Source organism: Odocoileus virginianus, chromosome 18 (genome assembly GCF_023699985.2).
Source record: "Odocoileus virginianus isolate 20LAN1187 ecotype Illinois chromosome 18, Ovbor_1.2, whole genome shotgun sequence".
In the NCBI taxonomy this organism is placed as follows: domain Eukaryota; kingdom Metazoa; phylum Chordata; class Mammalia; order Artiodactyla; family Cervidae; genus Odocoileus; species Odocoileus virginianus.
The window spans coordinates 22072657-22180836 of record NC_069691.1 but is presented as its reverse complement, the minus strand read 5'-3'; the positions used below and the strand labels follow the sequence as shown (position 1 = coordinate 22180836).

General features: G+C 35.6%; 1 protein-coding gene across 3 annotated transcripts; it reads right to left on the bottom strand.

The window, feature by feature from the left end:
- Positions 1–7732: 7732 nt before the first annotated feature.
- Positions 7733–97923, bottom strand: JAK2 (Janus kinase 2). Of its 3 annotated transcripts, none has more exons than XM_070480430.1 (24): positions 97855–97923; positions 91277–91527; positions 71948–72071; positions 61120–61237; positions 53372–53517; positions 44530–44851; positions 43541–43660; positions 40195–40352; positions 37466–37577; positions 35324–35510; positions 34520–34647; positions 31619–31753; positions 30296–30383; positions 29222–29349; positions 28158–28296; positions 26313–26464; positions 26011–26161; positions 25183–25319; positions 21495–21684; positions 20762–20886; positions 20188–20360; positions 10754–10871; positions 9130–9243; positions 7733–8576 (listed from the first exon to the last, which is right to left on the bottom strand). In XM_070480430.1, exons 2-24 carry the CDS (start codon positions 91500–91502, stop codon positions 8469–8471), a joined length of 3399 nt encoding a protein of 1132 aa, XP_070336531.1. In that variant the 5' UTR covers positions 91503–91527; positions 97855–97923; the 3' UTR covers positions 7733–8468. The 3 variants fall into 3 exon arrangements, with proteins under 3 accessions (XP_070336531.1, XP_070336530.1, XP_070336532.1); XM_070480429.1 differs by lacking the exon at positions 97855–97923 and adding an exon at positions 94918–95005; XM_070480431.1 differs by lacking the exons at positions 7733–8576; positions 9130–9243; positions 10754–10871; positions 97855–97923 and adding exons at positions 10878–11494; positions 94918–95005.
- Between the last annotated feature and the right edge of the window lie 10257 nt (positions 97924–108180).

Genomic DNA, 108180 nt, shown 5'->3' with positions numbered 1-108180 from the left:
TAGTATATTTTGGAGAAGGACATGGCAACCCACTCCAGTACCCTTGCCTAGAGAATTCCGTGGACAGAGGAGACTAGTGGGCTGCTGTCCATGGGGTCGCACAGAGTCAGACATGATTGAAGCTACTTAGAATGCATGCATGCATGCTTAAAGATCCAATACACTCAGTGTTCTCACACTGACACATCTTCCCTTTCTTACTGAAGCCATTTCTCAGGTAGTACTGGTTTGGCCCATGTCTACATGAGTACACTTAAGAGCAGTGTTTCTCAACTTTCTTTGCATTATCCCTAATATCTACAAAGAAATTTTTAGTCATTTTCTCCTAGTCTCTTCCACCATGAGAATTTTATAGCACTGCCTATCTACTTATGTACTATATTTCTGTGCTTTATACGTTAAAAAGTAAGGTGGTTTTTTTGTTTTGTTTTGTTTTTTTTGCTACTGTTCACCCCTGAGAGTTGGTATCAATTCTGCTGAAGAAGCATGCTCTAAAGAGAAGTTTATATATGAAACTCCAACTCTCATATTAGGCCCAGGCCCAAGATATTCTTTCTATGGATCCTTTATATTTGGGGCCACACCAAACTAGATTCCCTAAAACCATCATGAATAGGGCTGGTATCTGAAAGTTGTAACAGAACTGAAAGTTTAAATCTCTTGGTTTTGTCTGTATGTTTATTTAACAGGGAATTATAAGCTTGAAATACCATCAGGATTGACCCTCACATAAGATTACTCAGAATTCCTTTGTCTATATCCGTAACTGCACTATCTTCTCTTCTTTAGTCTCAACACATGAATGGGATTTAGGATTTTATCAAGAGGTGATGTCTTCATTACTGCAACCATTAATTTGAATTATCTGATGCAGCTTTAAAGTCGCAGGGAGCCTGCATGTGTCAGTATTGGTGAGTGTATATGTAGGAAGGTCTGAAGGGGTATACAATATGGATATGACCTTTTATTTTTTAAGTTTAGAAAAGAAAAATGACTCTACTAAGAATTTGAAAATTAAGTGCCCACATTGGAGCAGCTATAAAAAAATGGCCTAGATAACTACTAGAGCCATAATACTTTGGCATTGACTGAGCTATCCATCCTCTAACCTTTGTCAACTACAAATGGCAAATTGGCACTTGCCATCTACTTCTACAAAGACTAAATCATGTGCTGCTGCAGCTGCTTATTTTCAACAACCCTGAAAGGAGTTTAGTTTGGAGAGCAGAAAGAGGCACACTGTGCTGGGGAAAAAAATGGCAGGACAGGTCTTCAGATAGATATTTTTGGGAGCAGATTTTATGAGCCCAATTCTTGAATCGCCTATCTAGGAAAGCACTAAAATCCTTCATGATGTCAACTGCTCATGACTAGCAGAAACCTTAAAAAAAAAAAAGTGCTTGATCTGCATGTATCCCCCTTCACCAAAATCACATATATACTGACCTTCTTTCCCCCTGCCTCTTTGGAACAGTTTCTTAGAGCTGTCTGAGATGCTGTTTCCTGGGCTGCAGTCCTCATTTTGCCCCAAATAAAATTTAACTCATAACTCTCACGTTGTGCAGTTTTTAAGTCAACACCTTCTACATTTATTATAGTAATCCTAAAACAAGAGAAATTCAAGATGTTAGAAAAAATTCCTGTTAAATGCAAGTTTGAGATCTGACAGAATCTAGAAATCTCCTTTCCCCCTCACCACATACATTGCTCTTTAGGTCTCAGATTTCCAAATCATTATTAGGAAAAAGATTGTCCTCTACAGTAATCTCAGTTTTTGGAGTTTTATTCCTCTATGGAGTTTTATTCCTCTATAATAGTAGTTTGGGAAGTAAATGGGGCCACCTTAAGGAAATAGAATGATAGACTCAGGATTTAGAATTCAACATTTCTCAAAGTCCTTCAATGAAAAGGTAGGATTTTGTTTCAATTTTTTAAATCACCAATACCCTTACTATATTATCAAGAATTACTGTTCAGTAAGTTACATTATAATGTTACAAAACTAATAACAGAAAGGAAAAGAAGTGGTACCAGGGGATTCATGCTGTACTCAAACTTACTGATAGAAACAAGTATTTAAAACATTTTTTTAAAGAAGGAAAGAAAACAACATTCTGGCAGAATTTGTGGGAAATAGTAACTATTTTTGTTTTTAAAATGCTTTGTGAACAGTAGACAATAATTTATATCATTCAACAGAAACTACATTAGATTTGTCATTTAGATCTGGGCTACCTGCAGCTTGCCCTCAAGGGCTTAGCTACCTGGGTTATGAAGATTAAAAGTATTTTAATCAGTATTGTTGGATAATTAAGTTACTTGTTCTTAAGAATCAAGATTCTGCAAACAACTTTCTTTTCCTTCTTCTCCAACCAAAATTAATCCAACAACTTAAATGTTACTGAGGACATAAAGCTGGAATCAAGATTGCTGGGAGAAATATCAATAACCTCAGTTATGCAGATGACACCACCCTTATGGCAGAAAATGAAGAGGAACTAAAAAGCCTCTCGATGAAAGTGAAAGAGGAGAGTGAAAGAGTTGGCTTAAAGCTCAACATTCAGAAAACTAAGATTGTGGCATCCGGTCCCATCACTTCATGGTAAATAGATGGGGAAACAGTATCAGACTATTTTGGGGGGCTCCAAAATCACTGCAGATGGTGATTGCAGCCAGGAAATTAAAAGACGCTTACTCCTTGGAAGGAAAGTTATGACCAACCTAGACAGCATGTTAAAAAGCACAGACCTTACTTTGCCAACAAAGGTCCGTCTAGTCAAGACTATGGTTTTTCCAGTGGTCATGTACAGATGTGAGATGAGAGTTGGACTGTGAAGAAAGCTGAGCACCGAAGGATTAATGCTTTTGAACTGTGGTGTTGGAGAAGACTCTTGAGAGTCCCTTGGACTTCAAGGAGATCCAACCAGTCCATCGTAAAGGAGATCAGTCCTGGGTGTTCACTGGAAGGACTGATGCTGAATCTGAAACTCCAATACTTTGGCCACCTCATGTGAAGAGTTGACTCATTGGAAAAGACCCTGATGCTGGGAGGGATTGGGGGGCAGGAGGAGAAGGGGACGACAGAGGATGAGATGGTTGGATGGCATCACTGACTCGATGGACATGAGTTTGAGTGAACTCAGGGAGTTGGTGATGGACAGGTAGGCCTGGCATGCTGCAATTCATGGGGTCGCAAAGAGTCGGACACAACTGAGCAACTGAACTGAAGGACATAAAATAAATTTTGTTCTTATATACTTAAAATTTGGGATAGTTATAAAGGTTTACAGCAATCTTCAACAAATTATGCAGAAGAAGAAAGTATCATGTGTATTTCAAGTTGTTGAAGTTGAAAAAATTTCAAGTATTTTAATAATTGTTAAGTTTATGTTTAGGTTTATATTTCTCATTTTATTTCTACTTTCTATAGTGTCTGATTTTTTTTGCTCTCTGTTTTCAGTTTCAGTTAATAAAGTCCAACTCACAAGCTTATACTCAATACTACTAGAAAACTCGTTTGAGATACACATTTTCCCAAGAGTTTGAAATACTCAAACTTTTTCATTAAAAGTACTACCTACTTATCTTTTTGTGTGTGGGAAGCACCTAAACATTTTCAACTATGTTCTTGAAAGGATAACTGATAAAACTTTCTGTTGCATACTTTGTGTCTTCAGTATACTTGTATCTGATAATGTGTTATCACCTGCAACTAATAATTTCCTATCCAGTTGCCTCTACAGTGTCCTGCTATGTGCCTTTTCCTTACCACCTTGCACCATTTATTAATGCTATTTACCTGTAGTCAGACCTAAAAGCTATGCTACTTTCTGTTCACACTGCTCAGAGGTGACATGCTTGACCTCAATAAATAGCATCTATTAAGAGTTCTTCCTGGTACAGTTATTAAAAACATAATTGTTCACAAAATCTAAGGCTATGGATAACTAGAACAGGGACTCCTAGAACTCTTTTAATGATTTCATAAATCTACTACAGTTCAAAATAAGATGTTAGCAATTTGCTATGCAAAGGCATTATAATGGAAAATGCTCTCATTAAAAACTTTTAAAAAACATTAATATTGATTGATGTTTCATTTAGAGATAAGGCTTTTCCTTATAAATTTCTAAGACTGGAAGAGAAAATATTTAGGCCCTGTACTATGCAATAACATCTGGCATAAACACAACATTTTTAATTAATATTAAAATATTAATATTTTAACCTAAGATGAACATACTGTAATAAACTGAAACAAAATTGGTAATTTAGAAAATATTTTAATATTTAGGTATGTAATGTGACGCGGAAGAAGCTGAAGTTGAACGTTTCTATGAAGACCTACAAGACCGTTTAGATCTAACACCCAAAAAAAGATGTCCTTTTCATTATAGGGGACTGGAGTGCAAAAGTAGGCAGTCAGGAAATACCTGGAGTAACAGGCAAATTTGGCCTTGGAGTACAGAATGAAGCAGGGCAAAGGCTAACAGAGTTTTACCAAGAGAATACACTGGTCACAGCAAACACCCTCTTCCAACAACACAAGAGAAGACTCTACACATGGACATCCCCAGATGGCCAACACCGAAATCAAACTGATTATCTTCTTTGCAGCCAAAGATGGAGACACACTATACAGTCAGCAAAAAAAAGACTGGGAGCTGACTGTGGCTCAGATCATGAACTCCTTATTGACAAATTCAGACTTAACATAAAGAAAGGGGAAAACCACTAGACCATTCATGTATGACCTAAATCAAATCCCTTACGATTATACAGTGGAAGTGAGAAATAGGTTTAAGGGACTAGATCTGATAGACAGAGTGCCTGATGAACTATAGACGGAGGTTTGTGGCATTGTACAGGAGATAGGGATCAAGACCATCCCCCAAAAAAAGAAGTGCAAAAACGCAAAATGGCTGTCTGAGGAGGCCTTACAAATAGCTGTGAAAAGAGATGCGAAAAACAAAGGACATGAGTTTGGGTAAACTCTGGGAGTTGGTGATGTACAGGGAGGCCTGGTGTGTTGCAGTTCATGGGGTCGCAGAGTCAGACATGACTGAGTGACTGAACTGAACTGAACTGATATTGGTTGCCAGGGGCTGGAGAAAGGGAGAATGGGGTGTTGCTGTCCAATGATTACAAAGTTTCAGTTTTACTAGATGAACAACTTCTAGAGAACTGCTCTACCACATTCTGTCTATAGTTACTATATTGTCCACTTAAAATTTTAGAAAGACAGATCTCATGTATGTTGTATTCTCATTACAATAAAAGAAAAAAGATTATATTATACTTAAAAAAAAAAAAAACAAAGGAGAAAAGGAAAGATACATTCATTTGAATGCAGAGTTCCAAAGAATAGCAAGGAGAGATACGAAAGCCTTCCTCAGTGATCACTGCAAAGAAATAGAGGAAAACAATAGAATGGGAAAGGCTAGAGATCTCTTCAAGAAAATTAGAGATACCAAGGGAAATTTTCATGCAAAGATGAGCTCAATAAAGGACAGAAATGGTATTGGATTAACAGAAGCAGAAGATATTAAGAAGAGGTGGCAAGAATACACAGAAGAACTGTACAAAAAAAATCTTCGCGATCAAGATAATCATGATGGTGTGATCACTCACTTCTGAATTATTTATTACATCAGTATGTCAATTTTGTGGGAACATGCTAAAGGCACAATGATGAAAATAATACAGTCTCAATCTGACCACATCATGCTGCCCCAAAATGAGTCCCTATGTATATAGTACTGCAGTATCTTCTCATGTCCATAACAAAATTGTTTAAATAAAATTTAAATATCAAGTTATAGTTGTGATAAAAAAAGTTCACTTGATTTTAAAGCAGAAGTCTTGGGTTGTAAGAAAGCACTCTTCCATAGCAAATTATAGTGCTACTGGCAGCATATGTAAATAACATGAAAAGTGTTTCCCAAAGTAGGTAGCCATGGATATAGGGAATTATTTATATAAAGACTGTGTAACTTAAAATACTGGAATATTTACAGAATCACAGATTTTAAAGAAAATCTTTAAACCCTCATTTCTGAAGAATATTAATTTGAAGAAGCTGTCTGGCATTAACTGGTACAATACTTACTTACCTGTGTCTTGTGCACAATCAACTAAACAGTGGCAAGTTTACTTTCCTTTTATATAAGGTCTGAATCAAAATTTAAAACATCATAAACACTCAATGAACAATAATTCTCTTGTAAACTTAGAATTTTACAATAAAGCAGTCATTCCATCTAAAAACTTTAGATATATGGAATTTTCTCCTAAAACTAAAAACAAGCATTAAAAGAAAAACTATTTTAAAAGAAACCTAGTTAACATCCTTATTTTTATAAACAAAATGTTATCGACCTGTAAGAATCTATTTCAGGTACCTAAGTTATAGTACAAAAATCTGAAATCAAACATATATGATATGCTATTTTTGACTTGAAAATTAGCAGAATGGAAGATCTAAGTGCACGAACATTACATATACAGATCCTGGAGGAGTCTTTTTACAAATTAAATAAAAATTATAGTCAACTTTCATCAAAATATTTACTAGAAATCTTTTAAAATCTAATATATTATCATTTCAGAAGATTTGTGTGTTTGGTAACTACATTTGGTAAAATGTTTTAAAGTAAGTGAAGGTCACTCAGTCGTGTTTGGCTCTTTGCAACCCCATGGACTATATAGTCCAGGGAATTCTCCAGGCCAGAATACTGAAGTGGGTAGCCTTTCCCTTCTCCAGGGGATCTTCCCAACCCAGGGATCGAACTGGTGTCTCCTGCATTGCAGGCAGATTCTTTACCAGCTTAGCCACAAGGAAAGCCCCAGAATACTGGAGTGGGTAACCTATCCTTTCTTCAGGGGATCTTCCCAACCCAGGAATTGAACCGGGGTCTCCTGCATTGCAGGCAGATTCTTTACCAACTGAGCTACGAAGGAAGCCCAAATACTTTAAAGATAACATAAAAAGCATTTCTTCCCTTCCCTTCCAACAAAAAAACTCAAACTTTATGTGTGAGGCTTTTTTTTCTTATATAATATGCATTTATAAACCAGCTCTGAAAGTTAGATAATGTAAAGTCTTTAAGTTAAAAAAAAAAAAAAAGAATATAGCCCTGAAAATGAACTATTTTCTTTCTAACCAAAATTCCAAGTATTTTAAACTTTGTATAAATAACACACACACAAAAAAACCCACCATAGATATGATGTCTAAAATGGAGTAGCACTAAAATGACAACAATAATAAACAACCCTTTATACTTAATTGAAAACACTCATTTTTCTTCCAGATATACAGAATTTTCTACTGGCATTTTTGAATAAAATTAATCATTTTTAAAAATCAATTTAATTTCTCCCTTGTATATAAGAATCTAACAACAACAAAAAAGATCTCTTTTATGACTGCAATAGATTTCTGAAATCCCTAAAATATACATTCTTTAGAAAAAAATTCCTAACCCACTGTGCATCTTAGCAGGCTTATATATATGAAAAACAAAATCTATACTATAGCTTACACTTAAATTTAATGCATGACCATAGGTCCCAGGGATTGAAGAATCTTATTGGCAACCAACAAACAGCTCAAGGGATGACAATATTCCTGGCATTTGTAATCTCAAAATTTTAAAAGAAAACTGTTCACGGTAGTCTTAGAAAAATCTGGAGATAGTTCTATTTAAAAAACATACGTGCCACAAACAAATACAAGGGAGACAAATAAGAAAATATATTGTGTTAATCTTTGTAAACTTGTTCCATTTCAAAATGTATTCTAGAGGGTCAGGAAAATTCCCTATACAAATAAAACTAAACATTTGTTCCCTTTGCTTTGAAAAATATTTACAGTACACAGAACAACAAGCTAAAGTATATACCTGCTTATATTGCTGGCCAGTGACATAGATGTGCAAGGACAAAAAGGTGCATATTCAATTATCTGAGCATCTTAATTTGTCTATAGAGTGAAGTTATCATAGATCAACTATGGAAAAATTAGAAAACATTATTTATGAATACCAGCCCTTGTGTAAAACATCACACAAGACGCCAAGGTGTCATACATTCACTATGGTAAAAACTGTACATATGTATTCTGTATATATTTAAAATTTACAATTTTTTAATCTCTCATAATTCTTAGTTGAAAAATGTCTAATTTTCTCATTTTGGCCAAAGAAAAGTGATGTTAACTGACTGATCAGGTTCCCGAAATATTTTACAAAACTCTTTGCTAAGGACTTTTCATCAATGGTTTTGGCTGGTATCCTCATGAAGAAAAACTCACTAAACTTCGAAAGTAAGCAGGTATTTCCACACTTTTGCTGGCTAATATTGTGATATACATAATAATGATATACGTAACAATAGTCCACAGCAATATGAGATACAAAACTTTGTTCTGTAAGTCTATTCTGGTCTCAGAGTGAAGTTCATTTCTTTCATCCAGTCATGTTGTCCCTTATTTGATCAACTCGAACAGCTAGGTCTCTGAATGAGGGGCGCTGGCTTACACTATTGTTCCAGCATTCTGTCATAATCACATAAATCTGTAAAAGGGAAAATAAACCAAAATTACAATGAACACAAAGTGCCATTTTTTAATTGGTGAAGACATGAATTCGGAACTCCCACTTAATTTTTTTATAGAGGCATATGTCATGGCTATCTACATCCACAGTCATGTTTATGCTATCTATCTATAGAACAGACTTGTGGACTCTGGGAGAAGGCGAGGGTGGGATGTTTCAAGAGAACAGCATCGAAATATGTATATTATCTAGGGTGAAACAGATCACCAGCCCAGGTTGGGTGCATGAGACAAGTGCTCGGGCCTGGTGCACTGGGAAGACCCAGAGGGAAAGGGTGGAGAGGGAGGTGGGAGGGGGGACCGGGATGGGGAATACATGTAAATCCATGGCTAATTCATTTCAATGTATGACAAAAACCACTGCAATGATGTAAAGTAATTAGCTTCCAACTAATAAAAATAAATGGAAAAAAAAAATAAAAGTCCAGTGAATTGCATAAACTGACCTGAAATCCTTGGGTAAAAAGAGAAAGAAAATGTATGATTACTGTGGATAAAAAAAATTTTGTTACCTCATCTGGGCATCCATCTGGTCTTGGTAATCTTCCATTATTCTTCAGGAGTTCTATCAAATGAAACACAATCATCTGTCCTTGTTTGTCATTGCCAATCATACGCATAAATTCCTGAAACACAAACCCACTTTTCAATGACATATTTTTGGTACATTTGAAGCAGAATTCTCAATTTCTTCCAGTAAATGGGGAAAATCCCGTGTATGTATGTTTCCTTACCTTGAAAATTTTAAAAACAAGACTATTTTAACTTCAAAAACTTCCTTTTCAATCATACTTCATAAAAGATTGTTAAATGTGGAACCTCTATAATGCCATTTCTGTAACTGTAACACCCTCAACACAAATACCCTGAGAAGAATTCAAACCCAGTGAACTAAAAACACACTGTGTTTGAACACATCATATCACATTTCAGTTGAAATAAAAAGTTGAATGTAGAAGAGGACATAAAAAATGCAGAATGAATATTAAAGCATAAATGCAATGGAGAGATGTTCATATGTTTAAAATTCACAAGATTAAAGTCTGAACCATAAGGTAGAGGAATATTTACAATGAACACATTTATTTAAATACAGAAAACTCTTGTATATTGATAAGAAAAATTACCAATATGAAAATGGGCAAAGTACACGAGGATACAATGCACACATGCACATACCCCAAACACCCAATAAGTATGTACCCAATCACACTAAAGGCAGAAATGCAAATTAAAATCAAATTGGTACAACTTCTCTCCCATCAATTTGGCAAAGCTGCGTGGAAATGTAACAGTCAACACTGACAAATGATAAAATATATAGCTCTATGCACAGTTACTGAGAGTCTAATTGAGATACAGATTTCCTGGAGAGCATTTTGAAATCATCAAAATCTTTTATATATAAGAGTTTATAATGTTTCACATATAATTACATTTTCACTCTAAGATGACAACCAGAGATAAACATAAATATTTATATATAAGGATAGCCACTATGTTCAATGAGTGTTACTTAAAAGGCTGAAAAACGGAAAATAATTGCCCAGAAACTATATCCTTATGTTGAAACACCACCAAGAAATTAGAAGTCATATTTGTCGTAAATATTTATTAACATAGGAAAATGTCCATGTTATAATCTGTAATGAAAAAGCAGGAAAGCAAACTGTACAGTGTGACTTCTTTTATAAATAAAACAAATAAAATTTAATTTTTACATATAAAATTAAAAGACTCCTGAAAGAAAACATACTACAATATTAAAGTGGTTACCTCTAAGTAGCTGAATTAGAGATTACTTTCATTTTCTTTTCTATACTGTCCTATATTAAAATTATACAATGAATAGAAAAAATATTGCTTTAAAAGGTTTAACATTTGCAATAATTCCCAGGATGAATGAGTTTATTGGATTTACTAAAAATAATATTAAGAGAATATATTAAACTACTACAATCCCCACCTTTTAAAACCTCAAGTTAACTTAATGCGTTAGTTTGGGGGTTACTTTGTTGCTTGTTGTCTTATAAATAACCAATAGGAACTCTAAAATAACCCTAAGTTTACTAATACTCTTTGGAAAAGCTTTTCTCATGTTAAAAAACATTGGAAGTAAACAGAAAGCATACTGACCGCTGGCGGGCTTTTACTCTTCTCAATATAAGTGAAGAGTTCATAGAGAACCACTCCGAAGCTCCAAACATCGGAGGCCACGGAAAACTTGCTCTCTGTCAGTGACTCTGGTGCATACCTGTAATATACTTAAAAGCGTTACTTGATGTGCCAAGTCTTGATTTTACCTGCAAATCACTGGATTTAAAAACAAAACAAAAAACAAGGTGTAGAGAAAAGGGCTAACACATCAGGCCTGAGTTTGCAATCATCAAAAAGGTCTGTTGTTGAATGCTGACACTTGACTGGTACCTGGGATGTTAAGATTCAGGAGGGTTTCCACAATCCCTAAATGACAGAAGTGGCTGACTGCACCTAAACCACTTCTGTAGACAATGTGAGTCTAGAGTTATGGTATATGCCAGATAGAAAATATCCACATGGGTCAGTTCCAATAAAAACTGTGGGCACTGAGTCTCTATTAAGCTTCCTTAGTAGATGACATTTCACACATGTAGTCAGAATTTATTGCTGGGGGAATTAAGTGTGTCCCATCTGACTTTACTGGGAGAGGACACTTGAACACATGTGCTTGGTTCCTCCAGGCATTGCACCGAGTCTTTTTCTTTTGCTGATTTTGCTTTCCAACCTTCCTCTGTAAGAGTCATAGTTATGCTTATGACAGTATGCTGAGTCCTATGAGTCCTTCCAGTGATGATCAAACCTGAGGGTGGTCTTGGGAACCACAACACACAAAGATAACTGAAAGCCAAGAAAAAAAAAATTAATTTTGTCTCCTTAACACCAGGGTTAATTGCACAGTACTTTCAAAGAAAAAAAAAAAAAGCTGATCTTTCCAAGTTAAGCTTAAAATAAATCCAGGTAAGTATCCTAGGGGGGCTTCCCTGGTGGCCCAGATGGTAAAGGATCTGCCTGCAATGCAGGAGGATAGGGTCTGATCCCTGAGTTGGGAAGATTCCCTGGAGGAGGACATGGCAATCCATTTCAGTATTCTTGCTCGGAAAATCCCATGGACAGAGGAGCCTGGCAGGCTGCAGTCCATAAGGTCAAAGAGAGTCAGACACAACTGAAGTGACTTGGCATGCATGCAAGTATCCTAGAGAAAAAAGTGCCTTTTAAGCTGGAGAAGACTTGAAGCTATTAACATATAAAACAAATAACTGTTAATCTGAAAGGAGGTGATTAAAAGAGGGAACATACAAAATAGAAAGTCACAGGGGAAAATGGTTGTCATTCTTTCCCTCAAGTATTAACACTACCCAAGGGAGAATTTTGGCCAATGGATTATGAACATCATGGTCCACAACGTTTATATTCTGTTTATATTCATTAGAGAGAATAATGAAAGATCTGTTTTAAACTGGGATTTTAAATATAAATTATATAAACTGAATCTCTCCTTCAAAATATCCTTCTCTCCTTCAGCCTATGGTTTCTCACTTCCAGAAAGCCTCCTCTAACTAGTTAAGGTCTTAATGACCTCATGCTACTGAATTTCTACAGTACTTTCAGTCTATACTACACAACCATGTAATGCTCTATTATTTTTATATTTATTTTAAAAATTTACATATTTAGTTATGTTATGCTAGTTTATCCCACAAATGGAATATAACCTCCTTGAAGAGTACTACTCCCTCAACCTTTGCAAAATATTCTCTTCCTTTGGTTTTCATGAAAGCACTCTAATTTCTCCCTTCATTTTCACATTACATATGTAAGGATAAATACAAAGGAAAAAAGAAGCCCATGTAGAAAAGGAGGGAAAAGACTCTCTCATTTACTTTAGAAAATTTAGAATTGTGAATTCTCTCTTTGAAATGTATGTAAAAATCTTTTTAAAGGCTTTTGCTTAAAAGCCTCTTGCCAGGTTTACATATAGCAATGTCTTTCTCAAGAACCTGGAAACCACCTCTTCAGAATGCAGTTATCAAGGAAGATCATGCCCCTACATCCCAGTTTAAGTGGGGGGGTAGGAGCCTAACTTGGGCTGGTGCCTCCTGAAAGTTGCAAAACTATCTCCTATCATAAAGGTACGAGAAGTTTATTTTCCCTTTGGATAAAGCCAATTAGCTAACACAAATGGGAACTCCTATTACTAAGTGAATTTAGGATGAATTTACGTGTGACAGATAATGCTGTCAAGTCCTCTTACTTTAGGACTAGTTACTGTTTATCCTGAGAACATATATGAAATGAGTTGAAATGGCTTGGCCATATCCAAGAGTGAGATTTCTTTCTGTTTTTCTGCAATCTCTTAGCAGACTGCTTATGATGCATATTACTTTCTGGATTAATGTTTATTCAGTAATGAAACTGTTTTCTTTCTATTCTATTTTGGGGGAGAGGCTTTCTGGGTTGAGAGATTTGTTTTTAATAACATTTACCCAGCACGTTCCCTCCTTTTCTCCATTCTCTAAAGTTGGGTTTCCCCAAGTTCCATCATTAGAGCTTTTCCTCTCTTTCAAAAACTTTCCCTTAGATAGTGTCATCCACTTACACACTCAGGTCTCCCAAATTTACAGCCACTTTATCTTTGATGCTTCTTTTGTGTTTCAGACTTACTGAAAATTTACGCGTTAAAGTTCCATGGGCAAAAAGAAATCCAGCCAACCTGTACAAGATTATTTTACCTTCTCTGTGCAATCAATGAATGGCATCAAATCTATCTAACTCCCTAAACTGAGAATCTTAAGAATTATATTTGACTCATCTTTCACTCCAAAGTCTACTGAGTCACTAAGTTTCTTTAGTATGTCTTAGATATGTCTCTAATCAGCCTCCCAATCCAATACTGCCATTACAGTCTTCAGTTAGATCCTTATCTCATGACTAGTACAGAGATCTTCAAACCAGGTGAGGAGTAAGCAGAAAAACATACAAATATTTTCCAAGGGGCTCTATAGCAAGAACAATATAAGGATTCTCCATTAATTCAAAACCATGCTTTAATAATTAAAAAAAAAAATGTTAGCAGAAGCATTTTCTCTTAGTTCTTAATACAAAGAAGAACCTACAGGGCAAGCTGGAAGCTAAACAACACTTTTGAACAATAAAAGCAATGTAGATGACAATGATTCTTTTAAATGAAATTACATATTTTAAAAAATATGGTGGCTAAATCCTATGGATAAAAATTATGATTTCTTTCAAACTTTACATGTAGTGTTTGCTTTTCAATAAGTCAGTTAAAATATATTCTATCAACTCCTTCTGAAATATTTATATAAAAATTAGTTGACCTCATTTACTTATATAAAACACTTAGTATTTTTACTTACTACTATGAAAATAAAACAATATGCTAACTATCTGATTTGTTTCTAGAAGTATATAGCTTTCTTTTTCATTAAATACATAAAATTTTGATCATGATGACAATGATATGGTTTCTGATTTTTATACAAGCTTCTTATTAGTGAATCCCCAAAGTCAAACATCAGGCTTCCCAGGTGGTAAATCCACCTATCAATGCAGGAGATGCAAGAGACATGGGCTGGATCACTGGGTGGGGAAGATATGCTCGAGAAGGAAATGGAAACTCACTGCAGTATTCTTGCCTGGAAAATCCCTGGTGAATTACAGTCTACGGGTTGCAAAGAGTTGACACGACTGAGCAGCCCAAAGTCAAACATCAGAGTTCAATTTCCCTAAAACATTTATTTACTGAAGGAGTAACAGGCCTTTTACCATATGCCTTACTTCATAAAACATAATCTTAACTATATTTTATTCTGTACTATGTATTGTAAAGTTAAGTAATGAGAAGCAATTTATCTTAATTATTTAATAATGAAATTTTTTACTAAATATATATCATCTTAAGCTTATCCTGCCCTGGAGGAGGGCACGGCAACCCACTCCACTATCCTCACCTGGAGAATCCCACAGACAGAGGAGCCTGCGGTCCTCCTCTGGACAGGAAGGCTACAGTCCATGAGGTTGCAGAGAGTCGGACACAACTGAAGCGACTTAGCATGCATGCACGCACAAAAGCTTATCCTGACTTCCTTTGTGATTAATCTTTCCAGATATTCAGGAAGAAATACAGGGCCCAAAGCTTTAGGGGCTTTCTTTATGATAAGAATATAAAGTTAGGTATGAAAGTGAATATTTAAAATTAGAAAAGAAAGAATCTCAAAAGGAAGGAACTCTGACATATATGCTTTGTTAGCTTCATTGTAAACATGTCTCTCTGCACATGTGTTCTATAGTTTATGATTTTTTTAAAAAGAGTATTTCATAACATTAATTACTTGAACTGAAAAATGAACTAAGGTTTTTTCTGTCAGAAAATAAGTGTATTTGTTTATGAGGACTGGTATTTATTGCTAAACAGACTGAATGAAGGACATTCTTCATTAAGTGACTCAATCTTTGAGATAGTGCAAGGGATTGTCATATTTAAATCATGTATTTAAAAATGATAAAATGTTATTTAAAATACTGTATTGAAATTAATAATATTGTTTTTTAACTTTTATAAATGTATATACAAGATGCCTCTACATGAGAGTAATACCATGGTTTGAATTAATTTGAAAAAAAATTTTTGGCATATTTCCCGGAAACTGAGAAAATGAAAGACCCTAATGACTGGGTAGTAAATCCACTTTTGAAAATCAAGTGGGTTTAATTCTTTGTTTTCTATGAAACTGAAAACAGAATAGATCTAATGAAACTGCCAGTTAACAAATTCTATTGGTAGATCACTGTATACTGTTTTGCTTATCACAAGTCACAAACGTAAATGACATTGTTTATAACAAAACTCCTTCCATTCCCATCTCATTTGTACAAAAAAGTTTTCTCTGTGTTTACAAAAACAAAAATAAACTTGGAATTTACGTTGAATCTGGTCCTGTTATACAAGTAAATAATATTTATCTAAGGCTATATGGACTAGTTGGAGAGGGGAAAAAAAACCTCCATATCTCATTAAGAAATGATTGCAATAAAAATTTTTAAAGAACTATTCAAATTACTAATCTAAATTAATAATTCATTTATATTGCATTGTAAATTGCACCCTGGCAGTAACTGCAATGATAATTCAATCCAGAAGAAAAAAAATGAAAAGTTTGGTGGTCACAGGAATTTTAAAATTAATTCAATTTATATATGTATTTTGGTTACAAAGGAGATTATCAAGATATATTCCAAGTGCAAAATAAAATACATTATGCAGAATTCTGAGAAGGGAGGTGTAAACATAATTTTAAAGAGAAAAAGGAATAACAAAAAGTTTCTATCAAGAAGAAAGTCTCTTCCTATACCTTTTTAAGTGGGTGACAATCGGTATCAAGTTGCTGTGGCATTTGGATTTTACTGTATACCTCTAAAGGATTGATATGTCTTGTATTAATGTCATTATTTATAATACTTTACAAAATATTTACAACCAAATAAAATTTTTAAATGTTTCATAAAGAATACAGTTTTTGATAATTCTTTCAAATGAGTGTATATGCACAAAGGGTTTCAAAATCAATGACCTAGATACCTGAAAAAGTTGTCTAACTAGTCCTCTCTGCTGTTAGCCTCTCCTTAATATAATGTACCTGCTATACCTCCAGTTCTGGTGTGAAGTCCCTGATACACTAAAAAATTACAGACGTGCCCCCAAAGCTTTTGTTTATGTGGGTTGTATCTACTAATATTTACCATATTAGATTTCGAAACCAAGGAGACGTAAAAGTATCATTAAAAATAACAATAAACTCAGTAATACTAGCATAAATAATATTTTTATTAAAAATAACTATTTTCCAAAACAACAAATTTTGTATTTAGAGTAGTATGTTTTACATTGTTGTTTCTTTAATGTTGGTTTAATACACCTTTTTTGCACCTGATTTTTAGAAAACTTTTATATGATTTTTAAAGGTTATATACCATTTACAAAATATTAGCTATATTCTCCATGTTGAACAAATACATCCCTGTACCCTATCTTACATCCAGTAGTTTGTACCTCCCATTTGGCCACCCCCATAATGCCCCTTCCTACTTGTAACCACTAGTTTACTCTATCTGTGAGTCTGCTTCTTTTTTTGTTATATTCACTAGTTTGTTGTATTTTTGATTCCAAATATAAGTGATATCATACAGTATTTATCTTTCTCTGTCTGACCCTCTAAGTTCACCCATGTTGTTACAAATGACAAAATTTCATTTCTTTTAAGGCTAAGTAGTATTCCACTGTATGTGTATGTACATACAGTTCCATCATGTGTGTATCTATCTATGTATACATAAAAGAGATTCATTTCAGAGGTAAAAACACACACAGACTAGATGGAAGGAAAAATATATTTATAAATACACATTTATAAATATATAGGAGCACCAAAATATATAAAGCAAATATTATCAGACCTAAAGGGAGAAATTAAAAGCAATACAATAACAACAGTAGGGGACTTGAGCACCCCACTTACAGCAGTGGATAGATAATTCACAGAAAAATTAATAAGGAAACAGCTGGCCTTAAATGACATATTAGATGAGATGGAGTTCAAAGGTATGTACAGGATACTCATTCTTCTAAGCTGCACATGGAACATTCCAAGATAGATCACATATTAAGCCACAAGTTGTCTCAATAATTCAAGAAGACTGAAATCATATCAAGCATCTTTTCCAACTATAATGGTATGAAATTAGAGATCACAATAAGAAAATTGGAACACCACAAAATATGAAGATTAAACAATATGCCGGGGCTTCCCTGGTGGTCCCGTGTTAAGAATCCACCTTGCAATACAGCGACCCTGGCTCAGCTCCCCGTCTGGGAAGGCTGCCTCCGCCACGGGACAACTGGGCCCATGTGCCACAGCTCTGGATCTGCGCTCTGCCGCCGACCAGCTGCAGCTGCCGAGCCGTGGAGAGCTACTGCAGCCTGCACACCCGAGAGCCCGTGCTAGCCAGCAAGAGAAGCCACCACGATAGAAGCCAGGGCTCTGCAGTTAGAAAACAGCCCCTGCTAGCCACAACTAGAGAAAGCCGGCGCATAGCAACAAAGATCCAGTGCAGCCAAAAATAATAAACATAAAGTTTAAAAAATAAACAACATGCTACTAAACAACTAATAGGTCAATGAAGAAATCAAAAGAGAAAAATAAAATCCAAAGACAAATGAAAACAGAAATAAAGCACACCAGAATCTACTGAATGCACCAAAAGTAGTTCTAGAAAGGAAGCTCACAATACAGGCCTACCTCAAGAAACAAGAAAAATCTCACAAATAATCTGAATTTACACCTAAAGTAACCAGAAAAAGATCAAAGTCCAAAGTTATTAGAAGGAAGGAAATAACAAAGATGAGGGCAGAAATAAACACTGAAAATGGCAGAAAGTGAACTCAAGAGCCTCTTGATGAAGGTGGCTTAAAACTCAACATTCAAAAAACTAAGATCATGACATCTGATCCCATCACTTCATGGCAAATAGATGGTAAAACAATGGAAACAGTGACAGATTTTATTTTCTTAGGCTCCAAGATCACTGGATGGTGACTGCAGCCATGGTATTAAAAGATGCTTGCTCTTTGGAAGAAAAGCTATGACCAACCTAGAAAACTATTAAAGTGCTGCACTCAATATGTCAGCAAGTTTGAAAAACTCAGCAGTGGCCACAGGACAGGAAAAAGTTGATCTTCATCCCAATTCCCAAGAAGCGGAGTACTAAAGAATGCTCAAACTACCAGACAATTGCACTCATTTCCCATGCTAGTAAGGTTATGCTCAAAATCCCCTAAGCTAGGCTTCAGCACTACATGAACCGAGAACTTCCAGATGTTCAAGCAAGAACAAGCAGGAGATCAAGTTGGAGAACAACTTGGAGATCAAGTTGCCAACATTCACTGGATCAAAGAGAAAGCAAGGCAATTCCAGAAAAATATCTACCTGTTTCACTGACTATGCTAAAGTCTGTGACAGTGTGGATCACAAAAAAACTGGAAAATTCTTAAAAAGATGATAATACCAGACCACCTTACCTGTCTCCTGAGAAACATGTATGCCAGTCAAGAAGCATCAGCTAGAACCTTATATGGAACAACTGACTGGTTCAAAATTGAGAGACGAGTATGTAAAGGCTGTTTTACTGTCACCCTGTTTACTTAACTTATACACAGAGCACATTATGCGATATGCTGGGCTGGATGAGTTACAAGCTGTAATCAAGACTGCCGGGAGAAATAACTTCAGATATGCAGATGATACCATTTTAGTGGCAGAAAGCAAAGAGGAACTAAAGAACCTCTAAAGAGGAGAATGAAAAAGCTGGTTTAAAACTCAATATTACAAAACCAAGAGCACAGCATCTGATCCCATCACTTCATGGCAAATAGAGAAGGGGAAAAGGTGGAAGCAGTGACAGATTTCCTCTTCTTGGGCTCCCATATCACTGTGGATGGTGATTGCAGCCACAAAATTAGAAGATGCTTGCTTCTTGGAAGAAAGCTATAACAAACCTAGACAGTACATTAAAAAGGAAGGACATCGGTTTGCTGACTAAGGTCCGTATAGTCAAGGCCATGGTCTTTCCAGTAGTCATGTATGGATGTGAGAACTGGACCATAAGGAAGGCAGAGTGCCAAAGAACTGATGCTTTCAAACTGTGGTGCTGGAGAAGACTCCTGAGAGTCCGGTGGACAGCAAGGAGACCAAACCAGTCAATCTTAAAGCAGAGGGATCAAAATCAGTCAATCAACTCTGAATACTCACTGGAAGGACTGAGGCTGAAGCTGAAGCTCCAGTATTTTGGTCACCTGATGCAAACAGCTGACTCATTGGAAAAGTCCCTGAAGCTAGGAAAGATTGAGGGCAGAAGGAGAAGAGGGCATCAGAGGAGGAGACAGACGGATGGCATCACCAATACAATCGACATGAACTTGGGCAAACTCCGGGAGATGGTGAAGGACAGGGAGGCCTGGTGTGCTACAGTCCACGGGGTCGCAAAGAGTCAGACACAACGTGGCTACTGAACAACAACAACGGCACTCAAAGCAATCTACAGATCTAATGCAATTCTTATCAAAATTCCAATGGCATATTTCACAGAACTAGAAAAAATTCTAAAATTTGTATGAAACTACAAAAGATCCTTTGAGAAAGGGAACAACCTTGATAAAGAACAAAGCTGGAGGTAGCATGGCGAAAAGGAGAGTTCTTCAATAAACGGTGTTGAGAAAACTGGGCAGATACATGGAAAAGAATGAAATTAGACCATTACCTTATTGACAATTAACATCAAAACAGATTAAAAACTTGAATGTTTGACCTAAAACCATAAAATTCCCAGAGGAAAACATAGGGAGTAACTTCATTGATTATTGTTATAAATATACAAGTGACAAACTACTAAAAATAAAAATAAAGTTTGAAGTCTGTGCTCCAAAACTTCATTTTATGGTACTAAAACATACTCACCAGAATATGGGACTTTCACCAGGCTCTTTCACTTTGTAGTACTCTTTGTCTTGTGGCAAGACTTTGGTTAATCCAAAATCTCCTATTTTAACTCTGTTTTCATTCTCCACTAGTATATTCCTTGTTGCCAGATCCCTGTGGATATACCTTTTTGTACCAAGATACTCCATACCCTATGGATAAAATAACATTTTTCTTTCAGCCAGCTTTATAAACATAAACAATTTAGGCTTCTGCTTACCTACTCCCTTAAGTATTTAAGGAAAATTCTAGAGAAAATAGAAAAAATTATTTCTTAATAATTACTTCAACGTATTCTCTTTATTTGGGCTTCCCTGGTAGCTCAGATGGTAAAGAATCCACCTGTGATACAGGAGACCTAGGTTTGATCCTTGGGTCAGGAAGATCCCCTGGAGAAGGGAATGGCTACCCACTCCAATATTCTTGCCTAGAGAAACCCATGAACAAAGGAGTCTGGCGGGCTATAGTCCATGGGATTGCAAAAGAGTCAGACATGACTGAGCAACTAAGCACAAACTCTTCATTTACAACAAATAGCCAGGATATCAGGTACCTTGCATATCTGAGATGTGTACTGCAGAAGTTTTTTATGATCAATCCGTTCTTTATGTTTTTGGAGATAGTCTCGTAAACTTCCATATGGTAAATACTCCATAATTAATCTTAGATTATGCCGGCCTATTAACACACAAATGAGAACGTAATGTTTTATTCTGCCATGTTTTATTGATGAACTAATATAAGACAACTGTATATGAATGACCTAAAGAGATATAAAATCTGAGTCTAAGATGACAAAACCTGATTATAAATTAAAAGTCATGTGGTAGTTAGGAACACTAACTTTCTGATTCAAAATGGTCTGAACAGAAAGTTTTAGAAATACTTATGCTTTAATCTCCTGTAACCATTTATGCAAATCAAAATAAGCTGATGCAAAAACTTACTTTCTCTTCCTCTATACTGAATAAAAAGGATCTAATTAAAAAATAATATTTTCATAGAAAATATGAACAATTTCTTTCTTTAGAAATGATATTCCCTTGGTACACTAAAGCAAAAATGGCAAACAACATCCTCAGTGAAAAGAATGATCAGCCAAGTAATCTAAGATTTCCTATAGTCACAGCCTACCAACACCAAACACAATCTCCAGCCATACAGAATGCTTCCTTCTCTGGACACTGGAATATTTTAGTCCAGATCTTGAGACATCATATGTTTCTATTACCCAGTATGCCAAAGACATATCCTAAGTTCAAAAAAAGTATCAATGGGCAACATACCAGCACTATAGCAGACTCCTTTGTACTTTACAATGTTGTCATGCTGCAAGGATTTAAGGATTTCAATTTCTCTTTCGAAGTCTCTGAGGTGCTCTTCAGTACTGTGCTGGAGCTTTTTCACAGCCACCACCTCCCCAGTATTGTCTTGTAGAGGGTCATACCGGCACATCTCCACACTCCCAAAATTACCCTTAAACAACACATATCACATTAAGATAGAAATCTCAAGTTTTCTAGAAAAATTACTAATTCTGATTATATAGATCATAAACATTATTTTTTAAGATAAGCCAAAGGACATGCCAAGGAATTTCTAAATTTCTGTCACTAACTTCCAGGAAGAGCTTTTCTTTTTCACAATATAGACTTTGATATCCCTGTCAGTGAGCTTCATGGAATAAGGGTCTGTTATGGACTGAATGTCCATGCCCCATCCCCTCAAATTTGTATGATAAAGCCCTAACCCCAGGGTGAGTGCTTTTGGAGACAGGGCCTCTGAAGAGGTAATAAAGGTTAAATAAGGTCATAAGAGTGAGGCCTTCATCCTGTAAGACTAATGCCATTACAAGAAGAAGAGATACCAGTGCTCTCTGCCACATGAGGACATAGTGAGAAAGGTGCCAGGTAGCAAGCTAAGCAGAGTCTTCACCAGAAAACCAAACCCTACTGGAACCTTCATCTTAAGACTTATCTCGAGAACTTTGAGAAAAAAATGTCTGCTGCTTAAGCCAAGGTCATGCTGTGTCATTGGTAGCTTCTGTGATTATCTCCCAATATTCTCTACATTCTGATATTCAAGCTCTTTTAAAATCCCCTTCCTTTGAGTGTAGGCTATAAACTCAGTTACAGTGAACATTGACTGAAAGTGAAAGAGAGTGAAAGACTGAAGGCAGGAGGAGAAGGGGACGACAGAGGATGAGATGGTTAGATGGCATCACCGACTCAATGGACATGAGTTTGAGCAAGCTCTGGGAGTTGGTGATGGACAGGGAAGCCTGGAGTGCTGCAGTCCATGGGGTCACATAGAGTTGGACACGACTGAGCAACTGAACTGAACTGACAGTGAACAGAATATGGCAAGAGTAAGAAGATGCCACGCCTGAGCCAAGGCTATAAAAAGACTATGGCTTTGATCCTGGGTGTTTGCTCTCAGCGCCCATGTTGTGAGGCAGCCTGTGGAGAGGCCCATGTAAGTGAGCTAGCAAGCAGATATTCTGAGGCCCATCAATAGCCATGTGACAAGCTTGAAAATAAGTCTTTCCCTAGTTAAGCTTTCAAATGAAACTGCAAGACATGGCTGACAGCTTGGTTGCAGTCTTTTGAGAGACCCTGTGCTAGAATCATCCAGCTAAGTTGCTCCTAGATTCCTGACTCACCTAATAAATGTTGTTTGTTTTTTTTCAGCTGTTAAGTTTTAGGGTAATTTGTTGAACAGCAAGAGATAATGAATATACCAAATACCTAGACTTTTTTTTTTTGTCATTGCTACACTCTCTGAAACATTCTCAAGAATATTTTACAAAAGATGACATCAAAGTATTAATAAAACTAAGCCAATGTATAATATAACCCCCAATGTTTAGCTCTGGTAAAACTGGATCAGAACATTTAGTGTAGATTCAATGCCTACATGAGGCCTTCACATTGCATCCATGCCAAAAATCCAGTTCATAAGGCCACATGGTACAGAACCCTATACTACCCAGCTTAGAGGAAGAATGAGGGCTTACCACTATGACTGGACCAACTAAGAAGTAAGCCTTTTCTATCTCATTTAAAATATAGGTTGGTGCAAAAGTAACTGTGGTTTTGCATTGAACTCTGCTGTTTGATACTGGAATACATTCTTAAACCAATGTGATTATGTTACACATCATTTTAATGCACATTTCTCACTTTATGGCATTTTGCTAATGACTTATTACTTGCTGTTTATTTTATATTTTAGACTAGGGAAATGATGTTAGACAAAAAACGAATTTGAGCAATTCAAAATGGGTCATAATGCAGAGTAGACAATTCTCAACATCAACAATGCATTTGGCCCAGGAACTGCTAACAAATGTACAGTGCAGTGGTGGTTCAAGAAGTTTTGCAAAGGAGTTGAGAGTCTTGAACAATGAGGAGCACAGTGGCTGGCCATCGGAAGTTGACAACGACCAATTCAGAGGATCATCAAAGCTGATCCTCTTACAACTACACAAAAAGTTGCCAAAGAACATGCTATGGTCATTCAACATTTGAGGCAAACTGGAAAGGTGAAAAAGCTGGGTGCCTCATGAGCTAACCACAAATCAAAAAAATCATCGTTTTGAAGTGTTGTCTTCTCTTATTCTATGCTACAATGAACCATTTCTCCATCTGATTGTGACATGCAATGAAAAGTGTATTCTATACAACCAGTGACAACTAGCTCAGTGGCGGGACTGAGAAGAAGCTCCAAAGCACTTCCCAAAGCCAAACTTTGGGAGGTTTGGCAAAAGGTTTTGACAAAAAAGGTCATGATCACTGTTTGGTGATCTGCTGCCTGTCTGATCCACTATAGTTTTCTGAACCCTGGCAAAACCACTCCATCTGAGAAGTATGCCCAGCAAATTGATGAGATGCACCTAAAACTGCAGTGCTTGAAGCCAGCACTAGTCAACAGAAACAGCCCAATTCTTTTCCATGACGACACTCAACCGCACACAACAAATGCTTGAAAAGTTGAATGAATCGTGCTACAAAGTTCTGCCTCATTCTCCATATTCAGCTGACATCTCACCAACTGACTACCACTTCTTTAAGCATCTCAACGATTTTTTGCAGGGAAAATGCATTCCAAAAAGTCAGTCGAATCCTGAAGCACAGATTTTTATGCTATAGGAATAAACAAACTTATTTTTCATTGGCAAAAATGTGCTGATTGTAATGGTTCCTTTTTTGATTAATAAAGATGTGTTTGAGCCTAGTTATAATGGCTTCAAATTCACGGTCTGAAACTACAATAACTTTTTTACCAGCCTAATATGTGGGCTATGCCTGACTGTGTGACCTTTCAGCAGAGAGAAACTGTCTGCTAGTAAACATGCCTTCTCCAGTCAACATCTAAACTCTGAATGAGCAAGCAGATTAATTATTTCTCCCTTAGGTGACTAAAAAGGGAGGCAGGTGGAAAGGCTTATTAATTGTTCTTTTCTCTATCTCATAAAGTGCGCTCTACCAAGAAAGAATCTCATGGTCAAATTAATTGGGAAAAATATAGCTTAATTTATCCTCCTCTTGAAAATGTTCAATGCACAGTGCCTGTTAAAGGTTCCAACAAATTTTTCAGTAAAGACAACTATTTAACACAGCATTTCCCAAAAACCTGAAAACTAAACCTTTTTTCTACAAACACCTTTTAAAGAACTTTTTATTTTATATTGAAGTATAGTTGATTAATAATGCTGTGCTAGTTTTAGGTGTAGAGCAAAGTGATTCAGTTACACATATACACGTATCTGTTCTTTTTTCAAATTCTTTTCTCATTTAGGTTGTTATAAAATATTGAGCCGAGTTTCTTGTGTTATATAGTAGGTACTTGCTGGTTATACAAACACTCTAAAACTCTGTGGAAAGTGAACTTTAGAGAATCTCTTAAGTCTTTTCTCCCCTAAATAAAATGTTTTATGATACACTTCAATTATTTAAAAATCTGACACCTTACCTTGCCAAGTTGCTGTAGAAATTTCAAGTGTCTTTCTTCAAATTGTGTAGGGTCTCGGTCTTCAAAAGCACCAGAAAACCCTAGGGCACCTATTCTCATATTTGGTAACATGTCATTTTCTGTTAATAGCTCATAATCTGGAGAAATAAATAACATTTCTATCATAATCTGGCAAATCTATTCTCTGGGTTAAAATTATTCTTATTCAGGCTGACCAAAATAATCATAATGAGTTAGAAACACTAAATACAAATTGATACAAGGCAACTCTGAATGCTTAGATTGTTAATGGAAGCCTTGAATCATAACTGGACAGGTTTTTGGTAAAGATTTTTGCAAAGGATAAATGAATACTTTCCAAAATAAGCAGTTTTAATATTTATAAAGTAAGTTTGTATGCCGATTTTTGTGACAAGAACAGCAAGTAGTTTTGGAACAGAAAATATTTATGGGTCAGACACATGTATATTTAGCTAAGTTTTTTAAGAAGGAGAGGACAAACAAAAATCTACTTCATGTTTAGAAAATTAATCAGCGATATGTGAGAGCTAGTTTAAAAAACAATGAATTGTTTATAAAAAATCAAATAAGTTTCTCAGCGTACTACTCATTAACTGGCAACTAAAGTGAGGTTATTACAAGGGTAAAAGCCTTTTATGAAAATACTTCACAATCAATGAGACTAGACTACGTATAAGGTAGAAAAAGTCATATGAATGTAAGAAATTAAAATGGTCTAAAAGATATCAGGGAACTTCCCAGAGGGGGACTACAAAATTAGTAAGGATTTATTAAATACATCATTAAGATTGCTCCAACAGTACATACCTGGAGTAAACAAACTATTAAGATCTCTTATAATGGCTCTGAAAGAAGGTCTAAAATCTGGTTCATAATCCATGCAATTATTAATAAGATTTGCTAATTCTGTCCACTTTGGCGCAGGAAGCTGGTGCCTATCTTCATAAAACTGTAGTTTCTATAATGAAAGAACCACATGTTGAGAATAGATTATAAATGCCGTATCAACCTTCTTTTTAACATAAAATGGGCTAAAGAATATCAAATAATGTGAAAGAAGTATTAGGGATCACAAAATAATTACAACTTCACTGTTTATATAAACTTACTCTTTGAGAATCCAAAGCACTCAGAGGCTTATCTCCTCCACTACAGATTTCCCACAATGTGGTACCAAAACTCCATTTGTCTGTTGCCAGGTTTAGATTTTTAGGATTTTCAATGCATTCAGGTGGTACCCATGGTATTCTCTCCTGCAGGACTTTTAAATGACAGTAAAAAAAAAAAAAAAGCTTAAATAACTCCCTTAATAAAACAATTCTTATATATGTTAATAATTTCACACAAATTGGAATAATCAAATCATTTTAATTTGCTTGGGGGAAGGGGTATGTTCATGCATATACACATGCTTGAGGGCCAGAAGGGACCTTTGAGATCACCTAATTCAATATCTCAGCTTTAACAATGCCAACATTAAGACCCATAGTGACTGAATAATTTGCCCGAAGTTATACAATTATACACAGAATTAGTTACTGTACAATGACTCCTGGAATGACTAAATTTTTCATTAAACCACAGTGTTTCAACTACTGCCCCATTCTCTCTACCCTTTCCTAATAGCTATGCATTCACAATATTTTTTTTTCCCACAAAATTTTTCCCAAATTGCTCCTTTATATATTTTTTCTTTACAATGTATAAATAATAAAGGTAATGTTAGCATCAGTTCAATCTGTACGAATGACTCAACAGCAGTGACCACTCTAACTTGCAGATGAAAAACAAGGGCCAACAGGCCAATGAATGATTAGATTATACCAAGGTATTCTTAGCACAATATTGATATACACAGGTTCTGCTCAGACCATGGAATCTTCCAAGTTAATTTTTTGATGTCTTTGATCCCATCCGAAAAATGGTATTCACAAAAGGAGGGAACACTTTAACTTTACCTTCTGGTATTCTGGCATAGACAGAATGATAGAAGATAAATATATATAAGTAAACAGGTACGTAAATAAGTAAATAAATAAATAAGAATGATAAACTGTTGCATCTTTTGGTATATTTTGGTAAAGCAATGTGAATATTTCTGGTGCATAATTAAGAGATTTAACAGTACAGAGTCCTATCTCCTTCATACGAATATATATTCTCTTTCTTCACGTTCTACTCCAAAGGGTAAAATCCCCAAGTATCAGATCTAAATTCCTATAATATTTTCTGCCCTATAGTCCCTGTCCTCACTGTCATATAAAGGTACAGAGCTCAACTACTATTAGCTCAAAAAAGAAACTATGCATCAACGTACAAAAGTTGATAAATTTGGACTCAAAATGTAGAGCATTCAATTCGAGAAATTAGCTAATTCAATAAAATACAATTACAACACTATTTGGGCCAAAAAAAAAAACCTCCTCTGACTGAAATTTTTACTTTGTTAAGGATGTTATCAACACAAAAGAAAAGTTTTAAGAAGTCATAGCTGAATATGTCTGAATTTAAGAAGTCAATATATAGCTGAATTCAAGAAGTCAATTAGCTGAAAAATTAAACAAAATAAAAATTTTAAACTAGAAATATTTCTTCTCAAATTTTTATTTAATAACTAAAGAGAATAAAAATTTAGAAAATTTACTTGTGATTCAAAGAATGATATTAAAAAAATTCCACAATAAAATTGGATAAAACCTGACATTTCATACTTAATTAGGGATTAAAACTGCTTCAAAAAATCACTTTACAGTTCATGGAAACATAAGAAAGGAGAAACAGACAAGAATCTAAGATGTAACTATAATTTAGGTTGCTGAAAATGGTAACTAAATTTTATTATTAAGCAAGAATATGTCAATAAAATAGTGTTTGAGAAAAATTAACAGCATGATTTTTATGCCTCTTTCCAAGCAAAGCTTAATAAAGTTAAACTTGATTCTTGTAGAACTTACTGTCTTTTGGCAAAACTGTAATACTAATGCCAGGATCACTAAGTTTGATGAAAGGAGGATTTCCTGTCTTCCTGTCTTCTTCTCTGATAAGAAGAATATTTTTGGCGCACACATTCCCATGAATAAGGGTTTTTTCTTCCTATTAAAGTTAATTGCATAAACATTCAAATATTAATCCACAAATATTTGAGCACTTAGTATATCCAGGGCCCCCAAATGGATTTAAAAAACAAAAATTAAGTAAACATTAATTTGGAGGTACACTTTGAGAAAATAAAAGGAAATCTTATAGCAGCACTGTGCTTCCTATTTTACATTTTAAACAAAATAATAATCTATACCCATGATGAAACAAATACTTAGTTTTATCATTTTTATAGGCTGTTTTATTTGATTATTAATTTATTTTTTGCCACACTCAGCAGCATATGGGATCTTAGTGCCCTGACCAGAGATTGGACCTGTATCCACTGCTTGGAAGTATAAAGTCTTAACCACTGGACTGCCAGGGAAGTCGCTGAAAAATTAATATTTTTTAAAACTACTTTATGCTAGTTCACTTATGAATCTGAGGTTTTAAACTGTATGTATTTGTAGATAGCAGCTGACACAAGAAATATTGTTTCTGTTCAGTAGGTGCACTCTAAAGAATCTGATCACTGGCTGGCCCTCTAGTATTTTGCTTTTCTGGCAATATTACTTTCTCAGTGGACGAAATTTCCATTTACCCACAAATATCGTAACAAGGCACTTTCTACAGGATTTTTCTGCTGTCCATAGCTCATTTTCTTTTTGATAATATTTCATTCAATTCTTTAAAGTCAAGGTACACAAACTACAGATTATCCTTCAGCAGTTCTAAGAGATTGATGGAATGGGAATACCACTTGTTTCAAAATTTATTTCACATAAATATACACCTAAAATAATCCCTTTCCTCAAATGACACAGATTATTTTAAATAACTCAGCATCTATAGACTTATTTCTTGTTCCCAGGTCAAGATCCTTTCATACTGCTTCATAATGTAAAACAGTAAGTTGACAAAAGAATATATTACTTACTAGAAAATGCATGGCCCATGCCAACTGTTTAGCCACTTCAAGTTTCCATAATATATTTATAGAATTTTTATTCTTTTTCAGATATGTATCTAGTGATCCAAATTTTACAAATTCCTGAACCAGAATATCTGCATTAAAATATAATAAGGCTAAAGTATAATACATAAAAATACATAAACTTAAACTTTTATAAATATATTTATAGTTATATGTATTATAGGTAAAGAGATTAAATTACATGAAATTCAATAATTTAAAGAAAGCATAACAGGTATATACCACTGTATTTTGGGGTTTTAGTTTATTCACAACACTAAGAGGTGGAAGTCTAAATAATTATATATAAACACAATATCATATATAGAATGAATCTCAAATCATGACTCTGCTTCAACTAATATTAAAATTAGTTTTCATATGTATATACAATTTTTGGTGACAAAAGTCACCTTTGGATCTTGCTGGGTGACTAAAACAAATGTTACGAATGTTTTGCTGCCATGGTTAATTTGGAGAATAATCCATACATCAGTAATGAAGAATTTACTGCAGAGAAATTTACATTAGTATTAAAAAAAAGATCTTGGAGTTTCAACGAGCAAGAGCTTAGTAAAACTTTTTTATGTGGTACACAAAGACTAACATGTATATTTCATAGATGCCACTGACTTTCATATGTTCCATTATTATGGACTGAAAAAAATTTTAAATTATCAATTATGAAATACCATCAATTATATCATATTCAGATACTTTTAATGTGAAAAAAAATGCATCACAGAGTCAATGAAATAAGTATAAAACCAAAAGAACTGGGATTTATGCTCTAAAACAAAACACTGTTTTCAAACTTTGTAAGGAAGTATATTCTCCTTTTCCCCTAAATGAAAAAGCATGGGAAATATCAATTAAAAAAAAAAAAAAAGAAACACAGTGTTTCATGTTTCAACAATATTTAATTTGTTATATACTGATATGCAACTATGATCCTAAAATTAAATTTTCTATATAAATAAAAATGGATGTTTTGAAAGACATAACATTAACAGAAAGGAAGCTGGTGGTTTTACTTACTCTCCTCTCCACAGACACATACTCCATAATTTAAAATCAGATGTTTGTGAGAAAGCTGGCTCATCATGCTTGCTGCTTCAAAAAAAGACTAAGGAAAAGAAAAAAAAAATTAAAAATTGCAAAAGAATCACCTTTTATGTCTATAAGCATTCACAGTTCAGAAAGATACTCTGCCATTAGAAAAATGCACTTCTGTTCTCAGGACTACAGACAAGACTACAATGTGCTTTGGTCCCTTTAGACTTGCAACTTCCATCAACCTTGATGTTAGAGTTCATTCTCAAGGAAACCCCTGATTTAAGCTTAGTTTAAGGAAACAGCAATGAGAAAGAGCAATTGTGATATAGGGCAATGTGAATGATTCAAGATAAACAGTCTTAGACCCATAGCAGCCAGAGTGGAGAACAGAGATACATATAGCTGCATACAGCTGAGACAGTGATGTGCAACTGCAGTAAATATGGATGGGAGCTTCAATTAACACTTCCTAAAGAATTAAGAATGATGACTCGGCATATAAAACAGTCTAACACCTATGTCAGGAGACTGGCAGGTAATATCACCCTAACTCAACTGAAGTTTGCCTAGAACTTTGGGGTATGGTTGTTGAAGATCACAATCACCAACACTTTGGAGTTCTGGATTAGAACAACTCTTTGGCTTGTATGTTTCACATTATCTTCTACTAACTTCTTTTAAGACATTTTAAGTTCATAAATGTGTGTTACATCACGTTTGGTGATATCTTATTATGCTTAGGACTCTGGAAACTGGCAGCAGGATTTCTGGTGGCTAGCATCTTAAGATGATGCCCAGAGATATCCATCCACATTTCACCTACACAGTGTTCCTCAGTACACTGCCTTTCAAAGTTTTTAAAAAGTAGATTAAATTACAGAGGAAAACTGTGGAACCCAGGAAGCTCTGGGTAGCCAACTTTATTTTATTTATTTATTTTTCATTTATTTTTATTAGTTGGAGGCTAATTACTTTACAACATTGCAGTGGTTTTTGTCATACATTGACATGAATTAGCCATGGATTTACATGTATTCAACTTTAAAACCAACTGCCTTAGTATTATATATGCAAAGATGTAATCAAACACGTAACACCATGCTTAAAAATTAGTTTGGAAATTAGTTACAATGAAAAAATTATGTATTTTTTAGCCCCAACAGAATGCATCCTCTGAAAGGTCTTTGATACATATACTTTTAAAAATTATAATTTGAAAAGCCACATGCGTTGATGTATTTTGCATGTATGAGAGCATATTTTAACTATCATAAACTACATGAACTATATAAAGAATATACAAACCTCTGAATAGTTTCTATGTGCTTTATCCAGAACTTTTAAAAGAACTTCTGTTTCATGCAGCTGACCATAGTCTCCTATTTCTCTTCTTATACCTTTAAAAATTTTTGTAAAAGTTCCTTGGCCAAGGCTTTCATTCTTTAACCAAAATAAAAAAAAAAAAAAGGAAAGAATAAGTAAGGATGGAGGATGATGCGGGAATTAGGAAATATGTCCAATGACAAGAGTTAAAAAAAAAAAAAATTCATGAGCAAATATTTCCTTTACAAACCAAATCTGGATTTGAGACTCCATATTAATTATATTCTGCTTTCTTCATAGTAATAAAACACAGAAAACACAGATTAAAGAACAAAGTGTAATTTGATTTCACCCTGTTCTTCAATGCCCTAAATTAGGTATAATTATCACTTTTCACACTTTTTATAATGTCAGTGTTTACCCACATTTATTTGAATGTGAGTCTCTTTCCTTGCTAGCCTTTCCTGATAGTGCAGGTCTGACCTGTTCTTTATTACTACTCACTAGTTGTGTGACCTTGTACAGGCCATTTAATCTTTCTATACTGCAGTTATCTTGGTTTCCTCATCTGAAGAATGGGAATAATGATTATTTTTCCATAGGACTGCCATGAACAATAAATGAGAAAATACACAATAGCACTTCGTGCAGTCCACAACAGAGTAAATGCTCAATTAAGTGCCAGCTATTGCTACTATTACTAGTGCTTCTTATACACCCTTACAGAATGATTGAAAGCGTGCAATCTGAAGCATGGCTGCCTGCACTCTATTATTATTAGTTTCGTGGTGTTAGGTTACCTAGTAACTCCCTGCTTCTTGTTACTCACATAGGATTCGTATCTTTGTAAGTCTGAATGATTCTAACTATTGTCTCCTTAAGGAATTCAGACATCAGTTTGGTCTTTCTCATTCTACTTTTCATGTCCCTTAAGCTCTCTTTCATAATTTTCATTTCTTTCTCCCTATCTGCAGCATTTAAATGATTTTCAGATCTTTCAATTTACTAGTTCTCTCTTCAACTATGAATAGTCTGCTTTTTACTTTGTCCATTTTTTAAATGTCAATGAGTATATTTTTCATTTCTATACTTTTTCCCCCAAATCTTTTTGGGCTATTTTGATACTATCTTGGGTTTTCCCCTTGTTTTCAATTCCTTTTTAATGTTTAAATACATAAACATGTATTTTATAGTTTGTATCTGAAAAGTCTGTTATATGAACCTCTTAGATACAATTTTGATGTTTACTGGTCTGCTGATTCTTGCTTAATCCTGGAACTTCTCCATAAATTTTTAAATTTTCAGCTAAAAGCTCATGTTTGGAGTCATTTTAAATGTGGGAATCTTAGGTGGCCTACATTAAGAGGATATCCGTCCAGAAAGATTTTATATTTGCTTTTGACAACCACCACAGGGTGTTACTAAAGGAGTACCACCTATTATTTTAATTTAATTTACTGGCTTCAGTTCACTTCAGTTGCTCAGTCGTGTCCAACTCTTTGTGACCCCATGAACCACAGCACGCCAGGCTTCCCTGTCCATCACCAACTCCCAGAGTTCACCCAAACCCATGTCCATTGAGTCGGTGATGCCATCCAACCATCTCATTCTCTGTCATCCCCTTTTCCTCCTGTCCTCAATCTTTCCCAGCAACAGGGTCTTTTCCAATGAGTCAGCTCTTCGCATCAGGTGGCCAAAGAATTGGAGTTTCAGCTTCAACATCAGTCCTTCCAATGAACAGCCAGGACTGATCTCCTTTAAGATGGACTGGTTAGATCTCCTTGCAGTCCAAGGGACTCTCAAGAGTCTTCTCCAACACCACAGTTCAAAAGCATCAATTCTTCGGCGCTCAGCTTTCTTTATAGTCCAATTTTCACAACCATACATGACCAATGGAAAAACCATAGCCTTGACTAGACGGACCTTTGTTGGCAAAGTAATATCTCTGCTTTTTAATATGCTGTCTAGGTTGGTCCTAACTTTCCTTCCAAGGAGTGTCTTTTAATTTCATAGATGCAATCACAATCTGCAGTGATTGTGGCACCCCCAAAAATAAAGTCAGCCACTGTTTCCACAGTTTCCCCATCTATTTGCCATGAAGTGATGGGACCAGATGCCATGATCTTAGTTTTCTGAATGTTGAGCTTTAAGACAATTTTTTCACTCTCTTTCATTTTCATTAAGAGGCTCTTTAGTTCTTCAACTTATTGGCTTAGGGCTTCTCAAACCATGCAGGTGGTATAAACTTTAATTCAAAAGTTTATAATTACAAATTCTGAGGATGAACTTTTTCCTAACTTAAGAGCACAACTAAAACAGACAACATTCTTTTTCTCTTTTTGCTAGTGGATAAATTTTTCACAATCCATATACTGTTTCACTGAGGGTGAATTTACTTAAGAATCCTGGCTTTATTCACAGATAGCCTTACTTTTAACTCCTGGTCTTGTACAGAACTCAAGACTTGGCCCCTTTTTGTACTGGTTTTAGCTCTTAGTTCTCTTGATTAGTGAGACTAATCCTAATGTCCCAAAATGTCCTGTGGCCAAACATCAGCTCTTATGTGTTACTACTGTTTTCATTACCTTCTTTGAAATTCCCTTACTTTCTTGAGAACCTGAGAATTAAGATACTTTTTCAGAAGAAGACTTTTTAATTTTTTTAAATTTCTCAAAAGAGAATACAATTCCATTCTTAAAATAATTAACTCAAGTTTGGTATCACATTTTCACAGGAAATGAATGTATCTGAACTGCTATAAAATTTTTATAACATAAGTTATAATAAAATAGTTCTAATGTCATGTGAATGACTGTGGGATAGAAAATGAAGAACAGTTCTTTAAAAAGACAAAAAGACAATAATCAGCATCTAGTGACTTACAAATACCAAATCTTCATTTCTAATTTTGTGGAACACCATTTGGTTCACATTATTATGCCTTTGTAAAGTTGGTGAGGTTGGTACATCAGAAATACCATTGGTTCTGAAGACTAGAAGGTTTGATTTGTCTGTTTAAAAAAAGGATAGAATGAATGCAAAAAATATACATATATAATCAAAACACAGTGAGAATATAAATTGCTCCAAAGGAATAAAATAAAATGTGTCCTATATAAAAGAAATGCTTAACAGCCTCTTATTGTTCAATTTTTTTTCCCCACATAAAACTATTTTAGGAGTTTTTTCATTGAAATTTGATGATGTACTCTAGCCAGTTATTGTAATATATGCAAAATTATAATCATTTTCTTAACTAGTACAATTTTTCAGTAACTTTAATATGCCTGCTTTCTCAAGAGATTTCTAATCTTACTATTTTCATTTTAAAAGATAATTTAAAAGAAATTAAGATTCTAAAAGGATCTGAAAGTATTTATTCAGAATAACATGAGAATTTGGTTGTGAGGTCATTCAGTTCAATAAATAAGTAGCTTATTAATACTATGAAATTATTATTTATTAAAATAAATTTTAGAATTATACAACTTTAAGTCACTTATAGACAACCCAAACCAAACTGAAAAATTCTATTAGAGGATGCTTGTACAACACATGAGGAAAAAATTCATTGTTTCTGGAGCTTTTTCTCTCCTGTTTCTTGTGAAATCAGTATCCTGAAGATATCTCCCACCACATACAACACCCAAGACCAGTGTTTTAAAAATAACTAGAAAACTATTTTACCTTTTGGCTTTGGGGGACAGCATTTAGTAAACTGGAAAATTATACTGTCTGAGCGAACAGTTTCCATCTGGTAGCAATTCAGAAGATCTTTAAGATTACTGAAGTTCTTCTTAGTACCACTGAGGTTGTATTCTCCATTCTCATTTTTTGTAATCAAACAGTGCTTATATTCAATAACATTTTCTCGCTATGTAAGTTTAATTATAAAGAAAGGGAAGGAAAAATCACAATGGACATCATAGTGATTACTGTGACAAAAAGGATAGCACAAAAACAACCAAAAGAACATTTAGACATTTGAACCATGAATCCTAATATAGTATCAGCATAAGGTGACCAAGGTGTTTGGTTCCTCAAAAAGGCATCTAATTACAACTGCCTAGCCTATAAATGTGGCTTAAGAGTTACTTTATTGAAAGGCAAGGAAGAAAGCCATAATAATAAACAATAATAATAATACCATCCTTAACAGCTTTCCATCATTTACAAGACAAAGTGTAAAACGATTTTAGCATATAAGGCCTTCCATGAGTTGGCTTCTGCCTCCATCTCCAACCTTAACTCCTGCCACTCTCAACATATAATCCATGTTATAACTATACTGAGTGACTTAAAAAATTTAAAGCAAATGCCATGCCATTTCATGCCTTGAAAACTGTAAGTGCTATCTCTCTGCAGAATGTACATCCTTTACTTTTGAGCAATGGACTTTTATTCAATTCTTAAAACTCAGTTTAATTTCACTTTTTCGGTGAGGTCCTCCCTAACAACACCTACCCCATTCCACAGGCAAAGGTGATGACCTGTTTGACTGTGCCACTACGGTATTTGTATAATTATCTCTAATACGGCAATTCTGATAATATCCAGTCTTTCAATGTTTGTCTTATGTGCTTTACTTCTCATCCATCTATTTTTAAACATATTCAATCTGCTATAAACATATTCAACCTACTTACAACCATTTTTTATAAAATCATTATCTCTGGTCAGTCTCAGGTCCTTCCTACTCTAAAGGACCTGTTTTAATCATTGTAAACCTTCTCTTATTGTCTTATGTGCTTATACTGCATAATGTTGTGTAATAAACAATGCTCAATTTAGCATTTTTTGGTATACTTTATTTTTGTTTTCCAAAAAGATAAATTTCTTAAAGCAAGTTTATACCATATGCTCCCTAATATACAGCCCTCATATTACACTAGACAAATACAGTAAACATAAAAATATACACATTTTGATTTGATAATTGAATATAATAGACTGAATTAGGATAGACTATCAATATTTTACAAGTCATGGAGCAGCCTACTTTCTATATTTTCATGGACAATTAATCCACTTTATGTATGTTAAATGATTTTTTTTTATAAAAATTAAAATAATAACAATTCTTACAGTCTCTACTTTTTAAAAGTATGATAAATTTTGGAGGCAGCTATAAAGTTTCTCAAGATTTATACCATGAAATTGCTTTATAAGTGACAGTATCTTTTTATATAATTTTGTACAGTAAATAATTTTAGTTGAGATCCAAAATGGTCCATATTAACAGTGAGATTTCATTATAGTATTACACTTAAAGCATACATTGTAGATCATTATTCTTAATACTGGAAAAACCACCACTTAAAAGTACAATGTCTTTTTTTTTTCATTTATTTTTATTAGTTGGAGGCTAATTACTTTACAATATTGTAGTGGTTTTTGCCAAGTACAATGTCTTTTTCTTTGTTATTACCCTATTTCACTCTAATCCTATAACCATTACTAGTAAAGTGAAAGTTTACTTCTGATTTATTTTGTTCTACATGTTTTGGTAAAGATTTCCATTTCTGTGAAAAAACAGACTTCAAAAGATGTGATGAAATCTGACATACTGGTAATACTCAAACAAAAAAATCCATATAAAAAGATATTAAGATATTACAAATAATTTTTAATATAAATCCTAGGAATTACATTTTGTTTATTTATAAAGAATCCCTGAGGTAAATTAACCTTACTTAATTGCTAGTTATCATATCCAGAGCTATCATTTGCAGCATTAAAGAGGAAATACAGTAGATACTAGTAGATATTATCAAGGGGGAATTATACTCACTAAATAAAGATATTACCATTAATTAGTGTCATACTAACCTCAACAGCAAAAGTCAGAAAATATTTATTAAAGTCCTTAGGACTGCATCGAAGTACATAGAGTCCAGTCTGATTACCTGTTTTCTTCAGTTTACTGATAGCAAAATCCATTCTAAAGGTAAAGAAATAATTTGAATGATAATGTAGTAAGAACCATGACATTACAACCAAAGTGTCATCTAAAAGATCGAAAGTCAAATCTAGAACTCTAAGAGTTTTTATAAGTCTCCTCTCCTTTATATTTTTATCAATAATCTTGCAAAGAAAAATAATGAAGTACCAAGCCATTCTGCAATAAGTTCACATTGATTCAAGGGGCAATTATATTGCTTTAAAAACATAAGGTATTATAAGACATACAAAATCACAAAGAACACAATTCATTCCTTTGACTTTTCTGCCTTCCAATTTAAAATTTAGTATTTTAAAAACCACACTCAAAACTTCATTTAACTATACAGTGTATCATAAAACACTTGTCTCTTCCATCACAGCAATTACTAATATAAAAATGTATGAGTATTTTTAATATTTAATATAATGAAAGTGAAAGTGAAAAGGGGGGAGAAAGTGAAAGTGAAGTTGCTCAGTTGTGTCTGACTCTTTGTGACCCCGTGGACTGTAGCCCACCAGGCTCCTTCCGTGCATGGGATTCTCCAGGCAAGAATACTGGAGTGGGTTGCCATTTCCTTCTCTGGGGGATTTTCTGGACCCAGGGATCAAACCCAGGTCTCCCGCACTGCAGGCAGACACTTTAACCTCTGAGCTACCAGGGAAGCTTAATTTTAATTTAATATAATACCAAGGTCTAATAGAAGACCCATGGCAAGCAACAAAGACTACAATTTTTTTAAATTTGCTATATGTTTAACTGAAGCTGTATATATTGAAAGAAATGTAATCTACATGAAAGCAAGAATTATCTGTTTTACTTATCACTGTATTTCTCATATATAAACCAGCACCTGATACATATCATGTACTTAGTAAATATTCTACAAATAAATGAAAGAACGGATGGATGGATAATGAATGAATGAATGGGAGGAATTTTTAAAATATTGAATATGTAAATTACAGAATGTTCAAATAATGCAACTTTTTCAGAGCAACCATACTTCTTTTTTGGCTGCACTGAGTAGCATGTGGGATCTTAGTTCCCTGATCAAGGATCAAACCCATGACCCCTGCAGTGGAAGCACAGAGACAGAACCACTGGACCACCAGGGAATTCTCACAATCATACTTCTTAAACAGACATTAGGTATAGGTCAACTCAGGCTTGAATTTCAGTCAGGATCTGATTTCTCAAATATTTAAAGATAGGTTAGGGTATAAATGCTTCTCCAAGGGCTCAGACTGTGAAGAATCTGCCTGCAATGCAGAAGACTCGGGTTTGATCCCTGGGTCGGGAAGATCTCCTGGAGAAGGGAATGGCAACCCCTCCAGTATTCTTGCCTGGAGAATCCCATGCACGGAAGGAGCCTGGTGGGCTACAGTCCATGGGGTAGCAGAGTCAGACACAACTGAGCAACTAACACTTTCACTAAGGTAAAAAACATATGCTCAGAATCCCAGATTGTTTCTTCTGCTCAAGTCCTTCAAACCTGGTGCCAATCATAAAACACATTCTGGTTGAGAGATAACTTCTACTTGGGGTGAACAGATGTTCATGATAGCTGGTTTTATCTAGTATTAAAGTAAGCTCTACAACTGTGTGGGTCAATATGTTGGCTGGCAGCCGCATGAAGCTCTTCACAGTTGACCCTTGAACAGTGTGGGTTTGAATCACAAGGGTCCACATATATGCAGGTATTTTTCAGTAGTAAATATTATACTACTGCATGGTCTGTGGTTGTTTGAATTCAAGGATATCGAGGAACCACAGATATGGAGTACTGACTGTAAGTTATATGTGGATTAATATCCTGTGTTGTTCAAGGGTCAACTGTAAAGCTATTAAAATTAAATAAAAAATTCAGTTCCTTGGTTGCAGTAGAAACATTTTAAATATTAAATAGCCACATGTGGCTAATAGCAGTTACTAAGAGCACAGATATAGAACATTTCATTTCCATCACATACTGCACAGCAATAGTCTAGAAAGATGGACATCAGATACAGTTTGTGTTCAAAGTTTCAGTAGAAGGTGTTGGATTATTCAAAAATAAAGACAATTATCAAATTTTGCATTGTGGCTCCTCCACAGTATTTCCAAATTAATGAAACATAAATTGGACGGTTTTAAAAAATTAATACCAAAGAATTAATTAAGGCTCAGATGGTAAAGAGTTTGTCTGCAATGCAGGAGACCTGGGTTTGATCCCTGAGTCGGGAAGATCCCCAGGAGAAGGAAACCACAACCCACTCCAGTACTCTTGCCTAGAAAATCCCATGGACAGAGGAGCCTGGTAGGCTACAGTCCACGGGGTCACAAAGAGTCGGACATGACTGAGCGACTTTACTTACTTGAGAGTACTAAATATCAAACTTATACAAGTTAGTACTATAGACTGGCATACAGATGATAGATTATAATTTAAATAATTATAATTATTATGTAATCTGATTGGAAATAGACTTTTGTTAAAAGAAAAATAATTTAGATCAAGATAATATTTCTTTTCCTGAACTTCCTAAACCTAGGTATATCATTCTGTTGTGTAAAATATTCTTTGTAAATATCTTATTACTTTAAAAAATTTACTTTTAAAGTCAGTATTACTCACGAAATTGGGCCATGACAGTTGCTTTGTATATTTTCAAGCACCATTGGAGGTGCTACTTCTTTACAAAGATAATGATGTGCATCTGCAGTTAATCTATAATATCCATCAATTAATGACACAAAAGACAAAGCTTCTCTTAATGACTTAAGCTCAATTTCCTAGGAGGAGAAAAGAAGAAGAAAAATTTATTTTCACTCCATGTTATCAGGTGATTCTTCTAAATTAGTTTTCTTTGCGATTGCTCAAATGTCTTTTATGGTTCCAAGCTATACACTTTTTTTTTTCATTTATTTTTATTAGTTGGAGGCTAATTACTTCACAACATTGCAGTAGGTTTTGTCATACATTGACATGAATCAGCCATGGAGTTACATGTATTCCCCATCCCGATCCCCCCTCCCACCTCTCTCTTTACCCGATTCCTCTGGGTCTTCCCAGTGCACCAGGCCCAAGCGCTTGTCTCATGCATCCCACCTGGGCTGGTGATCTGTTTCACTATAGATAACATACATGCTGTTCTCTCGAAACATCCCACCCTCGCCTTCTCCCACAGAGTCCAAAAGTCTGTTCTGTATATCTGTGTCTCTTTTTCTGTTTCGCATATAGGGTTATCATTACCATCTTTCTAAATTCCATATATATGTGTTAGTATGCTGTAATGATCTTTATCTTTCTGGCTTACTTCACTCTGTATAATGGGCTCCAGTTTCATCAATCTCATTAGAACTGATGCAAATGAATTCTTTTTAACGGCTGAGTAATATTCCATGGTGTATATGTACCACAGCTTCCTTTATCCATTCATCTGCTGATGGGCATCTAGGTTGCTTCCATGTCCTGGCTATTATAAACAGTGCTGCGATGAACATTGGGGTGCACGTGTCTCTTTCAGATCTGGTTTCCTCAGTGTGTATGCCCAGAAGTGGGATTGCTGGGTCATATGGCAGTTCTATTTCCAGTTTTTTAAGAAATCTCCACACTGTTCTCCATAGTGGCTGTACTAATTTGCATTCCCACCAACAGTGTAAGAGGGTTCCCTTTTCTCCACACCCTCTCCAGCATTTATTGCTTGTAGACTTTTGGATGGCAGCCATCCTGACTGGCGTGTAATGGTACCTCATTGTGGTTTTGATTTGCATTTCTTTGATAATGAGTGATGTTGAGCATCTTTTCATGTGTTTGTTAGCCATCTGTATGTCTTCTTTGGAGAAATGTCGGTTTAGTTCTTTGGCCCATTTTTTTGATTGGGTCATTTATTTTTCTGGAATTGAGCTTCAAGAGTTGCTTGTATATTTTTGAGATTAATCCTTTGTCTGTTGCTTCATTTTCTATTATCTTCTCCCAGTCTGAGGGCTGTCTTTTCACCTTACTTATAGTTTCCTTTGTTGTGCAAAAGCTTTTAAGTTTCATTAGGTCCCATTTGTTTATTTTTGCTTTTATTTCCAATATTCTGGGAGGTGGGTCATAGAGGATCCTGCTGTGATTCATGTCGGAGAGTGTTTTGCCTATGTTCTTCTCTAGGAGTTTTATAGTTTCTGGTCTTACATTTAGATCTCTAATCCATTTTGAGTTTATTTTTGCAGGCTATACACTTTGAATTAAAAATTCTTGTGTCTGATATCTGAGACCCTCTCAAATATGGGTTTACCATGCTTTTCCAGTTACAGTCCACTCTATACCCATAACTATACTGTATTTTCCAATACACCCATTAGACAAATATTCCAGTCATCTCCATTAGAAACCTATCTATATCTAGTCTGATACAAAAGTTGGTATGAATTAGAAATACTAAAAGAAATTGAAGGAACAATCAACTTGCAGAAAATCAAAAAGTTGTCCATACAAGAATGAATATGTGATCATGGTATATTGCCTGGCTCAGCAAAGAACAATATTAGTCACAATGAGAACACAGAATATGTACTTACACCAAAAATTATAAGGAGAGAACTGTGTGAGGTATTTGAACTATAAAAAATATTTAGTTAACACAGTTTATAAAAACTATTTCTATAAAAGATACCATAAACAATCTTAAAAGACATGAAGAACTGCAAACCTGTGCAACAAAGGATTAATACCTAAGAACAGTAAAACATGCTGATCAAAGTGAGTTACAAGTTTTATAATTTTGGTCATATAACCCTGAAATGGCCAGAAAGGTAAGACAGAGAGATATTTAAATTACAAAATATGACATTTAAGCCAAAAGTACAAGAAATACCTGAGTTAAAAAGAAAACAAAGCCAGAAAAATAAGCAGTTTAAGAGCACAGTACAAAGGAATTCATTTCTTGATTTTAATTAAAATAAGTAGGATGTCTGAAGCTGTTTTATCTTATTATTATTATTATTATTATTTGCCCACGCTGGGCAGCATGTGGCCTCTTAGTTCCAGGCCAGAGATCAAACCCATGGCCCTGTAGTGGAAGCACACCGTCCAATCCTTTGGACAACCAGGGAACTCCCTCTGAAGCTATTTTATTTTTTTTTTATTTTTATTTTTTTGAAGCTATTTTAAAACAGAAAAAGGTTAATCTTTCATAATAAAACATGCCTCACAGTTCAGATAGGGATTACTTGGGATTGGTTCACATTCTGTTATATAAATAGGCAATATGATAGAATTACACACACCTCTACTGGTAAAAAAGATTATACAGTTGTCTCTCCATTCCTCTGTATCTGTATGGTATTGGCTCAAGGATCTGTCTCCCCTCCACAGACACCAAAATCCATGAATCCACAAGTCCCTTATATTAAATGATGCAGTATCTGCATTTAAAGTATGTATATCCTCCCATATCCTTTAAATCATCTCTAGATTACTTATAATACCTAATATAATGTAAATGAGATGCAAATAGTTATAAATACAATATAAATGCTATGCAAAGAGTTGCCCGCACATGGTAAATTCAAGTTTGCTTTTTAGAACTTTCTGGAATTTTTTCTCTGAATATTTTCAATCTGCAGCTAGTTGAATCTGTGGATATGGAACTCACAGATACAGAGGGTAGACTGTATAGACAGGAACGAGCATACAACAGGGAACAAGCAAAACTGGGGGTGGGAGAAGAGAGAGCAGGAAGTAACTGGTGCTTTGCTAATTATGAAAATGACTGAAAAATACATTAATGTACAAGACATTCTTTGGGGAGATGATGTTGGTAGTGATACAAAACACTATATGTAATCAAAAAGCTTGTTAAATTGATGTTACAGCTCTATTTAAAACTATAATCAAAATCCCTACGAGAGAACATCTTAGGTATTAAGATTCTGAAACACTTATTTCTGACAACCATAAAGCATAAGCATTATATAATGAAAAACAAACTTACTAGACTTTTACCATCTTGTTTATGAATAGTTACAATTCTGCTTTCATTTGAGCCTTCTTGATTTGCTTGTTTAATACTGATATCAATAATATCAGGAAAATCACAATACAACTGTAAATCCTGTAATTAAGAGCAGTTGATATTAAAAACAGGTTGAATTTATGGAGCCATTTTAAAACAAGACTTATAAAGGAGATTTCATTCCAAATTCTTTTTAAAAGCATTGATAGCAATAGATAAGCATTAAATGAGATTCTCTCTCCTAGTAATGTAACCCTAAGACTACACTGTATCTTGGCTTCCACTTAAAAATGAGAGGATTAAAGGGTGCCAGGAATCTAAAGTGTGCTATAGTACCCTTCAACCCAATCAACATTAATAGAAACTATTACCAGAAAATTCAGTTTACCAAATAATGAAAATAAAAAAATAAATATCTGATAACATCCTAAGAACAATATAGATATGAACAAACTTAAAACTTGTAATGCAAACTTAAAGAACAAGTTTGATGCAACTTGATATGCAACATCATAAAATCAATAAAAACTAATCTTTTTCTAACTGAATTTCATAATTGTGCTTCCAGTTATCAGTAACAGTAAAAGAAAAAACAAAGAAGCAAAACAACCTTAAAAATCACTTTTAGAATTTAAGCCTCTTTTGAACCTATAAGAACACCATCTGTATTTTCCAAATCTCCTGTAAATGTGTTATCATACTTTCATAATTTTAAAAAACAAGAATTAAAAAAGAACACCATTACTAATTATTTTGTCATACATAAAAAACAAACAAAACGCCATTTAAGAACAATGAGAAAAGAACCATAGCTATGATCTTGCTTGTGTCACATTATTAAAAACTTCCATTTATATCAATGGAAGGAGAGTACTGCAAGACCATGTTCCAAATGACTAAAAGTACTTTGTTTCTATTACCATTCTACTTAAATTAACAAAGAACAAGAACATATCATTGAGGATTACCTGTTCTGTCAGTGTCTCACTTTCTTTATGTTTCCCTCTTGACCACTGAATTCCACCGTTTCCAGTTATTATAATGGTTGCAAAAATCTCCTCACCTGAAGGACCTCTTCCAGGTTCTTTTACTTCAAACTGCTCTGTGTAGAAGGCAGACTGAAGAGTTTCCAGATTTATAAGATACTTAAGTTTCAAGTTTCTGGCAGTGGCTTTGCAATGGCTGAATTGCTCAATAAATCTGCGAAATCTGTACCTTATTCTCTTCCTTGTCAAAATATGATACTCTTGGATCTTTGCTCGAACACATTTTGGCAAAAATGTCTTGTAGCTAGAGATAATAAAGAGTACACACAAGAGCAAAACAAGTTGGAACAAAATAAAATTAGAAGATACCACTCTTCTCCATAATAAGTAAATAGCACAATAGTCAAGTGAAAAAGGAAACACAGTCACCATCCATATAGTATAAAACCTTAAGGTTTTATTTGGTGATGTGAATGCCTTTACAAATTCTGAACTGTCATAAAATCTTAGAGAAGGAGAAGTTAATTTCCCCCTAAAGAAATGAAGACGTAGTCTAGTTAATATTGGAATCTCTAAAAATTTTTCTTATGTACGCCATTTTGGCATATCTTTCCTATAATGCTAATACTCTAAAATTTATCTGAATTCTGGAAATTGTTATATTTTGTTAGATATTACTGATATTCACTAGGCAAACATACTTTTTTTGTGTGCATTATTCTCAGGTCAGCTTCAATAACTCCTTTGTAATAAAAACAATTCTAGTTGGAAATGTTCTGAATCTTTTGTACTTCCATCTCTATGTAAAATATCCTAAGGAAGGTAGATAACTTATTTCCCTTCTGCTCAAGTGTCTGAAAAAAGAAGACTATTTTATTTCTGAAGGTACAACTGGATCTCTATAACCATGTTAGATGCTATTCCCTTTGTCTGACAGCATTCTGTATACTGCTCCATAATTAATCACTTATCACGTTGTACTACACGTACCTGAATGCTGGAACTGCCTAATGCTGAGAGATTATTATAGTTTAATGATTATTTTGTACTGTTATAGAGCCATCATTAAAATTTAAATTAAATAAAATTACAAATAAATTATATTTAAACATAGAGAATGAATACTCAAAAGGCATCACTTTCTAATTATTTTACATTATTTATTTATTTATTTTTATGTTTTTTACTACTATATGTACTTTTGAGGTTATATCTCAGTTATGGAAAGGGTTTGCTACTCATCTCTTTTCAACTCTGCATTGGGTGATCTCAGATTGCTACTTTGAAATTGGCCACAGATACTTGGTATTTAAACCATGCATATCAGCAAAAGTTACAAACAAATCAGATATTTTTTTCTCTGTTTAAGAACTGTTGTTAAACATTTACCAGCACACCACTGCTTTCCTTCCTTCCCTGCTCTACCCTAATCCCCTTATGGAGCTATCAGTCTTGTCTTCAAGTAGCCAAAGCTGCTGGGAAAAGTCATTTGACAAGGTAGACGGGTTGAATTATAAATTCATAATCACAAATTTCAAATAGGCTTTTATCACTACTATCACTTTTATGACATTTCTCTGTTCAACTAATTTCCCCAAGTCCCACAACTATGTCAAAACTCCTATATTCTTAAAGTTCCTACTTTTATTCTTACACCTCAGCTACATTTCTCTCTATTATCAAAAATGACTTCATCTTTTTCTCAGGGGAAAAAAAGCTTCTCTAAGCAGAATTCCCTCAATATCTTGCTGCTGCTGCTGCTGCTAAGTCGCTTCAGTCGTGTCCGACTCTGTGCGACCCCAGAGACGGCAGCCCACCAGGCTCCACCGTCCCTGGGATTCTCCAGGCAAGAACACTGGAGTGGGTTCCCATTTCCTTCTCCATCAGTATCTTGCTAGTAAACCTTATACATGTGCACTCATTCTTTCTTCCTTCCCACCTATTACAATAAATAAGGTATAAATCTGTTAAAGTTATTTCTTTGATGTGTACTTACCTCTACCCTCTGGGGAATTTTACCCTATTTATTACTTATCTTCTATCCACAAGTTTTAAAACATTAATGTTCTTCCCATCTTAAATATAAAATCTCCTTATCCCTCATCTCTCTCCAGCCACAGACTATCTGGCTTCTTTTTAAAGAGTTCATATAGCCAATTTCATTTCCTCACCTTCCATTTACTCCTTAACTCACTCCAATTTGGCTTCTGTTCCATCATTCTCTAGAAACCACTCCTGCTAAGATCAAGGAATGTAGCTAAAACCAAATTCCTTGTTCATTTTACTTGTCATTTTCCAGAAGCATCCAACAGTGTTAACCACTCTCTCCTTGATACTTTCTTCCCTTAGCTTTCTTGATTTTCCATCCCATTCCTTTGGCTACTTTGCCAGTCTTCTCTACAGGCTCAATCCCCTTTGCCGGGCTAAGTCACTTCAGTCCTGTCTGACTCTGTGTGATCCTACAGACAGCAGCCCACCAGGCTCCTCTGTCCACAGGATTCTCTAGGCAAGAATACTGGAGTGGGTTGCCATTTCCTTCTCCTCAATCCCCTTTAGCTGGTGATAATTGTTAGAATTCTTCAAGACTTAACTACGGGTCCTCTTCTTTTATCATCTATACTTTCTTTTACTCTAGATAGTCTATATACAAACGACTCTGATATCTCCATCTTTAGCCCAGACCTCTAAGCTTGAGACATTATCCTCCATAGTCAAGTCAATTTACCCATATAATGTGGCTGTCTCAAAAGTGCCTCAAACAATGTAGCAAACCAAATTCATAAGTCCCCATAAGGTCCTCCCCTAAAAGATTCTCCTAAAGCATTCCCTATCTGAGTACACTGCACCAAAGATCCTCTATTCCCACAAGCCCCAGAAACTCATGAATCATTCTTTACACAACTTCCCCACCAACCCTCATTATTCAATCTGTCACCATCTTCCCTTGATTTTCCCTTCTAAATATTTCTCTAATTTGCCCATTTTTCTTATTATTAACTCATTCAACTGCAATTCCTAAAGGAACTACTGCAATGATCTTACTCTCTAGGGGACCCACACTTCCATTTTCTCTTTCAGCCCTCTAGTTTTCTACACTGTTGTCATAGGAATCTTCTAAACACACAAATCTTTTTACCCGTGCTTTAATACCCTTACACAGGGCTTTGCTGGTGGCTCAGTGGTAAAGAATCCAGCTGCCAATGTAGGAGATATGGGTTTGAACCCTGGGTTGGCGAGATAACCTGGAGAAGGAAAGGGCAACCCACTCCAATATTCTTGGAGCCTGGTGGGTTGCAATCCACAAATTTGCAAAGAGTTGGACACAACTTAGCAAATGAGCACAAACGCAATACTCTTTACATAGTTTCCTAGCGTTCTTAACCTTATCAACATGCCTCTAGGTTCTATATGGTCCAGCCCCTGCCTCATTACCTACTAACTCTTTCAGCTCTAATAATACTGACTCTTCATTCTTCCCATGTTTCTTTCTGCTGCAAAGCCTCTTCCATGAGCCTCTACTCTCCATCACTTACCTCTCTCCACCCATTAAATTATACTCATTTTTCAGACCTCAAAAGTCACATTCCTTTCCTTTTCAGGGCAATTATATATTTGTAAAAGACTCTTGATGAAAGCGAAAGAGGAGAGTGAAAAAGCTGGCTGAAAACTCAACATTCAAAAAACTAAGATCATGGCATCCGGTCCCATCACTTCATGGCAAATATATGTGAAATCAATGGAAAACACTGACAGACTTTATTTTCTTGGGCTCCAAAATCACTGCAGATGGTGACTGCAGCCATGAAATTAAAAGATGCCTGCTCCTTGAAAAAAAAGCTATGACAAACCTATATAGTGTGTTAAAAAGCAGAGACATTACTTGGCTGACAAAGGTCCGTATAGTCAGTTTTTCTCATAGTCATGCATGGACTGAGAGCTGGACCGTAAGGAAGGCTGAGTGCTGAACAGCCGGTGCTTTTGAATTATGGTGTTGGAAAGGACTCCTGGGAATCCCCTGGACTGCAAGGAGATCAAACCAGTCAGTCTTAAAGGAAATCAGTACTGGACATTTACTGGAGGGACTGACGCTGAGGCTGGAGCTCCAATACTCTGACCACCTGATGTGAAGAGCCGACTCACTAGAAAGACCCTGATGCTGGGGAAGATTGAAGGCAGGAGGAGAAGGGGACAACAGAGGATGAGAAGGTTGGATGGAGTCACTGATTCAGTGAACATGAATTTGAGCAAGCTCTAGGAGATGGTGAAGGACAGGGAAGACTGGCATGCTGCAGTTCATGGGGTCGCAAAGAGTTGGACATGACTGAGCAACTGAGCAAAATATGTAAAATTTAATAAAAGTCTGGATAGAATATAGGAGAGCCTCAGTAAGTTTAGAAAAAACCTGAAAGGTTTAAAAATACAATCAGAATACAAATACTTCCTACTTTACCTTCTTCTGTCAAAAACTTTAGCTAAACCAAGAGCCCTACTAAACCTGGATTATAATTTACATAGACACCAGTGCTACTTGATTTTAAAAGGCTTTGAAAGCTTATCTGGAAATCAAAAGAGGAGTTTAAGATAACAAAATTCAGAAAGTTTTTCCACTTTGATTCCTGGAATAAAGGACAGACGTAATTCTTTGCTATACTACAAGAATGTATGGTTTCTTAATATGATGAATCTACTTTGGTGTCATCTGCGATGGGAACTAGCTAGATTTTGTTAGAAACTCTAAAAATGTTTCAAAAGTCACAAAGTTATTAACTCCTGAAGCATGAAAACATTCTTCTTGACGCTTTCGTTATACTGAAACTTTAAGTGTTAGTCGCTCAGTCACGTCCAACTCTTTGCGACCCCGTGGACTGTAGCCCACGAGGCTCCTCTGTCCATGGAATTCTCCAGGCAGGAATATTGGAGTGGGAAGCCATCCCCTTGTCCAGGGGATCTTCCTCATGACCTGGACTGAGCCCGGGTCTCCTGCACTACAGACATACTCTTCACCATCTTAGTCACCAGAGAAGCCCTAAACCTTTAAGGTAGCCTAAAATTCAGGCTCTAAAAGCTTTTGAAGTTAAGTTTTGTCTTACATACTATTTTTGTACCATAACATGAAATCTTCATCTTATTATTACAATTGGAACAGACCACTGTAAACTCTAGTATCTGCTTAGCTGTGTAGGAGTCTAGTGATATGAGGTATTATACCTCTGTTGCTATGTAAGTGGCCTTGGCCCTGGGCTAGTGTTCGCAAATTCAGCAGGGTCTCCTTGAAACACTTTCCTTTCTCTAGGTCTCTTCCTTTTGCAGACCTAGGATTTCAAGGAGCAGATGAAGAATGAAACAGAAAAATCTTATCCATTTCCTTTACTTTCTGTATTCCAACACCAAAACCACAATGCCCAATTAGGATCTGACATAACAAAGGCTAAGTATCTAATACATACACATGCACAAGGAGATGCACAAACACATAGATATGGGTACACATGTAGACACAAAGGCTTGTTCTCACAGACACAGATGCACCTAATACACAGGTACAGACACACAGAGATATATTTTACATGTATTTTTTTAAGTCTAGGAAAGAATATGTATTATTTTATGTATTATACTAGGCAGAGAAGCATTCTCTACTGGATATTTCTAGGAACAAAGCAGCTTATTTCATTCGGTAAAAAACAAATTATTCACCTGTTCTTCCATCAATCCCGAAAACTTTAACAAAAAGTAGAGTTCCTTGATTATTTTTCAGAAATAAGCAATAAGTGAAAATTTGGAAAACATAAGTGAATTAAATTACATTAAGAAGGCTAAACAGTGATAATTATTTACCTAATATTAAAAGGTCATGGTACCAAAGACAAATGAAAAAATAGATAAATTAGGTTACTTCAAAATTTAAATTCTTGTGCTGCAAATAATGCTTTCAAGAAAGTGAAAAAAATCCACAGAATAAAAAAAATATTTGCAAATCATATATATGAGAACCTACATCAGGAGACTTGTATTCATGATATATAAAGAACCTTTATAACTCAATAATTAATACTGAATTGTACAATTAAAACAAGTAAACTTTATGTTATGTGAATTATATCTCAATAAAGCTGTTTTAAAATATTATGGAATCTTTTAATGAATGTTTAGTATCTATACAATTTTAAAAGTAAATGAAAAATGAAGCAGAATTTTGCAGATGCATTTATATTCTGGTAAAGATAAAGAAATATAATTACTACACATTCACTTTTTTTAGGACACTAGATTAAATAGGCAGGAAAAAGAATAAATAGATGATGTGATTCCTGACCTCAAAGAAACCACAATCTATACTGTGCCAAGACTTTGGACAATATCATGTCTCCATAGCAGAAGTGTTCCACCAGAGCTTAAGCCTGGTTAAGAGTTGGCTTCATATTTAAAAATTCATTTTCAATGGCTCAAAGCTTCTCTGTTTTTCAACTATGTCCCTTTCAATTCCTTCAGTTTCTACTGACAACATCTAAGACACTCACCTTGTTCTACTATGGTCTTGCTACAGCAGGTATTCAACAAATAGTTGTTAAACGAATGAGTGAACAAACAAATGAATGAGTAAGTTATTACACTAAGAGGTGTTTGTCTGGATTTTAATAAAGATGAAGGCCTTACTGGAAAATAGAAAAATTTTTATTTTTTCTTCAGATGTTGGAATCTTTAAGATACCATACCTCAGTGAGTTCCTGAAATCATTCTGTATGGTCTACACCCTTAGGTTAAGGACTAATAGACATTTGGAAAAAAAAACAAGAATACCTAAAACCAAAGAGGGAAACATAGAAACTGATAGCCTGCAAACTGGGTATTTAACATGAGGGCAGTCAGAAAAAAAGGGACAAAAGCCAGTTACTGACTTCTAGGAATAAAGAGAATTTTAACCAGATTCATGACATCCTCAAACTTATAATCTGGTAGTTATATATAATATGTAAAACAAATGTTTAGTCTTCAAACTTCAAAAAAAAAAGTATCCTTACAGTAGTCATATATAGCTTCAAAAGGAGTAGAAGTTTTACTGCCATTAAAGCTGGCTATAGGAGTAGCATTTCAAAATGACTGTCAGAATTCAAGATGCAGAAGAATAATTTGGAGTCTGTGGATCACATGTATAAGAATCTGCTGGATGTGTTATAAGACAAATAAGGCCTAAAGATCTGATTATAACTGATAACATGGTATTATATAACAGAAACTTGTTAAAGGAGTAGAATGTATGTTCTCACAATAAATACTTATGTGAGGTGATAGATATGAACTGTTTTACAATATATAGGTAGATGTACACTTTAAATATCTTATAATTTTATGTCAAGTGTACAAAAATAAACTCAAAATGGATTTTGAATTTAAAAGTCTAAATGTAAGACTGGATACTATAAAATTCCTCAAGGAAAACATGGGCAGAACACACCCTGACACAAATCATAACAGTATATTTTGGGGGGAATTCATCTCTTAAAGCGAAGAAAATAAAAGAAAAATAAATAAGCAGGATCTAATTAAACTTAAAAGTTTTTGCATAGCAAAGGAAACCATCAACAGAATGAAAAGACAACCTACTGAATGGGATAAAATATTTGCAAATGAAATAAACGATAAGGATTCAGTTCAGTTCACTCAGTCATGTCTGACTCTTTGCAACCCCATGGACTGCAGCACGCCAGGCTTCCCTGTCCATCACCAACTCCTGGAGCTTGCTCAAGCTCATGTCCATCGAGTTGGTGATGCCATCCAACCATTTCATCCTCTTGCCTTCAATCTTTCCCAGCATCAGGGTCTTTTCCAATGAGTCAGTTCTCAACTCATATAACTCAACATCAAAAAACCAAACAACCCAATTAAGAACTGGGCATAAGAACTGAATAGACATTTTCCCAAAGAGGAAATGCAGATGGCCATCAGGCACATGAAAAGATGCTCAATATTGCTAATCATCAGGGAAATGCAAATTAAAACGACAATGAGATGTCACTTTGCACCCACCAGAATGGCTATTAGAAAAAAAAAATCATACAAATATCAAATGTTGGTGAGGGAGGAATGTAGACTGGTACACCATTGTGAAAAATAGTATGGAGGCTTCTCAAAAAATTAAAATTAAAACTAACATATGACACAGCAATTCTACTCTTGGGTATAAATGCAAAAGAAACAAAAATACTGATTTGAAAAGATACAAGCACCTCAATGTTCACAGCAGTACTGTTTACAATTGCCAAGGTATAGAAGCAACCTAAGTGTCCATTAACAAATGAATGGATTAACAAGATGTGGTACACACACACACACACACACACACACACACACACACAATGGAATACAACTCAGCCATAAAAAAGAACGAAATTTTGCTATTTGCAGCAAAATGGATGGACTAGCAGTGAATTATGTTAAATGAAGTATGCCAGACAGAGAAAGATAAGTAGTGTCCAGTATCACTTATATGTGGAATCTAAAAAATATAACAAACTAGTAAACATAACAAAAAAGAAATAGACTCACAGACATAGAGAATGAACTAGTGGTTTCTGGTGGGGTGAGAGAAAGGAGGAGGAATTGTACATAGGTAGAAGGGAAAAAGGATTGTTATGATAACATACAAAATCATTTGTTTGAAACTTTTGAAAATCCTAAAGCACTATGGAATTTAAAATTTTCCTCATGTAATTTTAAAAAAACACCAAAAAATAAATACAGGCAAACCAGAAAAAAACAAATAAGTTATACAAAAACTATAACTAGTCATACTTATATATATGGATTTGCATAAGAAAATTACCTGATAGAGCTATAGATGTCCAGTGGGGTTTGATTCTTTTCTTTGGCTATTCTCATCATATCTAACACTGCCATCCCAAGACATTCTTCCTGTGTTTCATGAGTCACAGGTACTTTTATCCATCCATGTAAAAAATCATGCCGCCACTAAAGTAAAAACAAAATATAGAAGAAAATATTTCTGAAGTTTCACTATCACATTTTAATCTATTATTGTATTTTACTGTATTTTGATCTATAACATAATTTTCAGAACATATACATTTAACAAGGTCAACTCCTCCCTTGATTTTGAAACACTCTACCATAAAGTTTTAGTATAAGTTCTTTTGCAAATGGAAAGTGATTTAAATTAGGTTCCCAATTATCAGCCTATTTCACTGATTCTATCTTCAAACTGTATCTTCAACATCAAAATTACCTAAATTAAAATAGGTATTAATCAATTAAATATGTACTGAGTTCCAAATATGCTCAAAGCATTGTACTAAGGACTGTTTTGACTACAAAGAAATATAAGATGTAGCCTCAGCCTCCAAGGAGACTAAAATGTAGCCAGGAAGTGAAACAAGTGAAAAAAAAAATTATAATGCCAGACACTGCATAGTAAGTACCACACAACAGATGATTTAGGAACTTAAAAGAAGTTGAGATTATATCCAGTAGGAGTAATTAGGAAAGGTTTCACAGAAAAATTGAAATTTAATATATTCTTTGAATATGAAGAAATTTTTAAAAAATATTTATTTATGTATTTATTTATTTGGCTGCACTGGGTCTCTGTTGTGTCACACAGGATCTGTGGCTCAGCTGCTGCAGAGAATGTGGGATCTTAGTTTCCTGACCAGGGGTTGAACCCATGTCTCCTGTACCACACAAGGTGGACTCTTAACCACTGGATCACTAGAGAATTTCCTGAAGAAATTTTTGATTAACACAAAACAGGATGCAAAAATAGAAGAAATGGTACAAAAAGAAAGCACAAGGCATGTTCAGAGATGCAATGTAGTTTGGTTGGAGCAGATAATTCATGTAAAGTGAACAGAGTGAATTAAGACTTGGAAAATCAAGTTGGGCTCAAACTGCAGGTACTCTTCAACAAGTGGATCCCAGAAGCAATAGAGAACCATTTTCTTAAATGTATCCATTTCATAAAGTATCTTTTCTTAAAGCATCATGCCTGTTTCACTGGTAGAAGTAGCAATGATACAAGAAAAGAAAATGAAGTGTATTCAAGGAGACTCTTGAAGAGGCTATAGTAATGGTTCAAATATGAGAGAGTAAGGCTCTGCTGTATAAAAGAAAAAACACTAAAAGAGTCTGAAAAAACCCACTAACTTTATAATTATATGTAAAAGAATGAAGAAAATGGAAAAACAGAAATTCTAAGATTTTTATCTAGACAATTTAGGGATACAGATAAAATCAGACTAAATATGTAATGGGAGAAAGGTTAAAAGCACCAATATTCTAAAAATAACAATTTTCTTTATAAGAAAGGTAAAAGCCGTAATAATGGCTGAAATACCAACCAAGGTTTAAACTAAGAGAAAAGATCATCCATATTTTATACACATATCTCCCTTCTTCCATATGATAACATCTCATGAAATAAGTTTTACATAAATTTAAAAAATAATTTTATTAAAAAATTAATATGCACTTAAAAGTATATTTGTTAGCTAACTTTCTATTAACAAATTAGAAAATATTTTTGTATAAGAAAAGAAATATATGACTTAAAAGGCACAAACCATGAAACAACCAGTGAGCACACACACACACACCCCCACCCAAAACAAAGGCCTCAATATTGGTAAGGCTAAACTGACTCAAAGAAGGATATTTCTTTTTGCTCAATTTCAAATACTAATTTCACTCCACTTCTGAAAATAGGCAAGTAAGTTATTCTTAATTTAAAAAAAGCCACAGATAATCAAAGGCTAGGAAGATTATTTTTAATAGCTTGCTTCCATTTCATATACTATATGGGACCAGAGTATAATAAATTCTGTTTATGAGAATATCCTGTTGAAATCATGCCCAAAAGGCAATAAACATACGAAAAAATTAGTGCAGTGCTAACAACATAATCAACCAAATACCATTAGAAAAAAGTTACAAATGAAAGAGTCCCAAATGTCAAAGCATATAATTTTAAACTAGCCTTCTTAACCATCAATAAAAACTGATTCATTGGATTGACTCATTTAATTAAAACTGTAGAAAAGTAGTTTCTCATCTAGGCAGCTGACATTTGAACCAGTAAGTTTTATCTACATTCAGCCGGGGGGGGGGAGAAAAACAGTTAATAGTAAAAAAATTTGCCATATTTAGTCTAAAACATGCATAAAGTCTAACCTGATATCAATACAATCTAAGAATAAGTTAACTATTACCTTATTTATTTTCTGGGCATGGATTTAGAGAAGTAGAAACACTAAGTAATAGAAAATTGCATGTAGTAGTGTCCAGACACAATTTAGGACTCTATTATGAAATTATCTTGCCATCCTAGATAAGAAAATCCCTTCTAGAAAGGTAAAATTGGAAATCACCCATCATTTTTCTAGATCAAAAGTATGAGATGTCATAACACTAATATCAGGGTAAAGTAGCTCAGTGAATTGTTTAGGAAAACCTGCCCTGTCAATGGGACTCACCTAGCATGCCACCAAATAAACTATGGATGCGCAACAGATGAAATAATATGATTATAAAAACAACAGAAAGTCATAACTTCAGAGTGCCCTATTCTCAGAAACCTGTTCTCTCTTTCCTTAATGACCACTGAAACAAAGGAGCTATGTAAATTGATTGACAGTCAAATGGTTTTGACAAGAGTGCCAAGACCATTCAACAGAAAAAGAATAGTCTTTTTAACAAGTGGTGCTAAAAAAATTGGATATCCACATGCAAAACAATAAAGATGGACACTTACCTTACACCATATAAAAATTACCTCAAAACATAAGACTGTCCTTACATGCAGGTGACATGACACTACATATAGAAAACTCTGAAGACTCCACACAAAAACTACTAGAACTGATAAAAGAATTCAGCAAGGCAGTAGGATACAAGATTAACATACAGAATTTGGTTGCATTTTTACACTAACAATAATATATCAGAGAGAATGTTAAAACAAAACTGCTTTTCAAACAAAATTTTATTTTATTCAAAAAAATAAAATACTTAGGAATAAATCTGACCAAGGAGGTAAAAGCATTATATGCTGAAAACTATAAAACATTAATAAAGAAAATTAAAGATTATTCAAAGACAGAAAGATATCCTATGTACTTAGATTGTAAGAATTAATGTTGTTAAAATGGTCATACTACCCAAAGAAATCTACAGATTTATTTAGCATAATCCTTTCAAATCACCCATGACATTTTTCACAAACTAAAAGGAATCATCCTAATTCTTTGGGGCGTGCCATGCAACTTTCAGGATCTTAAGTTTCCCAACTGGGGATTAATCCCAGGACCTGGCAGTGAAAGCACCAAGTTCTAACCACTGGACTACCAAGGAATTCCCAGATAATATTCAAATTTATATGAAACCATAAAAGACCCAGAATTACCAAAGTAATCCTAAGGAAAAAGAACAAAGCAAGTGATCCTAAGGAAAAAGAACAAAGCAAGAGGCATAATCCTCCCAGACTTCAGACATTACTACAAAGCTACACTAACAAAAATGGCATGGTACTGGTACAAAAACGGACATACGAATCAATGGAACAGAATGGAGAGCCCAGAAATAAACCTACACACCTACGGGAAACTGATCTTCAACAAAGGAGACAACAACATACATTGGGAAAAAGTCTCCTCAGCCAAGTAGTATTGGGAAAGTTGAATAGCCACATGTAAACCAATATTAGAACACATGCTCACACCATACACAAAAATAAACCCAAAATGGTTTAACAACTTCAATGTAAGACATGACACCATAAAACTCCTAGAAGAAAACATAAGCAAAACATTCTGACATAAATCCTACCTATGGTCAGTCTGCCAAGGCAACAGAAGTAAAAAAGTAAAAATAAATAAATGGGACGTAATCAAACTTACAAGCTTTTTACATAGTAAAGGAAACTGTAAACAAAACAAAAAGAAAACCTATATAACAGGAGAAAGTACCTGCAAATGATGCAACAGGCTTAATTTCCGAAATACATACATGGCTCACACAATTCAGTAACAAAGCAACAAATAACCCAGCTGAAATATGGGCAGAAGAGCTAGACATTTCCCAGAGAAGACATACAGATGGGCAACAGGCACATGAAAAGACGCTCCACATCATTAATTGCTGGGCTTCCCTGGTGGCTCAGATGGTAAAGAATCCGCCTCCAATGCAAGAGACTCAGGTTTGATCCCTTGGTCGGGAAAACTTCCTGGAGAAGGGAATGGCTACCCACTCCGGTATTCTCACCTGGAAAACTCCATGGACAGAGGAACAACACAAAACAAAAATACACTGAGATCTCACTTCACATTGGTGAGAATGGCTATTGTTAAAAAGTAATAACAGATGCTACAAATAACAAAGGCTAGAGAGTATGGAGAAAAGGGAACCCTCCTACACTGTTGAAGGGAATGTAAGTTGGTATAGCTACTACTGAAAACAGTATGGAGGTTCCTCAAAAAAACTAAAAATAGAGTTGCCATATGACTCAGCAATCTCACCCCTGGGCATATATCTGGAAAAAAACTGTAATTCAGAAAAATAAATGTACCCCAACGTTCACAGCAACCTATTTACAAGAGTCAAGACATAGAGACAACCTAAATCTCCCCTGACAGATGAATGGATAAAGAAGATATGGTACATATATACAATGGAATACTACTCAGCCACAAAAAGGAATGAAACAATGCCATTTGCAGCAACATGAATAGATCTAGAGATTATCACAGAAGGGAAGTAATTCAGAAAGAGAAAGACAAATACCATGTGATATCCCTTATATGTGGAATCTAAAATATGAACTTATCTATGAAAAACAGAAACAGACTCACGGGCATCCAGAACAGACGTGTGATTGCCAAGGGGTGGGGGGACAGACTGGGAATTTCAGGTTAGCAGGTGTAAACTAGAGAATGGATAGGTAACAAGGTCCGACTGTATAGCACAGGGAACTATATTCAATATCCTATGAAAATCTATAACTGAAAAGAATATAAAAAGTGTGCGTGCCAGGTCTCTTCCGTCGCGTCCGACTCTTTGTGACCCTATGGGGTAGCCCAGAGGTTCCCCCATCCATGGGACTCTCCAGGCAAGAACACTGGAGTGGGCTGCTGTGCCCTCCTCCAGGGGATCTTCCCAACCCAGGAGTCAAACCTGCATCTCTGTGTCTCCTACGTGGTAAGGCAGGTGGGATCTTTATCACTAGCACCATCTGGGAAGCTATGGAAGAGCGATGTATGAATCACTTTGCTGCATAGCAGAAATTAGCACAACACTGTAAATCAACTATAATTCAATCAAAAAAAAATGAAAAGAGATCAAAGATCTAAATATAAGAGCTAAAACCATAAAATATTTATAAAAAATAAAGAGGGAAAGCTTCACAATGATGGATTTGGCAATGATTTCTTGCATTTGACACTAAAAGTATAGATGACAGAAGGAAAAAATAGATAAATTGCACTACATCAAAATTTAAAATGTTTGTGCATCACAGGACATAATCAACAGTGAAAAGTCACCTCAAGGAACAGGAGAAAATAACTGCAAATCATTTATCTGATAAAGGGTTAGTAGCCAGAACCAGACAACAACAAAAGAAAAAAAAAAAACTAAATAATCTAATTAAAGAAATGAGCAAAGGACTTGAACAGAAACTTCCCCAAAGAAAACATACAAGAGGCCAATAAGCCTATAAAAAAATGCTCTAAATAATTAATTAAAGAAATGCAAATCAAAATCACAACACGATACCACCAGAATGGCCATTATCAAAAACTGTTGGTGAGGAACTGTGTGCCACTGCAATAATGTAAAATGGTGCAGCTGCTATGGACAACAGTATAGTAGTTCCTAAAAACATTAAAAATAGAATTACCATATGATCTAGTAGTCTCACTTCTGGATATATACCTAAAAGAATTAAAAGTAAGGTCTCAGAGATATCTGTACGCTCATGTTCATTACAGTATTACTCATAAGTACCAAAGGTAGAAGCAAAGCAACTATCGAAGAAGAGACATGAGTAAACAAAATGTGGTATATACAACAGAATATCACTCAACTTTAAAAAGGAAGAAAATTCTGACACATTCCACAACACAGATGAGTCTTGAAGACATTACGATCAGAGAAATGAGCCTGTCTCAAAAAACTAAATGCTGTATAGTTCCACTTAACTGAGCTATCCTGGAATAAGCAAATGAATAAAGACAGAGTAGAAAGGTGGCTGCCAGAGGTCAGGAGGAGAGGGAAATGAAGAGTTACTTTTTAATGGGTATAAAGTTTCAATTTGGGAAGATGAAAAATGTCCTGGAGATGGATGGTGGTAAAGGCTGCACAACAATATGAATTCCCTGAATTGATGCCAATGCTTTGATCACTAAAAAATGGTTAAAATAATAAACTTTATTAAGTATATTATATCTCTTCACACATAAAAATGTCAGTTGCTCTATACAGCAAAAAGAAATATTCTTTAATCTGTTGCTCATAAACTGAACTATATCTACTACACATCTTAGAAATGTAAGCTATGAGGATTTGTGAGATTACTTCCCATGATATTATCAAATCTGATTTAGAACTTGACTGTATACCTTGGGAATATCAAGAGCATATCTTTACATAAAAGCACTAATTTCTTTCTTTACTAACTACTCCTCATTCTTGTAGCACACAGACTCAAAAGTAATTTAACGACAAAACATTTCAATTACTGTTTAAATCAAGGTTATAAACAAGAAGCCATTTTAAAATGTTCCAAAATACCACAAAAATCAAACAATATTAAAAAACAAGTAACTGGAACACAGTTTCCAGGCTAAATATCAACAACCAGCTCCCCTCCTTTGAGGGGCTACACATACGACTGTACTGATAGTTCACTTTCTATGCAGTTACTTTCTTTACATTTCGCTACCCACTAATAGAAGTCTGCAATTGTTTAGGAATTTCTTAAAAACCTCTCTAAAGAAATTTCACTGTCTTATATTCTAGCCACTTAGGTCTACATGAATCATGCTGTAAAACTCAGTCTAAACTTTGTGAAATTCTTAAAATGATTTAAAGCACTAAAATAAAAAGAAAATTCAAAAGGGCCAATTCTAGGAATCTTTATAAATTAGAGTCTATTATCCATAAGCCATGGGCTTCCTAGGTGGCATCAGTGGTAAAGAATCTGCTTGCCAATGCAGGACACGAGACGCCGGTTCAATCCCTGGGCCAGGAAGATCCCCTGGAGTAGGAAATGGCAGCCCCCTCCAGTATTCCTGCTTAGGAAACTCCACTGACAGTGGAGCCTGACAGGCTACAGTCCACGGGGTGGCAAAGAGTCAGATATGACTGGGCACACATGCACATACATCCAAAAGCTATGGGATTAAAAATTAGTGATAAAAGACTCAATTCTGTTACCTCTCTGCACCTGTTATGCATACACAGCATCAATTTTCCCATATGCGATTATTTCCTGATTAAGAAATATACTATACAGCAAGATATTTATAATTTAACACATGGGCAATGAAGATAATATAATCATACCTGAGCAAAAAGGTAAGACATGACAAAGTCATCAAGAAGAGGAGCTTCAGCACCTCGAGATATTCCATGTCGATAGGTTCTGTTGCTGCCATTACAATACCAGTAAGGAAAGTAAAATCTACGAGACAGTTAAAATACTCAGTCAGCCTCCAAACAGTTCTAAAATAGATAAACTGTGTATATATAACCATTTCCAGTATACCAAAAGGTATTATCCCATACGCAGAAAACACAACTAAGTGTTAAATACAAAGTGAGGATAAAAGGAAATACAGATAAAACCACAGTAATAACATAGGCAGAAAATATAAGAAACACAAGTTTAAAATTCATAATCTGCCTTCTTCAATGCACAGAACATAGAAGCAATAACAGAAAATAGAGGAATGCAGAAATAAAACATTAACAAAAAAATTTTAACGTAATTCTAGGAACATCAATAGAAGAATCTGAAAATGTTAAATTTGGTGTGAAAACAATTGTGTCTTCTTTTTAAAAATGGAGATTACATTAAAAAGAATGAAATAATACCAATGGAAACAACTGCTTCTTTTAAGAAATGCACATTACATTAATGAGAATGAAATAATACCACTGGCAGCTATATGGATGCACCTGGAGATTATCTTATTAAGCCAAGTCATAAAGAAAGAGAAAGACAAATACCATATGATATCACTTACATGTGGACTCTAAAATATGACACAAATGAACTTATCTATGAAATAGAAATGGACTCACAAACATAGGTAACAGACTTGTGGTTGCCAGAGGGGTAGGGGAGTGGGGGAAGGTTGGATTGAGAGTTTGTAGTTAGCAGATACAAACTATTACATATAGAATGGATAAACAAATAGCACAGGGGTATTCAATATCTTGTAATAAGCCATAATGGAAAAGAATATAAAAAACAATATACATAAATATGTATAACTTGAATCACTTTACTGTACACCAGAAACTAGCACAACATTGTAAATCAACTATACTTCAATTTAAAAAAAAAACAGAGGTGACAAACTTGTCCTTCAAAGAAACAAAAAAAACTCTATATTGCTTTCACAGCTCTATTGAGACATACTTCATTAAAAGTTCAATGTTTTTAGTATACTCAAAGCATTGTACAAATATCACCACAACCTAACTTTAGAACATATTTATCTTCCATAAAAGAAATTCCATTCTAACAGTCACACCCAAGCCACCCTTATCTGCTCCCCAGCCCTGTTACCATTATTCTGTCTCTATAAATTTATCTATTCCAGACATTTTATATAAATGGAATCATATAATGTGGATTTTTCTACCTTCTTTCATTTAGCATAATGTTTTCAAGGATCACCCATATTTATAGCACGTGTCAGTACTTCATTTCTTTTTATTGCCCAATTAGATTTTCATTGTATGGATGTACCACATTTTGATTAACCATTCATCACTTTATGGACATTTGGTTTGTTTCCACCTTTTTGCTGTTGCGAATAATGTTGCTAGTAATAATCATATACAAGTTCTTTTTTCCCTGAGGATGTATATTTTCATTTCTCTTGCATATATACCTGGGTGGCACCGCTGAATCATATGAAATTTTATGTTTATCTTTTTAAGGAGTAGCCAAACTCTCTTTCAAAGCAGCTGGATTATTTTATACTTCTAACAACAATGTATGAGTGCCCCAATAGGTCCATCCTTGCCAACACTTGAGTGGAAGAGTTTAAGCTGAATTTTTCTATGGTACTGCTGACTTAGCATTCATTTTGTTTGCTCAAGAGTCCTATACGTACCTTATAAACTGACATTAATCCCCACACAAATGCATGCTCCAGACAGAAATTTGCAGAGTCACAAGCAATTACAAGTTCCTGATACAATTTCTCCAACAGCCTTTGTGATCCATAGTCATCCTTGCCTCTCCATGCCCATCCCTATGTGCCTCTTCAGTGGACGCCCATATGGCTTACCAAAATCCAGGTTTTTTGAAATGAGTCTAGCCTTAGTCCAGGAACCCCAAAGCACTCACCCACAAACCGTAATAAAGGCATGTACTCCAGGGCTGACTCTATCTGCAGTGTGCCTTAACTTTTCCATGTGACACCTTAAGGCATGCTGGTATGTCCTCAAGGACCAGTGAGTAATAAACTTTTCTGCTTCAATACCTTTTGCAGTTTATTGTTGAAATGTGGCTCACCATCTGGTACCCTGTGTCCCACTTAATAAGAGTTAATTTGAAAAACTGATAATTACTGTCCATCTTTTTAATGCTTTCCATTCTAGTGGGTAAATGATATCCCATTGTGGTTCTGATTTACATTTCTCTAATGAATAATGATGTTGAGTATCTTTTCACATGCTTATTAATCCTTTGAATGTTTTCTTTAGAGAAAGGGCTATTCAAAACTTTGCCCATTTATTTTAGCTGGCTTATTTGTCATTATATTGAGCTGTAAGAGTTCTTTATATACTATAGATATAAGGTATTTGTCAGATACATGATTTACAAACATTTTCTTCCATTCTGTGGGCTGTCTTTTCACATTCATGTCAGTATCCTTTGATGCACAAACATACTTTGATGAATCCCAACTAACCTATTTTGCTGTTGTTGCTTAGGCTTTTGGTGCCATATTGAAATCACTCCCTACTTTAAGTACACAAAGATACAGTCCTATGTTTTCTCCTAAGAATTTTATAGTTTTAGCCACTAAATTAAGGTCTATGATCCATTTTAAGTTACTTTTTGGTCAATGGTGTGAGTTGGTGCTCTAAGTTTATTACCCTACATGTGGATATTCAGTTGTCCCAGCATCATTTGTTGAAAAGACTATTCTTTCTCCATGAATTGTCCCAGCACCCTTGCCTAAAGTCTACTAACATAATATGAGAGATTATTTTTGGACTTTCAATGTATTCCATTAATGTGTATATCTAACCTGAGGTCAGTACCACAGTCTTAATAACTATGATTGTGGACTAAGTTTTGAAGTAAGAAATGTGAATCTTCCTACTTTGCTCTTTTTTAAGACTCTGTTTTTTCACAAATTTTATGATTATCTGTCAATTTCTGGAATAAAGACAGAATTTCAGTGGAGATCACACTGAGAATAAAGATTAATGATGGGAATATTGCTGTATTAAATCTTCCTATACACAAACATGAGACAGTTTTCCATTTATTTAGGTGTTTCTCTAATTTCTTTCAATGATATTTTATATTTCTCAGTGTACAAATTCTGCAATTCTTTTGTTAGGTTTAAATCAAAGTATTATTTTATACTACTGTAAATGGAAGCTTATTAATTTCACATTGTACTATAATTCCTAGCATACAGAAATACAACACTTTGAACTTCTATCCTACAACCAGGCTGAGCTCATTTATTAGTTCTAATAGTTCATTAATTTCTTAGGATTTTGCATATACTAGATCCTAATATCTGAGAATAGAGTTTTATCTCTTCTTTTCCAATATAGATGCCCTGTATTTCTTTCCCTGGCTAGAATCTATTCTACAGTGTTCAACAGAAGTGGTGAGAGCAGATATTCTTGTCTTGTTTTTGATCTTTGGAAGACAGCATTAAGCTTTTCACTATCAAGTATTAGATTAGCTTTGGAGTTTTTCACAGATCCTTTATCATACTGAGGAAGTTCCAGTCCATTCCTGTTGTGTTTAGTATTTTGATTACAACAGAATATTGAATTCTGTCAAAAGTTTTATTCCATGTTTATTAAGATGATCATATGCTTTGGCTCTTTATTCTAATATGGTACGTTATACTGATTTTGAGATGTTAAAGCAATATGCTAGGATAATTTCTACCTGGTCAATATTTAATCCTTTTTATATATAGGTAGATTTGGTTTGCTAGTATTTTCTTGATGATTTTTACACCTATGTTTATAAATGACATTGGTCTGTAGCTTTCATATTTTTTAGACTTCTTTGTCTGGATTTGGTATCAGGGTAATGGTGAACATGCGGAATGAGTTGGCAAATGTTTCCTCCTTTTCACTTTTTGGGAATAACTAATAGGGGCTTCCCAGGTGGCTCAGATGGTAAAGAATGTGACTGCAATGCAGGAGACCTGGGTTTGATCCCTGGGTCAGAAAAGATCCCCTGGAGAAGGCAATGGCAACCCATTCCAGTATTCTTGCCTGGGGAACCCCATGGACAGAGGAGCCTGGCAGGCTACAATCCATAGCAGTAAAGAGTCGGACATGATTGAGTGACTAACACTTTTACTTTTTTCAGTATCAACATTCCCCTTCATGGATCACAGTCTTGTCACAGTGAGGGGACTTGCATAACTCAATGAAGCTATGAGCCATGGCATGCACGGCAACCCAAGAAGGAGGGGTCATAGTGGAAGGTTCTGACAAATCATGGTCCACTGGAAGAGGTAATGGCAACCTACTCAAGTATTCTTGCCTGGAAAGCCCCATGGATAGTATGAAAACGCAAAAATATATACCAACAGAATATGAGCCACCCCTACCCAGGTCGGGAGGTGTCCAGTATATTACTTGGAAAGAGGGCAATTACTATTAGCTCCAGTAAGAATGAAGTAGCTGGGCCATACAAGAAATGACACACAGCTGTGAATGTGTCTGGTGGTGAAAGTAAAGTCCAATGCTGTAAAGAATAACACTGCATATGAATCTGGAATGTTAGGTTCATGAATCAAGGTGAATTAGACATAATAAAACAGGAGATGGCAAGACTGAACAAGTACATCTTAGGAATCAAAATCAGTGAATTAAAATGGACAGCCATGGGTGAATTTAACTCAGATGACCATTACATCTATTGTGGGAAAGAATTCCTTAGAAGAAATGAAGTAGTGCTCATAATCAACAAGGGTCCAAAATGCAGTACCTGGGTGCAATCTTCAAAACATCAGAATGATCTTTGTTTGTTTCCAAAGCAACCCATTCAACATCCAAGTTGAATCCAAGTGTATGCCCTAACCACTGATGCCAAAGAAGCTGAAACTGACCATTTCTATGAAGACCTACAATACCTTCTAGAACTAACAACAAAAAAAGATGTCCTTTTCATCATAGGAGATTGGAATGCAAAAGTAGGAAGTCAAGAGATACCTGGAATAACAGGCAAGTTTGGCCTTATAGTTCAAAATGAAGCAGGGCAAAGGCTACCAGAGTTTTGTCATGAGAACACAGTGATCATTAGCAAACACCCTCTTTCAACAACCCAAGAGATGACTCTACACATAGACATCACCAGAGTGTCACTATCGAAATTGGATTGATTATGTTCTTCACAGTTAAAGATGGAGAAGCTCTATACAGTCAGTTAAAAAAAAAAAAAAAAAGACCTGGAGCTGACTGTGGATCAGATCATGAATTTCTTATTGCAAAACTTAGGCTTAAACCAAAAAAAGTAGGGAAAATTACTAGGCCATTCAAGTATGACCTAAATCACATCCCTTATGATTATACAGTGGAGGTGACAAATAGATTCAAGGAACTAGATCTGGTAGAGTATATGAAGAACTACAGGCAGAGGTTCGTAACACTGTATAGAAGGCAGTGACCAAAACCATAAAGGGAACATTTCATGTGAGAATGGGCACAATAAAGAACAGAAACAATAAGGACCTAACAGAAGCAGAAGAGATTAAGAAGAAATGGCAACAATACACAGAAGAACTATACAAGAAAGGTCTTAATGAGCCAGAAAACCACGATGGTGTGGTCACGAACCTAGAGCTGGACATCCTGGAGTGGGAAGTCAAGCGGGCCTTAGGAAGCATTACTACGAACAAAGCTAGTGGAGGAGAAGAAATTCCAGCTGAGCTATTTAAAATCCTAAAAGATGATGCTGTTAAAGTGCTGTACTCAACATGTCAACAAATTTGGAAAACTCGGCCATGACCACAGGACTGGAAAAGTAGTTTTCATTCTAATGACAAAGAAGGGCAATGCCAAAGAAAGTTCCAAATATCATACAATTCCGTTCATTTCACATGCTAGCAAGATTACTCTCAAAATCCTTCAAGCTAGGCTTTAGGAGTACGTGATTCAAGAGTTTCCAGCTGCAAAAGTTGGGTTTAGAAAAGGCAGAGGAACCAGAGATCAAATTGCCATGTTCGCTGGACTATCAAGAAAGCAAGGGAGTTTCAGAAAAGCATCTACTTCTGCTGCATTGACTATGCTAAAGCCTTTGACTGTGTGGATCACAACTGTGGTAAGTGCTTAAACAGAAGGGAGTAGCAGACCATCTTATCTGTCTCCTGAGAATCCCGTCTGCGGGTCAAGAAGCAATAGTTAGATCTGGACATGGAACAAGTGACTGGTATGACAAGGCTGTATATTGTCACCCTGCTTATTTAACTTCTATGCAGAGTACATTATGTGAAATGCTGGGCTGGATGAATCACAGCTGGAATCAAGATTGTTGGGAGAAATATCAACAATCTCAGATATGCAGATAGTCTAATGGCAGAAAGTAAAGAGGAACTAAAGAGGCTCTTGATGAAGGTGAAGGAAGAGAGTGAAAAAACTGACTTGAAACTCAACATTCAAAATACTGAAGTAAGGGCATCTGGTCCCATCACTTCATGGCAAATAGAAGAAGAAAAAATATAAACAGTGACAGATTTTATTTTCCTGGGCTCCAAAATCACTATGAACGGTGACTGCTGCCATGAAATTAAAAGACACTTGCTCCTTGAAATGAAAGCTATGACAAACCTAGAGAGCATATTAAAAAGCAAAGATATCACTTTGCCAATAAAGGTCCGCATGTCAAAGCTATGGTTTTTCCAGTAGTCATGTAAGGGTGTGGGAGGCAGACCATAAAGCAGGCTGAGTACAGAAAAATTGATGCTTTTGAATTGTGATGCTGGAGAGGACTCTTGAGAGTCCCCTGGACTCAAGAAGATCAAACCAGTAAATTCTAAAGGAAATCAACCCTAAATATTCACTGGAAGTAATGCTGCTGAAGCTGAAGCTTAACACTTTGGCCATGCGATGTGAAAAGCCGACTCACTGGAAAAAACCCTGATTTGGGGAAAGACTGAAGGCAAAAGAAGAAATGGACAGCAGAGGATAAGATGGTTAGATAGCATCACTGACTCAATGGACATGAACCTGAGCCAACTCTGGGAAACAGAGGAGGGCAGAGCAGCCTGGCAAGCTACAGTCCATGAGGTCACAAAGTTGGGCAAGATTTACCGACTGAAAAACAACAAAGTATCAACATATCCTTAAAAGTTCAATAGAATTCACCAGTAAAGACACTTGGACCTGGGCTCTCCTTTGTACAAAGTTTTTTGTTTTGTTTGTTTTTTAATTACTAATTGAAATCGATTTCTTTACTTGTTAAGGTCAATTCACATATTCTATTTCTTTGTCAGTTTTATAGTTTGTGTCTTTCTAAGCATTTCTCTATTTCATCTTGGTTACGTAGTTTGTTAGCATACAGCTGTTTCTTATAATCCTTTTTATTTCTGTAAGGTCACAGTAATGCAACCTATTTTATTCCTGATTTTAACAATTTAAGCTTCTCTCCTTATCTAGTTAAAGCTTTACTGATACTGTTGATTTTTTCAAGGAACCAACCAACTTTTGGTTTCCTCATTGTCTCTTGTTTTTCTAGCGTCTATTTCATTTATCTCTACTCTGATCTTTATTATTTCCTTCCTTTAACTTGCTTTCAGTTTAATTTACTCTTCTTTTTCTACTTTGTTAAAATGGAATGTTATTGATTTGAGAACTTTTCTATATAGTTTTTATAACTATGAATTTACTTTAAAGCATGGTTTTTAGCTGCACACCGTAAGTTTTTTTTTACACCGTAATTTTTCATAAGATCCATTTTCATTTCCAGTTATATCAAAATATTTTCTATTTTCCTTTGTGATTTCTTCTTTGACCTATTATTTATTTAGAATAGTGTTGTCAATTTACCACATATTTGTGAACTGTCCAGTTTTCCTTCTGTTAATGATTTCTAATTTACTTCCAGAGTGGTCAGAGAACATACTTTGTATAATTTCAATATTTGTAAATTTACTGAAATTCATTTGATGGACTAACACATGATCTAACTTGGAGAATATTCCCTATGCACTTGAAAAGAATATGTATTGTCCTGTCATTAGGTGCAGTGTCCTATGTTTGTATGTATAGCTAGTTTACAATGTTATTCAAGTCTTCTATTTCCTTGCTGATCTTCAGTCTGGTTTTTCTGTCCATTACTGAAAGTGAGGCATTGACGTCTCCAACTATTATTGTCGAACCATCTAGTTTTCCTTTTAATTCTTTCACTGTTGCTTCATTTATTTTGGAGCTCTGTAGCTGGATCCAACTCATAGCAATTAGAAGCAAATATCATGCTTTCTAATGGATAAACTCCTTGATCATTATAAAATGTCCCTCCCCTACCTCTAGCAACAATGTATATCTTATAATCAACTTTGCTTGATAATACAGCTTCTCAGCTCTCTTTTGGTTACTCAATACCTGCTATATCGTCTTCAATCATTTACTTTCAAGATATTTGTGCTTTTGAGTGCAAAGTGTGCCTCTTATTGACAGGATGTAATTTATATTTTTAAAAATTTAGTTCTTCAGTCTCTGCTTTTTTGCGAGTTTAATTCATTTACACTTAAGGCTATTATTGTTAATAAAGTATTATGTCTGTCATCTAGCTTCCACTAGGATTTTTTGGATATTTTTGTCTTTTTGTTCATTTGTTTCATTATTGCTACAGATATTTTCTAATATATTAATAGATTAAGTTTCTAGTGCATTATTAATACATTAAGTCTCTTATTTTATCTTTTACTATATATTTTTGAATTTGGCATAGGAGTCTCTCAGAGAATTACAAAAGACATTGTAACTTAAACAATCTAGTTCTTATTAATATCAACTTAATTTTAATACAATATAAAAACTCTCTTTCATTCCCTTTATTCTATATTTGTCATATAAACCACATCTTTATATAAGTTCTCCAACACAGTTGTATAATTGTGCTCTTTTATGTTGATTCTGAAATAACACATAAATATGTAATAAAGGAAATGAAGAAGAGCCTCTAAACCACAGACAAGCAGAATTTTTTAAAAATATATAAAATCTCTTTGGGGTAGTTTCTGGTTACATTATCCTTGGTACTTGTGATTATAGGTAGCAGTGCATACGTGCCCCCTGAGTTTAAAAGTAGGAGGAAGTCATGAATTTGATAAGGGAAACAATTTTTAATTCTTTAGGTAAGCAAACTATTCCCCACAATACCCAAAGTATTTACTATCTGACTTCTTACAGAAAAACACTGCAGATTACTGCTCTATAGACATTTTAAAATAAAGACACACTACTTGCTAATTACAGAAAGAAATTATAGAAATTGATAAAGAAAATATTCTTAATAACATACTGACATTCTGTGAAACATATGTTGCATATTACTCTGCTTCTTTAAATAACATAAATTTGAAAAGTCTTAAAACCTGCATAAAAGTCTTAATAAATTTGAATAGGTTTAATTCTAAGTACCTTATGTATTTTGCTTTTATTAGTCTTTAAGTGACCTCTTTTCTGTTTGTTTATGGTGTATGGAAATGGCTACCTTAATATACTGATCACATAAATGTAGCCTTCTGCTAAATGGTTATTACTGATGCCTGTAGATTTGCTCATATTTTTTTTGTTAACAATCACATCATTTCCAAATAATGACTTTTTCCTGCTTTGTTCTCAATTATGAAATATTGTTTCTGTTTTACTGTATTGGTTAGGAACTCCACCAAAATCCTATATATAAGTAGATTACTATATTCATGTTATCTTTGCTTTCTATCTTACTCTTGACTTTAGAAGAGAATGATGCTAATATTTTATCATTTAAGAATATTATTTGCCACATGTTTTTTGCAGATATCCTTTAATCATGGTATGAATGTCTCTCTTGACTTTTAGTTTACTAAGGTTTTGTTTCCTTTTTATAATCATCAATGAGTCCATGGTCATGTTTTACTATGCAACACTGACTCTCTATAGAACTGATCTATTTCAGAAGTAAGAAAAGACTGGACTTATTTCTTTGTTTCATCCTTTTAAATCATAAAATACCTCTGGATTTCTCTAAATTGGCATTACATATTACCAAGAATTCTTAAATAATTTGTAATTTGAGGTTGTAAATAATCACTGGCAAAATCTTATCCTTCCTTCACATCAACTGAAAAAAGTTACTAAAAAGAATAGCTGTGAGATCATAGATTATTATATAAAACATCAAGTTTTCTGAGAAATTATCAGTATATCAAACATTTAGGATTTTGCAAGTAAAGGTCATTCTTATTCTTTCCAAATTTTAATTATAAATTTAAGTGGAAAAGTAGCATCCTACCAAAACAGCTTTATTCTCAGAGCATTCTAGTAAAAGAGCATGTATGAACACTTTATCTAGTGGGGAAAGAGAATCTGAAAAGAAGTGTGTGCATGCATACTAAGTCACTTTAGTAGTGTTAGACTCTTTACAACCTTATGGACTGTAGCCCACCAGGCTCCTCTGTCCATGAGATTCTCCAGGCTAGAATACTGGAGTGGGTTGCCACGCACTCCTCCAGGAGATTTTCCCAACCCAGGGATCAAATCCATGTCTCTTACATCTCCTGCATTGGCAGGTGGGTTCTTATCCACTAGCACCACCTGGAAAGCCCAAATGAAGATTAGATGCTAACTGGTTCTGATCTCCAATACTAAAGACCTTGCAATTAAAAAGTATGGTTGATAATTTTTCCCACTTTGCTTTTTACCATTAAGTTAAAAGTGACTACTTTACTGGAGAAAGTACCTGATTCTGTAGAGTACATTTTGCCTGGTTGATTCATCTATATGGAAGACATGGTTGGGCGGATACCAGATCCTTTCTGTTTCACTCATTAAAGCAAACATACTATGATATACAGGTGTGATTCCTAAGAAAGAAACAGAAACAAATTATTACAGATATTAAAGTACATTTACAATAACATCTATAATCTACAGTGGGGCTGAAGCAATAACTCTTAATTAAATCTATGCAAAATACAGCAGCAGTCAAAATCTTCCAGTTCAACACTACTTACAAGTAAGTTCTTAATTAAATATATTTTCCTCCTATATTGTAACATTTGACTGCTAGGATTCTTTCAAACACATTATAAAAAAGTTTATCTAGTTTTTTTAGTTGTCTGGTACAGTAAAGTTGACCCAATAATACTGGATTAACCCAACAATATTGTTTTAAATAATAATGAGGGTACCAAATAACTAAAATATTTGAGTCACCAGGAGCTTTAAAAAGAACAATGAAACAGTTTTATTTTTAAATCTCAAGTTTTACACAATACACTTGTTATTATATTCTCTGAACTATTTAAACTTACAATGAAACTTTTAAACATCAATGTACAACGCAAGGATATGTGATTTTTTTTTCAAAAATATTTTAGAAGGTACATTAACAAAAGGTTGAAGGCCAGTGAACTTTAAAAATCACATAGAACACTTAAACCACAAAATTAAATAATGTATATTATTTCCAAACACAGAGAGAACCCACACAAGTACATACCAATCATGTGAGGCTAAAAACAAGTCTCCAAAAATGCCAGAGAATGGTCATACATACCATGTTTTCTATTCACATTTCAACTAAATCAGAAACAAATACTAAGAAAAAAGAGAACAGGAAAACTGACACATTTTTTAATTCAGTTTGACCATGATATCAAAACCAAAGACATTATAAAATGGTAAATCTCACGTACCAAAATAAATTTAAAAATCCTAAATTAAACATTTGCAAACAAAATCTAGCAATGTTTCTTAGAAAAAAAATGACAAAGTTCATTTATTTGAAGATTGGAGAGATGGCTAAATTAAGAAAATCTACTAACATAACTCATCAGGATGGTGGCTCAGAGAGTAATAAAAGAATCTGCCTGCAATGCAGGAGACCCAAGTTTGATCTCTGGGTCGGGAAGATCCCCTGGAAAAGGAAATGGCAACCCACTCCAGTATTCTAGCTTGGAGAATTACATGGACAGAGGAGCCTGGCAGGTTACAGTTCATGGGGTCACAAACAGTCAAACACGACTAAGTGACACTTTCGACATCATGATAAGATATTAGAAAAAAGTCTGTAGTTAAATGACAAAATGATAAATTTGAGAAGTAGTGAGCATGCTGATATGTATTTTATCATTCTACACAAAGAATTACTTGAAATATGTTATAATAAAAATCAAGACTCAAAAGGCAAAACCAAAATATTAAAAGTGAAAATGGAAAAAAAAATGGAAATAAGTTATTCACAGTGGAGCAAGTCCACAAGACTAAAAAGCAAGAGAAAGAATGGAAATATTAGTTTACATTGAAGAAAATGTAAATTTAAATTAAGTAATATCACTTTATCCCCATTCACCTATTCACCTAAGAGGGGTAGCATCTAGTGCTGATTGAACTGTAGTGAAAAGGGAACTACACTACGTAATCGCTAGAAACGTAAACTAGCACAACTTCTGAGAAAGTAGTACCTATATAGTTGTGAGAAATAAGTGTCAGTAAAAATTTTAAATGTGTTTTTAAGCCAGCAATCTCTCCTGGGCACTCCTAAAAATGCAGCATAGTAGTGAGAAATTAAAAAGAAATAAAATGTAAATTCAAGAGCAGAAAATATGAAAAAACTGAGGCGGTATACTCCATTCCATGGACCTTTATGAAATTTAATAAAAAGAATGAGTTAGTACCAAGGCAGTTGGTTTGAACATATTTTTCACAATGTATGTGTTCATGAAAAAAGCAAGACACACATAAGAGTGTATAGTATGATTCCATGTTATAAAAGAATGATCTCAAAACCCTAGTGACTCTGTACGACAGGGAGGGGGGTTGTGCATTCCTATATGATTATATGGGGGCTTCCCTGCTGGCTCAGGCAGTAAAGAATCTGCAACGCAGGAGACCCAGGTTCAATCCCGGGGGCAGGAAGATCCCCTGGGGAAGAGAATAGCTACCCACTCCAGTCTTCCTGCTGGAGAATGTGATGGTCAGAGGAGCCTGGTGGGCTACAGTTCACGGGGCAGCAGAGAGTCAGACACGAATGAGCAACTGAGCACACACGGTCACACGACTACGGGGGAAACTTGGAGGATCCACCAAAGATCACAGTCCTAGGTACCAGGATGGGGCTAAGGTAAAAGGAAGATAACAGTACCATGGAGAATAAACTTCTTCCTTTTTTAAAGAATTCATTAAATAAAAACAGTAAGCCCCATGTTAAAAAGAAAGGGAAAGTGGAAAACAGATAAAAGACACTACTGAATACAAAGTGAGGGTCCACCACGTATGCCACTTTGAAACTAGAGAAAAATGGCTTGTTCGTCTCTAAACTTTAAAATAATCGTAAGATGATAGGAAAGAATACTATTCAAATAATTTGAGAAGTAATTATTTTATCTGAGTACTATTTGGATCTAGTCTAATTCTGCATTGAAAAATGCTTTAAACTTGACATTTCTTTTATCTAGAAGGTACCTCTTTCCACAAAACAAGCCACGTTGCCAGTGTTTCAGGTACACACATGAGACACGGTGGGAGTGCATATACCTCAGTCCTACACAGCCGATTCACTTTGCTGTACAGCAGAAACTAACAACACTGTAAAGCAATTATACTCCAATTACCAAAAAAAAACAGTGGGAGATAAAGTTACCCAGGAAGGGAACGTAAAACACCTGATATGAGATTGCCTTGGAAAAAAGTATACTAGGAAGAGAACTTTAGCAAAAAAATCATCATTTAGTTTAAATGTAATCATGCAAATAAAACTGCATATATGGTGCAAAACAGAAAAAGAGACTCAGATGTATAGAACAGACTTGTGGACTCTGGGAGAAGGCGAGGGTGGGATGTTTCAAAAGAACAGCATTGAAACATGTATATTATCTAGGGTGAAACAGATAACCAGCTCAGGTTGGGTACATGAGACAAGTGCTCGGGCCTGGTGCACTGGGAAGACCCAGAGGGATCGGGTGGAGAGGGAGGTGGGAGGGGGGACTGGGATGGGGAATACATGTAAATTCATGGCTAATTCATTTCAATGTATAACAAAAACTACTGTAATGATGTAAAGTAATTAGCCTCCAACTAATAAAAAAAAAAAATTGCATATATGGAACCATTATTCTTAGCATATGATGACAGGCGTATTTTACTGAACAACATAATGTCATGATTTTCAAACAATAGTGTGATTATACAAAGCAGGAAAAGTGAACTCATACTGATGAAACATTAGGATTTTTTAAATGTTGAATAATGATTTCTTAACAGAAGTAAGACTCCAAACCTTAATTATATGTATCAAAATAGGAAAACAAATGTATCCATATAAATTGGCACAAAAGGGTCAGAACAAGGGGATGCACCCCTAAAGGAAAATGGTTAGGTCACAAGGCAAACAAAAGCAAAAGACAGTGCTTACGTCATGTTTAGTCACACCATCTTATTCCAAAATGGCAATTATATATTAATACTTAATTCACATTTTTTCTAACTAGTTCATGTTAATTGGGCTGTTCTAGGAAGAAAGAAAAGGCAGTGACACTGTGTCTGAGATATACATTATACTGAATAGATTCAAAGAAACTTCAAAGTCACTTTTAACTCCTTTTCTTTCCCTACACACTAAGTCCAAATTACTCTTATTTTTATTTAATAAAAAAATTAATTCAAAATGTTTCTTCTTTTCTAAGCCACTACCAAAACTGTGATTCATTTCCATATCATTTTAGACCAAGAACAGTCATCATTCCACTAATATTAACAGTCTCTATTCCATAATATGCACAAGATGGGTATGGAAAATACAAAAATGAAAACACTGCCTAACTTTAAGGCTCTCATAATAGGTGACCCAGAGAAGCCACTAAAGAATTACAAAACAAGAAATTAAGTGCATGATAGTAAAGACCACAAGAAAACACAAAAGTATAGTGTTGAAAAAGATTCTTTCCTAGACAAACTTTTAGTCAGGCTTCTCTGAACCCTCCCCTAAGTACCCCAAAAGTTTATTTCCTTGAAGAATCCATTCCTTGCTAAATGGATTTAAGCAGGATTCCTGCTAAATTTAGCAAGATTTAGCAAGATTTTGCCACCTTTGACATATCTGATCAAATTCTGCACTCCTTTAATCCCCCAGCTGGTATCTGATCACCATGGCCTGCTCAGCAAGAATCACCCCCAGACCTGATGTCTCCTCCAGTAATTTGCGATTCCCCAGTGTCCCCATCCTACTTGCTCCTTGGCTATAAATTTCCACTTTTTCAGACAGTACTCAGAATTAAGCCCACTTCTACACTGGAGTAGCTTTCCTTACTATAATAGTTATTTAAATAAAGTACATCTTTATCACGTTTTGTCTGGCTCAGGTTTTCTTGAGCAAAGGTAAAAAAATGTATCAAGAGGTTCAAGTGAAGTAAAGATAAACAATAGTTGAAGGAATCTGTCACCAGCAGATCTGCAATACAAGAAATACTAAAAGGAGTTCTTTACGCTGAAGGAAAACGATGACAGATGAAAGCATGGAACTGTATGACAAACGAATGGGAAAGAGTAAAAGAACAATAACCATTTAAGTCAATAATAATTTATGTACCTGTGTATTTATGATGTGTACAAAAGTAAAATAGACCAGTAACACCAAATGTGAAAAGAAGTAAACACAGTTAAATTGTTATAAAATTCTTGAATTGTTTGAAAAATAACATGCTAGCTTAATACTGTAATAAGCCAAAAAATGTACACTATAATATCTAGGGTAGCTGTCAAAAGAAAAATACAAAAACCAGTTCAAAAAAAAATCCAATAGAAGAGATAAAGTTAAAAAAAAAAAGAAAAATACTTGATCAACCTAAAAAAGGCAGAAAAGGAGGAAACCTAAAGATACATAAAATAGAAAACAAACAAGGTTATAAACAAAAATACATCAGTAATTCTATTATACATAAATGTAAATGAGCCAATTAAAATACATATTATATCAGTCTGGATTATTAAAAAGAAAACTGTTATTTACAAGGGACATACTTTTAAACAACACAGGTTCGATCCCTGGGTTGGGAAGATCCCCTGGAGGAGGAAATGGCAACCCATTACAGAATTCTTGTCTGGAGAATCTCATGGACAGATGAGTCTGGCGTTGTTACAGTCTATAGGGTTGCAAAGAATCGGGCATGATTGAGTGACTAACACTAATTTAAACAAAAGGATATAGATAGGTTGATGCTAAAAAGTAGGAAAATGATACACCATGCAAACACAAGGCAAAAAAAAAAACCTGATGAGTCAACATTAGCATTAAACTAAGAAAACTTAAAAAGAAAAATTAGTTGAGATAAAAAGGAACACTTCACAGTAATAAGAGAGCCATCTCAACAGGAAGACATAATAATATTAAATGTGTGTTTCACTAATAAAGTGAAAGTGACAGTCGCAAAGTCTTGTCTGACTCTTTGCGACCCATGGACTGTATCCTACAAGGCTCCTTGATCCAAGGAATTCCCCATGCAAGAATGTTGGAATGGGTAGCCATTTCCTTCTCCAAGGCATCTTTCCAACTCAGGGATCAAACCCTGGTCTCCTGCATTGCAGAACAGAAGCTTTACCATCTGAGGCACCAGGGAAGCCCCACTAATTTCAAGGCTCAACAGAATACAAGAAGCAAACACACACAGAACCAGGAGAAACATATGTTCAAATGTCTCATAAATTAGCATAAAGACAAAATAAATAAAGGATATAAAATTTAAAATTAACCCAATTTAGTTTACATTTAGAGAACACTACACCTAGCAAGTCAGACTATATACTATTTTCAAATGCATGTGAAACATTAAACAAGAGAGTAGATAACCTAAGTAACAAGTCTCAAAAAATTTCAGAGGATTGAAATTATATAGAGTACACACTATGAGCATAGAAAATTCTTTTTTTAAAAAATCAGTAACAGAAGGATAATTTTAAAATCCCCCAAAGGAATCAGAATCTGGATGTGCTGCTGCTGCTAAGTCACTTCAGTCGTGTCCGGCTCTGTGCGACCCCACAGACGGCAGCCCACCAGGCTCTCCCATCCCTGGGATTCTCTAGGCAAGAACACTGGAGTGGGTTGCCATTTCCTTCTCCAATGCATGAAAATGAAAAGTGAAACTGAAGTCGTTCAGTAGTGTACGACTCTTAGCGACCCCATGGGCCGCAGCCTGCCAGGCTCCTCCATCCGTGGGATTTTCTAGGCAAGAGTACTGGATGTGCTATATTACCTAAAATGTCCAGTTTTTAACAAAAGGATTATAAGATATGCAAAGAAACAGGAAAGTGTAATCCTTGGACAAGAAAAAAGGAAGGTAACAGACATTGCCTATAAGAAGACCCAGATGTGAGGTTTAACAAAAATTTCAAAGCAGTCGTTATAAATATGTTCAAAGAACTAGAATAAACCTGATTAGAGAAGTAAAGGAAGAGTGACATCAGCAAAAATGGTATATTCTCATACAAAATCAACAACAAAAAACAGTAAACACTGTCGCAATCAACTTCATGAGAACTCTGGAAAACAGTCAAAGATATGCAACAACCAAGCAATTGCTGAGTCAGGAAAAAGAAAATTTTTAAATGGTAGGAAAAATTAGCAGCATTTCTACTTTGCTCTCTGCTCAGGAAGGATTTAGAGATGGCAGCTGGTATTCCCAATTCAAAGCTCTGGTCCACGGCTCTAGAGTTAATAAAGTCAATCTTAATGATTGATTAAATTGCTTTATGATTTAATCAATTAGAACCATTCAATAATTTTAATTTGCTGCCTTCAATGTGCTCAAAGAGCTAAAGGAAGCCATGGACAAAAAACTAAAGGAACCAGGAGAAAGATGTGTAAACAAACAGTATAAAAAGTAAAAATCTGGAACAAAGAAGCACAATACCTGAAATGAAAAATTCACTAGACTGTTTCAAAAACAGGTTTAGATAAAAAAATCAGCTAACTTAAAGATAAGTCAATTAAATTATTTAGTCTGAAGAGCAGGGGAAAATAAGGAAAAAGATGCAGAAAACTAATACACCTGTGGGATACATTTGAGTCTGCCAACATTACATTATGACAGTTTCAGGGATTCGAAGAGAAAGTAGAGAAAAGGAAAGAATATTTCAAAAAATAATGGCCCCAAACTCCCCAAATTTGATGAAAACCATGAACCACAAAAATCCAAGAAGCTGAATGAATTGCACGATGATAAATGCAAACTGATGCACACCGAGACACATTAAAAATCAAACCACCAAAAGACAAATATAAAGAGGACATCAAAAACAGCAAGAGAGAAATGACTCATTGCATACAAGGAATCCTCAATTAGGCATTCTCAGTAAGACTCGTAGCAATTTCTCATCAGAAACCAATATGGCCATGAAGAAATTGGATGACATAATTAAAGAACTCAAAGCAAAAAACGTCAAATGAGAATTTTATATCTGACACAATAATTCTTTAAAGATGAAGTAGAAATTAAGACATTCTAAGATAAACAAAAGCTTAGAGATCTCACTGTTAAAAGGCCAGCTCTAAAGAAATGCTAGAAAGTATTCTACAGGTAGAAATAAGACATTAGACAGTAACTCAAAGTCATGAGAAGAAATTTTAAAACTATGATGAAGATACCTATACATACTACAGGCATAAATGTTAAATAATGCACCCACTTTCAAAAACCCACTTTCAGTTAGGGGTGCCTCAAATAGCTAAACACAGAATTACCATTTGATTCAGCAATGCTGGGTTTATACACAACAGAAATGAAGTCATACATCCACACAAAAACCTGTATACAAACGTTCACAGAAACATTATTCATGATATCTAAAAGTTGTAAACAGTCCAAATGTCCATCAACTGATCAGTGGTTATAGAAGATGTAGTATATCAATGCAATGGTATACTATTCAGTCATGAAAGAATTAAGTACTGATAAGTGATACAACTTCTGCTTTATTGACTATGCCAAACAGTAGTGATCTACTTCTGCTTTATTGACTATGTCAAAGCCTTTGACTGTATGGATCACAATAAACTGGAAAATTATTCAAGAGATGGGAATACCAGACCACCTAACCTGCCTCCTGAGCAATCTGTATGCAGGTCAGGAAGCAACAGTTAGAACTGGACATGGCGTAACAGACTGGTTCCAAATAGGAAAAGGAATACATCAAGGCTGTATATTGTCACCCTGCTTATTTAAGTTATATGCAGAGTATATCATGCGAAATGCTGGGCTGGATGAAGCACAAGCTGGAATCAAGATTGCCAGGAGAAATATCAATAACCTCAGATATGCAGATGACACCACCCTGATGGCAGAAAATGAAGAACTAAAGAGCCTCTTGATGAAAGTGAAAGAGAAGAGTGAAAAACCTGGCTTAAAACTCAACATTCAGAAAACAAAGATCATGGCATCCGGTCCCATCACTTCATGGCAAATAAGACAGGGAAACAATGGAAACAGTGACAGACTTTATTTTGCGGGGGGGTACAAAAAAACTGCAGACAGGGACTGCAGCCATGAAATTAAAAGACACTTGCTCCTTGGAAGAAAAGTTATGACCAACCTAGAGAGCATATTAAAAAGCAGAGACATTACTTTGCCAACAAAGGTCTGTCTAGTCAAAGCTATGGTTTTTCCAGTATGTGTATGGATGTGAGAGTTGGACTATAAAGAAAGCTGAGCACTGAAGAATTGATGCTTTTGAACTGTGGTGTTGGAGAAGACTCTTGAGAGTCCTGTGGACAGCAAGGAGATCAAACCAGTCCATCCTAAAGGAAATCAGTCCTGAATATTCATTGGAAGGACTGATGCTGAAGCTGAAATTCCAATCCTTTGGCCACCTGATGTGAAGCACTGACTCATTGGAAAAGACCCTGATGCTGGGAAAGACTGAAGGCGGGAGAAGAAGGGGATGACAGAGGATGAGATGGTTGGACAGCATCACCGACTCAATGGACATGAGCTTGAATAAACTCCAGGAGTTGGCAGGGATGGACAGGGAGGCCTGGAGAGCTGCAGTCCACGGGGTCGCAAAGAGTCAGACGAGACTGAGCGACTGAACTGAACTGAAGTGATACAACATGAATGAACCTTTTAAACATTATATGAGCATAAGATATCAGTAACAAAAGACCAAATATTGTATGATTCAAATTTATTGAGACAAAAAGGTAAATTTACTGAGACAGAAACTAGACTAGTGGTTGTCTAAGGAACTGGGGAAGAAGAGAGAGTTGGGAAGTGATATCCAATAAGCACAGGAGTTTCTTGAGGGTAGTGATGGCTGGACAACCCTGTGAGGATAACAGACAACACAAAATACTGAACTGTACCTTTTCAAGGGTGAAACATATGACTTTAAATGTATTATATTGAATTATATATCAATAAAGTATTTACAAAAAACAAACATGAGACATTACTTCATACCAACAGGGTATGATTCACTATTAGATGGTACCAAGGGTATTGCCTTGGCTGAATAAATGTCTGAACTACCTCTGGATTGGCCAGAATTGTCAGTATTAAAGAGTAGGACCTGACAACTCTACCTCAAAAACTCCAAAAGGAATTCTCAGATCAAGTCAAAGAAAAAGAGTCATTTGGTTAATTTCCTCACTTTAAAAGAGAGACAAACATACTAACTTGTGTGTCAGTTTCAGCCTATCAATAATGTTGCTATGAACCAGAAGTACCTAAAGACCCACCCAGGACTGAGGTGAGCCTCCACAGACATTTCCCCTTCCAGAGTTAATGCTGTGGCAGGACCAGCTTTTATTGATCTTATTATAATTACAAGGTGCATTTCAGCAAAAATCATCAGGGAACTTTTCAAAGTAGAAAAGAAAGGCCACAACTAGCAACAAAATTGCAAATGGAAAAGCTCACTGGTAAAGGCAAATATACAGTAAAGGTAGGAAATCATCCACACAGAAATATAATATCAAAACAAGCAATTGTGAGAAGAGCACAAACACAGGATATTAGAAATGCATTTAATATTAAAAGATCAGCAACTTAAAACAATCTTGTTTATATACAGACTGCTATTACAAAACCTCATGGTAACCACAAACCAAAAATCTACAATAGATACACACACATAAAAGAAAAAAGAATCCAAACAAAACACTAAAGTTAACCATCAAATCTCAAGAGAACAAAAGAAGGGGAGAAGAAAAAACACCTACAAAAATAAATCCAAAACAATTAATGAAATGGCAATAAGAAACACATAGCGATAATTACCTTTAACATTAACAGATTAAATCCTCCAAACAAAAGACACAGACTGGCTGAATGGAAAAATAGGCTCATACATATGCTGTCTACAAGAGACCCACTCCAGATCTAGAGACTGAAAGTAAGGGGATTAAAAAGGTATTCCATGCAAATGGAAATCAAAAGAAAAATCAAAAGCAATACTCATATCAGACAAAACAGATTTTAAAATAAAGACTGTCATGGGAGACAAAAAAAGAACACTACATGATTATTAAGGGATAAATCCAAAAAGACGACAAAACAACTGTAAATATATATATACCCAACATAGGAGGACCTCAATAAATAAGACAATTACTAACATCCACACAAGAAGAAATTAACAATAACAAAAGATAAAAAGGGAGAAGTTTAATACTTCACTTTTGTCAATGGACAGATCACCCAGACAGAAAACCAATATGGAAACACATGTCTTAACACCTTAAAGCACATGTACTTAACTGATATTTATAGAGTATTCCACCCCAAAGCAACAGAATACATACTCTTCTCAAGTGCACAAGGAACACTCTCCAGGACTGACCACACACTGGCTCACAAAGACAGCCTCGGTAAACTTAACAACATTAAAACCATATCAAGGATCTTTTCCAACCACAACATTATCAGATTAGAAATCAACTATAAGAAAAACTGTTAAAAAAAAAAACAACAAAAATACAAAAAAAAATGCAAACATGTGGAGGCTAAACAACATGCTACTAAGCGGCCAATGAATCACTGAATAAATCAAAGAGGAAATTTTAAAATACTTAAAGACAAATGAAAAACAAAAAGCTTGATAATTCAAAGCCCTTGGGATGCTGCAAAGGAGTTCTAAGATGGGAGTTTACAGCAATATAACCTTACCTCAAGAAACAAGAAAAAATTCAAATAAATGAGCTAATCTTACACCAAAATCAACTAAAGAACAAAATCCAAAGTTAGTAGAAAAAAAGACATCATAAAGATCAGAGAAATAAATGAAATAGAAATGAAAAAAAGAAAAGATTAATGAAACTAAAAGTAGGCTACTTGAAGAGATAAACAAAACTGATACGCCTCTAGCTAATTCATCAAGAAAAAGGAGAGGGCTCAAATCAATAAAATTAAAAATGAAAAAGGAGAAATTACTACACATATCACAGAAATACAAAGAATCGTAAGAGACTACTACAAGCAACTATATGCCAATAAAATGGATGATTTGGGAGAAATGGACTAATTCTTAGAAAGGTACAACTCCTGAAACTGAGGCAGGAAAAAATAGAAAATATGAATAGACTAATCACAAGTAATGAAATTGAAACTGTGATTTAAAAACTCCCAACTAACAAATGTCCAGGACCAGATGGCTTCACAAGTGTATCTATCAAACACCTAGAAAAGAGTTAACGCTTTTACTTCTGAAACTATTTCTAAAACTAGAGAGTAAAACACACTCCCACACTTATTCTGTGAGGCCACCATCATCCCAACACCAACAGAAAACAAGTATCACAAGAAAATTACTCGCTAATATCACTGATGTACATAGATGCAAAAATCCTCAACAAAATACAAGCAGTTCAAATCTAACAATACATTAAAAGGATCATATACCATGATCAAGTGAGATTTACCCCAGGGATGCAAGGATTTTTCAATATCCACGGATCAATCAGTATGAATCATCACATCAACAAACTGAATAATAAAAACCATATGGTCATCTCAATAAATGCAGAAAAATCTTCTGACAAAATTCAACATGCATTCATAACAAAAACTCTCCAGAAAGTGGGACAGAGGGAACATACTTCAACATAATAAGGCCATATATGACAAACCTATAGCTAACATCATACTGAACAGTGAAAAGCTAAAAGCATTTCCTCTAAGATCAGGAATAAGATAAGGATGTCCACTCTCATTACTTTTATTCAACACATTTTTGTAAGTCCTAGGAACAGCAATAGAGAAGAAAAAGAAAGGGAATCCAAATTGGAAAAGAAAAAGTAAGACTGTCACTATTTGCAGATGCCATGATACTATACATAGAAAGCCCCTAAGACACTACTACAAAATTACTGCTGCTGCTGCTGCTGTGCTTCAGTGGTGTCTGACTCTGCGCGACCCCCTAGACAGCAGCCCACCAGGCTCCTCTGTCCCTGGGATTCTCCAGGCAAGAATACTGGAGTGGGTTGCCTTTCCTTCTCCAATGCATGCATGCATGCTAAGTCGCTTCAGTCGTGTCTGACTCTGTGTGACCCCATAGACAGCAGCCCACCAGGCTCCTTTGTCCACAGGATTCTCTAGGCAAGAATACTGGAGTGGGTTGCCATTTACAAAATTACTAGAGCTCATTAAAGAATTAGGTAAAGTTGCAGGATATAAAATTAATACACAGAAATCTATTCTATTTGTATACACTAATAATGAAAGTTCAGAAAGAGAAATTCAAGAAATAATGCCATCTACCATCACATCAGAAAGAATATATATCTAAGAATAAACCTATCTAAAGAGACAAAAGACCTGGACTCCAAAAACTATTAAGAAGCTGATGAAAAAAAAAACTGAAAATGACACAAATGGAAAGATATACCATGTTCTTGGATTGCAACAATTAATAATGTCAAAATGATTCTACCACCCAAGGCAAAACACAGACTCAATGCAATTCCCTATCAAATTACCAATGGCATTTTTTTAGAACTAGAATAAAAAACCTTAAAATTTGTATGGAGACACAGAAGACCCCGAAGAGTCAAAGCAATCTGTGAAAGAAAAACAGAGTTGAAGGAATCAGACTCCCTGACCTCAGATTACTGAATAAAGCTACAATCATCAAAATAGTATGGGACTGGCACAAAAACAGAAAGATAAATCAATGGAACAGGATAGAAAACCCAGAAATAAACCCATGCATCTATAATCAATTAATCTATGATAAAGGAGGCAAGATTATACATTGAAGAAAAGACAGTCTCTTCAATACATGATGCTGGGAAAACTGGACACCTGTATATAAAAAAATGAAATAGAACATTCCTTAACACCATACACAAAAATAAACTGAACTAAAGACCTAAGTGTAAGACCAGATATTATAAAACTAAGAGAAAAACATAGGCAAAACACTCTGACATGACACACAGCAATACCCTTTTCAACACAGCTCCTAAGGTTATAAAAATAAAAATAAGCAAATGGGACCTAATTAAACTCAAAAGCTTTTGCGCAGCAAAGGAAACCATAAACAAAATGAAAAGACAACACACAGAATGAAAGAAAATATTTATGAACTATCTGAAGGACAGGGATTGGTCTCCAAAAATCTACAAATACCTCATGCATAACAACAACAAAAAAATACAATTAAAAAATGGGCAGAAACCTAAACAGGCATTTCTCCAAAGACGACCAAGAGGCACATGAAAAAACACTCAACATCACCAATTATTCAGTTCAGTACAGTTCAGTCACTCAGTCATATCTGACTCTTTGCGACCTCATGAGCCGCAGCATGCAGACCTCCCTGTCCATCACCAACTCCCGGAGTTCACTCAAACTTATCTCCATTGAGTCGGTGACGCCATCCAACTATCTCATCCTCTGTTGTCCCCTTCGCCTCCTGCCCTCAATCTTTCCTAGTTATTAGAAAAGTACAAATCAAAACTATGAGAGATCACCTCACACCAGTCAGAATGGCCATCATCAAAAAATCTACACACAAAAAATGATGAAAAGAGTGTGGAGAAAAAAGAACCTTCTTACATTGTTGGTGGGACTGTAAATTGGTACAGCCACTATGGAGAACCATATGGAGGGTAGGGCTACCATGTAATCCAGCAATACCATTCCTGAGCATATAGCTATCCAGAGAAAAACTGGATAGTCTGAAAGGATACATGCACTGCAGTGTTCACTGCAGCACTGTTTACAACAGCCAAGACACGGAAGCAATCTAAAGGGCCATCAACACAGGAATGGATAAAAAAGATGCCGTACATATATACACCAGAATATTACTCAGCCGTTGAAAAGAATGAAACAATGCCATTTGCAACAACATGGATAGAACTAGAAATTACCATACTAAGTAAGTCAGAGAAAGACAAGTATCACATGATATTGTTTATATGCGGAATCTAAAGAAATTATGCAAATGAATTTATTTACAAAACAGAAAGAGACTCAGAGTACTTAAGAGCTACCTAAGGGGAAGGGTAGGGGAGAGGGATAGAATCAGAGTCTGGGATTTACATGTACACAGATAACCAACAAGGACCTACTGTATACTGCAGGGAACTCTGCTCAAGACTCAGACTCAAGACTCTGCTTAATAACCTAAATGGAAATGGAAAAATAATTTGAAAAAGAATAGATACATATAAATGTCAAACCAAATCACTCTGCTATACACCTGAAACTAACACAACATGTTAATCAACTATATTCCAATATAAAGTTAAAAAAAAATTTAAAGCTATCAGATGCTTATCAATACACACAAACACCCTAGTGCTATGGTAAGAACTGAGTAACACATAAAATAATTAGGTGTTTTATGTAAACAAGGAGAATAAATTTCAGCCAGCTGAAAAGAAGTGAATGGGCTACAACTGTAACATTAACTTCATATTCTCATTTTAACTGAGAACAGAATAAAAGTCACTTTAAAAAATACATTTCCTTTAAGCATTTTTTTTTACAATTAGAAGTTATAACAGATCAAGATTCTTCATTAAATACAAATACCTCTATTAAAACTGTTATTTTGTAACTTAATATAAATTATTTTATCATCAAAGCTATACCTAACAAAAAGGTCATTCAATAAAGGGCATTTGGGGATGGGAATGGAAAGGAATTTGAAGATAACAGATATGTGAGTAGGTAGTCAAGAAAGTCTAACTGGTAAAGGGCTCAGAGAGAGGTGGAAGGATTCCAAAAGATAACTCTTTGGACCTCTTTTGTCTAAATGCTGCTGTTTCTACACTAGAGATAATTATCTCATATCTTTAACATAAAACTTGTCAAGGCTGTAGATATGATATCAGAATAATTTATGACTTTTTTAAGGTAAAGTGCCAAATATATTGTACTATTTATATATTTTCTTACCACTTAGCATGTGCTGTTTTACTAAGTTTTTTTTTAATATCATCAAGTTTAGACTGTCATACCCCTAACCTTATTTTTCCTATAAGCCCTGTGGTTTTTACAGCACAATTCTGCAGAACACAGTGTCTTTTAGGAACACATATTTCACACCATAACATAACTGACTACATCTTGAAAAAAGAGACACAAATATCCGTAATTTGTAGAGACACAGATAACTTAGTTATCTATAACTAAGCCACACAAGGGTAGAAAAGCAACTGGCGTAAGGTGATATTTAACCTTACGACCTGGTAACACCGTCAAATACAATCACATTGGGAGAATATGTTTCAACATATGAAAGTGAATGTTTGTGTCCTTCTCCCAAAACCTACAGCATTCTATTCCTGGCCCTCCAAAAATAATATCCTTTCACATTCAAAATATATTCATTCCATCCCAACAGTCCTAGAAGTTTTAATAACTCATTTCCTCATCAACTCAAAGTCTGAGTTCAAAGTCTCATCTAAATATCATTTAAATCAGATGTGGATGAGACTCAAGCAAGGCTTCAGCAGTATGTGAACTGAGAACTTCCAGATGCACAAGCTGGGTTTAGAAAAGGCAGAAGAGCCAGAGATCAAATTGCCAGTATATGTTGGATCATGGAGAAAGCAAGGAAGTTCCAGAAAAATACCTACTTCTGCTTCACTGACTATGCTAACACCTTTGATTGTGGATCACAACAAACTGTGGACAATTCTTTTTTTTTTTCCATTTTGTTAAAACTTTATTATGAAAATCCACTTAAATAGGTGAACTACTTGAAGTGACTTTTCCCATTTTGGATTTGAAGAGGTCTTAAGCTTAGAACCACTTAGAATAGAATCCAAGAGGACAAGCGAGAGGGCAGAGCCCTCAAAGCAGGTGGGAGGCGACACTGGGGGGGAACCTGGGGCCTGACTTGCACCCCCAAACCCGCCCTCCACCTGAGATGCACACCCCACTGTACAGGAAGTGCCTGTGAGGCCGGCCCAGCAGCCACGGCTCAGAGACCTGTGGACAATTCTTTAAGAGATGGGCATACCAGACCACCTTACTTGCCTCCCAAGAAATCTGTATGCAGGTCAAGAAGCAACAGTTACAGCCAGACATGAAACAACAGACTGCTTCAAAATCGGAAAAGGAGTACAACAGGGCTGTACACTGTCACCCTGCTTCTTTACCTTCTATGCTGAATACATCATGTGATACGCCACACTGGATGGATCACAAGCTGGAATCAAGACTGCCAGGAAGTAATACTAACAACCTCAGTATGCAGACACTACTACTCTAATGGCAGAGTGAGGAGGAGCTAATCAGCCTCTTGATGACAGTGAAAGAGGAGAATGAAAAAAGCTGGCTTAGAACTCAACATTCAAAGACCAAAGATCATGGCATCCAGTTCCATCGCCTCATGGCAAATAGAAAGGAAAAAGTGAAAGCAGTGATATATTTTATTTTCTTGGGCTCCAAAATCACTGCAGATGGTGAGCCTAGCCATGAAATTGAAAGATGCTTGCTCTTTGGAAAAAAAGAGACACAAACTCTGGTGGAATAAGCATCTTCACCAAAGCATCTTCGGTGTCATAAGCTATGACAAACCTAGACATCATATTAAAAAGCAGAGACGTCCCTTTGTCAGCAAAGCTCTGTATAGTAAAAGCTATGATTCTTCCAGCAGTCGTGTACAGATGTGAGAGTTAGACTATAAAGAAGGCTGAGTGCCAAAGAACTGATGTTTTCGAATTGTGGTTCTGGAGAAGACTTGTGAGAGTCCCTTGGACAGCAAAGAGATCAAACCAGTCAATCCCAAAGGAAATCAATCCTGAATATTCATTGGAAGGACTGACACTGAAGCTCCAATACTCTGGCCATCTGATGAGAAGAGCCAACTCATTAGAAAAGACCCTGATGTTGAGAAAGATAGAAGGCAGGAGGAGAAGGGAATGACAGAGGTTGGATGGCATCACCGACTCAAAGGACATGAGTTTGAGCACACTCTGCAAGATGATGAAGAATACGGAAGACTGGCGTGCTACAGTCCATGGGGTCGCAAAGAGTCAGACATGACTTAGCGACTGAACAACAACAAGGTACAATTCATCCTGAGGTTCTCCAGCTGTAAACCTATGAAATCAAATTATGTGTTTCTAAAATATAATGGTGGAAAAGGCATGAGACAGATGTTCCCATTCCAACAGGCATAGGACAGATATTTCCATTCCAAAAGAAGAAATGAGTGACAAGTCTCAAATAAATCCAAAACCTAGTAAGGCAAATTCCATTAGACCTTAAGGCTCTAACTTGATACTCTGCCTTCCAGACCCACTGAAGAAGAGAGCCCGCCTGCAGGGCATACCAGGGCAACATTCCTGCCCCTCCAGCTTTGCTGGGCAGAAGCTGGGCACCAAAGACTCCTGGCAGCCCTGCCCCATGCTTCCCTTCTTTGAAATCTAGGTGGAGTCAGACATGCCTCCAGGGCCTTTGCATTCTCCACTAATGGAGACACTTATTCCACCAGTTTGCTATCTGCACCCCGCTGAGGGATAACTGCCACACTAGGGGCTGCCAGAACCATATCAAGGGCAGCCAAGGAGTTCAGCAACAACATTAATTTTCAAACATAAGCAGTTATGAGGACTCAAGCCACACCTTCAACCCTTCGCTTAGTAATGACTTGAAGTAAATACCCAATTTTATTGCTCATAAGTTCTACATTCTACAAAGCACTAAAACATGAACATAACTCAGCCAAGTTCTTTGACCCTTTATAACAAGGATCACTTGTCTTTCAGTTTCCAATAACATGGTCCTTATTTCCATCTGAGATCTTAGAATGGTCTTTATGGAACACAACTCTACCAATATTCTGCACAGGATTGCACCAGTGTTCTCTAAGAAATTTCTTTTCTTACAACTCTGCTTCTTTCTTTCCAAGTCCTCACCAGAATCTCCTTTAAAGATCTGTTTCCAACAGTGTAGACTTTTTCTAGCATGCACCTCAAAACTCTTCCATTACTCATTACCCAGTCCCAAAGCCACTTTTACAGTTTTAGGAATTTGTTACGGCCCTTCCACTTCTCAGTATCAATTGCTGTTTTAGCTCATGCAGGATCCTCTAAGAAAATTACCATAGATGAAGTGGTTTATAAAAAACAGAAACATATTTCTCACATTTCTAGAGGTTGGGAAGTACAAAATCAAGGTGCTAGCAGATGTGGTGTCTAATAAGGACCCAATTCCTGGTTCATAGATGATTCATTTTCTTATTCATCTTCTTGTTATGTCCACACATGGCATGAGGGGCCAAGGACTCTCAGTGATCTCTTTAATAGAGGTACTAGTCCCCCTGATGAGGGGTCCACTTTCATGACTGATTCATCTGGAAAGCCCCACTTCCAAAGTCATCACACTGGAGGAGTAGGTCACAACACGAATTTGGGGGGGAACACACTCATTCTATACCACTAGCTCAACACAGAATTTACCTTATATTCTACTTTAGTAATTTTCTCATTTTATATGCATATGAAAACACTTGTCAGTCATAGAAGCATAAAAAATATATTACACAGGTACATTGGGTTAGAGTATAATAAACCAAGCATATATTAATAAGAAGAAAAACACTGTTTTTTAATACTTACCACAAGCTTTAGAAGCAGCAACACAAATTTCTTCAGCAACATACTCTCCAGTTGGAAACTTCAGATAATCCCCCTCAGCTTTCCCAAGGGAATGATAAAGATAGACCTGTAGGACTGGATCTATTTGCTTCACAGAACTAGCATTTCCAGAAATATCACCATTCTGATGTACAGGGGATGTGGATGTTTCTTCCATTTCTATCATTGTAAGGCAAGCCATTCCCATGCACAGTTGTTTTCAGAACATTTGCCTGTAAGAGAAACCAAAGTTACTAATCAAAGTGATACTGATAAGTTATCCTTCATATATAAAAAGTCTTTACTGATAGCATCGACTTTATCAAATCCACTAATTGAGTAAGTATCATGCACATGCATTTCTCAGAGATACTGAAGGTTTTGTTCTAGATCAGTGCAATAAAATAAGTCACACCAATTTTTTAGTTTCCCAGTACATATACAAGTTATATTTACACTATACTGTACTCTATGAAGTGTACAATAGCATTATATCTTTAAAAAAATCCACTGTACATATCTTAACTGAAAATGCATTATTATTGTTAACCATCACGTGAAACTTCAGCAATTTGTAATCTTTCTACAATAGTAACTCTCAAAAGGATATAAGATAAATACTGAAGAAAGAAAAAACCTGGCAATCTGAATTCAGTAATTTTTAAAAGAATAATAAATCTTGACTGAGTTTAGGAATTCCCTGGTGGTCCAGTGGTTAGGGCTTGGCATTTGCTGTCAGTCCTATAGCCCAGGTTTGATTCCTGGTCAGGGAACTAAGAACACAAGCTATGTGGTTCAGCCAAAAAAAAAAATCTTGACTGAATTATTTATACCAGAAATGCAAGGTTAACTGAACAATCAAAATTCAATCAATAAAATTTACTACATTACTAGAATAAATGAGAAAAGTAACATATGATCATTTCACTAAATGCCAAAACTGAACTAAAATTCTACAATAGTTTGTGATAAAAACTCAGCAAACTAGGTTTAAAAACAAATGTGTGATTAAGAGTAACTACAAAAGACCTAAAATTAATAACTTAATGGCAAAATATCAAACTTCTTTTTCCTGAATTCAAAAACTTAATATGCATGTCTAAAATCATGTCTTCTAATCAATATTGTAGTGCAGGTCCTGGACAGTGCAATATGGCAAAAAAAAGAAAAGAAATAAAAGGTAAAACTATCATTATTCACACATGATATGACTGCATACATAGAAAATTTAAAAGAATCTAAAAATTATTAAAGTGAGCTTATAAGATCACAAGATACAAAACCAATATGTAAAAATCTACTGCAATTCCCATATGCCAGAACCAAGTAAAAAATGAACATTCTAAACTGACATAATTTATAACAGGAATCAAAAAGTCAAATATGTAGGAACAAATTTATTGAAATATCTGTAGGAACTCTGTAACAAAAACAAATGAAAACATTGTTAGAAGAAAAAAAAAGGTCAGAAAATTTGAATAGATATTTTTCTAAAGAAGACATACAGATTGCTAATAGAAACATGAAAAGATACTCAACATCACTAATTATTAGAGAAATACATATCAAAACAATGAAGCATCACCTCACACCTGTCAGAATCACCATCATCAAAAATTCTACTAATAATAAATGCTAGAGAAGATGGAGGAAAAAAGAATTCTACTACAATGGTGGTGGGCATATACATTGGTGCAGTCTCTATGGAAAAAAGTGTAGAGTTTCCTCAAAAAACTAAAAATAGAATAACCATATAATCCAGCAATTCCACTCCTGGGTACATATTCAGAAAAACCAACAACACTAATATGAAAAGCTACAAGCACCCCTACATTTATAGCAGCACTGTTTTTAGTTTTTCTTCTTCTATTTGCCATGAAGTGATGGGACTAGATGCCACGACCTTAATTTTTTGAATGCTAAGTTTTAAGCCAGCTTTTTCACTCTCCTCTTTCACCCTCATCAAGAGGCTCTTTAGTTCCTAAGACATACACACTATCCTGTATAAAATAACATGGATACACTGTACAGCACAGGGAATTATAGCTGTTATCTTATACCAACTTTCCATGGAGTACAATCTGTAGAAGTACTGACTCACTACGCTGTACACCTGGGACTAACATTGTTAATCAACTACATTTTATGACAAATACAAAAAATAAAAGCAAAGAACAGAACATGGTGGTCGACAATGATAGGAAAGTCAGTGTTGTCCAGATATTGATTGTTCTCCAAATTGATCTATAGATTCAACACAATCCCAGTTACAATTTTAGCAGCTTACTCCATGGAAATTTACAAGCTAAAATCTATATGAAAAACAAAAAGGACTTACAATAGCCAAGATAATCTTGAAGAGCAAAATAGAGAATTTATACTACCAGACACCAAGATTTATTATAAAGTCAGAGTAATTAAGTCAGGTTGGTAGTGGAATAACTACAAATAAATAGGCAAATGAAACAGAATGCAAAAAAAAAAAAATCCTCACATATGGTCACCTAATTAGAAAAAATGCCTCACTACATTTCAGTGGAGAAGAAATGATTATTTTTTCAATAAATGTTTCTCAGTCAACTGGCTATTCATATAGGAGGCGGAAAAAAAAAAACAGAAAAGAACTTTGACCTCAACTTTATACCATACATAAGTACTAATTTGCGATGGATAATTGACCAATATGCATAAGGAATAAACTTTTTCTGGAACCAACAAACATTTCAGAGAAATGGAGAACATCTTCATGACAACAGAAACTTATCTTTCAATAATAAAATAAGAGAGGGACAACATTTGAACACACTTAAAAAAAAATCACTGCAGACAGTGACTACAGTCATGAAATTAAAAGACACTTGCTCCTTGAAAGAAAAGCTATGACAAACCTAGACAGAGTATTAAAAAGCAGAGACATCACTTTGCCAACAAAGGTCTGTAGAGTCAAAGATACGGTTTTTCCAGTCATCATGTATGGATGGGAGAGTTGGACTATAAAGAAGGCTGACTATCGAAGAATTGATGCTATCGAACTATGGTGCTAGAGAAGACTCTTTAGAGTCCCTTGGACTGCAAGGAGATCAAACCAGTCAATCCTAAAGGAAAACAACCCTGAATATGCTTTGGAAGAACTGAAGCTGAAGCTCCAATACTTTGGCCATGTGATGTGAAGAGTCAAATCACTGGAAAAGACCCTGATGCTGGGAAAGTCTGAGGGCAGGAGAAAAAGGGTATGACATACAATTAGATGGTTGGATGGCATCACCGACTCAATGGACATGAGTTTGAGCAAACTCAAGGAGACAGTGAAGGACAGGGAAACCTGGCATGCTGCAGTCCATGGGGTCTCAAGGAGTCGGACATGACTTAGTGACTGAACAACAACAAAAGGAGATACAAAATTGTCCAAAAGCACTTATGAATAACTACTGAATATCACTAATCACTAGGGAAATACAAATTAAAACCATAAGATACCTTAACACACCCTTTAAAATGGAAAATTTAATACCAAATGTTTAAAAAATTGTAGAGAAACTGGAACTCTCATTGCTGGTGGGAATGTTAAATTGAACAAACACTTTGCAAAAATGTTCAGCACTTTCTTACAAAGTTATACATACATTCACACCGCGATCCAACAAGTCCACTCCTTGGTAATTTAGCTATAAAGTGCACGTTTTTTTCCTTGCTACTTCCTCCTTCAGGATACCTGGAATGAAGACACAGTAGTGAAGCTATACAATGACTTTCTTGCAACCACAAGGTAACCATGAGGATGGAAATCAATGCAAAGTTTGGAAGAACAGAAAGATGGCAGGTAACTAGTTTCTTGACAACCAGGGAGTCACTAAGTCCAACAGAGAGAAACAATAAATCCAATACTATTTGCAAGGCTTCCCTGGTGGTTCAGTGGTAAGAATCCTCCTGCCAATGCAGGAAATGCAGGTTCAATCCCTGTGTCAGGAAGATCCCCTGGAGTAGGAAATGGCAACCCACTCTAGTATTATTGCCTGGGAAATTCCATGGACAGAGAAGCCTGGCAGGCTACAGTCCATGGGGTCACGAAAGAGATTATTTCTATATTCCAGTTATCTGCAGCCAAATCAAATCAAAACTGATGTCCTTCTCCAGATTTCAACTCTTCCTACAATCTAAAACATTTTAGTAAATAAGTTAATCTTTCCTTTGAATTTCTGCCCTTCCAGGGCTCTCCTATCTTGCATTTACAATAAATGCTATTTGCATTCAAACCAAGTCAAGAAGATATGCTATCTGCAAGATTGTAAAGATTAAGTCAAAAGGATTTCACAGAAAAGTATGCTTATTTTTTTAAAGAAATATGTTCAAAAAGGCATTCTCTCACCAGCTTCAAATCTGAGGTCTGATTTTAGCAGCTTCAAAAGAAGCAAAAGAATTTCTTCTGCTTTAACAGAAGCAAAAGAAATTGCTGAGGCACAGCATAGGAAGCCTGTTGGATCTCATGTAGTTTCTTAGCTCAAAATCACAAACTCGTAAGCAAAAAGTTACGATCAGAAAATCTGTAACACAGCAAATCCTTTCCTTTCCCTTGTGTACTTGGTCCATAAGAGCATTCTAGAAGACAAACGGTTATTTTCTCCATAATCCCTTACCCTCAACTGCTGCTGCTGCTGCTAAGTTGCTTCAGTCATGTCCGACTCTGTGATACCCCATAGACAGAAGCCCACCAGGCTCCCCCGTCCCTGGGATTCTCCAGGCAAGAGCACTGGAGTGGGCTGCCATTTCCTTCTCCAATGCATGAAAGTGAAAAGTGAAAGTGAAGTCGCTCAGTGGTGTCCGACTCTCAGCGATCCCATGGACTGCAGCCTTCCAGGCTCCTCCGTCCATGGCATTTTCCAGGCAAGAGTACTGGAGTGGGTTGCCATTGCCTTCTCCGTACCCTTAAATACTGAACCTAAAAAATTCATTGAGAATAGTTTGAGAAAAGTACAGAAGTTATTATTAAAGGTGCTGGGACTAATATCTAAATACAACTTCTCACTATTCATGCTCATACAGATTCTCATTTTGCCTCTTTAATTTAAAATGAAACTGTATGGCTAGGAGTGAATCATATGGCATTTGAATTACGTACCAATAAAAATTTTTAAAATATATGTATTTTTAGGAAAAATAGAAATGTTAAAACAATTACCCCAGATACATGTTTAGCATTAAAACAAGTAAACTTCTGTTGTCTTCATCTCTTTGTGTTTCTACTAGTTTGTCCATTTCTATCATATATTTGGCTATCCAAACATACTTTTCACTTCACATTTGATCAATTACGTCTAATGCAATACCTCTCTAAACAATAAGCAAACATCCAAGTGTGGGGACAGCCAAGACAATTACATAACATAAACTGCACAAGGGCAGAGACAGTGCAGCCTGAACTCCCTGTCAGAAACGGTAATAGGAACATCATGTTTTCAACAGAAATGATCAGTGAATAAGAATTTGGATCTACTTCTCAGTAATTATTGTTCTAAAAAGTTCTCAGATATGAAACAATACATATATTGTTTCAAAACATTTAACAGAATACATACAGTGAAATGACTGGGCTATGCATAAACCTAGCTCAACCACCAAATGTGCATAAGGGAAAGGGAGGAATCCTTCCTCAATCTGAGCTGACTGAGTGACTAGGTATACACAAAGTGCCAAGATAGGTAAAAAGAGTAAGAAAGAAGAAATGAATTTTAGATATTTACAGTCAGAAGCACCTATAAGATAATTAAAAGGAATATTTGTAGTAACTGGCTTGATACATGAGTAGTTAAGAATGATTTCTTAATTTGGGGTTTGAGAGGCTGGGTATCCAGTATTATAATTCACAGAATAGAACATATGGAATACAAGGATAGTTTGGGAAGAATGATTAATTCAATTTGGCATAAAATGAACTGAGTTACCTATGATATATACAGACTGAGACATTCTAAAGGCAGCTAGATTTATGCAGGCTAAGGGGAACATAATGTGCTTTTGTGACAGATTTCATAGTCAGTATAAATAAAGGTAGCTATAGCCATAGACATATATGACGTCCAGATATAAGGTATGAGGTAGGAAGAGAAGATGATAGATCAAATCCTTGAGGTCACAACATTTAAGTGCTATCCAGAAACATCATGGATGGAGGGCATAAAGGAGAATGTAGCAAAGATCTTGAAAATAAATGACCAGAAATAGAAGAAAACTAGAATTGACTGTATAAAAATTGATTAGTGTGTATATTTTAATAAAAATATGGTTTCCTTTAGGAAAAAAACAGAAGAGAAGAATTATCTATGAGAATTATCAAACATCATGAAGAAGTAAAATAAGAAACAGAAGGAAGAAAAATCTGCTGAATTTGGTAATTAAGAAGTAAAGACCACCTATAGGGAGAGAATCCGAGGGTCAAGGATGGCTTTTTCTTTTCATTTGGTTTCATTATTTTGAGTTCTCTAATCTCAAGCATGGTTTTCAAGTTAGGACTATTACCCAAAAGAATATAGGCATTCCCAAACATTCAAAAATGCAAAGTTTACCTCCAAAGCAACATTGAAGTCGTAAGATGTAAGACACCACACCAGAAGAGTAAATCCAAAAAGAGGATGATATCAGGTCCAGAAAAATAGATCTAAACCTGGAAAGTAATAAAGTAAAGTTAAAGAAAGTTCAACGGCAGGCCTGAGGCACACTCAGAGCAGATACGAGCAGAGGAGCTCTAGAAGGAAGATTTCAGAAAAGAGTGACTGTTAGACTGCTTGCTGTGATTAGTTCAAAACAAAACAAAACACCCAAAGTGGACATGATAAAGGAAAACAGTGAAAGGAAAAAAAGGCAATTCTAGTGGGAGAAAACTTTATAAGAAAGGAGATGAAATTATAGCATATTTCCAGGCTCTATAATAAACAATCCTCAGTATAACATAAACATTGTTGTGTTAACTATGGGTACTGAACAGAACATAAATGTTAGTCTGAACATAAAATACCAGAGGCTGAGACGTGAAAGCAGGCAGGGAAGCTAAAGCAAAGCTTGGGACAGAAACACTATCCTTAGACTCTGAGAAATCAACAAATAATGCCAATGGCTGCTGGAACAAGAAATAAAGTTACAAATGTATTACCATAGGTTACAATGACAGCCAATATAAGAAATAAAATAGTGAAACCTGTAATCTGAAGAGAAGAGGAGGAACATGGTGGTATAGGTAAAACAGGGACTGAACTACCAGAAGTTAACAGTTAAAACTGTCTCCCTCTGGAGAAAAGGGTTAAAGTTGGAAGCACAGAGTTTTTCACTGTAACTGGATTGTCCTACATTATTAATGCTTCTGTGTGATCTGACTTTTTAAACTAATATAAATGAAACATCTAAGGGAAAAAAAATTATGAAAGTAATCAGGAAATAAGAAAATCATGGTGGCACGGGTATTCTTAAAAGTGAAGAGCAAAAAAGAAAAAGGATAGCTGCTCATCTTCCCTGGTGGTCCAGCGGTTAAGAATCTACCTGTGAATGCAGTTTGATCCCTGATCTGGAAAAACCCCATATGCCACAGGGCAACCAAGCCTGGGTACCACAAATACCAAGTCCCTGCTCAAGAGCCCACAGGCTACAACTACTGAGCTAGAGTGCTGCAAGTACTGAAGCCCATGTGCCTAGAGCCTCTGGTACACAATGAGAAGCCCACATCTGCAACTAGAGAGTAGCCCCCACTCTCCGTAGAGAAAGCCCACAGGCAGCAATGAAGACCTAACACAACCAAAAATAAATAAATTATAAACAATCCCAAACAGGATTATTTTTAAGGTATTCAGTACTACCACAATTGTAGATCTAAAATAGCTGATCAACCTCAACTATACAGACCCAGTTTGAATTAATCTGCAAGAAAAAAAAAAAAGCCTTGTAAGAACTTATGGAACGTACCTTTATAAACTTTTCATTGAATATAGATACTTAAATATTTAATTCATAATCTACTTTAAGAACTACTAGTCCCAATTCCTCTCCTTTATCTAGTCTTATCACACTGTTTACCTTGATTCTTCTTTGACTTCCTTCATCTTTAAAATAATGATACAGTCACTGTATATCATCTTTAAATAATTTAAAACAATTGTTCTCACCCTGGCTTCAAGTTACAGTAACACAGGGAATTGTATAAATACCAGTGCCTGAGACCAAAGAAAGGAATGATATGGTCTGATAGAAACTTTACAGTAATTATTAGTCATGATCAAAGAAACAAAGGAAAGATTAACATTCATGAAAAGAACAAACAGCTATAAAAGAAAATAATTCCAGCAGAATATGTCAGACAATGATTACTCAGAAACAGATGTAGAGAGAAGTAGTAAACGGGAAGGTAGTACTAAGACATTCAACCAGAAAGCAGCATGATAAAGACCAAAAAAATTGAAAAGACAGTTAAGAGGCCTGGAAAACAATCAAGAAAACTATTTTTCAAGAGTGATAAAAGGTATTCTCAGACATTTCAAAGCTATATGAAGATAAACTACACACATATTCTGACTTAAAGAACTATTAAAATATACATTTTAATAAGAAGAGAATTCTGACAGAAAGTACTTAAGATACAGCAGTAAGCACCAAAACTGATAAATTATAGGTAAATGGTAAGAGATGGGGACAGTGGAGACAGTGGCCGACTTTATTTTTCTGGGCTCCAAAATCACTGCAGATGGTGATTGCAGCCAGGAAATTAAAAGACGCTTACTCCTTGGAAGGCAAGTTATGACCAACCTAGACAGCATGTTAAAAAGCAGAGACGTTACTTTGCCAACAAAGGTCTGTCTGGTCAAGGCTATGGTTTTTCCAGTGGTCAGGTATGGACATGAGAGTTGGACTGTGAAGAAGGCTGAGCTTCAAAGAATTGATGCTTCTGAACTGTGGTGTTGGAGAAGACTGTTGAGAGTCCCTTGGACTGCAAGGAGATCCACCCAGTCCATCCTAAAGGAGATCAGTCCTGGGTGTTCATTGGAAGGACTGATGCTGAAGCTGAAACTCCAATACTTTGGCCACCTCATGCGAAGAACTGACTCATTAGAAAAGACCCTGATGCTGGGAGGGACTAGGGGCAGGAGGAGAAGGGGACAACGGAGGATGAGACGGCTGAATGGCATCACCAACTCCATGGACATGAGTTTGGGTAAACTCCGGGAGTTGGTGATGGACAGCAAGGCCTGGCGTGCTGCGATTCATAGGGTTGCAAAGAGTCGGACACGACTGAGCGACTGAACTGAAGTGAACTGAATAGATACTGACAAGCGTTTTTAAGCGGGAAAAAAAAAAAAAAAAACTCAAGAAATATGTGAATCTGAAACATTAGTAAGCGTAAGAAAAGAGGGCTATTTGATTTCTCCTTACCTATTATAGGATTTGAGTCAAAATACGCCACCTCAAAATATGCCATTCTGACCCACCTATGTTTCTTTAAAGTGTGAAATAAATCTCCCATGTGAAGGAATAGTCCCTATACTGGGAGGCTAGAAGGAATCCTTATCACCAGAAACAGAGAATTCAAGGTTGAGAAAGCTATATAAACTTAGTTACTTCATTAATTTGCTACCCTAAGCCCAAAGCCCTTTGTTGTATCAAAACTTCACAAATGTTTCTTTGTTTAAAAGAGTATATCAACAGCCTGATTTGGTCACTTCTTAGGTCTTATATCTATGAACTTCTGTATGTATGAAATAAAATTTGTTTTTCTCCTGTTAATCTGTCTTCAGTCAATTTGATTATTAGGCCAGCCAAAAGAACCCAGTGACAAAGAGGGGAAATTTACCTTCCCCAACAGTTTTGGTATAATCAGCAGGATCTTCCTTTGCTGGAAAACTGCCTGTTCCCAGGACTGCTGCTGCTGTCCAAGAACCTCTGACAAGAGCTGTCAGCAGGGAAGGATTCTTACTGTCAGCCTTCTGGATCTTCGTCTACAGGGGTCCAGTGAAAGCAAAAGTGATGACAGCCCTTTTTCTCTTTCTAAATTTACACTAACAGAAGAAGCTATTTGTGTAACAAGTTTCTTTGGCATAGCAACTACTATAAATTTAATTTGAGCACTCCTGGTTTTTATTGACCCTTTTCCTCCCAGAGATGGGGGCACTATTGTGTGTGTGTTGGGGGGGGGGGGGCGCTCTGTTATATCATTTGTACTAAGGAGGAGAATCCACAGGGTAGAATACAGGCACAAGCCCTATAAGCCCGCTGTTTGAACCAGCTTTCACAGACTAGTGAGTTTAGTTCTCATCAGACGAGTATGAGGATTTTCATTTCAGCTTGTTCTACATCCTGAGAGCCTAGCTTTGTGTCAAGTGAAACTATTCTCTCTGATCACTACCATCTAAAAAGTACACTTGTCAGGGTTCACCCAGCGACCAGTCAAATACACTGGGGTGCTGAGCAAGCAGCAATCTGTCCAGCAGTGTAAGCCCTGAGGGTAATTGGTCACAAGGGGCCCCAGTCCATAGGGGACTCTCTCTTCTCAACCTTTGTGTTTTATTAATGCTGGCAAAGTCCCATTCCAGTAACACCTGCCTATTGTCACAGATTAGCAGATCTGTAATCAGAGGTGTCTTATATTCTTGGGAATATCAGAAACACAGTTTTCAGCACACAATTCTTACCACCTATGCAACAAAGGACTTCCCTTTCTTAGACTATCTTTGTGATATCTTTTTGGATACTGTGAGAGCTGATTCTTTGTACTCTCTTTGAGAACACCTTATGCATCCATAGTTAAGTCATAAAAATGCTTATTTATGGTTTAAGTCACTATTAAGAAGATCCTACTCCTCAATGCTCAGACAATGGATCCTTCAAATTGGAAAAAACTTCTCAATTTTCTCATCTTAAACAACTGTATTATTGGTACGTATGGGAAGACCAAAGTTAAAAGTGGATATGAAGAAATATAATGATTAGCCTTAAGTATTCCTTTAATGAGATAGAAGAACAGAAATTAAATTCAGAATAAAATTAAAAATCAAATCTTACATAAACCCCCTTTCTCCTCCCTCTTACACACCTCTTGCCCCCAGCTCTCTACCCCTGACCCACCAGAAGATCATCTGGATCTAGGGGGCCCTGGACTAAATGCCACCTCTCATAGATATGGCCAGAACCTGTCCTAGGACCTCCTGCAAATAACCAGGTAATGACTCAGCTACAGGCCAATATTCAAGGCATGACAGGAATGATATTAGAGGCTTTCTCCCCTACAGTGAATTAGACAGAGGTCATATCATGCCCTGCAAATAGTAATTGCCCTAAAGTTCTGGTAATAGGCAAATGTACTCCAAAACTGCCAAGAGAAAACCTGCATCCTTTCTCTGTCCCTTAAGATGTAAACGTTAAGAACCACAGGGGACACTCCAGGCCTCCGGAGACAGCTGGAGACTGTTAGCGCCGGCTGTCCTGGTTTCAAAGTCTGACCGAAGCATTAAAACGGCCTTTCATTTGTTCTGTGTACCATCTGTCACTGTGGGTGCAGTGAGGTGTGAAGACTTAAGTCCAAAGCACATGAGGAGCCATGGCAAGCAAGCCGCCATACAGGCGTGATTCGGGGAAACGTAACAAACTAGAGATGTGTCATGATGCCACTCATTAATTCTTTTATTTCTGTAGCAGAATCATTTTTTTAAAGTGTGGTTTTAATGTGTATGTGTTTCAGTGGTGGGAAAACTTGAAAATTCCAAGATCCTTATTACTTCCCTATTGGAGAGGCTGGTTAAGTAGGGTGTGTGGTGGGGGGGGGGGGGGTGTGCATGTGATGTATTTATTACACTATTCTGAAAGAGTAATTGTTATGTGGATATACATTAGGTACAGCCAAATTGTATGTTTCCATTTGGTGAGGAAGGTAGGATCCATAAAACTCAGGCCTTAACCAGTAGGTTGGAAGACAAGACCAATTGAAATGTCATGAGATGTCTTTGTTGCTTCTGTTATTTCTGTCTTGATTTAATTGTCTCATTCTTTAATGATTATTAAAATCTTGTGCCTCAAAGTTTATTTTGCTTAATTACGAAGTAGACATGCATGTTTATATTTATGCAAAATATTTGCTGTAAAGATTTTTTTTTTTTGGTTTACTCTTTTTAAAAAATCACTATATTTAAGTAAAAAATGAAGGTCAGCAATAAAAAAAAAAAAAAGATGTAAATGTTAACTGTATCTTTGAAAGTAAATATCCCAGAAGGTGTATAAAAAAATGCCCAGGCTCACCTGAGACTAAAGACAGAAAGAGGCTTTTTTAAAAATATAAACTGCTAAAAGCGTTCTCGTGCCCAAACTGTAGAACATAGCCTTCTTAAGGTTACTTGTCAAAGACAAACACAAATCTTTATTCTTCATAAACATTAACTAAAAGCTTTAAAGGTAGGTATCTTTAACTTGTTCCACAAGAGACACAATTATGTATAAATTAGTGAGTTTTGTATTGTACTTGATTCATGGCCAAAGTTCTGGAATAGAGCTCCAAGATCTCTATGCCTATCTGCATATTTTATCTATGTATGTACATTATAGATATATTTTTCCACCTCCAGATGGTATTGCTAATTAATTGGTAATTGCTAATTAACTGCTAATTAATTGGTAAAGAGCTCTATGCAGTTGACTGAGAGAAAAGTAAACATTTATGTAAACCGAGCATATGCATGCATGCTAAATCACTTCGGTCATGTCCGACTCTGTGCAACTCCACGGACAGCAGTCCACCAGGCTCCTCTGACCATGGGACTCTCCAGGCAAGAATACTAGAGTGGGCTGCCGTGCCCTCCTTCAGGGGATCTTCCCAACACAGGGATCAAACTCGTGTCTGTTACGTCTAACCTGCACTGGCAGGCAGGTTCCTTACCACTCGTGTCACTTGGGAAGCCTCAAACCAAGTATAGTCTCATATACATAGAAGATAATCCTAAAAGATTTTATTTTTTTGTGTGTGTGTGTGTAAAAGATTTTAAATAGCTCAGCTGGAATTCCATCACCTCCACTAGCTTTGTCTGTAGTAATGTTACCTAAGGCCCACTTGACCTCACACTCCAGGATGTCTAGCTCTAGGTGAGTGGCCACACCGTCATGGCTATCCAGGCCATAATGATCTTTTTGTACAGTTCTTCTATGTATTCTTACCATGTCTCCTTAATCTCTTCTGCTTCACTAGGTCCTTACCGTTTCTGTCCTTTATCATGACCAACCTTGCAGGAAATAGTCCTGTGATAGCTCCAATTTTCTTGAAGAGATCTCTAGTCTGTCCCATCCTCTACTTTTTTGCATTGTTCACTTAAGAAGGCTCTCTTATCTCTCCTTGCTATTCTCCGGAACTCTACATACAGTTGGGTATATCTTTCCCTTTCACCTGTGCCGTTCATTTCTCCTTTCCTCAGGTTATCTGGAAGGACTCCTGAGACAACCACTTTGCCTTCTTGCATTTCTTTTTCTTTGCAATGGTTTTGGTCACTGCCTCCTGTACAATGTTATGAACCTTGTCTATAAAGTACTCTGTCTACCAGGTCTAATCCCTTAATCACCTCTACTGTATAATTATAAGGGATTTGACTTACGTCATACCTGAATGGCCTAGCGGTTTTCTTTACTTTCTTCAATTTAAGCCTGAATTTTACAGTAAGGAGCTCATGATCTGAGCCATAGTCAGCTCCAGGTCTTGCTTTTGCTGAATATATAGTCAGTTAGAAACAATATAATCAATTGGATTTCAGTATTGACCATTTGGTAAAGTCCATGTGTAGTCTTCTCCTGTGTTGTTGGAAGAGGGCATTTGCTATGACCACTGCATTCTCTTGGCAAAACTTTGTTAGCCTTTGCCCTGCTTCATTGTGTACTCCTAGGTCAAACTTGCCTGTTACTCCAGGTATCTCTTGACTTTTGCATTCCAGTCCCCTATGATGAAAAGGACATCTTTTTTGGGGTTAGTTCTAGAAGGTGTTGTAGGTCTTCAGAGAACTGTTCAACTTCAGCTTTTTTGGCACCGATGGTTAGAACACAGACTTGGATTATTGTGATGTTGAATGGTTTGCCTTGGAAATGAACCAAGATCATTCTGTCATTTTTGAGACTGCATCCAAATACTGAATTTTGGACTCCTTTGTTCACTATGAGGGACACTCCATTTCTTCTAAGGAATTCCTGCCCACAGTAGTAGATATAATGGCTAGCTGAATTAAATTCACCCATTCCTGTCCATTTTAGTTCGCTGATTCCTAAGAGGTTGATATTCACTCTTGCCATCTCCTGCTTGATCACGTCTGATTTACCTTGATTCATGCACCTAACATTCCAAGTCCTACACAATATTGTTCTTTATAGCACCGCACTTTACTCTCACCACCAGACACATCCACAACTTGAGTGTCATTTCCGCTTTGGCCTGGTCACTTCATTTTTTTTGGAGCTATCAGTAATTGCCCTCCACTCTTCTCCAGTAGCATATTGGACACCTTCTGACCTGGGAGGCTCATCTTCCAGTGTCGTATCTTCTTTTGCCTTTTCACACTGTTCATAAGGTTGTTACGGCAAGAATACTGGAGTGGTTTGCTAGTCCCTCCTCCAGTGGGAGGAGGGACATGCTTTGTCAGAACTCTTCACTATGACCTGCCCACCTTGGGTGGCCCTGTATAGCATGGCTCATAGCTTCACTGAGGTAAGCAAACCCCTTTGCCAGGACAAGGGTGTGATCCATGAAGGGGTAAAGACTATTACATAAAGTGTGTAATTAATAAATTCGGAGTAGGGACAGCCTGTAGCCGGAGCTCTCAGGCACTACTATGCATCATCCATTGCTCCAAGCAGGAAAAGACATGCCTACATTTCTGACAGGAAGGTGCCTCTGCTTTATTAACCAGCGGGAAGAAGAAAACTTCTCTCTGCTCCATGACAGCTCAGCCAATCAGACTATAGATGCCCACCAATGAGAATCCACTGTACCCTGAATTCCCAGCTTCTGCCAATGGACTCTTTGGTTAAGAGTCCCTCCAAGTTTCCCCTTTTTCCTTATAAAAGTAAGTTCCCCCTCTTCGTTCTCTAAATTTGCCCATGGTTCACCATAGCTTGCATTTCCAAAACTGCAATCTCTTTGGCTCTTTCCAAATAAACCAACTTTGCTGGTAAAATAAATGGCAAATGTATTATTAAAGCTGACATTTTTGGCATCAGAAGTGGGACCCAAAGCAGGTGAACCCTGAGACAATGAATCCTGGAATCAAGCAAGGTACCAACACCAAGCCCCTTGTGCTCATCACTTCCATGAGCTACTGCCAGGTTTTTTTTTAACTAATTAATTTAATTGGAGACTAACTACTTTACAACACTGTGGTGGTTTCTGTCATGCATTGACCTGAATCAGCCACTGGTGTACATGTGTCCCCCTGTCCCAAACCCCCCATCCCACCTCCCTCCCCATCTGATCCCTCTGTGTTGTCCCAGTACATTGGCTTTGAGAGCCCTGTTTCATGCATCGAAGTTCAGTAAGTAAGTGTCCTCTCAGGTTCCAAGCTCCATTCCTTCTGCACTTTGAGCTTTCGGACTTTGCTCAGCATCTGGAGAGGTGTGGTCCTTTCAGGTTTGAGGCTCTGACTTTGGAGAGTACTCAGTTGCTTTCTACAGTGTGTAGGAGTGAGGGGTTTTGGAGGGGGGCAGATTCTGGTCACCTAAATGCTCTAAGCAGAGCCCGCCTTTCAGGACTCTGGACAGTTTCATGTTTAAAAACCATGGACCCCAGCATGTGCACTTTTAACTAAGTGACATGAACAAACTACAAGTAATCAGAATTACAATGGACTATATGGCGAATTTTCAATCTCCCCAAACTTGTTTTGCTTAAGATTAAAGTGGAGGACTTCAGTTCTATAATTAAACAAAACTAATCCAAATGTACACAAAACTCTAAAATTTCTACTTTGTAAGATAACATTTCTAAATTGGATGAAACAACAAAAACAACAACAAAAACTAAAAAAGAACAAAATGGCTTCTGAAGCTTCCTGCACCTCACCCTCCCCCAACTTCTTTGTCTCAAGAGCCATCCTGTGTCTTCCCTGATCATCCATTAGTCTCAAACTACATCCCAGCAGCTATTTCGTACTCAGGTCCCACCTCCATGCCTATTTCTTCCTCTGCAAAAACCTACCCCTTTAAAATTGGACCCTATGAAGATTCAAATGCTATAATCCTAATTACTGTTTCGAAGTTAACTTGAGCAAGTAAATATTTAGAAGAAAAGTGTTATATAACAACTACCCTAGATTTTTGGTAGATTTTGGTAACATAGACTACAAAACTCCTAGGAGAAAACTTGCTTTCTGTTTCCTTTTGTTAGGTAAGTGACCCTTCCCGTTCAAAGGGGAAACATTTGTTTTAAATAAGTCCACCTAAAGAGAGGATTCCAAACCTCTTGTGAGACAATAAAAAGCATTTTTGATTGGCATGCAGAAGCTTCTAAAAAATAAACTGACTCCAAAAGCAGCTCTAAAAAGACCCTTACAGAACACAAATACATTTTGAATCTATTATTCTTCTGGGTTTGTATCAGCATATGGCTAAAATTTTAAATCAAACAGTTTCTGTTTGCATCTGTCTGCATGTTCATGTGTATATAGTGTTGTAGATACGTGGGTTTTGTTTTCTTTTCTACCTTCAGATGGTATTGCTAAAATTTGTTTGTAAAAGAGTTCTATTTGCTTAAAAACAAACAAGCACTTGCATTAATCAAAGAAATATCACAGAATATAACCCAAAATGCTTTTCAAGTTCACATGATCTATTCAACAGGATTAAATATGGTAAACGAAAGCTAGTTTAAGGTCATTGGTTACATTAAAATAGGTTAT

Coding starts and splice junctions, on each gene's coding strand:
- JAK2 (XM_070480430.1), bottom strand. CDS start 91,502: ATGGGAATGGCTTGCCTTACAATGATAGAAATGGAAGAAACATCCACA. Junction 43,661..44,529: donor GTGAGACACTGACAGAACAG/GTAATCCTCAAT, acceptor TCTTAATTACAG/GATTTACAGTTGTATTGTGA. Junction 37,578..40,194: donor AACTGTCATGGCCCAATTTC/GTGAGTAATACT, acceptor CTTTACCTTTAG/AATGGATTTTGCTATCAGTA.